Genomic DNA, 142535 nt, shown 5'->3' on the forward strand with positions numbered 1-142535 from the left:
GTTTTAGTAAAACAAGATGGAGACTAGAGGAGAAACATACCAAAATAAGATTTTACCCCAACAGTGTCTCTGGACCTTAATGCAGGAGCCTCTACTGCATGAGCTAAAAGATACATCTCTAGTAGCCAAGGCTGCAGCAGGCTCATCAATCTGTAGCTGAGCTAGCTGCCACTAGAGGGGGACAGAGGGTCACACCAGCAGGCATGGCTTACGCTATAACTAAGTCACGGAATCCGTGACTTCCAGAGACCTCGGTGACATTCTAGGTTTCAGCCCCTGGGACTGCGGGACTCTGGAGCTAGCAGTCAGCAGGGCCCTGGCAGGATCCCAGCGACAGGCAACAGGCTCCTGAGGGGGCCCTCCTCAGAGTTCCAGTGACAGGTGACCTCACGCAGGAGGAAGGGGATGCCTCGGGATGAGCGCCTGGGGTGTTCCATTTTCTCTTTGGGAAATACGGTCACCCTGAGGCTTCCAGCTGCCACAGGCAGAGGGGGAACCCCACAGCTCCCAGCCACCATGGTGGCAGGGGAAACCATGGAGCCACAGCAGCCAAAGTCACAGACAGATCACGGCTTCCGTGAATTTTTGTTTATTGCCCATGACATGTCCGTGACTTTTACTAAAAATAACTATGACACAATCTTAGCCTTAACTATACCACTGTGATAGCAATGCTATTAGGATGAAGGAAACACTGTCATTGTATGCCTCTGTTTTCAGACACTTATAAATTTCCAGAACAAGACACCTTTTGGAGATATATATTCTCCTGCTTATTCTCAGGTTAGGATGCTAATATGTGCTTTATTAGTCGCATCCCATGCTGCAGCTGCATGGAGTGGGAGCTCTTTCGTCCTGATTGAGTTTGGAGGAAATACACAATGTTTCCCTCATACCCCAGCCCAACAGTTGCCAACATGTAACCTTTTTCCAGGGCCAGTTGTGTGATTGAGATGGGCTTCTAGGCCCCAGCCACTAGGGGCCAGTGTGCACATTCTGGTAAAGTACTGCCGTGGTTTTTAATAGAAGTTGCATAATTAGAAGGTTCACTAAAAGTTTGAAGGTTGGAGTAGCATCCAGTCCCCTCCGGGAGGCATTCAACCATCCTCCCTCCCTGCCCTGCAGATGGCCTCTTGGGTGGTAACCAGTCCTGGGGCCTGCTAGCCCACTCCTCCATGTTTAGGGGAGGATGGCAAGTCTGTTCTCTCATCTTGAGTCTTTGGAGGCAGCTTCCCTTCTCTTTCCTGCCAGTGGATGGGTCTGTGGGGTTTCTACCCTGGGGAGAGGAGGCTTTGGGGTGTTGCCACCTCTCTGTATCCCCCTTATACCAGCCCTCTATCCCTATAAGTCTCCTCTTTTCCTGACCCCATGTCTCCCACCTCCCTTCTCCTCAGCCCTACCCAGGTGAAGAAATGGGCTGTCTGCCCCCTTCCACAGTCATACACTGAAGTACTCAGAGGAATTAGCTGTCACTGGCAGTCAGGTGGTTGTCAGGAGCTGGTGGAGATCTTGTTCACAAAGAGAAGCTGAATGAAGATTTAGTTAAACAAATGGGACTTTATTAAGCCCCATGCACTGCTCTGTCCATGTGGCTGAGGCCAGGTCTACATTACAAACTTACAGCGGTACAAGCTACGTCAGGGAAGGATAAGGCCTTTTCCTGTAGCCATTTGTAAGGTCTGAGGCCTTTGTCTGCATCCACATTAGGACAGCAGCAGCCATGAACTAAAAAGCAGAAGGTTTGTGACATTATTAATATGAACTGTGACTGTATAAAGAAAAGGAGTACTTGTGGCACCTTAGAGACTAACATCCGATGAAGTGAGCTGTAGCTCACGAAAGCTTATGCTCAAATAAATTGGTTAGTCTCTAAGGTGCCATAAGTACTCCTTTTCTTTTTGCGAATACAGACTAACACGGCTGTTACTCTGAAACCTGTGACTGTATAGATCATTTTTGCAACCAAGGTCCTATAGTGGCACCAAATCTTGTACAAAAAAGGTCACATAAGTGGTCTATGGAAAGGTTGTAATTTGCTGGTTATGATTATGCTGTGTGTATCATTTTTGTATTTGAAGTTATGAATATTGGCTATATGCTTGTATCTCAATGTGTTTGTTTCTAAGTAGCATCAGTGAGGCATTTGGTCGGCTTCTTGAGAAAGGACTACTCTGAGAAAATGCCCCATCAAGAAACACTTAACTGACAATGGACCTTGGGAGACTCCAAACCACATCTGAGGAGCCTTCCTGGGATGTTCAGGGTAGCACATGAGCAATGGCTGCCGCCTGCAAACTGAGTCATGCATGGACATGTCACTTGCTCATGTGACTCCAAACTCCATCTTGCTGCTGTGATTTTCCACAGTAAAAACAAAGGTCCCCTTCCACATGGCAGAGGATAAAAAAGGCCCTGGAAACCCCTCTGTCTGGTCTTCAGTCCTGCTTCTTATCTCTAGAGAAAGTTTGTTACACTAAAGCTCTGAACAAAGGACTGAATGACGCATCCAAGCTGTGGATGTTCTCCAGAGACTTGATTTGAGCCTGCAGTTTATTCCATCACTGCTACAAGCCTGAACCAAGAACTTTGCCATTGCTGTGTGTAATTGATTCCATTTGACCAATTTTAGCTCTCATCTATATTTCTTTTTTATGAATAAACCTTTAGATTTTAGATTCTAAAGGACTGGCAAGAGCGTGATTTGTGGGTAAGATCTCACTTGTCTATTGACCTGGGTCTGGGGCTTGGTCCTTTGGGATCGAGAGAACCTTTTTTCTTTTACTGGCATATTAGTTTTCATAACTATTTGTCCCCATAATGAGTGGCACTGGTGGTGATATTGGGAAACTGGAGTGTCTGAGGGAATTGCTTGTATGACTTCTGGTTAGCCAGGGGGATGAGACTGAAGTCCTCTCTCTTTGGCTGGTTTGGTGTGCCTTAATAGTAAAGAAAACCCAGCCTTGGGCTGTAACTGCCCTACTCTAAGCAATTTGTCCTGAATGGATACTTTCAGTTGTGTTCCGCCAGAGGCAGCATCGTTACAAGGTTACATCTCACAGTCATCTAAATTAAATTAAAAACAACGTAGTACTGAGCTGTTAAGAAGGCCACCCTATCCTAATAGTACCCATCACTACCAGATAAAGAAACAAATCTTAAGATGGTGTGACAGGGTCCGACCAGATGGCTACAGGAAAGTATTGGAAAAAATTTTGAAGGAGAAGGTAGTTAAGGACATTGAAGTCAATGGTAAATGGGACAAAACACAACATGGTTTTACAAAAGGTAGATCGTGCCAAACCAACCTGATCTTCTTTGAGAAAGTAACAGATTTTTTAGACAAAGGAAATGCAGTGGATCTAATTTACCTAGATTTCAGTAAGACGTCTGATACCGTGCCACATGGGGAATTATTAGTTAAATTGGATAAGATGGGGATCAATAGGAAAATTGAAAAGTGGATAAGGAATTGGTTAAAGGGGAGACTACAGCGGGTCCTACTGAAAGGTGAACTGTCAGGCTGGAGGGAGGTTGCCAGTGGAGTTCCTCAAGGATTGGTTTTGGGACCAATCTTATTTAATCTTTTTATTACTGACCTCGACACAAAAAGTGGGAGTATGCTAATAAAGTTTGCGGATGATACAAAGCTGGGAGGTATTGCCAATTTAGAGAAGGACAGGGATATCCTACAGGAGAATCTGGATGACCTTGTAAACTGGAGTAATAGTAATAAGATGAAATTTAATAGTGAGAAGTGTAAGGTCATACATTTAGGGATTAATAACAAGAATTTTAGTTATAAGCTGGGGACGCATCAATTAGAAGTAACAGAGGAGGAGAAGGACCTTGGAGTATTGGTTGATCATAGGATGACTATGAGCCGCCAATGTGATATGGCCGTGAAAAAAGCTAATGTGGTCTTGGGATGCATCAGGAGAGGTATTTCCAGTAGGGATAAGGAGGTTTTAGTACCATTATACAGGGCACTGGTGAGACCTCACCTGGAATACTGTGTGCAGTTCTGGTCTCCCATGTTTAAGAAGGATGAATTCAAACTGGAACAGGTACAGAGAAGGGCTACCAGGATGATCCAAGGAATGGAAAACTTGTCTTATGAAAGGAGACTCAAGGAGCTTGGCTTGGTTAGCCTAACTAAAAGAAGGTTGAGGGGAGATATGATTGCTCTCTATAAATATATCAGATGGATAAATACCGGAGAGAGAGAGGAATTATTTAAGCTCAGTACCAATGTGGACACAAGAACAAATGGATATAAACTGTCCACCAGGAAGTTTAGACTTGAAATTAGACAAAGGTTTCTAACCATCAGAGGAGTGATGTTTTGGAATAGCCTTCCAAGGGAAGCAGTGGGGGCAAAAGATCTATCTGGCTTTAAGATTAAACTCGATAAGTTTATGGAGGAGATGTTATGAAGGGATAACATGGTTTTGGTAATTATATATTCATGGTAAATAGGCCCAATGGCCTGTGATGGGATATTAGATGGGGTGGGATCCGAATTACCCAGCAAAGAATTTTCTGTAGTATCTGGCTGGTGAATCTTTCCCACATGCTCAGGGTTTAGCTGATTGCCATATTTGGGGTCGGGAAGGAATTTTCCTCCAGGGCAGATTGGAAGAGGCCCTGGAGGTTTTTCGACTTCCTCTGTAGCATGGGCCACGTGTCACTTGCTGGAGGATTCTCTGCTCCTTGAAGTCTTTAAACCACGATTTGAGGACTTCAATAGCTCAGACATAGGTGAGAGGTTTTTCGAAGGAGTGGTGGGTGAAATTCTGTGGTCTGCATTGTGCAGGAGGTCAGACTAGATGATCATAATGGTCCCTTCTGACCTAAATATCTATGAATCTATGAATCTAAGTGATCGTACTGTGATCCAGGAAATGGGCAGGCAAAGCTGCCCTCTGCTAAAGGATCTCCCCGCAGCCTAAGAGGGAGATCCACAGGACCTAGAAACCAAATGACTATGGGGGACAACTAATGAAATAACAGGGACAGGAGTGCGGTCAAAGGGTCAAATGAAGGGAACCAGATGGGGACACCGAGCAGAGAACCCTGGGCAGCACCCACTGCTCCTCAAAGGCATCAAGGGAGTCAGTGGACGCTGCCCAGAGGAACTCTGCCTGGATACGTGAATGGACCGAGGATCGGAAATAGGCCCCACAGTCACAGGAGACTCCATCAGCCAACCTCCTCACCCTGGTTTTATAGATGGCCACTTTAGCCAGGGCTAGGAGGAGGTTGACCAGGAGGTCCCTTGACATTGTGGGGCCATGGATAGGGAGTGCATAAATAAAAAGGTGAGGGGAAAAGTGCAACCAAAAGCATAACAAAATATCTGTGAGGAGCCAGAATAGGGGCTGCAGCCTGGTACACTCCAAGTATATGTGTGCCAGAGTTTCCCTCACGCTGCAAAAGAGGCAGGTGTCTGGGATAGGGGTGAACTGCGCCAAGTACACACCCATGCTCACAGCTCCATGAAGGAGCCACCAACTGATATCTCCAGCAGGCCTCGGGATCAGGGTGGAGTATAGGCTGGCCTACCGGGGCTCCTCGCCCTCCAGAGGTGGCAGGAGGTCCCGCCATTTTGTACTGGAGTGGGATGCAAGGGTGAGGACATGAAGGATGTGGAGCACGAGCGTGTTTCCTTGGCACGGTATGGAAACAGACCGGCTGCAGATCGTGCTGCCGGCTCACGGGGAAGGGGCGGGGGCGGGAGGGCGGGAGGGTCCACGGGGCAGGAGACTGATGAAAAGGTCTAGAGGGCCTGGGGTGGAGGGTGGGCAAGGCATGCCCTCGTGCAGGACCCGGTCAAAGTAAACCCGAGCAGCAGGTGGCAAAGCGGCCCTCACATCCTGAAGTACGCACCGGGGAGTATCATAGAATCATAGAATATCAGGGTTGGAAGGGACCTCAGGAGGTAATCTAGTCCCACCCCCTGCTCAAAGCAGGACCAATCCCCAACTAAATCATGCCAGCCAGGGCTTTGTCAAGCCTGACCTTAAAAACTTCTAAGGAAGGAGATTCCACCCTCCCTCCCTGCCAGGTAACGCATTCCAGTGTTTCACCACCCTCCTAGTGAAAAAGTTTTTCCTAATATCCAACCTAAACCTCCCCCACTGCAACTTGAGACCATAACTCCTTGTTCTATCATTTGCTACCACTGAGAACAGTCTAGATCCATCCTCTTTCGAACCCCTTTCAGGGAGTTGAAAGCAGCTATCAAATCCCCTCTCATTCTTCTCTTCCGCAGACGAAACAATCCCAGTTCCCTCAGCCTCTCCTCAGAAGTCATGTGTTCCAGTCCCCTAATCATTTTTGTTGCTCTCTGCTGGACTCTTTCCAATTTTTCCACATCCTTCTTGTAGTGTGGGGCCCAAAACTGGACACAGTACTCCAGATGAGATCTCACCAATGCCAAATAGAGGGGAATGATCACGTCCCTCGATCTGCTGGCAATGCTCCTACTTATACATCCCAAAATGCCATTGGCCTTCTTAGCAACAATGTCACACTGTTGACTAATATCCAGCTTCTCATCCACTATAACCCCGAGGTCCTTTTCTGCAGAACTGCTGCCGAGCCATTCAGTCCCTAGTCTGTAGCTGTGTATGGAATTCTTCTGTCCTAAGTGCAGGACTCTGCACTTGTCCTTGTTGAACCTCATCAGATTTCTTTTGGTCCAATCCTCTAATTTGTCTAGGGCCCTCTGTAACCTATCCCTACCCTCCAGCATATCTACCTCTCCTCCCAGTTTAGTGTCATCTGCAAACTTGCTGTGGGTGCAATCCACACCATCCTCAAGATCATTACGGAAGATTTTGAACAAAACCGGCCCCAGGATCGACCCTTGGGGCACTCCGCTTGATACTGGCTGCCAACTAGACATGGAGCCATTGATCACTACCCGTTGAGCCCGACAATCTAGCCAGTTTTCTATCCACCTTATAGTCCATTCATCCAGCCCATACTTCTTTAACTGGCAAGAATACTGTGGGAGACTGTGTCAAAAGCTTTGCTAAAGTCAAGGAACAATATGTCCACCGCTTTCCCCTCATCCACAGAGCCAGTTATCTCTTCATAGAAAGCAATTAAATTAGTCAGGCATGACTTGCTCTTGGTGAATCCATGCTGACTGTTCCTGATCACTTTCCTCTCCTCTAAGTGCTTCAGAATTGATTCCTTGAGGACTTGCTCCATGATTTTTCCAGGGACTGAGGTGAGGCTGACTGGCCTGTAGTTCCCAGGATCCTCCTTCTTCCCTTTTTTAAAGATGGGCGCTACAGTAGCCTTTTTCCAGTCGTCCGGGACCTCCCCCGATCGCCATGAGTTTTAAAAGATAATAGCCAATGGCTCTGCAATCACATCCACCAACTCCTTTAGCACTCTTGGATGCAGCACATCCGGCCCCATGGACTTGTGCTCGTCCAGCTTTTCTAAATAGTCCCAAACCACTTCTTTCTCCACAGAGGGCTGCCCACCTCCTCCCCATGCTGTGCTGCCCAGTGCAGTAGTCTGGGAGCTGACCTTGTTTGTGAAGACAGAGGAAAAAAAAGCATTGAGTACATTAGCTTTTTCCACATCCTCTGTCACTAGGTTGCCTCCATCATTCAGTAAGGAGCCCACACTTTCCTTGACTTTCTTCTTGTTGCTAACATACCTGAAGAAACCCTTCTTGTTACTCTTAACGTCTCTTGCTAGCTGCAACTCCAGGTGTGATTTGGCCTTCCTGATTTCACTCCTGCATGCCCGAAAAATTTTTTTATTCTCTTCCCTGGTCATTTGTCCAATCTTCCACTTCTTGTAAGCTTCTTCTGTGTGTTTAAGATCAGCAAGGATTTCACTGTTAAGCCAAGCTGGTCGCTTGCCATATTTACTATTCTTTCTACACATCGGGATGGTTTGTCCCTGTAACCTCAATAAGGATTCTTTAAAATACAGCCAGCTCTCCTGGACTCCTTTCCCCTTCAAGTTAGTCCCCCAGGGGATCCTGGCCATCCGTTCCCTGAGGGAGTCAAAGTCTGCTTTCCTGAAGTCCAGGGTCCGTATCGTGCTGCTTACCTTTCTTCCCTGTGTCAGGATCCTGAACTTGACCATCTCATGGTCACTGCCTCCCAGGTTCCCATCCACTTTTGCTTCCCCTACTAATTCTTCCCGGTTTGTGAGCAGCAGGTCAAGAAGAGCTTGGGGGGAGGGATAGCTCAGTGGTTTGAGCATTGGCCTGCTAAACCAGGGTTTTGAGTTCAATCCTTGAGGGGGCCATTTAGGGATCTGGGGCAAAAATTGGTCCTGCTTTGAGCAGGGGGTTGGACCAGATGAATTCCTGAGGTCCCTTCCAACCCTGATATTCTATGATTCTAAGAGCTCTGCCCCAGTTGGTTCCTCCACACTTGCACCAGGAAATTGTCCCCTACACTTTCCAAAAACTTCCTGGATTGTCTGTGCACCGCTGTATTGCTCTCCCAGCGGATATCAGGGTGATTGAAGTCTCCCATGAGTACGAGGCCTGGAGAGCGCGATGTGCTGAGCGAGCGTCAGGGGATCCAGCCAGTCTCCCCGGTCATAGTCCAGGAGGTCTCCAACTCTTGTGACTTCTGCAAGGGCCAACCTCTGGTGCACTGAGGGGGACTCCACCACCTGCACACGGAGCTGGGGGTTGTGTAGCAGGGGCTCCGCGAGGAGATCTGCTCCCCCCCGGTGGCTGCCACGGACCTGGTCACTGAGAACAGTTTCCAGGTCTGGAGGAGGTCCTGGTAGAAGACCAGCAGCCCAGAGAGGTCTCGCGGAAGGAGCTACCAGTCATATCGGAGCCCGCAGAAGCGGCGCAGGAAGGTGTGCGCCAGTATGCCCATTCCGGACTACCTGCACCATAAAGGAGCCTCTACATGGCCTGGAGGTGGGAGACATGGACCTGAGTGTGCAGACACTTCAGGCCCTGCCCTCCCTCCTCCAGGGGTAGATGGAGAACCCCTGCAGAGACCCGACCAGAAGAACTCTTTAAACCATGATTTGAGGACTTCAATAGCTCAGACATAGGTGAGAGGTTTATCGCAGGAGTGGGTGGGTGAGATTCTGTGGCCTGCATTGTGCAGGAGGTCAGACTAGATGATCATAATGGTCCCTTCTGACCTTAATATCTACGAATGTAACTCCAGAATCGATGTCCGGAGGTTGGCCAGGAAACCCGGGGCCGGGACCAGCGTGTTGAGCCGGTGCCAGAGCATGGACAGGACTAGTTGATTAAGCACCAGTGCTGTCCCTCAAAGGGAGAGGCACCGAAGTAGTCCTGTCCATTTCCGGAGCCGCTCTGTCACCCTGCCCTCTAAATCGTGCCAGTTTTCTGGCAGAGAGGGATGCGTGGCAGAAAAGTAAATGCTGAGATAGAACAGCGGACCCATGCTCCACTGGATGGCCTGAAGCGTGGGTGGGAGGGAGCTCGCCTGCCAGCCGTTCCCTACCACCAGGCCAGAGCTCTTGACCCAGGAGGAGGAGGCTGCCGAATAGATGGCCTGGCAAGCCTCCACCCGCGCCAAGTCACCCAGGTCCTGGACCACGAGGAGCACGTCGTCGGAGTACACTGACATGACCAGCCACAGCTCCGGCTCCCACAGCACCATCCCCATCAACCTCCTCCAGAGGAGACAGAGGAAGGGCTCAATCGCCAGAGCATACAGCTGGCCCGAGAGGGGGAACCCCTGCCTTACTCCTCGCCCGAAGCTGACTGGTTCAGTCAGGGTCTGGTTGAGCCTGACCAGACACTCTGCGGAGGCATACAGCACCTGGAGAAAACCCACAAACTGGGGTCCAAAGCCAAACACTCGCAGAGTGCTCAGGAGATACCCATGGTCCACCCTGTCAAATGCCTTCTCCTGATCCAAGGACAGGAGGGCGAACGACAGACCATCCCTACACCCGAGTTCCAAGAGGTCCCGGACCAGATACAGGTTGTCAAAGATGATGCAGCCTGGGACAGTGTAGGTCTGGTCTGGGTGGACCATGTCCACCAGCCCGGACCCTAGCCGCAGCAAGATGCCTTTGGCTATAACTTTGTAGTCCGTACTGAAGAGCGAGACGGGACGCCAATTTTGTAAATTGCGGAGGTCCCCCTTCTTCGGCAATAAGGCGAGCATGGCTCGCCTGCATGAAAGAGGGAGGACCCTGCTCTGCAAAGGCTTGGCCCAGACCGTGACTAGGTCTGGGCTGAGGATGTTCCAGAAAATGCAATTGAACTCCACGGTCAGCCTGTCCATGTCCGGAGATTTATTGGTGGGCATGTGACAGAGGGCTTTCAAGAACTCGGCCAGAGTGAGAGGCAGCTCTAGCCAGTCTCGGTCGCCCACGCTGACAGTAGGGAGTTTGTCCCAGAGCACTCTGCAAGCGTCAGGATCAGCTGGATCCGGGGAGAAAGGCTTGCGTAGAAGGCCCTGGCGCTCCCGCACATCTCCACCGGATCCGTGAGGGAGGTGCTGTCTTCTGCCAGAAGGCAGGAGACATGTTTCTTGGCCCCCCTCCTTTTCTCCATGGCATAGAAAAAGCAGGAGCCATGATCCATCCCCCGAAGGAGACGGATGCGGGATCGAACAAAGGTGCCCCGGGGCCGACGGCCTTCGAGGGCCCGGAGTTCCTCCCACTTCTCCCGGCATGCCCAGCAGAGGGATGGATCCTCGGGGCTGGCAGCCAGATGCCTCTCCAGCTCTAAGACCTCCCGTTCTAACTGCTCTATCACCGCATCCCTCCGTCGGCTGGTGCCCCGGTGTAGTCATGGCAGAAGAGCCGGGCGTGCACCTTCCCCAGGTTCCACCACTGCTGTGCCGAGGGAAAGGCACACCTCTGCTCTCGCCAGGCCAGCCAGAACTCCCGGAAAGACGTCACAAAGCCCACATCCTCCAACAGGCTGTTGTTAAAATGCCAATAGGCCGGCCCGGGCCTCTCCGTGCAGAGAGAGGCCATCACAGTGGCTAAATGATGATTGGAGAACAGGGCTGGCTGGATGCTGGAGGAGTGGGCTCGTGAAAGGTGGAAGCGTGATAAATAAATGTGGTCCAACCGGGAGTGGCGCGACCGATGGGCCTCCACCCGGACAAAGATGAACGTGGAAATGTCATCCGGGTGGTGGTCGCGCCAGACGTCCACCAGGGAGTGGTGTTCGACTATCTCCCAGAGGACGTCCGCGAGTGGTCCTGCTCCTCGAGGATGGTGTTAAAGTCCCCTCCCAGGACCAGGCACTCGTGAGGATCCAAGGTGCCGAGGAAGGCGGACACCTGCTGATAGAATTGCAGCCGCTCCGGGCCCGATGTCGGGCCATAGACATTAATGAGGTTGACCACAAGCCCCTCCATATGGACCCGGAGGTGCAGCAGGTGGCCTGGCACAGCCTCGGCGACCCCCAGCACCTCGGGCCGTAGGTCGGGGGAGAACAGGGCCGCCACTCCAGCCGTACAAACTGTGAGATGGCTAAAGTAGATCCTGTCCCCCCAATCCAGCCGCCAGCTGTCTTCGGCGGTCGGATCCATGTGGGTCTTCTGCAGGAAAACCACGGAGTACCCTCCCTCCTGAAGGAAGAAGAGCACCTGGGACCTGCGGAGACCCATCCTACAGCCCCAGGTGTTCAATGTTGTGATGGTAAGAGGTGCCATGAGGAGGGCTGCGGGGGATCCTCGCCGGCAGGGATGCTCGCGGCTCCCGACGGGCTGCGCAACAGTCTGTGACCTGCCCCATAGGTGAGTAAGGAGTCACGGAAGAGGCGGACCTGCTGGTAGGCTGCGGTGACCTGCTTTCCGGTCCTTTTACCCTCCCCCATAAGGGCCCTCGCGGCTCGGAGGATTTGATGAAAGTCCCCCCATCACTGGAGAGCGAGCTGTACCTTGTTGCGGGAGCCACGGACATCTTCTAAAAACTCCCGCAACTCCTCTCGCAGCGCATGGGGGGGTGGGGTTACGGTCTCCTGGTTATTCCCCGACGGGGCCCTTGGTTCTGCCCCGTGGCCCACCGAGACGGGCAGACAGGGTGCGGACCCCCGACGGGGCACCTGATCGGCTGGTGCCACAAGGCCCTCCTTGAATCCTGGGGCAATAAGGGGCAGCGGAGGGAGGATAGCAGCCCTGAGTGGGTCGGGACAGGGAAACACAAAGGCCGCTCCCTGGTGGTCAACCATTGGAAAAGGGCCCAGGGGCGGCAATCATATCGCGGGAGGTGGACTGGAGGGGGCTCTCAGTGATGCCGGGCGCAGGCTCTATGGTGGGTTTGGCAGCCACGGCATCAGCAGGTGGACTTTCTTCTGTAGGGCCCCTGCAGAAGAAACTGCAGAAAAACCTGAGTGTCTCTGGATTAAGTTTAGAAGTGTGTGCAACAAGAGTGATGTAGTGGTGGGAGTCTGCTATAGACCACCGGACCAGGGGGATGAGGTAGATGAGGCTTTCTTCCGGCAGCTCACGGAAGCTACTGGATTGCATGCCCTGATTCTCATGGGTGACTTTAATTTTCCTGATATCTGCTGGGAGAGCAATACAGCGGTGCATAGACAATCCAGGAAGTTTTTGGAAAGCGTAGGGGACAATTTCCTGGCGCAAGTGCTAGAGGAGCCAACTGGGGGGGCGCTTTTCTTGACCTGCTGCTCACAAACCGGGTAGAATTAGTGGGAGAAGCAAAAGTGGATGGGAATCTGGGAGGCAGTGACCATGAGTTGGTTGAGTTCAGGATCCTGACACAGGGAAGAAAGGTAAGCAGCACGATACGGACCCTGGACTTCAGGAAAGCAGACTTTGACTCCCTCAGGGAACGGATGGCCAGGATCCCCTGGGGGACTAACTTGAAGGGGAAAGGAGTCCAGGAGAGCTGGCTGTATTTCAAGGAATCCCTGTTGAGGTTACAGGGACAAACCATCCCGATGAGTCGAAAGAATAGTAAATATGGCAGGCGACCAGCTTGGCTTAATGGTGAAATCTTAGCAGATCTTAAACATAAAAAAGAAGCTTACAAGAAGTGGAAGGTTGGACATATGACCAGGGAAGAGTATAAAAATATTGCTCGGGCATGTAGGAATGTTATCAGGAGGGCCAAATCGCACCTGGAGCTGCAGCTAGCCAGAGATGTCAAGAGTAACAAGAAGGGTTTCTTCAGGTATGTTGGCAACAAGAAGAAAGCCAAGGAATGTGTGGGCCCCTTACTGAATGAGGGAGGCAAACTAGTGACAGAGGATGTGGAAAAAGCTAATGTACTCAATGCTTTTTTTGCCTCTGTTTTCACTAACAAGGTTAGCTCCCAGACTGCTACGCTGGGCATCACAAAATGGGGAAGAGATGGACAGCCCTCTGTGGAGATAGAGGTGGTTAGGGACTATTTAGAAAAGCTGGACGTGCACAAGTCCATGGGGCCGGACGAGTTGCATCCGAGAGTGCTGAAGGAACTGGCGGCTGTGATTGCAGAGCCATTGGCCATTATCTTTGAAAACTCGTGGCGAACCGGGGAAGTCCCGGATGACTGGAAAAAGGCTAATGTAGTGCCAATCTTTAAAAAAGGGAAGAAGGAGGATCCTGGGAACTACAGGCCAGTCAGCCTCACTTCAGTCCCTGGAAAAATCATGGAGCAGGTCCTCAAAGAATCAATCCTGAAGCACTTGCATGAGAGGAAAGTGATCAGGAACAGCCAGCATGGATTCACCAAGGGAAGGTCATGCCTGACTAATCTAATCGCCTTCTATGATGAGATTACTGGTTCTGTGGATGAAGGGAAAGCAGTGGATGTATTGTTTCTTGACTTTAGCAAAGCTTTTGACACGGTCTCCCACAGTATTCTTGTCAGCAAGTTAAGGAAGTATGGGCTGGATGAATGCACTACAAGGTGGGTAGAAAGCTGGCTAGATTGTCGGGCTCAACGGGTAGTTATCAATGGCTCCATGTCTAGTTGGCAGCCGGTATCAAGTGGAGTGCCCCAAGGGTCGGTCCTGGGGCCGGTTTTGTTCAATATCTTCATAAATGATCTGGAGGATGGTGTGGATTGCACTCTCAGCAAATTTGCAGATGATACTAAACTGGGAGGAGTGGTAGATACGCTGGAGGGGAGGGATAGGATACAGAAGGACCTAGACAAATTGGAGGATTGGGCCAAAAGAAATCTGATGAGGTTCAATAAGGATAAGTGCAGGGTCCTGCACTTAGGACGGAAGAACCCAATGCACAGCTACAGACTAGGGACCGAATGGCTAGGCAGCAGTTCTGCGGAAAAGGACCTAGGGGTGACAGTGGACGAGAAGCTGGATATGAGTCAGCAGTGTGCCCTTGTTGCCAAGAAGGCCAATGGCATTTTGGGATGCATAAGTAGGGGCATAGCGAGCAGATCGAGGGACGTGATCGTTCCCCTCTATTTGACATTGGTGAGGCCTCATCTGGAGTACTGTGTCCAGTTTTGGGCCCCACACTTCAAGAAGGATGTGGATAAATTGGAGAGAGTCCAGCGAAGGGCAACAAAAATGATTAGGGGTCTGGAACACATGAGTTATGAGGAGAGGCTGAGGGAGCTGGGATTGTTTAGCCTCCAGAAGAGAAGAATGAGGGGGGATTTGATAGCTGCTTTCAACTACCTGAAAGGGGGTTCCAAAGAGGATGGCTCTAGACTGTTCTCAATGGTATCAGATGACAGAACGAGGAGTAATGGTCTCAAGCTGCAGTGGGGGAGGTTTAGATTGGATATTAGGAAAAACTTTTTCACTAAGAGGGTGGTGAAACACTGGAATGCGTTACCTAGGGAGGTGGTAGAATCTCCTTCCTTAGAGGTTTTTAAGGTCAGGCTTGACAAAGCCCTGGCTGGGATGATTTAACTGGGAATTGGTCCTGCTTCGAGCAGGGGGTTGGACTAGATGACCTTCTGGGGTCCCTTCCAACCCTTATATTCTATGATTCTATGATTCTAAGTTGATTGCTTCACACCAATGAGGGGTGCCCCTGGTGGCTTGGGTCCCGGCCGCATGGCACTGGCCCTTGCCTCAACAGGCTCGGTGGCCGTCAGCGGGGTGCCTTCTGGGGTCGGGTTGATGGAGGAGTCCAGAGGCTCCTCAGAGGTGGGAGAGGAAGCAACAGTTAGGGGGAGGGAGCATGGGAAAAGGGGGGCTGGAGTGAGGTCGCCCAGATCGAGGCCCTCTGGCATAGGGTCATCCTCCCCCTGGGTGACCGGGGTCAGACCCAGGGCCTTGATCTCCTCATATATGGAGGGGAGATCGCTTTCCGCCACCCCGGTGTTCTCCCCGCCGGCACCCGACACGACGGTCGCCTCGGGCCTCACAGAGGCTTCAGATGGTACCAGGGCAGAAGGGGCTCCCTCTGGGGCCTTAGCGGGGAGGAACTCCCGTGGAGGGGAGATACTGCCTTCCGGTGCTGCCACGTCTTCCCCAGCCGGCACCGGTGGATGGATCACACCTGTGGGCAAAGCGGAAGGCTCAGCATCGGTGCCCCCCTTCCTAGTCTTCTGGGGGGCTTCCGCATCAAATTGGAGGAGCGGAGCTCGAGCCTTCCACTTGCCCCACGTCCCCTGGAATAGGGCCCAGCCCTCCATGGGATCATCCGGGGGCTGGCAGCCAGGGGCACCGGTGATGATGGGGCTGGTGCCCTGCCAGGACTTGGGGGTCCCGGATGCCCCTCCTTGCCGGGCCAAGGGGCAGTCCCTCCGGACGTGCCCAATTGCCTGGCAGAGGTAGCACCGGGCCTCCCCCATGGAGTAATGCACCTGGTAATGGGCTCCCTGGTAGGGGACCAGGAAGGACCCCTCGAGCGCCTCTCCGTCATGCGCCACCAGCGGCAGTTGAAGCTGCACTTGCCGGCGGAATGAGAGGATGTGACGGAGGGTGGGATCTTTGCAGCCCAACGGGAGAGGGCTGATGACAGAGATGGGTTTCCCCAAGGTGGAAAGGGCGGGTAACAGGGCAGCATTGGGAAGAAAAGGAGGGACGGAGGTCAGGACCAGGCAGACACCCAGGTCCTCTAGCGGCTCCAGGGGGACGAACACGCCCCCCATTGCCAGGCCCCTCTCCACAGCCTCCTGGGCGGCGGCCTCTGATGCCAGGAAGAAGACAACCTTGCCATACATTTTGGAGGCCACCACAATGGCCGTGGGCCCACCACCCTCGCCAACGCCCGCACGTAGGTCTCCACGTGGGGCGAGGTGGGCACCAGGAGGCAACGGATGCCGTGCTTCCTGGTGATGGTGGGAAAGAGGCCCTGGCTGCTATAGATGGTAACGGAGGCGCTGGGCGGGAGAGATGATGAAGCAGCAGGCGGGGGGGCTGCAGCCACCTGGGCGTACGCCCTGGGGGCCGGGGGAGGGACACCCGCAGAGCTGGTGGAGGGAGCAGCGGGGAGGGACGCTGTGGCCGGTGGTGGGTCCGCGGCAGTGGGGGCAGCCCCTGCCATGGAGGGCCTGGTCTTTTTAGCCGGGCCCTTCCCCTTCTTCTTACCCTGGCCCTTCCCGCCAGCTTGGGGGGCTCCCCCCGAATCTGAGGGGGTGAGGGATGCGGCAGCAGCGGAGGTCACCGCGGGGGCGGGGGCAGGTGGTTCGGCAGCAGAGGTAAAGGCTTGGGGGGGGGTGACAGAGGGGCAGGAGGGGGAGGGGCAGCTGGGACTGCTGGAGGGGCCCCTCCCGTCTCCTCCCAGGCCATCATGAGCAGGGAGGGAAGGGGAGACACCAGAAGGAGGAGGGGAAAGGGGAAGCAGGTCGACCACACCTCCCTACGAGGCTGCAGGCAGGGGAGGAGGGCGCCAAAAGGGGTGGGCTGGACCGGGGGACAAAACAGGGTTTGGTGTCAGTCACCGACTCAGGATGGGAATCCGACTCCTCTAGCTGCACTAGGGGAGGGGGGTCATAACAACGCTGGGGGGGACACAGATGGATTGGAGGGCAGCTCCACGCCACATCCCCTGTGTCCCTACAAACACAGTCAAGACCCCAGCCACAAGAGCACAGTTGAAAGGTTACTTAGTCTTAAGGCCCCCTCCACGGTGGTCTGCAGAGTCTCTAGGTGCTCCCCCACTGGTAGATGGTCCTCTTCTTCTCCTCCTCGGGGCTTCAGCAGCTCCAGGCAGCAAGCTCTGCATCAGCAGCCCCAGCAACTCCAGGTGGTGGTCCAGGAAGGCAGAAAGGACCCCTCTCAGGTGGTGGTGGTGGTGTGTCCACAGCAGCAACAGCTGGGGCTGAGGTCCCTCACTCCCCTCTTCTGGGGAGCGGGCCAACAGGCCTCCCCCCAAGGGGCTGCAGTTGAAGCAGTCGCAGCACCCAAAGGTGGGGGGTCCAGCAGCCGGCCAGCAACCAGGTAGCAGAGAAGGGGGGCTGGTGTCTGGCCCAGACAGGGGAGCAGCTGGAGCAGCAGCCCTTTCCCTCCTGCCTCCCTCCAGGCCAGAGGGCTACAGGAGAGTGATAGAACATAGATATATTAGCCCCAGGTTAAGTAGGTCCCTTTTCCCTGGTAAGGTAACAAGGAAGGTTCCAGAACAATCAGGAACTTTCTGGAAACAATTAAGGCAGACAGGCTGATTAGAACACCTGCAGCCAATCAAGAAGCAGCTAGAATCAATTAAGGCAGGCTAATCAGGGCACCTGGGTTTAAAAAGGAGCTCACTTCAATTTGTGGCGCGTGCGAGGAGCTGGGAGCAAGAGGTGCAAGAAGCTGAGAGTGAGAAGGCGTACTACTGGAAGACTGAGAAGTACAAGCATTATCAGACACCAGGAGGAAGGTCCTGTGGTGAGAATAACGAAGGTGTTGGGAGGAGGCCATGGGGAAGTAGCCCAGGGAGTTGTAGCTGTCATGCAGCTGTTCCAGGAGCCACTGTAGACAGCTGCATTCCACAGGGCCCTGGGCCGGAACCCGGAGTAGAAGGGAGGGCCCGGGTTCCCTCCATCCCCCCCAACTCCCTACTTGATACCGGAGGAGTTGACGTGGACTGTGGATTCCACCAGAGGGGAAGGTCTCTGGCCTGTTCCCTGATCTACTAGGTGGATCAGCAGAGACTGCAGGGATCGTTTTTCTTCCTTTCCCCATCACTTTGGCCAGTGATGAAGCTAACTGAGTGAACGGCAGATTTGAGCCACAAAAGTGGCCAAACTGAGGGCTGCTGTGAACCTCTGAGGTGAGAAAATCCGCCACTAAGCGCAGGAACCACCAAGGCAGAGGAGGAACTTTGTCACAATGGTTAAAGAAAACTTTGTTTTTCGGCATTCTGTCTGGCAAGAAATCACTTATCAACAAGTTGTGGTTGTGAAATTCCTACTTCTTTATTGTTTTGTCTTTAGGGTCCCCATTTCTGTAGCTCACGAAAGCTTATGCTCAAATAAATTGGTTAGTCTCTAAGGTGCCACAAGTACTCCTTTTCTCTATTGTTTATCTGTCTGGTCTCTGTCTGGTTCTTTAATTGTTTCTGTCTGTTGCATAACTAATTTTGCTAGGTGTAAATCAATTAAGGTGGTGAGATATGATTGGTTAAAGAATTGTTTTACAATATGTTAGGATTGGTTAGAAAATTGTTTAGTAATAATTTAATAAAATGGTTGGTTAAGGTACAACTAAGCAAGACTCAAGTTTCACTATACAAACTGGGGTCCAAAAGGAAGTTCTTGGGAACCAAGACAGCTCCAAGATCAGAGCTGCCAGATGTCAACACTCTGCTAATGACACCAAGCAGAAGCTGGAGTTCCCCAGATGACCTGATCCTGACTGGTTTCAGAGTAACAGCCGTGTTAGTCTGTATCCTCAAAAAGAAAAGGAGTACTTGTGGCACCTTAGAGACTAACCAATTTATTTGAGCATAAGCTTTCGTGAGCTACAGCTCACTTCATCGGATGCATACTGACTGGCCAGCAGGGAAAAGTTCATCTGCCTTATTGGGAGTGGTGAGCATTGTATGCTTAGTGTGTGCATTCTGTTTTGATGATTGTTCATAAATAGAGGTTAAGTAGGATATTCACTTGTAAAAGACCCTGCAAATCCGCAGAGTGTAAGGTTATGCCCTGAGCCCACAGGAGGGTGAGGGTGGGTGCCTAAATTAAGAGGGTTATGCCTTGAGACCACAGAACTGAGTAAAGGTGGGTGCCCCTAGAGTATGCGAGTAACAGAGAATTTTGTGCCGGTAAGAATTTGGTGGTGAATGCCCAGGCAACCTAAGGTCTTTTGGACTGAACTGATAGAGTCTAATACAGTAAATAATAGCAGAGTACCTGTGCCTTCTGTCAGAAAGGGTAGCTACCTACCTGGCAGAATGACCACCCTAGAGCAACAAGAGAGAAAGTAAACAAAGAAAAGGGACCAGGAGGGGTAGGAGCTAGTTGAGGAGTCCACCCTCCTTGCCTGTGTCCATGGGAAGGGACTGTTCACTGAGGAAGGCAGGATCGGTCCCAGACAAGCAGGCAGGCAATAGATAGTGGCAGGAGTAGCAGGGAGTAAGTGCAGGCACTGGGAATGAGGAACCCTGGGACAGTACCTGGCATGGTGATATCTGGGCTGATGAAGGTGCCATTTTGGGAGGTAAGCAAGTGATTTAAGGAAAGAGAGTGAGAAGTTAACTCTGCAGAGGCTGGAGGGAATTAAGCAGTTGAACGTTGTGAAAATGTTAGAAAGTGATATAGGAAAAGAATTCTTTCTTTGCAGCCATTCTGAAGGAAAATGGACCCTTTCTCAAAGGAATGTCTGTAAAGGCAAAGAGACAATCTGATTTAAATCATTTGACTATGGACAACTTAATCAAAATTCAGGGTGTCTACACTACGAAATTAGGTCGAATTTATAGAAGTCAATTTTTAGAAATCAATTTTATACAGTTGATTGTGTGTGTCCCCACTTAAGACCATTAAGTCGGCGAAGTGCGTCCACAGTTCTGAGGCTAGCATCAACTTCTGGAGCGTTGCAGTGTGGGTAGCTATCCCACAGTTCCCGCAGTCTCCGCCGCCCATTGGAATTCTTGGTTGAGATCCCAATGTCTGATGGGGCAAAAACATTGTCGCAGGTGATTCTGGGTGCATGTTGTCAGCCCCCCCCCCCCCCCATGAAAGTAACGGCAGACAATCGTTTCATGCCTTTTTTCCTGGGTTACTCATGCAAACGCCATACCATGGCAAGCATAGAGCCCGCTTAGCTCACCGTCACCGTAAGTGTCCTGGGTGCTGGCAGACGTGGTACTGCATTGCTACACAGCAGCAGCTCATTGCATTGTGGCAGCAGACAGTGTGGTATGACTGGTAGCCATCATCGTCGTCTCCTGGGTGCTCTTGGCTTGGTCAGGGGCGCCTGGACATAAATGGGAGTGACTCCAGGTTATTCTCTTCTTAAGTTTCGTCTCATGGAGATTCAGTCTGCCTGGAAACAATGACTGCTACAGTCGTACTGCACCCTCTGCTGGCGAGCACCCAGGAGACGACGACGGCTAGCGGTTGTACTGCACCGTCTGGTGCCAGCCTACCCCTTGCTCCCCGCTCCTTCCCTCCATGAAACCAACGGCTGACAATAGTTTTGCGCCTTTTTTCATGCGGTCGCCATATTACTGTCAGCAGCATCATCCACCCACCGCTTCCGCTGCCACTCTGCTCTCCTGCAGACGCCATACCACGGCAAGCATGGAGCCCGCTCAGATCACCGTGGCAGTTATGAGCATTGTAAACACCACGCGCATTATCATGCAGTATATGCAGAACCAGAACCTGCAAAAGCAGGCGAGTAGGCGATGGCAGTGCAGCGAGGAGAGTGATGAGGACATGGACACAGACTTCTCTCAAAGTATGGGCCCCGGCAATTTGGACATTCTGGTGGTAATGGGGCAGGTTCATGCCATGGAACGCTGATTCTGGGCCTGGGAAACAAACACAGACTGGTGGGACCGCATAGTGTTGCAGGTCTGGGACGATTCCCAGTGGCTACGAAACTTTTGCATGAGTAAGTGCACTTTCATGGAACTTTGTAACTTGCTTTCTCCTGCCCTGAAGCACAAGAATACCAAGATGAGAGCAGCCCTCACAGTTCACAAGCGAGTGGTGATAGCCCTGTGGAAGCTTGCAACATCAGACAGCTACCAGTCAGTCAGGAATGCACTACAAGGTGGGTAGAAAGCTGGCTAGATTGTCGGGCTCAACGGGTAGTGATCAATGGCTCCATGTCTAGTTGGCAGCCGGTATCAAGTGGAGTGCCCCAAGGGTCGGTCCTGGGGCCGGTTTTGTTCAATATCTTCATAAATGATCTGGAGGATGGTGTGGATTGCACTCTCAGCAAATTTGCGGATGATACTAAACTGGGAGGAGTGGTAGATATGCTGGAGGGGAGGGATAGGATACAGAAGGACCTAGACAAATTGGAGGATTGGGCCAAAAGAAATCTGATGAGGTTCAACAAGGATAAGTGCAGGGTCCTGCACTTAGGACGGAAGAACCCAATGCACAGCTACAGACTAGGGACCGAATGGCTAGGCAGCAGTTCTGCGGAAAAGGACCTAGGGGTGACAGTGGACGAGAAGCTGGATATGAGTCAGCAGTGTGCCCTTGTTGCCAAGAAGGCCAATGGCATTTTGGGATGTATAAGTAGGGGCATAGCGAGCAGATCGAGGGACGTGATCGTTCCCCTCTATTCAACACTGGTGAGGCCTCATCTGGAGTACTGTGTCCAGTTTTGGGCCCCACACTTCAAGAAGGATGTGGATAAATTGGAGAGAGTCCAGCGAAGGGCAACAAAAATGATTAGGGGTCTGGAACACATGAGTTATGAGGAGAGGCTGAGGGAGCTGGGATTGTTTAGCCTCCAGAAGAGAAGAATGAGGGGGGATTTGATAGCTGCTTTCAACTACCTGAAAGGGGGTTCCAAAGAGGATGGCTCTAGACTGTTCTCAATGGTATCAGATGACAGAACGAGGAGTAATGGTCTCAAGCTGCAGTGGGGGAGGTTTAGATTGGATATTAGGAAAAACTTTTTCACTAAGAGGGTGGTGAAACACTGGAATGCGTTACCTAGGGAGGTGGTAGAATCTCCTTCCTTAGAGGTTTTTAAGGTCAGGCTTGACAAAGCCCTGGCTGGGATGATTTAACTGGGAATTGGTCCTGCTTCGAGCAGGGGGTTGGACTAGATGACCTTCTGGGGTCCCTTCCAACCCTTATATTCTATGATTCTATGATTCTATGAATCAATTTGGATTGGGCAAATCTATTGTGGGGGCTGCTGTGATCCAAGTAGCCAACGCAATCACTAAGCTGCTGCTATCTTAGAATATCAGGGTTGGAAGGGACCTCAGGAGGTCATCTAGTCCAACCCCCTGCTCAAAGCAGGACCAATCCCCAACTAAATCATCCCAAGATTAATCAAGAGTAGTGACTCTGGGAAATGTGCAGGTCATAGTGGATGGATTTGCTGCAATGGAATTCTCTAACTGTGGTGGGGTGACAGATGGAACCCATATCCCTATCTTGGCACCGGACCACCAAGGCAGCAAGTACATAAACAGAAAGGGGTACTTTTCAATGGTTCTGCAAGCACTGGTGGATCACAAGGGACATTTCACCAACATCAACGTGGGATGGCCGGGAAAGGTACACGACGCTCGCATCTTCAGAAACTCTGGTCTGTTTCAACAGCTGCAGCAAGGGACTTTCTTCCCAGACCAGAAAATAACCATTGGGTATGTTGAAATGCCTATGGTTATCCTTGGGGACCCAGCCTACCCCTTGCTCCCATGGCTAATGAAGCCATATACAGGCAGCCTGGACAGTAGTCAGGAGCTGTTCAGCTATAGGCTGAGCAAGTGCAGAATGGTGGTAGAATGTGCATTTGCATGTTTAAAAGCACGCTGGTGCAGTTTACTGACTCGGTTAGACCTCAGGGAAACCAATATTCCCATTGTTATTACTGCTTGCTGTGTGCTCCACAATATCTGTGAGAGTAAGGGGGAGACGTTTATGGCAGGGTGGGAGGTTGAGGCAAATCGCCTGGCCACTGATTACATGCAGCCGGACACCAGAGCGGTAAGAAGAGTACAGGAGGGCGTGGCGCACATCAGAGAAGCTTTGAAAACCAGTTTCATGACTGGCCAGGCTACAGTGTGAAAGTTCTGTTTGTTTCTCCTTGATGAAAACCTGCCCCCCTTGGTTCATTCTATTTCCCTGTAAGCCAACAGCCCTCCCCTCCCCCCTTCGATCACTACTTGCAGAGGCAATAAAGTCATTGTTGTTTCAAATTCATGCATTCTTTATTAATTCATCACACAAATAGGGGGATAACTGCCAAGGTAGCTCAGGAGGGGTGGGGGAGGAGGGAAGGAAAAGGCCACACTGCACTTTAAAACTTATTGAATGCCAACTTTCTGTTGCTTGGGCAGTCCTCTGGGGTGGAGTTCTTGGGTGCCCGGTGGCCCCACCACCACGTTCTTGGCCGTCTGGGTGAGGAGGCTATGGAACTTGGGGAGGACGGCGGGTGGTTACACAGGGGCTGTAGTGGCAGTCTGTGCTCCAGCCTTTCCTGCAGCTCAACCATACACCGGAGCATATTAGTTTGATCCTCCAGTAGCCTCAGCACTGACTCCTGCCTTCTGTCAGCAAGCTGACGCCACCTATCATCTTCAACCCACCACCTGTCCTCGCGTTCATATTGTGCTTTCCTGGACTCTAACATTGTCTGCCTCCACGCATTCTGCTGGGCTCTTTCAGTGCGGGAGGACTGCATGAGCTCAGAGAACATTTCATTGCGAGTGCATTTTTTTTCGCCTTCTAATCTTTGCTAGCCTCTAGGATGGAGATGATAATGTGAGCGTTGAAACATTTTCAGCTGTGGGAATGGGAAAAAAGGGAGAGTAGTAGTTAAAGAGACACATTTTAGAGAACAAACGGTAGACTCTTTCACAGTGAACCTTGCTGTTAACATTACATAGCACATGTGCTTTCGGTACAAGGTCACATTTTGTCTCTTATATTGAGGGTCTGCCACTTTGGTGTGAGAGATCACACGTGCAGGGCCGGGCAACAGAATTCGGCTTGCAGGCAGCCATGGTAAGCCACAGTCTTTTGGCTTCTTCAACCTTCATAACATGTGGGAATGGTTCCAAACAGCAGCGCCCTCCTTTCCCATACCAAGCACCCGTTGGGTTGGCCATTTAAACTGAGGGGCCGCGGTTTTTGGGTTAACGTGCAGCACAAACCCAACTAACCCCCCCCAACACACACACCCAATTCTCTGGGATGATGGCTTCACCCCTCCCCCCCACCACGTGGCTAACAGCAGGGAAGATTTCTGTTCAGCCACAGGCACACAGCCCAGCAGGAATGGGCACCTCTGAATGTCCCCTTAATAAAATTACCCTATTTCAACCATGTGACCATGAGGAGTGACCATCCAGGAGAGCTTTATGGAGATGTCCCTGGAGGATTTCCGCTCCATCCCCAGACACGTTAACAGACTTTTCCAGCAGCTGTACTGGACACAAATGCATCTCAAGTCTTCAGGGCAAATTAATTATTAAACACGCTGGCTTCTAACTCATGTATTATATTTACACTCACCAGAGATTCCTTCTCCCCCTGGCGGGTCTGGAAGCCCTCCTTGGGTGGCTTTGGGGGGTACTGGCTCCAGGTCCAGGGTGAGAAACAGTTCCTGGCTCTCAGGGAAAACTGTTTATCTGCTTGCTTATTGTGCGCTATCATCTTCCTCGTTCCCAAAATGCGCATCCCTGTTGCGTGATAATCCGTTGATGGAATCAAAGCACAGGGATGGGATAGTGGTGGCTGCACCCCCTAGAATGGCATGGAGCTCATCATAGAAGCGGCATGTCTGGGGCTTTGACCCCAAGCGGCCATTTGCCTCTCTGGTTTTTCGGTAGTCTTGCCTGAGCTCCTTAAGTTTCACGTGGCACTGCTGCGGGTCCCTGTTATAGCCTCTGTCCTTCATGCCCTTGGAGATTCTTTCAAATGTTTGGGCATTTCATCTTTTGGAATGGAGTTCTGATAGCACAGATTTGTCTCCCATACAGCAATCAGATCCCGTACCTCCTGTTTGGTCCATGCGGGAGCTCCTTTGCGATTCTGGGACTCCATCATGGTCACCTCTGCTGATGAGATCTGCATTCACCTGCAGCTTGCCACGCTGGCCAAACAGGAAGTGAGATTCAAAAGTTCGTAGGCCTTTTTCTGTCTACCTGGCCAGTGCATCTGAGTTGAGAGCGCTGTCCAGAGCAGTCACAATGGAGCACTTTGGGATAGCTCCCGGAGGCCAATACTGTTGAATTGCGACCACACTACCCCAAATTCGATCCGGCAAAGTCGATTTCAGCGCTAATCCCCTCGTCGGGGGAGGAGTACAGAAATCAATTTTAAGAGCCCTTTAAGTTGAAAAAAATGGCTTCGTCATGTCAACGGGTGCAGATTACATCGATCTAACACTGCTAAATTTGACCTAAACTCGTAGTGTAGACCAGGGCTAAAAGAACATAAGGGGTTTCTATTGAACTTAACTGCCTCCAAATGTATAAAATATGTAATCAATGTAGAGCTGAGTAAAAATTAAAGCAGTGCAAGGGATGTTAATGAAAAGAGAATGTATGTATCTGTGTGTGTGTAAATATGTAAGGTTTTAAGGACCTAAACCAACACTCCCAGATTAAGATGAATTAGTTTTGTTTTGATTTTTTTTAAATAATGCCACTAAAAATCCATTTGAATCTTCCATTCAAAGTTGCAAAACTGACAGACACGTTTTGCCAGACACAGGTAACCAGTCTTGTTTGGCTTTGGTATTTAGCGTTTAACCCTTAAGATACCTCAATGCTTTATAAAGTTCAATATCTTTTTATAGATCCTGGAGCCTCCGTCAATCAATCACGATCTGCGGCTGCTAAAAGTCCAGAGGTGCAGCAGGGCTAAGGCAGGCTCCCTGCCTGCCCCAGCCCCACGCCGCTCCTGAAAGTGGCCAGCACGCCCCTGAGGCTGGGGTGGGAACGGGCAGGGGTCTCTGCTAAGGTTGCCAACCTTCTATTCACACAAAACCAAACACGCTTGCCCCGTCCCTGCCCATCCTCTCAGGCCCCGCCCCTTCTCTGAGCCCCACCCACCCGCTCACTGCATCCCCCATTCCCTCGCTCACTTGCTCATTTTTACCGGGTTAGGCTCAGGGGATTGAGGTTTAGGAGGAGGTTCAGGCTCTGGCTGGAGGTGCAGGTTCTGGGGTGGGGCCAGAAATGAGGGTGTCAGGGTGAGGGAGGGGGCTCTGGGCTGAGGCAGTGAGTTGGGATGCGGGAGGGGGTGAGGGCTGTCGCTGGGGGGGCGGGCTCTGGGATGGAGCCACGGGGTTTGGGGTACAGGAGGGGGCTCTGGGGTGGAGCCAAAGGATTCAGAGTATGGGAGGGGGCTCTGGGATGAGGCAGGGAGTTGAGGTGTGTGGGGGGGTATGGGCTCTGGGCTGGGGGTGCAGGTTCTGGGGCAGGGCCAGAAATGAGAGGCTCAGGATGTGGGAGGGGGCTGCGGGCTGGAGTAGGGGTTGAGGTGCAGGGGGCTGATGGCTCCAGCTAGGGGTGTGGACTCTGGTGTTGGGCCAGAGATGAGGGATTTGGGGTGCAAGAGGGGGCTCCAGGCTGGGGCTCAAGGGTTTGGAGTGAGGGAGGGAGCTCTGGGCTGGGGAAAGGGGTTGGGGTGTGTGGGGGGGTGAAGGCTTCAGCTGGTGGTGCAGACTCTGGTGTGGGGCTGGGGATGAGGGGTGCAGGAGGGTGCTTCAGGCTCAGGGGTTCAGAGTGTGGGAGGGGCTCTGGGCTGGGGCTGCAGACTCTGGGGTGGTGCTGGGGATGAGAGGTTTGGGGTGCAGGAGGGTAAACTGGGCTGGGATTGAAGGGTTTGGAGGGCAGGAGGGGGATCAGGGTTGAGGCAGTGGGTTGGGGTGCAGAGGGGTGAGGGCTCCAGCTGCCCTGGTGTTGGGCCGGAGATGAGGGATGAGGGGTGCAGGAGAGGAGCTCCGGGCTGGTGCTCAGGGGTTCGGAGTACGGGAGTGGGCTCCAGGCTGGGGCATGAGATTGGGGTGCAGGGGGGTGTGAGGGCTCCACATGGGGGTGCAGACTCTGGTGTAGAGCTGGGGATGAGGGGTTTGGGGTAAAGGAGGGTGCTCTGGACTGGGAGCGAGGAGTTCGGAGGGTGGGAGAGGGATCAGGGTTGGGGCAGGGGGTATGGGCATGTGGGGGGTTAGGGCTCCAGCTGGGGATGAGGGCTCTGGAGTTGGGCCAGGTGTGACACTCTGTACCTTGGGGGAACACTCCAGGGGTGAAAGTAATTTAAAGGACTTACCGGTACGCTGGAGTCCTGAGTGGGGGCATGGCCTCAACCAGAAGAGGCGTGGCCTCAACTGGAAGAGGCGATTTAAAGGCCCCGAGGCTCTGGCTGGGAGCCCCGGACCCTTTAAATCACCCCAGAGCTACCAGCTGCAGAGGTGGCTGGGAGCCCCTGGGCTTAAGGGTGAATTAAAGGGCCTGGGGTTCCGGCTGCCACAGAACTCTGGGCATTTTAAATCCCTGCTGGGGCCGGCTGCCAGAGCCTTGGGGCTCTGGCAGCCAGGCTCAGGTGGAGATTTAAAGGGCTCGGTGCTCTGGCCACTGCGGGGAGCCCCAGCCCAAGCCCCGCTGCCGGAGCTCTGGAAGTGATTTAAAGGGTCCGGGGCTCCCCGCAGTGGCAGGAGCCCCAGGCCCTTTAAATCACCACCGGGGAAGCCAATCTGGTGCGGCACAGCGTACCGGCTCTTGCCGGTACACCGGACCATACCGGCTTACTTTCACCTCTGGGAACACCCTACACCTCCATGTTCATCATTATAATATGATTGTGTGCAATGCAAAGTTCGTCATGTCAGGTGTCTTCGGAAGGCTCATGATGCACTGAGCATTGTTATAGTAACTGTTGTTACAGTGATGTTATAGGTTGTAATTCCATGTATATAGTTACGAGGCTGAAAATGTGTCCTCATGGCTTAAAACAAGCAGCCAGAGCAGAGCTGACCATGTGGTGACGGGTCTCACCTGGGGAGCTGGATGGCAAACTCACTCTGGCTGGGGAGGTTTCCCAGCAAAACTCTACAAACAAGGAGTCATCAGTGGAGAAGGAAAAGCCCAGCTGAGGGATTTTGCTTTCAGGTCCCTAGAGGCCAGTTCTCGGGGGAACCCTGCATGCTGGCCTGGGACTCCCCAGCTCCCCACACAGCCAGTCCTGCCCTTGCCCTGGCTGGCTCCAGAATGACTCCAAAATGGCTTTGCCCCTTTCCTGAGTTGCCTGGGAGGGCATCTTACTCCCTATTGGTTGCCGGGCAGACTCTGAGTTTGCCATGGCTCCCCCTCCCTACCAGGGACAGCGTGCCTCAAGACAGAGCCCCAGGAATGTAGGTCATCTCCTTGGGGGTTACACTTATTTAATTAACAGATGTTTTTGCAATATTACAAGGACTAAAAGTTGTGATACAATTGTGGTTTAAACTTACATTGTGATGAATGCCTGTAACCTTGGGCATGTATATGACCATGTTAAGAAAATTGTTAATCCATCCTATGATACATTTGCATTTACAATATATTGTGCAAACAGAACACATACATATTGAAGAACAGCATGATGATACAGAAATCACTCATGAACTGAAAACTATGACAGATGCAAGACATTACCTTGGTGGGAAACACTATTAGGGTGGTCACCTTCTGCAAGTGGTATGCTAAATATAATGGTTCACTCCATTGTGGTGGTGATTAGAATCCAGTTGGCTTTGTTAGTAAGCATAATAGGTTTGACTTGCTGGATGAAGGGAATGGTTCGGAGAATACAGGAAGCTGGCATGCAAAGTCAAATAAAGCCCTTGTTAATTATACCAAGGAGGCAAGCCCAAGCTCAGCGGTCTGAGTAATGACCGCTTTGGTAAAAATATCATTAAGGACGGGACTGTAAGGATAAGGCCTTTTCCTGTAGCCATTTGTAAGGTCTGAGGCCTTGTCTGCAGTCATATTAGGAGCGCAGCAGCCATGAGCTAAAAAGCAGAATGTTACATCCTCATATTACATCTAAATACCATTAAAACAATGTAGTATTGAGCTGCTAAGAAGGCTCCTGTCCTCATATTACCCATCATCACCAGATAAAGAAACAAATCTTAAGATGTCTTAAAGAAAATTTTGTTTGCTGGCATTCTGTCTGGTGAGAAATCACTTATCAACAAGTTGTGGTTGTGAAATCCCTACTTCTTTATTGTTTTGTCTTAATGATCCCAGTTTCTCTATTGTTTATCTGTAGGGTCTCTGCCTGGTTCTCTAATTGTTTGTCTGTTGCATAACTAATTTTGCTAGGTATAAATCAATTAAAGTGGTGGGATAGGATTGGTTGAAGAATGGTTTTACAATATGTTAGAATTGGTTAGAAAATTGTTTAGTAATTTAGTAAAATGGTGGGTTAAGGTACAACTAAGCAAGACTCAAATTTCACTATATAAATTGGGGTCCAAAAGGAAATTCTTGGGAACCAACTCCAGGCCCCAGTCCCATGATCAAAACTGCCAGACGTCAACACTTTGCTAATGACACCATGCAGAAGTTGGAGTTCCCCAGATGACCTGATTCTGACTGGCCATCAAGAAAAGTTCATCTGCCTTATTGGGAGTGGTGTGTGTTGCCAGGGCAAGAAGCCACCACAGCTTCAGCCTTCCTGGATCTGACCTCAGAGCATTCAGCACCCTGGTTCACCATACACTTTCCGCAGAGAGTCTGGCTAAGCGGGGCTTTTGAGGAAGCCAAAGGGCCCTGCACCCCAGTGCCACAGTCAGTCGTGACTCTTAGGCAGGGTGTAAACCGGAAGGTTTATTAGTTGACCAGTGACTTTCAGCCAAGTCCATCCTGGGGGGAACCTCAGGCCAGACTCCTTGGTCTTCCGCCTCTTCAAGTCCCTCATAGCAGCCTGAGTTAGACCCCCTTGCCTGGCCTCCGAAAAAACACGTTGCTCCTCCCCGAGGCTTTGTCCTGCTTCCTGGGCAAAATGTCACCTAGTTGCATCCCCCTCCTGATGCTTTGGTTACGAAGGGCATCGGCCATAGCTTATGTGCAGGCAGCTGGGCAGCCTCACTTGCCCCCAAGGGTCTTAGCAAAAGCCACACACCCTTATTCCTACCACCTAGCCATTGGTACAGTACACAGGGACGCCGAGGCACATACAGTATTAATACAGGACAGTAGCATTCACATGCAACATAACAAGGGGAAAACCCCACTTCACCACAAGAGGTAAAGTAGAATATTTCCATGTAAGGTTTTTTCACCGTTAAAAGACGCTGCAGACCCACAGAGAGTAAGGTTATGCCCTGAGCACCATCTTCACTGCGCCACTGCAGTGTTTCAAGGTAGACCTGCCCTGAGCTGCTTCCAGTCCAGCTCCCCAAGTCCCCAGTTGCCCTGGTGTGTGTGCATAACTGTCCCTCCAAGGCATGGGCCCTCCCAGCTCCACTGATCACTAGACAGCAGAGGGGCAGCTTCTGCCTGTTCTCTGATTACTCTCCCTGCCTCTGCCCCAATCTGCGATCTCAAGTTACCTAGACCCTTGGAGCTGAGGGGTGTGTGTGATGTGGCATTCCCTATGCTTTATGAAAATATGATTATGAATATGACAACTGAAATATATTGTATGCAAGATGGCTCATGTGAGATATCATTGGAAAGGTTAAGATTTACTGAATGTGATTATCCTATTTGTGTCCCTGTATCATTTCTGTATCTGAAGTTAGGTATACTGACTATATCTCTGTATTTCAACTATGCTACTTTGGGTGACACCCATTGCCAACACTTCAGGTACAACAATGGAAAAGCCAGACAGGGTGGATGGCCCATCAACAAGGACAATTGACTGTAAAAAAAGTTTAGTTTCCCTATAAACATGGGGGTCAGCCTGTGAAGAATGGCTACAAGGGCCCCACAGAGTCAGGTGGTCTTGTGTTGTCTAAAACATTGCCTGAGACGACTTGGAACTTTCCACTGTAAGGGAAGGGGGGGGTGTCACACTAGGAAACACAGGACTCCCACCTTATGCCAATCCTATTTAATGGTGGGAAGTGAGGTAATCCTGGTGGTCAGTTCTCTCCTGCTACTCCACCCAAGATGGTGTCTGGAAACAACTAAGACTGAACGGGGGGAAAGAACTAAGCCCAGACTGGAAGGGCATCTGGCCTGTGAAGAAGATTATTAGAACCACATTTAGGGTGAGAACTCACATGTAACCAGTTTCTTTAATGTATTAAGCTTAGTTTGCATGCTCTGTTTTATTTTCTTAGTAATCTGCCTTGTTCTGTCTGCTACCTCCTTAACTACTTAAAATACACCTGTTATAGTTAATACATTTATGTCTGGTTTATAATACAACCCGGGTTATGTGATTTCTATCGGGGAGGAAGGAGTGTGAGAAATTGTGCATACCCTCTTCCATATTGAGGGAAGAGGCAAATATAATATATCTTTGGGTCTGTACTCCAAGGGAGGTGGATATCTGAGTGCTGGAGCAAATCCCTTAAGCTGAGTCTTCCCAGAGCTCATCTGCAGCTGGGTATGGCCCTGCCTGTGTGTGTTAGAGGATGTTTTAAGAGCCTGGCTTAGCAAGACAGGTGAAAGGGGGCCCAGGCTGGCAGAACAGGTAGACTCAGTGGTATCTCAGCACATCAGGTGACGTCCTCAGGGTTCTAACCCATCACAGGGTGATTCCTGGCTCACACAGACAGACTCACACTAACTTTCACCAACCTTGTGCGCTAAGAATAGTTGTGTAGCCACAGTAGCCTGGGCAGATGCAAGTAGTGGCACGAGCTAGCCCCCCTGAGTATGTACTCACAGAGCCCAAGTGGGTTTGTGCTCAGGGTGCTGCCCCTCGCTGCTGCCTGCTTTTAGCGCTCTAGCGAGAGGACGTCTGCCTAGCTGGGCATTACACCCCTTGCTCCAGGTGTGGCTGCACCCCCACCCGGCAGTGGGAGAAGAACAGCTGAGGCAAGGAAGCAGGTTATAGCAGCAAAAGCCCCCTGCCTCCTCTACACAGAGGGCCCCAAAGGAGGCTGGCCAAGCTTTGCTGTAAAGCCAGCTGCCTGGGACTTGAGAGTGGGAACCCTACAAGTGCATCCACAGCGGGGTCAGTCCAGCCAGTGTGGGGTGGTGGAGGCAAGGAGCCCTGGTTGAGGCTCTCCCCGTTTACAGAATACTTCCATCCACTAGTCCCCCAATTCACTGCACAAACACCCCCCAAATCTGGCTAATCACTCTCCCTGTCATCTATCAGCTCCCTCAACTGCAGGCCTGGTACCTGCTCCTGTCACCAGCTGGGGAGCAGGTTGCACACTGAACCTGGAGCATTGCAGCTAGGGGCTTTGTGGGAGGCCCCAGAATTGCTTGGGCCAGCCCTACAAGAAGCAGCTTTTCTTGACAAGCTCCAGAGTAGCCCACAGTCCCCTTTGGATGCTGAAGGAGCTGGGGTGTGTGTATGTGACTCCCGCTCTGGACTAAGCCCCAGTGTGGGGACCAGCAGCGCTGTCCCAGGGCTTGCCAGGGACCGATTCAGTCCTTAGTGTGTAGGTTATAGCTGCCTCAGGGACTGCCATAACTTGCACTCTAGCTGCAATGCCCCCTCCCCTCACCCCTTCCATTGAGCCAATCTAACACCTGTGGCATAGATCCCCCTGCACCAGCGGCTTCCATGAGGGCAGTGGTGCAGACCTGACTATGCCAGCTCTGTGCCTGCTGGGGACTCTCCTTGCTCCAGGTGAACTGAGCTCCCTGGGAAGAGGACAATCTGACTACTTCACACCTGGCTAGTGTAAAGAGCACTGAATACCTCAGCCCTGTGGCACTGAGACATGGTATTCTTGATGGTGGGGACACAATGAAGAGACCCAAGAGCCCTTGCACTGCCCAAAACGGACTTAGATTTGCTAAGCTAAGTATCAAATGATCTCTATGGGGTGGTTAGGGAGGCAGAATAGAATGATCTGCTTTGAAATGTACACCTGTGTTTGTAAAAGTCACAGGTCTTTTGGCCTGACCTTTAGCAAAGCCAAGTTCCCCCTGTGAAAGCACCTATGGGGGGCTATTGATGGCCTGGAACGTCACACAGGGTTCTGGTTTTCAATTCCCTTCTCCTCAGTTCTTATTAAAACAAAGCCAGCCCCCTGCTGACTCTCCTCTAGGCATGCATCTCACTTCCACTTTCTGTTCTAAGCAACCACCGCTCAGCCAAGAGCTGACTCTCAGAGCTGGAATGAGCAATGTCACTCTTCTCAAAGGTAAGGGAGCTCTGCTGCTTTGTTTAAGGTAATCAAGTGTGTTAAAGAGCCTTTGGAGGCCAGTCCTCATCCTGGGGTTTAGCCCACATGCCTCAGAGTGGTCTGCAGGTGTTCTGTATGGCATGGAGAAGATGTGCATTGCCTAGAGTTCTTAGTGGGGAACCTCAAGTGGGGGATAGATTGTCTTACGAGGAGTGAAATTCATCATGTACCCAGCCAACGGGCTGCAGCATTATTGATGCAAGACAGATGCCTACACAGATAGATTGGATAGAAGCTAAACTGCCCTGCTAATCAGCTTGACTTCTAAAGACCACCTCAGGGGGGTGAGTACTTTCCAGTGCCCATGCAGTCCATGGACCCCTCTGCTGAGGCTGCCAACAGGGGCTAGTTGATGGTGGTGGCATGAACCCCACCTTTGGATGCTCCCCCCACAGCAGGAGGAGCACCCTCCCCTCACGGCTTGTGAAGGCCTTGCCCTGCTGGCCCAGCCCCGGGCTGCCCCTGGCGGGGCCCAGCTCCAGGCTGCCAGCTGGAGCTAAGTCTCTGCTGGCTTCAGGGGAGAGGGGGAGGGAGGCAAGGCCTGGGTTAGTGGAGGCTTAGCCTGCCTTGACCTTTGATACCAGCCTCCCATGGTGGTGCAGGCACCGACCTGTCCACTAAGGATTTGACCGAGATCCTGGCTCCATTGAAGTCCGTGGGGGTCAGGATTTCGCCCTGGGGGATTATAGAATGAGCCTGATCCAAAGTCTGTGTGAGTCTCCATTGACTTCAATGGGCTTTCAATAAGGGCCTGCTGTTCTCAAGCACAGGGTAAAAGCTGTGGGCCTCTGCAGGGTGGAGGCAGTATGTTTAGTGATTACAGAACGGGACTGGGGGACACAAGATGTAAGTTATAGTCCCAGCTCTGCTGTTGACTCTGTGCTATTGGGCACCTCGGTTTCTGTAAGATCGCACACTGTTGAGAAGTACTTTCATTTCTGTAGCTTTGTAAGGTGTTGAGATCCCATCATGCTGAGGTTGGGATGAATGCAAGTAGTAGTACCCAGATGTTCTTCTGAGTCTGGCTGTCTCAGATAACAGCATCTCATTCCCCAAACTAGCATCCACCAGGGAATTGAGAAATGAAACAGAGACCTCAGCACTCACTTTCATTCTGTCTAGTAAGGGGTTCTCTTTTGAACGATGCTGGGAAGAGCTGCCCCAAGTCAGGCAAAGCAGTGTTTTGCATGAGGTGTCTGATTACGGAAAGTGCAGGGAGCGGAATTTCTGTGATTCTTTATTAACTTAAAGCAAGGGGGTGGAGAGTGGGGGGAAAGCTATGACACTCAGGACTTTTGAGAAGCTTTATTAATTATTAATGTCTTAGTATTGTCTACTTCTGTGGCACAATGGATGTGCCTGGCATTTACAGCTCAGCAAAATGAAAGGAGACAACCCTGAGGAGCTTACAAACTGTGTGTGGAGATTGGAGGATCATCTCTGGATGTGTGCAGGAAGTGGTGGACTCTGCACACAGCTCTCCCCTCTCCTCCATTCTAGAGGGGCCCTCGATGAGGCTGGAGATCTGTGTGTGGGAGCGGCAGGTTAGAAGGGGGATTTAGATCATCCTCTTAAGAACCCCCTAGTTGTTCTGAGGAAGGAGTAGAGAACATGCTTCCTGGGAGATCTGGGGAGAGAACTATGATCTGCATCCAAGATAGCCTTAACACAGGGACGGATACACATGAGGTGCAGGCGGACTGTGTTGTGTTGTGGGCCTGGGGGGAGGGTGCAGGGTGCTGGGATGGGGGTGAGACAGACACAGGGCTGAGAGAAGGGGACAGGTGGTGACACAGGGACAGGTCTGGGGGGTTAGGAGAGTCACAGGCAAAGGACCTGGTGGGGGGAGGGGCAGGGTACCATGGGCATGAGGGGATGGGTCAGAGGGTGACCCAAGTACAGGGCCAGAGTGGGCAGGTTGCCGTGGATCTGGAGGTGACATAGGCACAGGCAAGGAGGGCAGGGTGCCGTGAGTCAGGGGTAACGTAGGCAGGGGGACGGGGCCAGGGTGCCGTGGTCTGGGGGTGACATAGGCACAGGCGAGGGGAGGAGGGTGCCATGGTCTGGGGGTGACATAGGCACAGGCGAGGGGAGGAGGGTGCGGTGGGTCGGGGGTGACGGAGGCACAGGCGAGGGGAGGAGGGTGCGGTGGGTCAGGGGGTGACGGAGGCGTGGGACCGGGAGGCAGGGTGCGGTGGGGCAGGGGGTGACGGAGGCGCGGGGCCGGGGGTGACGGAGGCGCGGGCTGGGGGGGCAGGGTGCGGGGGGGCAGGGGGTGACGGAGGCGCGGGGCCGGGGGTGACGGAGGCGCGGGCTGGGGGGGCAGGGTGCGGGGGGGCAGGGGGTGACGGAGGCGCGGGGCTGGGGGGCAGGGGGCGGTGGGGCAGGGTGTGACGGAGGCGCGGGGGCAGGGGGTCCGGGGGTGACGGAGGCGTGGGGCTGGGGGGCAGGGGGCGGTGGGGCAGGGTGTGACGGAGGCGCGGGGCCGGGGGTGACGGAGGCACGGTCCGGGGGGGCAGGGTGCGGGGGGGCAGGGGGTGACGGAGGCACGGTCCGGGGGGGCAGGGTGTGGGGGGGCCGGGGGTGACGGAGGCGCGGGGCCGGGGGTGACGGAGACGCGGGGCCGGGGGGCAGGGTGCGGGGGAGCAGGGGGTGACGGAGGCGCGGGGCTGGGGGGCAGGGTGCGGGGGAGCAGGGGGTGACGGAGGCGCGGGGCTGGGGGGCAGGGTGCGGGGGGGCAGGGGGTGACGGAGGCGCGGGGCTGGGGGGCAGGGTGCGGGGGGGCAGGGGGTGACGGAGGCGCGGGGCACGGTGTGACGGAGGCGCGGGGCTGGGGGGGCAGGGGGCGGTGGGGCAGGGGGTGACGGAGGCGCGGGGCTGGGGGGGCAGGGGGCGGTGGGGCCGGGGGTGACGGAGGCGCGGGGCCGGGGGTGACGGAGGCGTGGGGCTGGGGGGCAGGGTGCGGGGGGGCAGGGGGTGACGGAGGCGTGGGGCTGGGGGGCAGGGTGCGGGGGGGCAGGGGGTGACGGAGGCGCGGGCTGGGGGGCAGGGTGCGGGGGGGCAGGGGGTGACGGAGGCGCGGGGCTGGGGGTGACGGAGGCGCGGGGCTGGGGGGGCAGGGGGCGGTGGGGCCGGGGGTGACGGAGGCGCGGGGCCGGGGGTGACGGAGGCGCGGGGCTGGGGGGCAGGGTGCGGGGGGGCAGGGGGTGACGGAGGCGCGGGGCACGGTGTGACGGAGGCGCGGGGCTGGGGGGGCAGGGGGCGGTGGGGCAGGGGGTGACGGAGGCGCGGGGCTGGGGGGGCAGGGGGCGGTGGGGCCGGGGGTGACGGAGGCGCGGGGCCGGGGGTGACGGAGGCGTGGGGCTGGGGGGCAGGGTGCGGGGGGGCAGGGGGTGACGGAGGCGTGGGGCTGGGGGGCAGGGTGCGGGGGGGCAGGGGGTGACGGAGGCGCGGGCTGGGGGGCAGGGTGCGGGGGGGCAGGGGGTGACGGAGGCGCGGGGCCGGGGGTGACGGAGGCGCGGGGCTGGGGGGGCAGGGGGCGGTGGGGCCGGGGGTGACGGAGGCGCGGGGCCGGGGGTGACGGAGGCGTGGGGCTGGGGGGGCAGGGTGCGGGGGGGCAGGGTGTGACGGAGGCGTGGGGCTGGGGGGCAGGGTGTGACGGAGGCGCGGGGGCAGGGTGCGGGAGGTCCGGGGGTGACGGAGGCGCGGGCTGGGGGGGCAGGGTGCGGGGGAGCAGGGGGTGACGGAGGCGCGGGGCTGGGGGGCAGGGTGCGGGGGGGCAGGGGGCGACGGAGGCGCGGGGCTGGGGGGCAGGGTGCGGGGGGGCAGGGTGTGACGGAGGCGCGGGGCTGGGGGGGCAGGGGGCGGTGGGGCCGGGGGTGACGGAGGCGTGGGGCTGGGGGGCAGGGTGCGGGAGGTCCGGGGGTGACGGAGGCGCGGGCTGGGGGGGCAGGGGGCGGGGGGTCCGGGGGTGACGGAGGCGCGGGGCCCCGTGAGTCGGGCCGAAGGGGATGGGGAGGGGGCCGCTGCCGCCGCCCGTCCCCCCACCTGCCCCTCAACCGCCGCCAACGGCCACTTCTGGCAGCGCCACCGGGCGGGGGCGGGGGCGGGGGCGGGCCTTAGCCCTCGGGGGCGTGGCCCGGGGGACGTGTCCGCTGGGCGTGGCTTATGGCGGTGCTTCCGGTGTGGCTGGCGGGGAGCGGAGCGAGGCTGCCGGTAAGTGGGGCGGTTCCCCGGCCGCCCGCGGGCTCAGGGCGGTCGGCGCCCGGCCAGTGTCCGGCCCGGGGCGGGGGGCGGGCCGCAGGGCGCCTGGCGCAGCGCGGGGCGGGCGCGCGCAGCGTGTGGGGCCCGGGCCGGCGGCTGCGCCTGGCAGCGGGCGGGCGGGCGGGGCGGCGCGGGAGCGGCCCCTGTCCCGCGGGAGGCTGGGCTCGGGCCCGTGCGTGGGCGGGGCCCGGCGCGGGAAGCGCGGCCGGGGGCCTCGGGGGCGGCCGGGGTGTTCGAGCGAGAGCCGTTGGCGAGGGGAACTCGGGACGGGAAGTGCTGAGGGGAAATTCCAGCGGCGGCGGCCCCGGGCGCTGGCGCGTGGGAAGCCCCTTGCGCGCCTGGCGGGTGGGTCGCTGCGGGCGCCCGGTGCCGTGGCGCCTGTCGGCCCGTGGGAAAGCTCTTTACTGCTGGCCTTTGCTCCGGGTTTGTTTCTGTTTCGAGTTGAAGTGGGCTTTGGTGATCAGACTGAATGACTCGAGTCAGGGCTTGCTTTTGTTAAGCCGCTCCTCGTTAGTCAAAGAGACTCCCTAACGGGAGACCCCTGGCTATCGCAGAGCCGTTTAACCTAAATGCCGCCCAGTAGGTACAATAATGTGGTCTCAGCAACAAAAGCTGAAACTTCGCCACTTCTGCATGATTCACGCTTGCCTCACATCCTACTTAACATTGCCCAAAATGCTGGGAAATAGGACTGTGGGAAATATACAGAACTATACTTGTCCAAAAGGTGGCCTCCACACGGTCCCTGACACCCTTAAAGGGCTTTTTAAACGTAGCGGGTGAATGTCAGTCTAGTTCCCAGCAGATAGCCGGAGATGGCCTTGCAGAAACCTTTGTGGAAAACATTTACTGACACCTGGTTGGCATTCTCATCAGAACCGTCATGGGTTACATTAAAAGAACAGGAGTACTTGTGGCACCTAGAGTACTAAGGTGCCACAAGAGTCCTCCTGTTCTTTTTGTGGATACAGAGTAACAGGGCTGCAACTCTGAAACCATGGGTTACATTGTGTCAGTGGTTAAACACAACCATGGGGATCCTGAAGTACTGCTGTCCTGTGGATGCCTGGGGGCATTCAGCCCTCAGAGTTTTCAAGTATGAAATTCACCTGAAAATTAGAAAAAGAGGAAAACAGTTAAAATAATCTTTCTGTATGGATTTTAGAGTCCATATTCTCACATTACTCTTGTTCAACAACTGTAGGCACATGAATATGTTGGTGTAATAGGACTACACTCTTATTAATGAGAGCTTTTCTTGCAGTGCGGCAGACCTATACATTCTCTCCCTCACTTGCCAGACCCACTAATTTGTTTTCTATGCAGCTGTTGTATAATGTATTTAACTACTGTCGTTAACATGACTGGTACTTTTAGCAAAAATAACATTTTTGTGAGTTACTCTGTCTATAAAGGGCACTACATGTATATTAAACTAGACTTGAACATTAAAGTGTGTGTTGCTCAGTCCTTGTCTTCAAAGCTTTTCATGGGATTGACCCAAGGTACCTAAGAGATCACTTTGCTCTCTGAGGCTATGACCTTCCAATCTAGGTATATTCCACTGAAAGAATGGAAGTGGTTAATAATGCCAGCAGAGACAGATTCAAGTGTGAGACTCAGTTTTCTCAGTAATTGGCCCATAGTTGTGGGAACTTGCTCTTAGAAGAGTTAGAATTAATGCACTTCTTTCAATCTTCTGATCAGAATGTAAAAACTGCTTTGCTGATCTGGTCTTTCCATGATGATAAATGAGTGGGGTGTAGAAGAAAGATGGCTACTGTAGTGATGAGCATAGTACAAATGTTTAGATAAGCATAACATGAATAAAGGATAAAATGTACAGGTCCATTTATTTATGGTTACAATGTCCCACAGGTGCCCCTGTACTTATTTAAATTGAACACATGAGAACACTTTCACCCACCTGCTATTTAAGCTCGCCTTGTGATCTTTTGATGACCACAGGCAATGACCATTTTTTAGATCTCAGCTGATATGTAAAGTGCAGTATGGTGTGCTCTAGCATCTCTCTAGGTCAGGGATGGGTAACTTTAAGGTAGTAGAAGGCTACAAAATCCACTAAAATCTTTTAGCTAGCAGGGGTGTGTGATGTGGCGGAGAATTGGGTCTTGCCCTGAGAGGTTGTGGGGAGGGGGAAATCTGGTCCTGGTGCAGGACTGGCGAAAGAGCCCATCCTGTGCTTACCCCACAGCAACAGTTCTTGTCCCATGGAATTGGGTCTGGCTCACTGCTCCGGCTTGCTGACTCCTGTCACAGCGTTATCTGATGTGCACATTTGTGGGCAGGCAGGACCTGCCCCCTGCAAAGCCCTGTGCCTTTCCTGGCCCTTACAATGATCTAGCAGGCCAGATTTGTCCTTTGGGCCACCAGTTGCCTATCCCTGCTCTAGGTCACTGGTAGAGCTGCACAGGAAATGGCTGTCAAACGGTTTTGAGAATTGAAAAGTTTTTCTGTTCTTTACTGGGATAAACCCAAAACCTTTTGAAATATTTCATGGAGAGTCAGAGAGAACTCACTCCAGAAAAGCCTGGTGGTTATGACACTTGCTTGGGATGTGGGAGACCGAAGTTCAAGTCTCTGTTCTACCTAATTTGGAGCAGGGACGTTACTCTGACTATCAAGCTATTCTGGTGGGTAGCTTCTGTCTGACCAGAAATTCTGTCCTGGACACGAGAAACCTTTCAGAAGAAAGTTTCATTGAAACTGATCTGTTACCACACAAAGTTTTCGTTTTGATAGATTGGCATTTCTGATGAAAAACCATTTTGTAGAAAAGTCCCTAACTACCTCTAATTCCTGGCTAAGTATTCCCTTAGAGGGAAGTGCAGACTCATTAGCACCCTCTATTCCTATACTTTAAGACCAGAAGAAGGGACCATTAAGAGAATCTGGTCTGACGTCCTGTATGACATAGGCCAAAAGATATCACCCAATAATTCCTCCATCAAGCCCATATCTTGTGATTGAGCCAGAACATATTTTTTTCCCTTCCTGAAACAGCCAGGGTTTTTACTGAAGGTGAATGTTGAAATTCTTGGCTAAATTAAATGCAGCCAGCAGTGGAGTGGCTTATTGCTCTTGTATCAGACTGACTTCTGAATTGGTCGTACCTAGTGATTCTGGGTTATGTGGAATTTACATGAACTACTCCATCAAAGTAATGCCTAGACAATCCGGAAAGCTTTTTAACAGGCTGTGCCATTGAGTTTGTCTTGCAGGGGGGAAAAAGGCAGCAATACAGAACTAAAAGTGATTGGTTATAAGTTATGCCTCTTCTCCCCAGAAATGATGGTAGTTACAGGAGCTACTGTATCTAGGCCAGGTCCAAAACAATTCGCCTTGCTTTTGGTTATGGTAGTTTTACTGGGAGTAGAGGGAAGGAAACCGGCGGTTTGTTAGCCCACTTGGAACAGGGTAATAAATAATGGTCTCCACATCCTATAGAGTGCCATCCAGCAATGGCCCTCGGGGCACTTTATAAACATTGATAAATTAATCCTCAGGACTCTCCTGTGTAGTAGCAAAGTATTGGTAACTCTATTTGACAGCTGAGGTGTAGAGGCAAAAAGAAAAGGAGTACCTGTGGCACCTTAGAGACTAACAAATTTATTTGAGCATAAGCTTTCGTGAGCCGCAGCTCACTTCATCGGATGCTCACGAAATCTTATGCTCAAATAAATTTGTTAGTCTCTAAGGTGCCACAAGTACTCCTTATCTTTTTGCAGATACAGTCTAATACGGCTGCTACTCTGAAACCTGTCATTATATGAGGTGTAGAGGGGGATTTATATGTTCAAGGTGAGGCTTTCAGTCTGTGGCAGAGCCAGGAATATAACCTAGTTAGACTTGCTGATTTCCAGTCATGTATACAAACCTCTAGGTCAAATTGTGGCCGTTTGGAACCCTTTAGATACCCTTAAGAATATATTGTTCTGAGATCGGTGTGCTTAATTTTTTATACACTGGTTCCTCTCCGTTGGGAACATTCCCGCTGAAATTTTACTTTTTCTCCAGAGAGACTCTGATTATTCAAGTCTGGCTGCAAACGTATAATGCAGTCTGTGAACCAAGAGCATTTTCACCTGCCCTGATGTCGGCTCTCTTGTCAGTGAATATTGGCTCTGAGGTTAGGGCATTACATGCACAGCTTTACCCTTCTTCTGGCCCTACATAATTGCATGCAATCAGAAGGAGCCTTCCTCTTGTTTTATCCCCCTTCCTTCCTCCTCCCTGCCCCCCCGCACTCATCCATAATTTGCTGTGGCTGCCGTTGTCGGCAGTGTTCGCCCTCCCCAAAGTGGGAGGATTTCTGATTGGAACAAGGACAGGGTCTTAAGCTGGTGAGAGGCAATATCCAGCAATCTTCCGCTTATTACCTGTGGAGGAGTTATGCCTCCTGGCATTGCTGGTTGTAACTCCTTATCTTCCCCAAGGCACCACTGCCTCAGAAGAAGCAGGATTTTGACCTAAATTGGTTTCCTCTAAAGCAGTGGTTCTCAATGTGTTATGTGGGCCACATCCAATACTACCTGTATGGCCCTGAAGATGTCACATGGGCTGCAGCTGTGTGCTGACTGGGCTGCAGGTTGAGAACCACTGGTCTAAAGACTGGCTGGGTCACACAATGATTCAATTACGCAACATGTGTTCTTTTTTACGTAGCTTGTTCCCAGTGTTCTGGATACACTCCCCACCCCATGCCCCTTCGTATCTTCTCCATGGTCCAGCTACACTTAATTGCTTTTGTGCCATTGGACACTTGTGGAGGGAGAGATCCTGCAAGATGCCCTCAATTTTTCTAGAACTGTTAATTTATATTTCAGGGAGGCATTTTTACAGTCTTGGTCGATGGTCGATAGCCAACATTTACACCAAGTTACTTCTCTTAATAAATTTAGACTACATTAAAAACATCTGGTTAAAGTCAGTCATCAGGCAACACAATGACATTAAGCCCTGGTCTATGTTTAAAAGTTAGATCGACTTAGCTATGTTGCTCAGGGCTGAAAAAGTTTATACCCTGAGGGCTGTAGTTAGGTCGATCTAGTCCCCAGTGTAGACACGACTAGGTTGCCAGAAGAATTCTTCCATCAACCTAGCTACCGCCTCTCATTAACTAGGAAGCATTTTTGCTACGACAGTACAGCTGCAGCACTATACCTGTGTCGATGTAGTGGCTGTAGTGTAAATATGGTCTCAGAATACATCAGATTTAAATGCTAAATGCTTGGAACTCGGTCTAACCCCGGCTTATAGCTTGTTTGGCTGTTTTGATACAAAGATAACATACATGTAGTTAACACACCTTTTGGTCTAGTCTGTACATGGGAGCATTGGGAGGGAGGTTTTCTGAATGGCGCACACAGTAAAAATAAATCGCTAAACTGCCTTTTATTCCCAGTATATTACTCCTTTCGTTAGGTTATACCATTTTTGCCTTTTCGTTTTGTAAACCTTCAAAGAAACCTGGAACCCTCAGACACCTGACTGGATGTTGTATATCTTGGCTCTCGGCTGTTCAAACAGGTTCCACCTGTGACTCAAGTGAGCCGCTGGCCTTATATAGGATCACAGTGAATTTTGACAACTGCCAGAAATGGAAGTGTGTGGCACTGGATCATGGCTGTGTCACTTGACATGTAGGAAGTTTTCAGGAGGCTCTTTGTTTATTCTCTTGATCAGTTTGACATTGGGCAAGTGGTCTCCTCTCGGGTCTCTCTTGTTTTGGACTGGAGGCAGCAATTTGTCCAAAGTTTGTTTTTCCATAATTAAGGTGGGTGGGGAACTAGGCAAGGATATCCCACCCCATTTCCTTGTTTCGGATTTAACTTTAGAGCCCCTGCCCCTGGCAAGTGCCAGAAGACACAATCTGCCTAGTTGGCTGTTTCAGTGTGTATAATACACTGCAGACCTGTGCTTAGGAATAACAAGCTCGGCTATTGCGGTGGCTTCCAGGTGATCAATGCAGTGAAGGTAGTGAAAGGTGAACCGTGTCCAACTGAGAACAAGATAATCAAATGGGACAAAACATTTTTCTTTTTTCAGGCTCTTGAGGCACATCTGGGGTTTTTGGTTCACATGGCAGCAGCAAACTCGACTCCACCTGGTTCTTTGGATTTAAACCAGCCTGGATTTTCAAAGGAGATACTGGGGACTAAATTGGAGGGCAAATACCTCTGCTCCGAGTGCAAGAATATTCTGAGGAGGCCATTTCAAGCTCAGTGTGGACACCGCTATTGTTCTTACTGTCTGAAGAAACTTATAAGGTAATTTATCCCTCTCCAGTCTGAAACAAAATGATTAGAAGCAAAGGAAAGCAAAAAAGGAAATACAGCCTTATTTTCAGTGGGTTGTGAGTGAGGGCCACGTTTTATGTCTGTCTCTTAATTTCAGCATCTGGTTCTCTTCAGGCATTAGAGCAGTGGTCTCCAACCTTTTTACACACAAGATCACTTTTTGAATTTAAGATCAACCCAGGATCTACCCTGCCCCTTCCCTGAGGCCCCACCCCGCTCACTCCATTCCCCCCTTCCTTTCGCTTGCTTTCCTCCACCCTCATTCACTTTCACCGCGGTGGGGCAGAGGGTTGAGGTGTGGGAGAAGGTGCAGGTTCTGGGCTGGGGCTGAGGGGTTCAGAGTGTGGAAGAGGGCTCCGGGCTGAGCCTGGGGCAGGGGTTTGGAGTGCAGGAGTGAGGGGTGCAATCTCTGGGAGGGAGTTTGGGTGCAGAAAGGGGCTCCAGGCTGGGGCAGAGTGTTAGGGTGCAGGAGAGGGTGAGGGATGTGGGCTCTGGGAGGGAGTTTGGTGCAGCTGGGGCAGGGGGTTGTGGTGCATGAGGGGGTGAGGGCTCTTGGAGGGAGTTTGGTGTAGGATGGGCCTGTGGGCTGGTGTAGAGTGTTGGGGTGCAGGAGAGGGTGAGGGATGTAGGCTCTGGCCAGGAGGCGCTTACCATAGGCGGCTCCCAGCCGGTAGCGCAGCAGGTCTGAGGCAGGCTGTCTGCCTGCCATAGCCCCATGGTGCTCCCTGAAGTGGCTGGCTGCTGGCACATCTCTGCGGCCCTGGTTCCCAGCCAACTGGAGTTGTGGGGACACTGCTGGGGGGGGAGGCAGCGTGCGGAGCTGCCTCCCCCGCACCAACCCAGGGGTCGCAGAGACGAGCTAGCAGCCAGCCGCTTCTGGGAGTTGCGTGGGGCCAGGGCAGGCAGGCAGCCTGCCTGAGGCCTGCTGCACCGCCGGACTTCTAGTGACCTGGAGATTGCAATCGACTGGCAGAGGCTCCAGGATCAACCAGCTGATCATGGTAGAGGGGTTGGTGACCACTGCCCTAGAGGGTATGTCTACACAGCATTTTGCCATTCTCGGGAAGGAGCCTCCCAGCCCCGGTCAACCAGCTCAGGCTAGCAAGGCTCTAAAAACAGCGTGTAGACAGCTCTTTCAAGCTGCAGCTCAGGCTGGAGCTTGGGCTCTGAAGCCTGCTCTCTCCAGGCTTCAGAGCTTGAGCTTCGGTCCCAGCTGTCATTTCAAAGCACTGTCTACACAGCTGTTTTTAGAGCGATAGCACAAGGCCCGCTAACCCAAGTCTGTTGGTCTGAGCTTTCCCGTGGGCTCCAAAACGCTACGTAGTCATACCCAGAGTTTCCTGAGTTTGTTGTGTTCTTCAGGTGGTATGGTCAAGCCGAAACCCAGGAGATTATTGGGTGTGACAAAGACCAGGTGGTCCATCTAGGTTGATCCACTCTAATTAAGTACTGTTGTAAGTGACTATCGGGGCCGTATAAAGAATTTGTTCCTTGGAGGTCCCTGCTTGGCAATAATGCCACCTGTGTGAAATGTAAAAATATGTTTTATGATCGCAAAAGAAGTTTCAATTGGCCTTCTTAATTTCTCTGTCTTCACTTTTAAGGGCATGGGGGAAAGTTTAAATATAAGAACAGTTAATCATGAGAGGAAGAAAACTAGAATAAAGATCACTACAAGGAAGAAATAACTAAAATAGAGCAGAAATGTATATCCATTAAAAAGGATCAATCAATGAATGCAAAATGTATGTTAGTAAATGGCTCCATTTGCTGTTTTAAAAATATACTTGTGTAAATAAACCTTCTTTGGCTCTGAAGGCTCTCTTGAGAAGCCTCTATTGTCTCTGAATCACAAATTCAGCATGAATCTTTTTATTTTGTGGCTGATTTTTTCCCCCACCCCATTAGCTCTGGGCCTCAGAAGTGTGCAGCCTGTATTCAGGAAGGAATATATGAAGAAGGAGTTTCTATTTTAGAAACAAATTCGGTAAGTAAGATCTCTCCAAAGCAGAGAACATTGAAGTCATTCATAAACATTTCCTGTTTTTGTTTAGAGTGAGAGGCCAGAGACTGGTACCTAAGAATGATGGAATCCATTATCTAACAGGTGTGAATTCAGTATCCCAAGTGTTATGATAGTGCTGCAATTGATTCCCCAACTTCTAAAATTCAGGACATCTTACAACACAGTTTAGTTGTTTAAACTCTGCAATAAAGATTTGTCATAGATGCTGTCACACAGTCTGGAGTGGCTCACGAACATGAGTGCCTGCCTGAGGGCAGACTATCAAAACCAGGGTACTTATCCCATACTGGTGGTAATGTTTTATAATTAGATTTCACCAACCCAGTAAGAAATGTGAACTCCTGGATCACTGTAACAATCTTACTGTGGAGTCACAGACAGTCCCCTTGGGCTCTCCAGTTTATCTTGCCACCCAGGCAAGCTGGACTTAGTGATAAGTGGCCACTTACTTCAGAAATAACAAAATACTCAGGTTGTGACCAGTCACTTACAAATTGATCTGGGGTGTCTTAGCTCTCACACCAAAGACAACACCTGTAGCCAATCTTGTAGTAAACTAACTAAAGGTTTATTAATTAGGAAAAAGAAATAACAGAGTTATTTATAGGTTCAAGCAAGCAAGCATATACACACAAATGAGTTACCATCTATGGTTCCTAAAGGTGACAGAGATGTAGTAATCTGTCAATTCAAAATGTCATTCAGGAGAGGCCAAGGGGTAACCCCTGGGGATGTCTGCCAAAGGCTATGTACACGCTACAGCTTAGATTGGTATAAGTTAGGGTGAATAAGCCACCCCCCTGAGCAAAGTAAGTTACAACAACCTAAGTGCTGGTATGGGCAGCGCTATGTCAGCGGGACAGCTTCTTCCACTGGCACAGCCCCGGCCACTCGTGGCGGCTGGAATAATTAAGTTGATGGGAGAGCTCTCCTATCGGCTTAGAGCATCTGCATTAGCAGCGGCACAGCTGCACCAATGTCAGCTCTGTAGCCATAGCCTTAGTTTAGTGTGAGAGATCAAACAGCAAAGAAATGAATTGTGACCCTGTTTTGTCTTTTACATTTAGGGCATGTCTACATTACCACTGATGTCAGCAAAACTTATGTTGCTCAGGCGTGTGAAAAAAAAAAAACCCTTCTGAGCAACATAAGTTTCACCGGCATCTGTGGCCCTAGGAGAGCTTCTTCTGCGGACATAACCACTTGTGGAGGTGGTTTTATTATGTCAACGGGAGACCTCTCTCCATTGGTACAGCTGTGCCGGTGTAAACTTGCTAGTGTAGACACGGCCTTATAGCCTTCCAGTCCATGAGACAAACTCCCTTGCATGTACATTTCCAAGGGGTGATAGGGCTGTTCACCAATCCTGTGCATTGTGATGTTCCTTAATGGCCCTTTTAATCTTGATAGGCCTCTTTAATGGATTGGGGGCATGATTCCTGTGTGTGGGTTCACAAGTTCAGAGCAAACATTTTCAAAATTATGAAGCAAAACGTACATATTTCCTTATAGCCTGGAATACAGACATCATATGTGAGATTAGTACATGCAGCAATTTACAAGCATTTCATAGAGTCTAAACACTAAATACATTCTTATGATACTAATACCTGTTTTGAACAACACTAACATACAGGTGAGCTGGTTTGTTTTCCAGCTGTGAGTTTATCTTAGCTAACTCCTACGGCCTTGGCTGGAGCTGGTTTACAAGATGCATCTCTAAGGGTATTGTGGGACAACAAGTTTGGGAAGACTGTTTCTTAGCAATGGCATGTGAAGAATCAGGAGACTAGATCAAAGCTGCAATCCCAGAGTAACTTGTCTTTGCTTTTTCCCATTTGAGGCTTTCTCAGATAATGCAGCTCGTCGGGAGGTGGAAAGTCTGCCGGCTGTCTGTATTAACGATGGCTGCCCATGGAAAGGGACTATTAAAGAGTATGAGGTAAAGACTAGAGTCTCTCCATGTATCTCTTCATTCTGCTTTCTTCTTTCTTTTGCATGTGAGTGGTGATGGGCAAGACACTGGGAATTAAATGAGTTCCTGCTGGCATTAGCCTTCAGCCTCTGAGCTTTCAGCTGCTCTAATTCAATCCTAGATAAGCTCTGGCCTCCTGGAGCTTTCAGAGATTTCCAATCTAACCTAGGTGGTTGTGTATCCTAGTGAGGGTGTAGACTGATTGGAGAAGTTTTCAAATACTTTGTATGATCCCTCAAACCAACCATATTTTCCTTCTATGACCTCCAAAATCACTCGCTTCTTACTTCCAAGACGCCATATCCCAGAATCCTTCTTGCTGCATCAGCCCAAAAAAACTGCTCAAAAAACTGTAATCATAGAAATATCAGGCTGGAAGGGATCTCCAGTGGCCATCTAGTTGAGCCACCTGTGCTGAGTCTGGCCCAAGTAAACCTAGACATCCCTGCCAGGTGTTTGTCCCCCTGTTCTTAAAAACCTCCAATGGTAGGGATTCCTCAATCTCCCTTGGAAGCTTATTCCCAGAGTTTAACTCTCCTTAGAGTTAGAAAGTTTTTCCTAATATCTAACGTAAATCTCCCTTGCTTCAAACTATGCTGATTCCTTCTTGTCCTACCCTTGGTGGACACGAAGAACAATGGATCACTGTCCTCTTTATAATGGACCTTAACATATTTAGAAACTGTTATCAGGTCCCCCCTTGGCCTCCATTTCTCAAGACTAAATATACCCAGGTTTTTTAACCTTTCCTCAGAGGGCAGGCTTTCTAAATCCTTTATCATTTGTGTTGCTCTCTGGATTGTCTCCAGTTTGTCTCTGCCATATATTATGGCCAAAATAGGCATTTACCTTCAGCCCTGAATAAATGAATTTGTTTTGGAGATGGTGGAGTGGATATAGTTCTTGTCCTGCCCACTGCTCTTTTACATCCAGGGACTATAGTAATTGGGAAAGTGGGGCCGTCCCCCAACACACAGGAGGCCTGGTCAAGAGATCCATAGAGTCATGGATTCAGTGGGTGTGCCCCAAAATAACCTCTTCCATCAGCTTGCTGGACAAAATGTCCTCTGTACCCCCTCTTTCCCTTAGCATCAGAACCTCACCAATTCTGTGTTCAATGCCATCTGCAGTTTTTATGGCCCAGTGACTGTGACCATTAGCACATATACATACATATGATACTGATCTCATTGGAAAGATACATCCCCATTGAAAATTTCATGAATGGCACGTTTCCCAGCACTCTGTAGTGAATAGAGTCTACTGCAGTAATTTGCATTGTAAGGATTTATTTGCAATCAGATGGGTTAGGAACAATTTAAAAAAATAAATATAAAAGAAAACTTGGTCTGTTGGGGAAATTTTTACAACCCTCTGGAAACACTGGAATCATAGCCCAGACCGTGAGAACCACTGAGTGAAGGGACTGAGATAATAGCAGGTGACTCCTGAGGAGTTGGGGTGAGGAAGTGATGTTTTACTCCTGACAAAGCATTTAAGATCAATCTGTGTAATGTGACATCTTGATTCTATTAGCAATGCCATTACAGGGAGGCAGGAAGAACTACGTTTACTTCTGATTTTGTCTGAGTCCTCTGGTTTGCCTTTAGTGGCCACTAGTAGAGAACTTTATCTGCACTTTGGGCTCTAATTGGCCAATACTCTAATACTTCTTGGCTTGGATTTCAGCCTAGAAATTTAGTGGGAGTTGGGTGCTGAGCTCCCTTAGACTGCTTTGAAAATCTCACCCCGAGATCTATGAGTGTCATGGGGTATTTATGCAATTGACTGAAATAAATGTTAAATTCAAGATCTAACCCTAGTGCTTGTTGGTAGCGTTTCTAATTTATAGGGAGGAGATTAGAGATACAGCTTCAGGATACCAGTGTGTTTACTGAGGATTCAGTTTAGCATTGCTGGGTTCCGAGTTCAATTATGTGCTGTATGACTGGCAGTTGTTAGCATGAAATTTTGTGCCCCAATTTAACATGTGGGACCAAATTCAACTGTGGCATAAGTGAGCCCAGCTCAATTAAGGTAAATGGAGCTACGTCTGGCAGGAAGGTATTCAGCCCCCTCTCTTTAAACAGCTACTGACTAGTTTGGAAATAGGTTTGAGAGACTGTTTGAGAACTTTAATTCTATTTTATTTCCAAAAAAGGGCATGAGGGCAGTTTCTGTAGGGCCAAAGAGGTATCCTCTGTAGCCATATGTCCGTGTGATCTTGTAAGATTTCACAAGTTAGACAGGGTTGGGCTTGGTCACTACTTGGACGAGACACCTCCAAGGAAAAGGTGCCACATGCCATGTTGTTGGTTATTCATGAGAGAGCTTTTTTCCTTGCCAGTCAGTGCTGCACCAAAACCTAGCATGATAAGGAGTATTTGCTGTTGGAAGTAACTTCTTTTGGATAAGACATTCAATTGAAGAGCTGACCTCCGGTAGCCATTTAAAAATCGTATAGCATTCTTGCAAGATTAGGGGTGTTAGCCTTGGTGTCCTGGTTAAATTCCAAGTTGGGTAATTACATTCTACTTTCTTAATTCCTTCTTGCATGTAAAGAGGGATACAGGATTCTTCTTCACCTCCCATCCCAAACTATTCTGTAGTATTGCTGTGGACTGTATATCACTACCCCACTTCACTCGAGAGGTGTCTGTGCTCCAGTAGTGAGAGAAGCTATTCATGGGTGGGGGAGCAGAGGGGGCACTTTGGGATCCTTCTGAATGGAATGTGCTGTATGCATGTGAGATATTAGTTGACAAGCACTAGCCTTCTCCTTTAATCTGCTCTTAACGATCAGAAAACATTGAAGATTATTTTGCTAAAATAAAGTTAAGTCCATCTGAGGCAGTCCAGTGGAAGCATCTTGGGCTGCCATGCTGTGCAGCTCTGAGCCTGGAACTCTATCCTGAGCGACAAGCAATACTCTTGAGGGAGCTCTGCACCAAAAAATTAAATTCTGTGCCAAAAAATAAAAATTTTATGCACAATATTTTAAAATTCTTCAACATTCTGAAAATGGTATTTGTCAATACATAAATGTGGAGGCTCCAGCATGGCAGTGGGGAGCGCAGGTAACTAGCTGCATGCAGGGTGATCTCCCACCTCCAACACTCTGCTCCCCCTCCCGCCGGACAGGGACTCAGCAGTGAGGCTGCACCCAACCCTGACACAGCGCAAGGGCCAAGCCTGCCCCAGAAACAACTTGGGCTCTGCACCAGGCACACCAGGTGTGGGTGAGCAGGCAAGCTGAGCCTAGCAGGATCTGCGTGTAGAAGGGTTTAGTGTGGGGGATCCAGATGTGGGGAAGAGGGTTCTGTGTGGGGCAGTCTGGGTGTGGACGGCTCAGTGGGGGATCTGAATGCACAGGGGCTTGTTGGGGGGGTCCAGGTGCAGGGGCAATGGGACTCTGCAGGGGGGTCCAGGCGAAGGTGGTTGAGGCTCAGAGGGGTGTCCAGGTGCAAGGGAGGAGGGGCTCGTCAGGGTGAGGGTCTGGATATAGCTGGTTGGGGCTCAGTGGGGTGGTCACGTACAGGGGCGGTGGGGCTCATTGGGATGGGAGTTTGATGGGTCTGCTTAACAGGGGAGCCCCTACTTCAGCCGCTGCCAAGGGGATGCCGCATGCTGGGCTCCTGCTTCCCCTATCTCCTTCTCTTCCCCATCCTATCACCCTGCCCCCCCCATCTCATCCCCCTTCCTTCCCCACTGCTTCTTTCCCACACACCAGCCCCCTTTCCCTGCCCCACCACAGGCACTCACGGTTATACCGAAAACAGGACGTCTCCCAGCACACAGAAGGCAAGCTGGCACTGGGACTCAGGAGGCGGCAACCAGCTGCAAAGTCAGCTGAACTGAGTGGCAGCCTCTTTCAGCCAGGCAGCTCTGTGCTCGCAGAAACGGAGGGGGGGGCAGTGGCACGTGACTCTGTGTGCCGCCCCACGCCTCGCCTCTGTTTGGGGGGCAATGCCTCCCCAAACTACGCCCATGGGCATCCCCTGCCCCTCCCATCCCCCCTGGCTTCCCCATCACTTTCTGCAAGGAAGCAAAGAAATCTGCAGGTGGGCATGTTTTCTGCATGGCTCAGAATTCCCCCAGGAGTAAAGCAAGGATTGTGGGCATGGCAGTAGTGACTGTTGTGTCTGGAGGGAGCTGGAGAGGGATTATGGCAACTGTAGTAGTTGATTTATCTGATACCTCATATCTCTTCCCCATTGTGGCAAGGTGTTGGATTGAGTGGTACTGAGAGTGAAGGGAAGAGCCCAACAAATATGTCAACGCAGGGTCTAACCAGCCTCCTACATACCTGTGTACCTTTCTGGCTAGTACAGATACAGTCATTAGGTGAGCAGGGGTTGCAGAAGGGTGCTGTGGTGTCAGAGCTCTTCTGTATAGCGTGCCTAAAGCCGTGCTGTGTCATCTGAAAGCAGCAATGTGTGTTGCTGCCTTCAGCAGCAACACTCCCACCATGGAAAGCCCCTTGCTGTGCTATTTCAGACAGACCATGGAAAGTACCTAAAAGATAATTCACTGTTTGTTCATTTTAAAAGCTCGCAGCCACTAGCATCAAGAGAAACTCATTTGACTGCCCTCTGATTATAAATTAGGAGATTGTGTCACTGGCATTTTAGTAATTTCACAGGGGTGGGAGAGGAAGAGGACCAGCTTCTGCAGCTGAAAATTTTCAGCCCTTTGCCCTTAAAGTCCTTCCTCAGCTCTCCAAGTTTTGTTTCCTGTTTAAGCTACCAAAGGTCATGTTTCAAATGCAGCATGTTTTTAAAACTGAGTGTGTGGGCAAAGTTCATGCCGTCTCTTTCAACTCTTCCTATTGTGAAAAGTATTAAAATATTCAGCACTGTCAGAAGAGAGCTGAATTTTTAAATACAATTTTCTTCTTACTGTGTTTTGAATATGCTGGTAAATGCTTGGAACATGTGGACACTGCCTCAGAAGAGATTTTTTCTTTTGTGCACTAAAAGCTGTTTCCACATGAAAGCTCACTGATCAATATGTGTGTGTAGATAGAAAGTGTGCTATGGTAAAGGGTTTTTAAAAACAGGTGCTTTGCAGAAAGGGGAAAAAATCACAGATGAAGATGCAAAGACTGTGAAGTTAGGCAGTTGGAGCATGAGAAATAACCAAGAAAATATATCGTTGTGACTTCCAGGTGCTGAGATATGATGGTGCTGGGAGCCAAATATGTACCTAGAGTAGGTACAGACAGACTCCTAAGGATCGTCTAAGTCCTCAACTCTTCACACAGCAATAAAATGGCACTTTAAAAATACATGAAATGTCACTTCTCTCCCACCTTGCAACAGAGGGATGAGGGAAGTGAATGTCCTTCAGCTTCTGAGAGAGACTTTCTTAATCATCAGCAGGATTTTAAAATAAATTGACAGGGACATAAGGGCTTGCTTTAATTTAGACTCCTTCTTGGGGAACACAGGGTCGTTTGAAGGCTAGGGAGACCTGAGTGGAGCATCAGGATCTGCCCTTCTAATCCTGAGAGCAATATTTAAGTAGACTAAATGAGAGGTTGGATTAGTCTGCCAGGTAGTTCTGTGGCTTGCTGGTCTGTTTTCAGATAAAATAAAGGCCAGGAGGGAGAAGCCAGTAAATTGGTCTAAAAGAGACTCAACCTTCCTTGTGAGTTGAGTTCAGCTAATAAGTATAGATGAGCTTTCTTGTCTGTTTGGATCTTAACCTGTCCTGGTCCAGATTCAAATTCCACATGTTAATACCCTGGACTTTGCATTACAATCAGTTTTGTAGGCCTGGAGCCTTTCATCAGAGCTCAGCTGAGCCTGTGTAAGAGAATAAGAACACCCAGTTGAATATCTGTGTGAGTAGCAAAGGCTCCCCTTCCAGAATTTAATTCGGTCGGTAGAGGGGAAGCTAACGTCCCATCCCACAGGGTTCAGGCTTCAGAGTTACTTCTTGAAGTTTTGTGGCTGGCCAGAGTAGTTTTTCTGCTAGAGAGATTTCAGTGCTCTTGGTGGAGTCTTAGTTCAATGGGCTTTCCTTGGAATGTAGTACAGACCTGCGGGCCCTTGGAATTGCTTCACCTCCTTTTCTTTCCTCCTTGGGAATTAATATTAAAGGGTTTGCAGCACTCTCTGTGTTTGTTATAGTAAGATATTGCATCTAAAGCTTTGTGGTTGGAGCACTCTGTGATGCTGGGCAGGACACCAGAGTTCTGTCTTTGAAATTAGGAAGAAACTTCTGTTGTATTTCCCTGTTGGAAGCTTCTGGTTCCAAGTTGGATTATAGCATTGGGGCACCATTTTCAGCCAGTTCATAGGCTGAAAATGGTGATCAAAGTTGTATGCAAGGGAGTCAGATCCCACTTTCTTGAGTGGAAATGTTTGTTGCAGTGCCCTGTACTTGTAGTTAGAGATGGCTCGAGGAAGTCCTATTTTGGAGAGAAGGTCTAGTGCAGCGGTGGCCAACCTGAGCCTGAGAAGGAGCCAGAATTTACCAATGTACATTTCCAAAGAGCCACAGTAATGTGTCAGCAGCCCCCCTCCACTCCCAGAGCCTCCTACGGCTCCCAGTCCTGCCGATCAGTGCCTCCTCCTCCCTTACTGCACCTCCTGATCAGCAGTTCGTGCATGCAGGAGGCTCGGGGAGCGGGGGCGCGGGGAAGAGGGCACGGCAGGCTCAGGGGAGGGGGCGGGAAGGGGTGGAGTTGGGGGCAGGGCCTGTGACAGAGCCAGGGGTTGAGCAGTGAGCACCCCCTGGCACATTGGAAAGTTGGTGCCTGTAGATCAAGCCCCGGAGTCGGTGCCTAGACAAGGAGCCGCATATTAGCTTCTGAAGAGCCGCATGTGGCTCCCCTGGTCTAGTGATTTGATACCTCTACTCTAGAGCAAGGGTTGAAATCCACAGTCTTGAAAACTGGCCTCCCTTAAAGTCCTAGAGGTAAAGGTTGCATAGCTGATTGCCTAGATGTACATTGTTTCCTGTCCAACCTGCTCTGTGGGAGGTAAGCTACAGGGAGTGCCAGAAAATGTGTGTGGGAGGGAATTGGAAAGCCCCATCTGAAAGGGCCTGATATGTCAGTGTTTACTTCTCAAAACAACTCAGTGATATTGTGGTGGCTTTGCTGATTAATACTTCTAGCATCTGGCTCTCTGAAAATGTAATGCTGTAATTCAGTATCCTGGACATTCAGATCAGTCACATGTCCCTTCTAAAGCCTTGATGAAACCCCACCTTGCAGCCTTAGTTTGAGCACAGTTCTGTTTAAGTTTTCAGGCAACATTTAACAGTCAGTTGGGAATTGACATTTTTGCACTCTCAGAGACTTTCTTCAGAGAAATGCCAAGGCTGTTATCACACTCTTTCTTTTGTGTAAAAGCTGATGGAATTTAATTGGTGCTTTTAGTTAAGAAACTCAAAAGATTGAGATCTAAAGTAAACCCTGTTTGGGGGAAACCTGGTTTGGTGCGGATTTTCCAGTGCGTAAAGGGCACTGGTCCTGACTATGTTTGCATTTTCTTCCCTCACACATTTCCTTTCCTGAAAGCCGCCTCCCTCCTCAGACTAAAGTAAGAACAAAATTAATATTTAATGTCCAAACTCCCATACTTTTGGGACACAGATTTGGCTGATTCACCTTGCCCACATCCTTCCCTAAAAATTGGAAGGGAGGTGGGAGCTGTGTCCTGTCAGGGCTGGCCAGATGTGGTCCACAGAGTTCTAATTTATGACTTGTTGGTGACCTCATCTTTCGTATGGAGGCCAGACCAATAGAGATGAAAAGTGCCAGCATGGAATACTCCAATTCAATTCAAGTGACTGAGCAGCTTCAATCAAGATGAAGCATTGCGTGCTGGGACCTGAAGTATCCTCTGTGTTTAAAAGAGGAGGGTTGCTTCTTTATTCAAAGCAGGCAGGGCTGTCGGGCTTTCAGCAAGTTGACCATATACCCCTCAGAGTTGCAGTATTTGGGTGCTTTTAAGCTATACTGTTTGGCTGGTGGAGATAACCATTGAATACTGAGCTAAAACCAGAAAGTAGCAGTGTGAGAAATCTCAGTGCTGTCAGAAGAATCTTGGGAATGGAGTGTCCTCATTAGCAACAAAGGAGAGACTGAGATGGTGGTCTCCAAAGAACTGTGATCTGTAGCTGTTAAATGTAACCAAGGTGATGGTTTGCAGAGCAGGTACCTTCAGACCAGTAGTTCCCAATATCTTTGGTTGGAGCGCCGCGTCAGGTGATGGATGGGTGCTATCTACTATGTCCTATATCCAGGGCCTTGTGTACTCCATGGCTTTGATTCCCAATTTCCTTAGCAAGGTTAATTTAATCTTTTGCCATGAAATGAAATTCACTGTATATGAAGCTGAATGTGAAGACAATGCATAGGCTCCAGCTGGTACGGAATGCAGCTGCCTACCTTCTTCATTTAGGCCACCGTGTGCACATCAGGCCCATGCTCAAGTCCTTTCACTGGCTCCTAATCCGCTTCAGTTTAAGATTTTGGTCCTAAGCTTCAAAGCAATTCATGGATCAAACTCCAGCGAGTTCAAGACCATGTTTTGATATATGAACCACTGCAACAGCTGCATTCCTCTGGGACAATGTAGATCATAAAACCCAGGACAAAGGACATGAGAGCTAGGGACAAAGCATTCTCTGTCAAGGGGATCCTAGTTTTGAACGAACTTCCAGTGGAGATTAGGCAAATCCAGAGTCTGACGGACTTTGGGAAATGCTGCAAAACCCATCCTCTTCAAAAAGGCCTTTTCCATATGAGAACGACGCTAAAGTGCTGAAACTCCTTTGTGTCCAATAAACCCGAACCAACCTAAAAGCCCCCTATACCAAAAGTCAATCTAAAAATAAATCAATAAAATCTAAAAAATTAAAATCCAAATCCTCCCCAATCAGAGTGTATACCCTGAAAAGGGAGAGCCAGAGACTTCATGAAATCAACTATGAACTTGGTTGTTGCTATGGATGTTACATGGAAGGCATTCAGATCCTACAGTGATAGGAGGCAGTGTAAAATCCTCTGATAGGCAGAGACCCATTTCCATCCCCCTACCCCACACAGCCAAAGCTCGCAGTAGAAAACACAACATAAAATTAATCTTCAATTCTTTTTGTCAGTGATTCGTTCTGAGGATGGTTTATTTGTCATGCCCTCCAAGTGGCTTGGCCCACAGTCTCCTTCCCCTAAGTGCCCCAGAAAAAGGAGAGCTTGTTACTGGTATCAGCTGCTGTGCTGCTGTTCTCTAGGTAGCCGCATTCACCAGCTGACACTTCTGGCTGCAAGCTGGGCTCCAGCTTGCCAACCGCCTGCTGCCAGGCTCCATGGAGCAGTGTCAGGAGTATGCACTGTAAGCCAGTTAATACCCACTTATGAGGAAAGTGGGAGAGATAGCCACGCAAGGAGGGAGACAGAAAACAAAATATCAGTCATCTGGCTGTAGCAGAGTGACAAATTCCATGGCAAAAATGCTGAATTTTTTTGGCATCTTGGGAAAAATGCCACATTCCAGAGCCAGAGAATCTTGGAGTCCCTGGAGCCCTGATTGCGATAAATGAGGCTGGTCCCACCTCGTAGAGCTATTGCTTCAGCCTCTCTACAAATGAAGGCAGACATCTATCTGCAGATTGTACTGGGCACCTCTTCAAGATTTTTCTCCACAGTTATATGGACTAGAAACTTTTAAAATAAAAGCTGAGATTCTGGAGCACAGTTCTGCCAAATGGGTGACTATACAGAATATCGGCTGCAATCTCTCTGTTCATTTTCTTTCCTCTTTTATTGCTTTCCCTCTTTCCCTCCCATGGTGGCTTCTGCTCCTGATGGCATTCCCCAGTCTCTCCAGAAGGCCACGTGGTCTCTAGTAATCTCATGGCTGAGCTGAGGGCCATGGGAGCAGAGAAGAGAAGCTTGGGCCATCGGGCTGCTGGCAGAGCCTACAGCTTTTTGTATGCAGGCTGTTCCTGTGGACAGCTACAGTAGGGCACTCCAAGGGCAGCATAGTATGGCCTTCAAGGAGCAACCTGCAGTGGGGGAGAACATTTGCAGTGGTGTTGGGGGTTATGCAGCCTACTCCACCCCCACTACTCTGCTGTGTCCCGTGTGTCTCTGGCAGCCCCCCTACCCCCCCATTCTGGATAACACTTGGATAAGACACTAAGGCTTTGTCTACACTGAAACCTGAATGACAAAAATTTTGTCATTCGGGAGTGTGAAAAAAACACACTCCCCGAATGACACAAGTTTTGCCGATGAAAAGTGCCGGTGTGAACAGCACTTTGACAAAGCTACTGCCGCTCATTGGGGGTGGATGATTTTGCCAGTGGGAGACCTCTCTCCTGCCATCAAACAGCAGCTACACTGTGTGCCTTTTAGTGGCACAGCTGTAGTGGCACAGATGTGTTGCCAAAAGGTGCATAGTGTAGACATAGTCTTAGTGAAAATAGAATTAAGTTGTTAGTTTCCTTTGCCCTCTTTGTGCAGGCTCAGAAGGCCCTTTCATCCTGAGAGCCATTAGGAAATGGGCTTTACGCATCTCAAAGCATCTGCATTTGTGGGGTTTTTGTATGGTTGTATTGAAATGTGCTGCTCTTGTTGTCACAGAGCTGCCATGAAGGGGACTGCCCGTTCATGCTGATTGAGTGCCTGGCATGTAAGGGAATGATCAAACTGAATGAAAAGGAGCGCCATTCGGAGCGGGAATGCCCCGAGAGAAGCCTCAACTGCAAATACTGCAAATCGCTTTTCTACTTTCCAGACATTAAGGTATGAGAGTCCCAGCATAAGCACACTTCAGGTATCCTTACCCTGAGACCCATCTAGACAAGCACCCTGAGGCAAGTGAGCAAGTGTGAGTACTCTCCATTAGAGGTAGATCATTGTATTAGCACTTCTTGAGAGAAGCAAGGATCTGTCTAGTCTGAAATTTATGGTCCTGTTTTAACTAGCTGCTAGGGTAAATCACAATCATTTGTGTCCTGAACAAATGTTCATAAAGTGTCTAGATTGGCACTTCCAAGGGTCTTAGTTATCCTGAGTGACTTGGCAATCAGTTAAGCTAAAAGAAGACCACAAACTCCAGTGTAGAGATCCTCGAAGTGGCTTGTACAATGGAGCAATCACTGGGCTGTTTCACTGTCGCTTTTAGGGAAAGGAAGTTATTTGCAAACTAATGAATACTTCAAGCTTTACTTGAATGAGAGAAGCTAGATGTTGCTTTGCAAGATGCTGACTTTACCCAGGGTTGTCATTGTACTGTTGGTTCAGTTGCATTCTTAGGGTCTGATATGAAACCACGATGTGTGCCATTTTGCCACTGACTGATTGGAATTCGGTAGCTGCAAGATCAGCCCCTTAGTGTTTAAGCAAGACTAAAGCCTTTCCACTCCCCTCTGTTCTCTTGGATTTTCCCAATCTGCTTGCAGGGCGATAATGTAATGGGAAAGGAGACTTTGTTGTTATACAGCCCACTCTGAGAGTAATGGCAAGCTGCCTAAAAGTGATGGAGATGAAACCTTGAACATTCAAGTTAAAAAGAGAGATTTGCCCTTGTGGCAGCATACCTTGCCAGCTGGCGGGGGCTGTAAATGATTGCTCCATCCCGGTGGGGTTAGATTGTAATGCATCATTCTTGAATGATATCCCTCTGCCTCATTGGCCCAAGGGTGGGGTGGCTTCCTTTTATAGGAAGTAAAAAAATAGCTTTGCTTTGAACAGCTTTCCATGGTACCTGTGCTGCGAGCGGAGAAGGATATGGTGCGGGGAAAACCAGTGGAGAATCCAGAAAAAAATTCAGATATTTGTATGGAATTTTTTTGAAATGTGCCTGTTAAAGCTAATATTTGTAGATGTCTTAGAGAGATACAGCACAGTGCAGTTTCATTTACACCATAACAGCAGATTTGTGCTCAATCAGTACTTCCCTTCCTGCTGGCATGAACAGAGTGTATCTCTCAGATAGACTCTACTGAACATGCACTATCTGCGGCTGCTACTTAGAACATAAATGTTCTTTCCTTCATGGAAGATAAATGCTGTGCAGCAGTCTTAGACTGGTTGGGAGCTGGGTGGGGATTGAATGAGAGGGCTAGGAAGGGAGAGTGGCTGGAGGGAAGAGGGGTAGAAATGAGACCTGTTTGTAAATGGCAGACTTGAGGGAGTCTACAGCTCCACCTCGTCAGATCATCTATTGTATATGCTATCCCTTTTGAAATAGTTGCATTTGAGGTCAAACCTTCCTCCCTTTACTGAAGTGAAGTGGTGCTGTTATCAAGATTTTATGGGATAAGGAAGGGAATGAAGAAATTGTCTGGATCCCTCTTAGGATAGGAGCAATTGCTGGGTAGGGAGGGAATCAACCCCTCTGTTTTGAGTGGTTTGAAGTCACACACCCCACACCAACTTTTACAGAATTCTAATAATCCTTGGTATTGACGTACACAGTTAATCCAGCCTGTTTGAACTGTCAGTAGATTGTAGCATTCACATCTCCAAAGACATTGCAGCTGCTCTCTTGGCTCAAATACTGTTCTTTTAATCTATGGAAGGAAAAGAGTAATTAGTAAAACATTAATATGAGTTAGCAAATGGATTTCTCTTTTCCGTTTCTGATGTGGTGGTAGAAATGTAGCTAGTGGTTTAAAAAACAAAACAAGTCTTTAAGAGTGTGAGTTTTGTACAGTATGAACATGACCTGCAAGGTTCCCAAATAGTTCAGATTTTAGACAACAGAAAGAACTGTGTATTTATAAAAGGAAGTTCATTAAAATGAATGAGTTTCTAGTACTAAGTGAACAATTCTATATATTTAATCTGACTTGCAATATACGTATAGGCAATAGAACTCCAGTAGAATATCAGAAAGATGGCATAACCTATCTGGCACATAAGAAGAGTACTAAAACACGTTGTCTAAATTTCCCTTTTGGGTAGGAGATTTTAACTTACACAAGATCGAGTGATTAGACATTTTGCTTATCACAGAAGGAATGTAGGAAGAGAGGGTTTCAGCACTACAGGAAAGAGATGAAAAGATGAGAGGATGTTTAGAGTTCCCATCTTAATTTTTACTTTTATCTGTTGAGGGGTCAAAAAATCAGGTTTCTAGGGTCATTTTTGTGTATTCTCTTTTCCGTCCTAAAACAAAGTTCTTACTGCAGAACAAATGTAGGGTTTTAAAAAATTTTTATCTTTAAAATATGATTGTCTGTCTGGTTGGTTGAGAAGCACTTGCTTGGTGAACTGATCTGGACATGGGAGGCAACACTGGAAAGCTCATGATCTGTAGCTGTCAAGTGTGGCTTTGGGGTTTTAATTCAGCCAACTGATGTCCGTTAGGACTGGCAGATCATGGAAACTTCTTATCAGGAGGGTGGTTTTTTTCACATAAATCTCCTGAACATGTGAGTTCCAGGCAAAGCTACAACTGTAGTTTCCTCTTGATTATGTTATTCCATCAAAGAAGTAATTTGATTTTTCTCACAATTAGTATGAGCTGAAACTAACACTCTTAAATCAATGCTGAGTACTTGGAAAGGCACAAAGGCACTCAAACACCATAACAGCCTGGAAACTGCAATGTAGAAACATGACTTGACATACAGAAACACCACGATTAGGCCAGGATTTGATTTATGTGCTGTCACATGACAGGCCTTTTGCTAGTAAAATGTATTCGTAATAAAGTATTGGGTTCATTGAGTTGCATTCTTCACAGTGGCCTTATCAAAGCTGTTTTAGGTGTACAAATGGCCTCTTGTCACTTCTTTTACAGGCTCATGATGAGATCTGCCCTAAATTTCCACTGAGTTGTGAGGGCTGTGGGAAAAAGAAGATTCCAAGAGAGAAGGTATTTGAACATTCTTGTTTCATAGCACACGCTGCATGTGGTTTGAGTTCTGACAGAATGTGACTTGAATTCTGTGAGCATAGAAGAGGGACCCTTGAGCTAGCTCATGAGAGTGTTCAGTCTGTATTGAGGAGTGAAGGAAAACAATTGAACACATTTAATTTTGAGAGGCAGCTGCCATTCACACCCAGTTACAATGTTCCATAAGGCTCTTAGCACTGGTGTTATCTCAATTTGTGATGCACTATAATTACTTGATGTTTTTTCATGAGTAGTGAGTAACTCCACCTAAATCAGACTCTGATTAATGCTGTATTTGGGTGCTAACCACAATGACCAGAGAGACTCTTTCATCCTTGCATAGTGGGTAACTTATCCTAGGTAAACATCTTTTATTGGACCAACTTCTGTTGGAGAGAGAGACAAGCTTTCAAGCTTACACAGAGTTCAGAACTTGTCTCTCTCACCAAGAGAAGTTGGCCTGATAAAAGATATTAGCTCACCCATCTTGTCTCTCTAATATCCTAGGACCAACATGGCCACAACAACACGTATCCTAGACGATAGAGTTACGTTAACTGCTGTAGTTAGTAGGGAAGGAACACCGCTATTCCACTAAATGAAAGACCTACAACCCTTCAGACCTAGCATTGGACTCCACAGCGATTGCCCAAGGAGTGACTCTTGGGACAAGTGATGAGGCACTGAAGTTCTAAAACCTTGATTGTGAGTCACCTTGGAAAAGTGAACCCCTCGGTCACTCTCCCATCTAATAACTGAAAGCTGCCTTGAGGCAGCTGAAATGGATGGGCTTCCCACTGGGAACAGGAGAGAGTCTGAAAAGTTGGGTAAAGAAGGTTTCAAAGTGGACAGTAGTAGAGGCCTCAACACCTATAGCAGGGGAGGGCAAACTTTTTGGCCCAAGGGCCACATTGGGGTTGCAAAATGGTATGGAGGGCCGGGTAGGGAAGGCTGTACCTCCGCAAACACCCTGGCCCTTGTCCCCTATCTACTGCCTCCCAGTTCCTGCCCCCTGACTGCCCCCCTCAGAACCCTGACCCATCCAACCCCCCCCACTCCTTGTCCCCTGACCAGCCCCCTCCCCCCCCCGGAACCCCCTGCCCCTAACCGCCCCACCCCCTATTCAACCCCCCCTGTCCCCTGACTGCCCTAACCCCTATCCACACCCCTGACCCATCCAACCCCCCCTTGTCCCCTGACCGCCCCCTCCCAGGACCCCCATCCCTAACTGCCCCCCCAAGACTCCACCCCCTATCCAACCCCCCCGCTCCCTGTCCCGCCCCCCTCTGGGACCCCCTGACCTTCCGGGACCTCACCCCCTATCCAACCCCTCCCCCCTTCTCCTGACTGCCATCCCCCGAACCTCCGTCCCATCCAACTGCCCCCTGACTACCCCCCGAGACCTCCTGCCCCTTATCCAACTCCGTCTTCCCCTGCCCCCTTACCGTGCCTCTCAGAGCGGCAGGACAGGCTTATTGGAAAGCCTGGGAGGTGGGCGGGTGCAAGCCACGCTGTCCTTGTGGCTGCGAGGGAGGGGGGACTGCGGGGGAGTGGCCGGGGTCTAGCCACCCCGGCTGGGAGCTCAGGGGCCAGGCAGGACAGTCCCACAGGCCAGATGTGGCCTGTGGGCTGTAGTTTGCCCACCTCTGTCCTATAGCCCTGGCATTGTGATCATTGGACGCCAATCTGCCTGAGTCTGAAATCTGAAGCCATTACAGCTGACCCAGACTTGTACGAATACGGAGTGGGACTTTCAGTTGTTTAAAGTTTTAACTTCATCTCTCTTTCCTTTCTCTCCAAATTTTTTGTTGCTCCACAGTAGACATTGTCCCAGCGTAACCACGCTGCTGCGTGTAACTCAGAGAATAACTTGAATCACGAAGGGTTTATCTACCTGGTACGTTAGTCTGCACTAGAGGGGTGTAAATTCTAGTGCGCACTAGCATGTTGCACACTAACTGGTCCACGTTGTCCCTGCTGTTGCACACTAAAAGTTCCCCCCGAGGTCATAGTGTAATACCTAGGGAACTTTTAGTGTGCACCAGTAGGGTCCATACAGCCAGTTAGTGCACAATGCACCAGTGTGGACAAGCCCCCTAAGTAAGTGAGTCACCTGGGTGTGGGAGTATTTGTCAAATTCATCAAACGCCTTTTCATTTCCACATAGTGAAGCATGTGGCTGTGAATTGTCATCCGGTAAAGGTCCAGCATATCTAACTGGTAGAAGGAAGGTTTAAAAACAGGATGATGTGTGTCAGTGCTGTTCGGGCTCCCATGTGCGCTATGATTAGCACTAACAACTCCATGCTCCAGTGTAGCTGTTCGTGCTTCTCTCCAAAGGGTGTGCATGGTCCTGCAGGGCAGCTACCAAAAAGCCATTGCCGTGCTGAGAAGCAGCAGATTTTGCTGTGTTTGAGGTACAGTGTTTCCTGTCTCCACTGGTTCTGTGGATGAGGGGAAAGCAGTGGACGTGTTGTTCCTTGACTTTAGCAAAGCTTTCGACACGGTCTCCCACAGTATTCTTGCCAGCAAGTTAAGGAAGTATGGGCTGGATGAATGGACGATAAGGTGGATAGAAAGCTGGCTAGACTGTCGGGCTCAACGGGTAGTGATCAATGGCTCCATGTCTAGTTGGCAGCCGGTATCAAGTGGAGTGACCCAAGGGTCGGTCCTGGGGCCGGTTTTGTTCAATATCTTCATAAATGATCTGGAGGATGGTGTGGATTGCACTCTCAGCAAGTTTGCGGATGATACTAAACTGGGAGGAGAGGTAGATACGCTGGAGAGTAGGGATAGCATACAGAGGGACCTAGACAAATTGGAGGATTGGGCCAAAAGAAATCTGAGGAGGTTCAACAAGGACAAGTGCAGAGTCCTGCACTTAGGACAGAAGAATCCAATGCACCGCTACAGACTAGGGACCAAATGGCTCAGCAGCACTTCTGCAGAAAAGGACCTAGGGGTTACAGTGGACAAGAAGTTGGATATGAGTCAACAGTGTGCCCTTGTTGCCAAGAAGGCCAATGGCATTTTGGGATGTGTGAGTAGGGGCATTGCCAGCAGATCGAGGGACGTGATTGTTCCCCTCTATTCAACACTGGTGAGGCCTCATCTGGAGTACTGTGTCCAGTTTTGGGCCCCACACTACAAGAAGGATGTGGAAAAATTGGGACGAGTCCAGCGGAGGGCAACAAAAATAATTAGGGGACTGGAACACATGACTTCTGAGGAGAGGCTGAGGGAACTGGGGATGTTTAGTCTACGGAAAAGAAGAATGGGGGGGGGGGGGGATTTGATAGCTGCTTTCAACTACCTGAAAGGGAGTTCTAAAGAGGATGGCTCTAGACTGTTCTCAGTGGTAGCAGATGACAGAACAAGGAGTAATGGTCTCAAGTTGCAGTGGGGGAGGTTTAGGTTGGATATTAGGAAAAACTTTTTCACTAGGAGGGTGGTGAAACACTGGAATGCGTTACCTAGGGAGGTGGTGGAATCTCCTTCCTTAGAAGTTTTTAAGGTCAGGCTTGACAAAGCCCTGGCTGGGATGATTTAATTGGGGGTTGGTCCTGCTTTGAGGAGGGGGTTGGACTAGATGACCTCCTGAGGTTCCTTCCAAGCCTGATATTCTATGATTCTATGAAAGGATTAGTGGACCCTGAAAGAGGGCACCTGCTTGTGGCAAAGTGTTTGCAGTAGGGATTCAAACAAGAAATAACATGAGACCTAGTTCTTAGGTCTTCTATGCTTAGCTGGAAATAAGAGCCATCATTGTATAAAGTCATGGATTTGATACAGTGCATCATCTCCAACAGCCCGCAGGCACAGTTACACCAAAGGAGTGAACTGGAAAATATGCGGGGGAGAGGGGAAGCTTTGGGACTCCCGTGGCTTCATGCAGTGCTTGCAAGAAGCAGCAGGACTGCTAAGGGTGGAATGTCACTCTTACTCTTGAAACCTTCTTGCATTTGTTGGCTTGTCTTTTTTATTTGCTCAATTACGTGATTGTGAAACCTGCACAAAGTTGGATGAATGTCCATCTGTCCAAAATGGCTGTTCCACCCCTGACAAAGTTTATGGGCTTGCCATATGGCATCACTTTGAAAGAGTGTGTCATTGGTCACACTAATCCCCATTGATCTGGCACATTTTGTATGTGCTCCTGGGAAGCCTTTTTTTTTTTTTTTTTTAAAGGAGCTTCATTTTCAGTTGCAAAGGAATGTTTGAGTTATGATGAGAGCTGCAATGAGGCCCCCACCTTTAGTAGGTGGCATCTTGTTTTAACTGGCCACTTCAAAGTAATCCCAGAGCTTCCTGTACAGCTTTGTTTGGCCAGATTCTAGGCTGCCATGTTTGTCTGTTCCCTTGGACAGTCACTGAAGACAGATCTCATTATGCAGGCGATGGTCAATTGTATCTTCACTAAGGAGCAAATGCAGAAGTGGCAAGTGGGATTATCCCTGCTCCCCCTGGGCCCTGCCAATCCCTGCATTGTGTCCTGTGCTGTTGGGGCACCTAAAGAGGAAGTGCCCGATCAATACCATTGGGTGAATCAACTCTCTGGCCCTTAAGCACTGTTGGATCAGCTTCATGGAACACAACTGTGTCATGATCAGTAAAGAAGGGTCAGTTATCCTCTAGTTCATCTTCACCTTTCTGTCTTGTCTTGGGTGTAGGGCGTGGAGTTTCTTGGGGTGTGTAAAATGGAAGAATTAGGCTTATATTTGTCATGTTGTTTTTCCCTTTTCTGTAGTTTCAGGACCATGTGAAGACTTGTGGCAAATGTAAAGTGCCTTGCAGATTTCACGTTGTCGGCTGCACTGAGATGGTAAGGCCAGTTTCTTAATATTTGTCTAGGGCCTTGTCTTCACTGCAGTGTTAGCTTTTGGTATAACTTGAGTGTTGCCCCAGCTCATCTTGCATCCACACACACAGAGCTCTAGATGGAGTGAAGTGAAATGTAGCTGGCCTATGGTGGGGGTGGGGGGTTGAAATTTGAGTGCTGCTGATGCTCTAGCTAAGCAGTGGGAACGCAACTTATGTCTAAGATTTTCTGTCCAGTATCCAGAGCTGGATGTATCTAGAGAATTAATTGATTTGAAGTGATTGTTTCCTCAGTGCAGAAAAATTCCTCATAGCAGAATGCTAATATTCAGAGAAAGCAGGCGCTCCTGTTCCCTGGGAGCGTGGTTCAGGGATCTTCTTATAGACTGTTTTGTGGGGAAGTGTGTCCAGGCTTCTGAGCTTGGCCAATGAAGGCTAATAGTCACTCTTGTTTCTGGAGCCGGGTGTTGTGGGGAATGGAAGAGAAGCCGTTCAGTAAGCTCTCCCGGGCGGTGAATAGCAAACTCCCTGTGCTTAAAGTCAGACTGCCGCTCCTGGATACCAAACCACGGTGATAATCTACCTTTAAAGACTGTGAGGCTCTGCCCAATGAGGCTTATCTCCCTGGGAATAGGACACATTTTTCATTCTGGGCCCTAACCTGCAAGCAGTTTGCACACGACCCTCCTGTTGACCCTACACAATTGCAAATAATTTCAGCCTGTCTGTAACTCACTAGATCCAAGACCAGGCAGCCCAGCAGCCTTTAGGAGCTGAAAGTACAAATCAGCCTGAGTGCAATAAAGAAACCTTCCTGGATCAGAACCAGGATTGGTTTATTAGATCCTTTTGGTGTTGGAGCCAGAACCCAGAGGAATGCTTTTGGCATCTGCCTGCAGCAATTTAGCTGAGTGGTACTTTCAGCTATGCAGTAGCATGCCATAGCACACTGCTGCAGGCAAGTGCCAAAGGAGGTTGGTAATGCCTGAGGAGTAAGCCATGCTCGGGTGCGTGTGTGTGGGAGGGATGGGGCAGTCTTTCGTAGTGTGGACTCTTCAGACAGTGAGAATTTGGAGAGTAGTAAACACCTCCATTCAGAACATGCCAAAGAGTAGGTCTTAGACGGTTTTCATGTAATTCCTGAGTAGCTGGGAGGATGGTGTTATTACAGATGTGATTTTATAAATAAATGACTCCTGATTCTGTGTGATGGCTGAGCTTATGGGTAAAGCACAGGACAGGGTATCAGCCGACATGGGTTCTCACTTTGGCAAATCACTTTCTCTCTTTGCAGTTTGGGGATAATAATAGTAATACATCCCGTCCCAGAGGTTTCGAGAGGGTTCATTCACTACTGTTTGTAAAGTGCTTCTGAGGGATCCTTGGACTGAAGGTGCTATAGAAGGGGGGCAAAGCTTTATCATATCTACAGTGGGGCGAATGTTCAACATCTGTCATTGTGTAAGATTAGAATTTTCCTTTAAAAAAAAAAAACCTGCTTGCTGTTGAACAACAAGTTTGTAACTGTGTCTTTCGTTGCATTACCCTTTGCTTATGTTAGTTACAGTTGTAAATCGGAGGGGATGAATCGGTCCTGTGGATCTCGTGCCATAGTGGGAAGCTAACTTGCTGCAAATGGGAATGAGTATTTCTTTTTCTGCAGGTGGAAAATGAAATGCTGCTGGAGCACGAAAGCAAATGTGTGGGGGAGCATCTGTATATGTTGCTGGGCTTTGTGCTCCGCCTCAAGGCTGAGTCTGGAGACTTAAAGCACCACCCAACCCGTGGGTCAATGCAGGACAACTCCATGCTCTTAACAACCAATTCGCTGTGCTCTGAATCAGAGCTCTCTGAGTCCTTGGAGCTGCAGGGGAGGTGCGAGGCCCTAGAGAGGAAGACGATCACATTTGAAAATATTGTGTGTGTGCTGAATCGGGAAGTGGAAAGGGTGTCTCTGACAGTGGAGGCGTATAGTCGGCAACATCGGCTGGATCAGGAGAAAATTGAAATGCTCAGTAACAAGGTCTGTAACCTCTGGCTTTGGGCTTCTGATTCTTTGTGTTCTATGAACATCTTTCAAATCAATTGTCCCAGTAATTAAAGTTTTTAGCTTTAGTGCAAGTGTAATGTGTGCAGGGGTCTGTGATATGACCTCACAGCTATCAGGAGCCAAGCTATGAGTATATTTGAGATGTTCTGAGAAAAAGCTCTCTGGACACGTACTCCTGTGAGGTATACAGAGGAGGCAGCATTTCAGCTTTCTGGATGTTGAAAGATCCCTCCTGTATTTGTAATGACCCCTGAGCCTGGTCAGCTCCTCACCCTTATAGTGGGAGAACCTCAGTTTCTGCAGTCTTACCTGCATCCTCAGCTTGTCTACTCTAGAAAAGTTTTCTGCTTGAAACGTTCCAGCGTAGTTAAAGCAGCAAACCTCCCCCTGCCCCACACTAGTGTGGAAGCAGTTATACTGTCAAAGCTTATTCTGCTTTGGGAACCAAAATAAGCTAATAAGGCATCTTTATACTGGTGTACATGTGTCCACACTAGAAGTTATACTGGTATAACTATATTGGTAAAAATTCACATCTCCAACTGACATAGTTACACAAGTATAACTTTTTGAGTGTAGACTAAGTCTTAGACTTTTTCAGGGTGTCCATCACCCTAGTATCTAGATCAGTGGTTCCCAAACTGGGGTTCGCAGAACATTACGGGTGGTTCACCAGAAAAATTTCACTCATGGCGGCCAGAGGACCCCGGGCATTGGAGGCAGCAGGTGGGACCCAGTTGCAGGGCAGACAGCCTGAGCCCCAGGGAGAGCGGCGCAAGGCAGTTGGGGCTGGCAGCCTGAGCCCTGCCCCCGTGAGCGGGGGAGCCGGCAGCCCAAACCCCAGCGCTCTGCGCGGGGCTGCCAGCCTAAGCCCCAGGGAGAGTGGGGCCAGGCAGTTTGGGCTGGCAGCCTGAGCCCTGCCCCTGTCAGCCGGGGAGCCGGCCGCCCGAACCCCAGCACTGCGCTTGGGGCTGCAGCCCGAGCCCTAGGAAGAGCGGGGCCAGGCAGTTGGGGCTGACAGCCTGAGCCCTGGTGGTCAGCAGGACCTGCTACCTGAGCTCAGTGGAGCTCAGTTGACCAGGGCGGTCAACGGGGTCCAGCAGCAGGAGCCCCACGGAGTGCGGAGGAAATTTAAATTTAAATCCCTGGAAATATTCATTTTTAGGAGGGGGTTCACGAGATTTCACAATTTAGTGAAAGGGGTTCGCGGGCTGTTAAAGTGTAGGAACCACTGATCTAGATGCCATTTCAAAACTGCATACACATTAGAGCAGGAAAAGACCTGTTACGTAGGTCATCCTCCTACCAGTACAAAACTGATCCCTTACAGTATGCTCTGCAATCTTTGTCTGGCTCTAGGCCGTCTCATCCTTCATTGACCGGATTCTGCCATCACAGCTAGAAAGTGCCCTGCTCTGGCAGTGAAGAGAGGTGTTGGTTAACTGTTTGCTCAAGAGCAGCAGGGCAATCTCAAATTATTTTTAGTGAGTTCACCAATAGTGGTGGATTTCTTCCCTCTCCTGGCCACCATCACATCTGGAGAACATTCCCCCCCAAAGATCAGGCCTGAATGAGGTTCACAGGATCCCTTGACTTTCCTGGGTCCCTTACCAACTTATATTTCTAAACAAGGTGCACTGTGTATTCCACTGATCAGGTCCGGCAGCTGGAAAGGAGCACTGGACTGAAAGATCTGGCCATGGCTGACATGGAGCAAAAGATCCGTGACATGGAAGCTTCCACCTATGATGGCGTTTTCATCTGGAAGATTTCAGACTTTGCCAGAAAACGTCAGGAGGCGATAGCTGGCCGCTGTCCTGCCATCTTCTCTCCAGGTTGTTACCTAGACATTAGCAAAATACTGTGAGGCTTTCCATGCTCCAGCTGTGCCCAGTCATTTGAGTAGTGTTGAAAGGGGCATGTGGCATGCAGAGATTGTTCCTCCCAAGTTCTTTCCCTCACCCCCCAAGAATGCATTAGAGACTGATTTGTTACAGTGAGATAAGTGAAATTGCATTGCTATAAGATATCCCTTTTTCCTTGCACACAGAAGACTTTTCTTTCCCATCAGGAAATGTAGCCCTCTTAGGCCTGGAAATAGTCCGGCAATAATAGCCCTTTTTACACAGCACAACCAAAATTAGGGCCATCAGGGAGCTGGTAAGCAAGGGAAGGAATCGAGGTACCTAGAGCATAACATGACAATATACAGTGTGTCCAAAGACTAAACTGTGTTACTGCACAGGGATCGAGAAATATGCATATCTCCAGCGAGGCTTGCGCAGCTGCCTGCTCTTCAGATAGTCAGCATGCTCACCCCAGCCATGCAGCATTCCAGGTCTTCTAAAGAGAGTCTGCAGATCACTACCCGTGTTGGTCTTGCCTGAGCTGTGAACTTGCTAAAGCAGCAGCATCCCAGCACTCCCGACCCCATCTCTTTGGAGGGGCTCAGTACTAAATGAGCCCCGGCGTTCCTAGTGCCCTAGCGAGGGTTATGGAATCTGTGTCTGTGCCGACAGGAACAGCTCTATTTCTAAAGCAGCAGGACGATTCCTTTTTAAAGCAGCCAGTCCTTGGAATTGCACATAAGCCAGAGACAGACTAGTTTAAACAGACAATCTAAAGAACTGTTTTACATCACCAGTTGTGGTTATTTTTATATTGTATGGGGACTTTTTTATTCTCTATCAAAAACATTTTTGCCCCTTGGAAAATCCCTTTTCTCCAGTTTTTCAGTGGAACTGAAGCTTTCCCATAACTGTGTTTGATCTAGTAAGGCTTCCTCTTAAAAACAGTGATCAGCCTTGAAACCCCCTAGACTCCACGTTCTAGCAGGGTCAACTCTGCCCTTTGTATTTCCGAAGCAGACACACTGAGTTCCATGCCATTTGGTGTGCGCCTTTGAGATGAGACCTTAACATCTTACATTCTGTCTGCTCTCTGGGCACTAAACTCATACAGCCCTGGAGGGGTCTGACCCAGTTTCCTTGGCCTAAATGTCTCCTCTCTCACCCCCACTTCCCTTCTTGTGTAACATGCTATATGCTGGCTGATGCCTGTACTCTTCCCCAGAAGTAGCTGCATTTTAGTAGGAAACACTTTGGAGGGAGATGCTGTATAAGATATTTCAGAGTAACAGCTGTGTTAGTCTGTATTCGCAAAAAGAAAAGGAGTACTTGTGGCATCTTAGAGACTTCACTTCATCGGATGCATACTGTGGAAAACACAGAAGATGTTCTTATACATACAACCCATGAAAAAATGGGTGTTTACCACTACAAAAGGTTTTCTCTCCCCCCACACTTTAGATAAGCTGTTACCAGCAAGAGAGTGCGGTGGGGGGAGAGAAAACCTTTTGTAGTGGTAAACACCCATTTTTTCATGGTTTGTATGTATAAGAACATCTTCTGTGTTTTCCACAGTATGCACCCGATGAAGTGAGCTGTAGCTCACAAAAGCTTATGCTCAAATAAATTGGTTAGTCTCTAAGGTGCCACAAGTACTCCTTTTCTTTTTATATAAGATATTAATTCGTACATCCTGTGTCACATCTTTATTAATGAGCCAGGATCACTGATGATCTCACAGCTGTGGGAACAGTGTTTTTTTTAAAATTGCTGCAACAAAGGGAGCATAGACATTTGTGGATCCTGTTACAAACAGGGTTTGGGTTTCTTTTTGTTCAAGCCCCAAGGCCCACAGAAAAGCAATGTGTTGTGCTTGGTTTGAAAGGGACTGGAAATGAAAGAGAGAGAGAGGTTTTTTCATGGAAAAACACTTGAGAAGAGAATGTTTATGGGGAAGGAAAAACTTACCTGCCAGGCCCTGAGTTCAAAGGTTTGTGTTTCCTGCATGTTACTTAGACCCACCACCAGGCAGGAAGCTGCAGTCCTGATGTTGCTTTAGCAATGCAGAAATGAGGCAGAGAAACAGAGGTTAGGATTGGTTAAAAATTGCCTTGTAGGTGCGTAGTTTTCCTTACTGAGCTAAATGGACACTTGGTGCAGATTTCTAGCATACATATCTCCGGTACTTTGCTGGTTGGTCTGTCTTCACCTGAGCTTGCCTCGTACTTTGCTCAGCTGTCCTTCCCCTTCTTCCCTCAGTTTGTTTTTGAATTATGAACATCTCAGTAATGCGTGGAGGCCCCAGCTGAGCTCAGGCCCCATTGTGCCGAGTACTGCACAATAGCTCCATAGTGGAAGTGACCGGCTCTGTCCCCAGGAGCTTACAGTCTGCACCGACAGACGGAGCAGTGGGGAACAGAGATGAAGTGACTTGTCAGTGCCAGAGCCAACAGTAGCAGCCAGCTCTCCTAAGTCCCAGCTCGGTGTCTGACCCACTGGACCACACTGCCCCTGTGCATCCCGTCATAACAGTGCACCCAGTCCCTTAGAGATGGGCCTGATCGTATTACCCTCCATGTGCACACAAGCTACCCATTCCCCTCACATTCTGCCAGCGTTAGCACGCTGGTGTATCCACACTGGTGCATCGTTATGAACGGGCTGTTCCCTGCATGACTCCTTCAAAGGCACACTGTGCAATATAGCCGCAGCTACGCGCAGTGTGCTGTCCCCTTCCTTGTGGAAAAGGAGATGCATAGCTTAAAGAAAGAGGGAACAAAAGGCGGTGGCTGAATGTAAAACTACACCTTTGCACTGTTTTAAAGTAACTTGAGTGTTCCTGGCACGGTGGGGCTCAGTATCTGAGCCCCAGACTCCAGGTCAATGGTAGTTAGTTCACAAGTAGAAAGATGCCTGAGCGAGTGTTCTGTCTGCCAGCCTGAGATCTCAAACACAGTTTGGGTTCTTTCCTGCTTGTACACTCATTGCTAGTAATGAAGGGGAGTAGGCCAGACTAGGCCCTCAGTGACACTTGTTCAGCCTTGTTCCCTTTAATGGGGTTGCACAGGTGTGACTGGCCCTGTCACTGGAACATAGGCAGCAGTGGGATTGTTTCCTAAGCAGGTATAGGCTCCAGCTCCATCTGTCAGAGTGGAGTTGTCTCTGCAGGGCAGCAGAAGAGTGGAGGGAAATCCTTTAAAGGTCAGCAAACTCCTTGTTCTTGCCTTGTAACAGTGGACGCATGTTAGTTGGGCCTAGTGCCTCATGTACTGGGGCCCCAGAGTCGTGTGTGCTTTTAAATACATGTGCCATCATTTATTAACCCCCTTTATCTGCACCCAGTGGAGCTGCTCCTGTGGGACCCCAGCTCAGGGAGCCTGCTCCTACTTACGCTTCAAAAGCCAAAGTCAATAGACAGTTGAAACTGTTTGGGAACCATCTGGGCTCCCCTGCTGCCCTAACCCTTGTTCTGCACCCCTGTTTATTCTCAATGTTTTGCATCACTTAGCTTTCTACACAAGCAAATATGGCTATAGGATGTGCCTGCGTGTGTACCTAAACGGGGACGGCACTGGACGTGGGACCCACTTGTCTCTGTTCTTTGTGGTGATGAAAGGACCCAACGATGCACTTCTGCGATGGCCCTTCAATCAGAAGGTAGGTGCTGGGAGTGAGTGCAGAACCAGTCCTGGTGCCTGAAAGGCCTGCCAGGCCTCTTGATGTATTTCCCTTGGCTTTAGCCCCACTCAGCCCCTCAGATGCCTGCTCTCCTAGACACCAGAGAGCTGGCACTCCAGCAAGCAGAGGCAGAGAATGCAATCGTTGACACTAGGCCAGAGGTTCTCAAACTTTATTGCACCACAACCCCCTTCTGACAACAAAAATTACTATATGACCCCAGGAGGGGAGACCCAAGCCCTGCCACCCTGAGGGGTGGGAGGTGGGGCTGTAACCTGAGGCCCACTGTCCAGGGCTGAAGCCCTCGGGCTTCGGCTTTGACCTGAGGTGGTGGGGCTCAGGCTTCAGTTTCCACCCCAGAACCCAGCAAGTCTAAGCCAGCCCTGGCGACCCCATTAAAATGGGGTCCCGACCCACAGTTTGAGGATTACTGCATTTGGGGGAGCTCTTCAATGCAGGCTCCTGTCATGATGAAAGCCCAGAATACTACAAGAGAGGCCCAGAGGAGAGGGGAAGGGGAAGAGGGACAAAGATACAGTCAGGAGTGGGATGTGTTTGGAGAATGAGCAGAACTTTCATAGTAACCATGTTCTGTGTTCTCCGATGTTTAGGGACCCTGAATTGTGCTCCCTTAATCTGAACTGTCATCTTTATTTTCTAAATTAAATTTCTAAACCTTGGCAGTTGTGAAGAAAACTTTAAAAATAAGAACCAGGTATAAACTGATGCGGTGCTTGAAACGACCCATTGGAGCAGTGTGATGTGCCTTGCTTATCTCAAAGGGACATGCATGCGATGGGGCAGGATCAAATTGAATATCAAAATCTGCAGCTGCTGGCTACCCGGGCTGCTGCGCGGACTTCATTTTCGAATTGAATTTAGCAAAGTCCCTAGTTGTCAGTCCCTCTGAACCAAGTGTAGAATTTCCCTTGTGGCACAGCAGAGACTGGGAGAAAGCAGGGAGCCTTCTTGCAGGGTGTAGATCTTGCTGGGGCTTGGAATTGAGCCTGAACGCAGGTATTACCCCAGCTTGCTGCTACATGAATGTGTAAGGTTGTGTGTGTGTCTGCAGCTTTCCAAAGGTTAAAATGAATGGGAGTCACAGACAGGGGGCTGCATGTTTGCTATATTGCTTCATGCTCTTTCTCTTTTGTATTCACCTCTAGGTGACCCTGATGCTGCTGGATCAGAATAACCGGGAGCACATTATCGACGCTTTCCGACCCGATGTGACGTCATCGTCCTTCCAGCGACCCGTCACCGAGATGAACGTTGCCAGTGGCTGCCCACTCTTCTGCCCAGTCTCCAAGATGGAGGCCAAGAACTCTTACGTGCGTGACGACGCCATCTTTATTAAAGCCATCGTAGATCTCACAGGCCTCTAAAGCCTCCTCCCCACCAGGAGCACTGAGCACAGTGCTAGCCGACCAGGGCTTGCCCTGTGCTGTACCCTCAGCATGCCCCAAAGCAGGGGCAGAGTCCAGACCTGGCCCCGTCCCTGAAGGGACCTGCTCCGCTGAGTGGAAATGCAGTGTCTGATGGGAACCCTCCCTTGGTGTCAGAACACCAGCTGCTGTAGTGCAGATCTTCCTTGAGAAGAGGCTTGTGTTGAAGTTAGTTTGAGTTTGATCCATGATCAATGGGGACTGGATGATTCCCTGCAGGAATCAGCTACCAGGGCTCCCTGCACCCAGGTTTCAAGCTAAAACGAAGGCAGCTCTTATGTACTTGTTTAATGCACAACTCCTACAATGGAACAGGCATTCAGCTTGCCCAGAGCATCACTGCACATCTCCCTTTGGCCAGGCCCTTTCATTCTCCTAGGAGAGCTCCGTGTTAGAGGGAGCTGGTTTCTCTCTGGTGTTTTTGCTTAAAGGTTCTGTAATTCTGTGTTGCTGGTTGGTTTGATCTTTGACATGAGGGTGTGAGGGAAGACGTGGCCTAGGAGCAGGCAGAGGAGGTATGTGGGCTTGGCACGGCAGAGATAGCTGTTAGCTCTCCGGGAGAGGGAAGCCGTTTAGCAGAGTCTCACTGGCCTCTCTTTGGCAGACATAGCTGCAGAGGCACTTTGAGTGGGGCCATATGTCAGTAGGGCAAGAGGAAGCTGTTCCCAGTGTCCATGTCAGAGACCCAAACCCCTGCCTGGGTTTTATCTGTAAGTGATCTGATGGGAGGGGAAGTGTAGAGTGAGGGAGGACAGCACCTGCGGAATATTTTCCTCCTTTCTTTCAGTGTAGGCGTCCTATAGAACCTACTGCTCTGGTGCTCCAGGTGCCTTTGGCATAGCTTGTGTTTTTAACGACCAAACAGATGAGTCTTGTAACTCTCTGGAGCGGCTCTTGACCAGTCAGAGAGGTGCCTTGGAATCTAATTTGTTGCCTGTTAATGGTTAATGCCGGGAGCTGGGCTTAGGGCAGGACAGCCTTGGTACCCCGTGTGTGAGCTGGTTAGCACCCCAGGAATGAGGGTTTAGCTGAGGGGGTGAGCTCATTAGCTCCTTTCCCCACCGCTCTCATCCTGGCTCTTAGCGCATCTCTCCATTTGCCTTTGCAGGCAGGCCCCTTCTGGTGTTCCCTCTCCTGGAGTCGTTGGTCCCCCACCGAGTGTCCTCCCCCAGGCGGCAGGAGATCTTGAATGTGAACTCTTGGGCTCTTCACTCTGTCAAGGGGGGTTAGTTGTTTACAAGGCTGGGGGACTAACAGCCACTGCAGCCCTGATTGCTGTGCGTAGCTTTTCAGTAGCACTGACTGGTGGCTTCCTTCGCGGTCACGCTCTCCAGAGCAGCCTGGCCAGCTCAGTGTGCTCTCTCCAGCCAGCCAGTCTGCAACTGCTTGGTTAGAAACTGTCTTAGGGCTTTCCCTGTGTACTCTTCCCTCCCTGAGTTCCTTGCACTGTGGCCCCAGTTGTTTTTCTATTTCGTGGAGAATGGGTCCCCCTCAGTGTGTTGCCATTGTGGCTAATTGGCCCCTCAGAGTTACTCTGTGGTGGTCACCTGTAACTCCAGAGTGGCCATTAGTCACTTTACAGCCTTATTTGTGGTTTTCTGTCTCCTCTCCCCATGGGTCCTGTTTTCTCCCACCAATACAAACCTTCAGGTTCTCTTTGGCCAAAGCACCCAGCTAGCTGCTTTTTGAACCATCCTTCAGGTGTTGTCCCAGCCCTGTCCAACCCTTCCCCTGCTCTTCTGGCCTGGAGGACAGGCAAAGAGGCTGGCCCTGCTGCCCATGTCAGAGGTGCTCCCGGTGGTTGGCTGGAGCCCCCAGAGAGCAACAGCCCAACTTCCAGTTAGCATCAATGATCCGCTGCCTGTGTGCAGGGGAAGGAATTCTCTGTGGAACGATCACCAGTTAGCAAATGCAAGGGAATCCAGGGTTGTGAGATTGTGGCCCTCTCCGTGGAGGAAGGCCATAGCCCCGCTGATGTGTCCTCTAAAGAGAGAAATTGTGTGTTCCCCACTTGGTCTACAGAGCTGAGACACTTCTGCCTTCACGCTGTCCTAGCTCGGACCAGTGACAGGCTGTCTCACTGTAGGCCACCACTCAAGCGTAGGCAGCTGCCTGCTTCGGTCCACTTGGCCCCATACTCCTCCCAGCCCTTCCTGACACCTCAGCTGAGGTCAGAAATCAGTCAGTGGAGATGAGTTTTGATTCCAGGCTAGGGTGACGGGAAGCTTCTGCCAGGACTAAAGGGGTGCATATTGGCTCGTGCCCACAGAGAAGTAAGCCAGCAGGGGTCTCCAGCACTGCACTGCTCCCCAACTGAGAGGCCACTATTATTGAGCCGTTATTTACACATCTCTCATTTCTGGGCCAGGAGCAGTGGCTGGTTCTCTAGGATGGGGGCAGGGAACGGATTATCTGTATGCAGAACTCCCCATCCAAAGAGGTGCCAATTCCATGATCTCCAGCTGCCAATAAACAGATGTAAAACAGCCGCTCCATGGGAGTCAAAGGGAATTAAATCAGCTCAGTTTAAAGACCAACTTCTAGATACTGGAGGGTCACTGGAGCAGGCTGGGGTCTGAGTTCCTGCACCGCCCCAGGCTTCCAGTCCGTACAGTACTCCACAGCAAGCTGTCTGGGTCTCTCTGCTCTCCCAGCCCTGCATTGACTCCAGCCACTGTTCCCTGCCCTGAGGCAGTGCTGCTGCATGCCCAGTGGCAACAGGCCTGGGGGCTGTTCAGTTTCAGAACACTGTGCCCAGATGGGGCCCAACCCCTCAGGAACTAGCAGTTTCTCCAGCCTGTTCCCCTTTATGCCAGGAGTCTGTTTTCTGTTACGTGCACTCTCCAAATCCCCCTTGCAGTGACTCTCCTGAGCCTTTGGGCACTTGCTAAGAGTGCTTTCCCTACCTGAGGAGGCTGGAGACCACACATTCCTGTAGACTGAGCAGCTGATTGGCTGTTTGCAGGGGCCAGCCTGACACTCTGTACTACTGTCCTCCAGCCCTGGGAGGGTCCACTGACAAGGCCATGGCAGAGTTAAACTGCTGCAGCAGAAGGCAGTGGGAGGTGAGCTCTCCCCTGCTTTGGGAAGTATTAGCTTTGTCTTCAGTGGCCGGGGCCTGCTTTTTGAGAAACATCAGTGTCACTGCTGGGCTTGTCCCTCCACAGCAAGCTCTGGGGATTTAGAGTACAGCTGCCTTTGGGGGGTTGAGCGGTCAGGCAGTAAGGGGACAAGTGGAGATTTCTGGCCTAAAGCCCTAGCAGGGACCCTGAGGTTTGAAAGGCGTCTCTGGCACATACGGTATATTGGCATCTGCTGTGGGTTCTGTCCAAGATTCAGTCTGGTGGCTGGGGTGGAACCCAAAGCCAGCTCTATATAGTGCTTGTGGCAGGAGAGACCAAGGTGCTGTGCTGGAGCTGTCTGGCTCTCCCTCCCTGTGGAGAGGTGTTGGGATGAGTTTTTCGCCAAGGTTCAAAGCCTCCCTAGGATGGCTGGGACTGGCGCTGCAGAAACAGCCCTGTTCCACATCGTGCTGGGGACTTCACAGACACGTGCTGGGCCCCTGCCCCAGGAGCTGCTATCCTAAACAGTGAGGGGAGAGGACTCCAAAGAGAGCAGCATCCAGACTCCCCTGCTGTTCTGTGCTGTGGCAGTAGTGGCCTGCTGTGCAGCAAATGGCTGCTGCTGTGCTTGTTAGACCACATTTTGTGCAAAGTGTGGTGGCTCCAGCAAGCGATTGCGCCCTGCTGCACAGGCCTGGATGCTGTTAGTGGCCCCGTTGATCCCTGTGTGACACACGAGGTGTTGGGGGATGCTTGTGCTGTCACTGCTGCACCTTCCCTCCTAGTATAAATTCACCCCAAAGCCTGCTCTGGCTTCCTGCTAGAGCCCCAGTGCTCCCATGCTGGAGAAGACCCCCTGGTTCCATCCAGGCTGTAATATTGACCAGAGGAGCCCAGCTCTGGCACAGAAGGAACCACCTGTTATATCCATCTCCTGGAAGAGGGTCCTATTGCATGAGCAAGCCTGTTCCAGCTGAGGGCACAGTTGGGCTGCTGCCCGTTTAAGCACAGCAGAGTGGAGGGGGAGAGAAGGGGTCCTAGTTTCTGAGGAAGTCACTTGAAAGATTTCCTGCTTTTCATGTTGTTCTCTAGAGGGCTGAGAGTCCCACCCCATTGCTTACCAGCTGTGCTAAGGTTGATGGCTTTTCCATGCAGGACCGCCTACCCTCCCCCCCCCAATTATTTCAGCTTACTGCCTCCCTTCAATTACTGTCGGTGGAATTGATTGGCTTCCCCCTGCTGGTGGCTATGATGCATTCAGCTGCAGCAAGGTCTGTGTCCACAAAATGCCAGAGTGCTTGAGAGGCTAAATGCCACCTGTGCCATGCAGCACCCACTTTGTGAAAAGGTGGGGGCTGGAAAGCCAATGGAGGCATGGCTGTTCCTTCCCCAGTGCTGCTGTTCAGAGGATGTAAAGTACGCATGGACGAGGCAGGCGGAAGGTAGCTGAGACTTGTACTGAAGCTCCTGCCGTGGTGCTGTTTTGTGCATGGATGCACTGAGAATTACCAGCTTGAAATGTGCTGTATGTGTATTTCACTGAGCCAGCTGTGGATACCTGCTTCTTAGCTGGGAAACAGACCAGTGATGGTCTGTGATCCTAGCCTCATACAACCTCCCCTCTGAGTCCAGTCAGTAATGGGATAGCTATATCACAGCTCCAGCTGTCCGTTTCACACAACTGCCTTGAAAGACACTAGCAAATCTGCCTGGCCAGCACCATATCGTCATAGAATATCAGGGTTGGAAGGGACCTCGGGAGGTCATCTAGTCCAACCCCCTGCTCAAAGCAGGACCAATCCCCAACTAAATCATCCCAGCCAGGGATTTGTCAAGCCTCACCTTAAAAACTTCTAAGGAAGCAGATTCCACCACCTCCCTAGGTAATGCATTCCAGTGTTTCACCACCCTCCTAGTGAAAAAGTTTTTCCTAATATCCAACCTAAACCTCCCCCACTGCAACTTGAGACCATTACTCCTTGTCCTGTCCTCTTCCACCACTGAGAATAGTCTAGAACCATCCTCTCTGGAACTACCTCTCAGGTAGTTGAAAGCAGCTATCAAATCCCTCCTCATTCTTCTCTTCCGCAGACTAAACAATCCCAGTTCCCTCAGCCTCTCCTCATAAGTCATGTGTTCCAGACCCCTAATCATTTTTGTTGCCCTTCGCTGGACTCTCTCCAATTTATCCACATCCTTCTTGTAGTGTGGGGCCCAAAACTGGACACAGTACTCCAGATGAGGCCTCACCAATGTGGAATAGAGGGGGACGATCACGTCCCTCAATCTGCTCACTATGCCCCTACTTATACATCCCAAAATGCCATTGGCCTTCTTGGCAACAAGGGCACACTGCTGACTCATATCCAGCTCCTCGTCCACTGTCACCCCTAGGTCCTTTTCTGCAGAACTGCTGCCGAGCCATTCGGTCCCTACTCTGTAGTGGTGCATGGGATTCTTCCATCCTAAGTGCAGGACTCTGCACTTGTCCTTGTTGAACCTCCTCAGATTTTTTTTGCCCCAATCCTCTAATTTGTCTAGGGCCCTCTGTATCCTATCCCTACCCTCCAGCATATCTACCTCTCCTGTTTCGTGTCATCTGCAAACTTGCTGAGGGTGCAATCCACACCATCCTCCAGATCATTAATGAGGATATTGAACAAAACCGGCCCTAGGACTGACCCTTGGGTCGCTCCACTTGATACCGGCTGCCAACTAGACATGGAGCCATTGATCACTACCTGTTGAGCCCAACAATCTAGCCAACTTTCTATCCACCGTGTAGTCTGTTCATCCAGCCCATGCTTCTTGAACTTGCTGGCAAGAATACTGTGGGAGACCACGTCAAAAGCTTTGCTAAAGTCAAGGAACAACACATCCACCGCTTTCCCCTCATCTGCAGAGCCAGTTATCTCATCATAGAAGGCAATTAGATTAGTCGGGCATGACTTTCCCTTGGTGAATCCATGCTGACTGTTCCTGATCACTTTCCTCTCCTCTAAGTGCTTCAGAATTGATTCCTTGAGGACCCGCTCCATGATTTTTCCAGGGACTGAGGTGAGGCTGACTGGCCTGTAATTCCCAGGATCCTCCTCCTTCCCTTTTTTAAAGATGGGCACTACAATAGCCTTTTTCCAGTCGTCCGGGACTTCCCCCGATTGCCATGAGTTTTCAAAGATAATGGCCAATGACTCTGCAATCACATCCGCCAACTCCTTTAGCACTCTCCGATGCAGCGCATCTGGGCCCATGGACTTGTGCTCGTCCAGCTTTTCTAAATAGTCCCGAACCACTTCTTTCTCCACAGAGGGCTGGTCACCTTCTCCCCATGCTGTTCTGCCCAGTGCAGGAGTCTGGGAACTGACCTTGTTTGTGAAGACAGAGGCAAAAAAAGCACCAAGTACATTAGCTTTTTCCACATCCTCTGTCACTAGGTTGCCTCCCTCATTCAGTAAGGGGCCCACACTTTCCTTGACTTTCTTCTTGTTAACATACCTGAAGAAACCCTTCTTGTTACTCTTAACATCTCTTGCTAGCTGCAACTCCAGGTGTGATTTGGCCTTCCTGATTTCACTCCTGCATCCCCGAGCATTATTTTTATACTCTTCCCTGGTCATTTGTCCAATCTTCCACTTCTTGTAAGCTTCTTTTTTTTGTGTGTTTAAGATCAGCAAGGATTTCACTGTTAAGCCTAGCTGGTCGCCTGCCATATTTACTATTCTTTCTACACATTGGGATGGTTTGTCCCTGTAACCTCAATAGGGATTCTTTAAAATACAGCCAGCACTCCTGGACTCCTTTCTCCCTCATGTTATTCTCCCAGGGGATCCTGCCCATCAGTTCTCTGAGGGAGTCAGTGTCTGCTTTTCTGAAGTCCAGGGTCCGTATTCTGCTGCTCTCCTTTCTTCCCTGTGTCAGGATCCTGAACTCGACCATCTCATGGTCACTGCCTCCCAGGTTCCCATCCACTTTTGCTTCCCCTCCTAATTCTTCCCGGATTGTGAGCAGCAGGTCAAGAAGAGCTCTGCCCTAGTTGGTTCCTCCAGCACTTGCACCAGGAAATTGTCCCCTACATTTTCCAAAAACTTCCTGGATTGTCTGTGCATGGCTGTATTGCTCTCCCAGCAGATATCAGGGTGACTGAAGTCTCCCATGAGAACCAGGGCATGCGATCTACTAACTTGCGTGAGTTGCTGGAAGAAAGCCTCATCCACCTCATCCCCCTGGTCCGGTGGTCTATAGCAGACTCCCACCACGACATCACCCTTGTTGCTCATGCTTCTAAACTTAATCCAGGAGTCTTTTGCTAAGCCATGCAGGGGAGGATTCTTGTAAAATTCAAGCCTCTTTACCCACAAGCCTGTGAGGGAAAGAAACCTTAGGCTAGTACACCAGTCACGGAGGAGAGAAATCAGTGCTGAGGGCTTGTTGTGGTAGGGTTGCTCAGGAGCAAAAGTCAAAAGCAAACAAATCACACCCACAGTTAATCAAACAGAAGTGCAGTAGGCCAGGCTCCTGCGTGAGGAGCTCAGGGGCCGAGCTCTTGCAGCTCTGAAACCAGGCCACCTGCAGGCAGCCCGTGAGTGGCTGAGGGTAAGAGGAGGTGGCCTTATGATGAAGGAACAAGTTTGGTGAGAGGGGCTGTAAAAGTTTTGGTCCTCCTGTTTAGCTGCACTAGCACTATGTAGACAGAGCGGGAGCTCTCCACCTGGAGATGCTAACACAGCTCTTTGCAGCGCACCCAAGGATGGGCACACTGCTTTCCAACGGCCAGCAGCAGTGTAAACAGCTAGCAGGAATGAGGCCTGGCTTTAAGGTTGCCCCACACTTCCATTTTTTACACAGCCATATACAGAAGTGGCTTCATTATCATAGCATTTCCTCACCCCCAGATGGGGTTTTACTTTTGCAGAGTGTCTCCTTTGAGGCATGACTGTGTTCAGAACTCAGTGTGGGTGTTTGGCACTTGTGGAAATGTCTTTAGTTTGATGTAGCTGATGAATCTTCCAGGGGCCTGAGCTGCTTGGTGATTGCTGTGTGCTAGCTTAGCCATAACAATATTTCCTCCATTAGCAGCCTTGCAACACCTTCTCTAGAACCAGCACTAGGCTCGAACCTTTCATGGATGTGTCCAAACAGCACAGGCTCTAAATGTGAAATGAAGTGTCCTCTGTGCTGTTGTATGAGTGAGACCATTAATAAAGTATTGTATCATAAGGGAAGGTTGGACAGTAATGGGACAACATGCAGCACCATCAAGAATGGGAACTAGAAACTGTTCCTGTGAAACTGATGGGCTGGAGGCTTTGAAAGCGGGACCCTTTGTGTGCCACGGCCTCCTTCCCTTCCCTTTACTTTGCTAAAGAACAGGACAAATAACCCTTCCCCCCACCCCCTTACTGTGGTAGCATATACTGGGTCCTGGAGGTGCTGAGAGCTGTTCAGATGCAGGCCCTACCCTGGCAAGTTTACTTTGCAACATGTGCATGTGGGACTGGGAAGAAAGGGGCTTACCTGACTAAAGCCCCACCAGTCTGTAAACTTTTGTTCAAAGGAAAAAACCTGCCCCTGTGAGTCATGGCTCATTGGCACTGCCCCAGCAGACACTCATGGCCTATGTGAAATACATGTATTGCCCCATTTCAGGGAAGGGAAAACAGGCAGCCATCACCATCATGAGGCTGTGGCAAGAACACAGCTCAGACTCCCAGCGCCTCAGCATACTACTTTCAGCTCCCACAACCATGCTCATTTCTCCAGCCCTCCACACATTGGCCACTGACACCAAGCTCCACCCATGGTACCTAAATCCCCATTTAGGCTCCACAGCCATCTATGAAACTCCCACAAAAAGCTGTAGAAGCTTAAACTCACTCAGTGCTTAAAGTTGCTCGGTTGGGGCCTGGGCCCTGTTGGCTTTCTCTAGGCAGCCAGATGCCTAGCTACCACCTAAGCCCCACAGCCCAGGGTAAATGGCATGCTGAGGGGCTTGGCTACGTGAACAGCAGCAGCAATCATGGCCCACTTTAACCGTTCAGGCCCTGGTTAGGACACAGCTGGGATATAGGAGACCCCGGTTCAGCTCCCTGCCTACTGTGCTGGTCTAAGGTGGGCCTCTCTCTACGCTGAATGGGCAGATGGCGCCTAGGCCACTCACCCACACTTTGTGACTCACAGTGGGGGGTCAGGAGGGTCTCTGCTTATTCCAGGCACTGCCCCAGTCAGCAGTGCAATGCTCAAGTCCTTGCTGGATCCTAAGGACAGGTCCACCTAGCGTATTGCCTCTGTACTAGAGTTCTTGGCTAGAGGGGGTTGTTTTGGGCAGTTACAAACATGGGCTTGTACCTCATCTAAAGATGAGGCCGTCTGACGATTCGAGCTTGGATCCTGTGTAGTAGAAAGCCACTCTGCAGCAAGGAGCAGAATGTCTGAACAAACAGACCACCTTGCCGTGCCCAGGCAGTGTGGAGCCAGCACTAAGCCCAACGCAGCAAGCAGAAGGGTTCACACAATCTCCCAGCTATTTAAAAAATCCCCACACTGAGGGAGTGAATGGTCAAACAGCTCCAAGGGAAGTATCCATGTTTTCCAAACCATTTGCAGACACAAACTCCCTGCTCTCTGGGGCAGTTGTTGCTGCTAGTGACAAGACAGACCTGGTATGTGAATTGCAGTTGGGGAGATGGGGGTAGAGCCCCTGGAGCCTGCTGCTGGGGGAGGGTAGCAACACTATTAATCTTGCCAGCCCGCATAAGAGGAATTCAAACCCTCCGTGTCCACACAGCACAGAGGCTGCAGCACAGAGGACTGACCGAAAGCAGAGCGTACAGACAACGAACAAGTACGCAACTTTCTCTTCCTCCCCAGCCGTCCCTGCTGTGCAGGCCACAGCCACTGCTTCCCAGTTCAGAGGCCTCCAAATTCCAGCCTGCTATGTCCAAAGCTGCTGAGACATGCAGCTTGAAGGTACTGGGAGCTGCGGTTACCAGCACCTCAGAAATCCTGGCCTGTGAATTTGGATCCTAGATCAGACACCCAGTCAAAATCCTAGGGCTGTTTTCAAAGACAAACTAGTTCTTAAAGAGGGATCAGCTTTGACCAGGTCCAGCTACTGGAAGTGAGATATTTTCCCCTCATTTCCCACTGCTGGCTTTAGAAGCCCCCATCAGTCTTGGCTTCCCCAGGCTGCCTCATCACACCCAGCTCTAGGGGACTTGGGTGAGACCAGGAGTGCAGCATGACCAAGCACAGCAAAGACTGACTCATTGTTTCATTAGATGATTTGTTAGATGAGAACTTAAAGGCGCTTGGGGAGGCCAGTACCATAGCAGGGAGAAGTCTCCCCCAGTGAAAGAGCACTTGGACAGGTCTCAGCCAGGTAGCAGTTAGTGAGCAACTCAGTGTCAGCTGGGATGGCATAGGCACCTGCTATGTCCTGCAGACCAAATACCAAGAGTTTCCAACTGTCACAGCATGAGCTACACTCATGGCCAACTCTAGCCCTTAAGCTGCCCTCACTGAAGGGGGAAACTCAGCTTTGTGATCACCAATGCAGTGGATTGCCTGGAAAACACCACATTAGGCAACGCAACTGTAGCATCTTAATGTTATTTAGCAGCTCATCAAGATCTGTCCCATGTGACTCACCAGCTCTCCACGTACCCTTGTGTGGAAGCCAGTGGTGGAGATGCATAGGCTCACAGCTACTGGAAAGCAGCAACCGAGGCTTGCCTTGGGCTCTGGTAGGCCCGAGGTGGAGATGTGGGGCAGAAAGTTGCTAGCTGCCGTCAGCAGAATCTTAGTGCTGGCAAGCCAATGCACGTGCCATAATGCTGTGCCCTTCTAGAGCGAGCGCCGTTTTTGAAAGTCTCTTTGCTTCCCAGTTTGTATTCAGGACCTAGCTAACCAGTAACACTGTCAGCGCCTCCTGCAAACAGACATCAATAAAACAGCTACTAAAACAGTCCAGTTGTGACAAGAGCAGTGCTGCGACATTTCCCTTTGGCCAACTGCTTTGCAGCCAACAGCTCTCAGTGAGGCTAGATCCCAAGCTCTCGAAGAAAAATAAGCCACCAGAGTCTGTGCTGATCAGTGACCAAAGCTTGGCTGCAAGTAGCGTGACCGCCTAGCAGCACTGGTGAGATGTGGACGGGGAATTTGCCCTGCAGTGACCCGCTAAGGCCCAGATCGGACCCAGCTCACAGGCTGCAGTTTGTAACAGTTTTGTCAGATGCGAGCCATTGGCGGGAGCGCGAGGTTCTCTCTTGGGGTAGGATCCTTCCAGGACCTTTTGCACACAGCTACTCTCCATCTACGCTCCCACTGTCCAAAGCACAATAAAGGGTGTGGCTGGAGTGAGGCAGCAGCATGAGCAGGTGCCTGACTCAGCTCTTCTGGTTCATGAGCCAGGAGAAGAGCAGCTTCCGGGGCTTAGGTTTCCTGGCTTGGTGGATGCGCACTGTGCGGGGGGAGCGCCACACTTTGATGGTGGTGTCATCACTGGCTGTCAGGAGCAGTTCCTGCTCAATGGGGCTGAATACCACCGAGTTGACCACGTCGTCATGCTGCAGCTTGGCCAGGCAGATATTATAGTGCCGGTCCCAAACGTAGCCATGATGATCCTCTGCCCCACTGCATTGAACAGAAGACACCAGTAAGAACCCAGCTCGGCCAGAGGGAAAGGGGCCCTAACCCGCCTTCCCCAAAAGCCTCACAAAAATATATGGAGGAAACAGGTGCCTCTGCCCTAAGGTTTGGGGTTACACCCAAAATACTGACCCAGCTTGTGTCCAGCCCTCACAGCTGTGAGGAAAACCTTTCCAAGAAGGAGCCAAGGGGAATCGATGCAAGGGTGTTTGTCTGAGTTTGCAGTAGTGCTGGTGTGAGTTGTGCTGCTCAGTTCAATGGGTACTCATCAGTGTCATCTTTAGGGTTCAGAGTTAACTTACCCATCAACATGCTCCTTCCACAATCCCAAACCACCAGAAGCCTCGACTATCTCCTCCCCAGATACCACCTTCCAGAGCTCCCTCACCCAGTACTGCACTGTCAAATCAAGAGCGCGGGGACAGCATAACATACTGACTGCTAGCCTCGTCACTGCACTGAGCACGTGGTTGGCAGTCATCCCATTCGGTACAAGCCTAGTTTTTCAGGTAAGTCGCGCTGCTGCAGGAATTGCCTGAGTGCCTCCGAGGCTGGGCCTTGTGCTGCAGAATCTACCCCATCTCAGCCACAGACCTAGCTCTATAACAAAAAACCAAGGAGCACAGCACAGAGGTCCGGGGAACTGGGTTTCTCTCCCCTCCCATCCCACTAGCTTTGCGGCCAAGAGGGACAGGCCCACTGGGCACCTGGCTACGAAGTCCCTGCTGACATCAAGGAAGATGAAGAAGCATTCATCATTGGGGGTGTAGGCCCGGTGCGCGCGGAGGGCTCGCTTCACCTCCTTCATAGTTTTCAGATCAAACACATGCAAGTCAATCTCCTCTGCGATGGGGGGTGGCTGCATGGGATCAGAGATCACACAGTCCCGCGGCCAGGACCGGCTGTTCACATACAGGTACCTAGGGGACAGCAGGGGAGAGGTTACACTGCTGGGTCACTGCTCCAGTAACTGCATTACCATCCGGTCTAGAAAACCTCTCTGGCACGGCTGTGCTAGGGCACTGGCTGGTTTCACTGCCTGGCTCTCCAGTGCAAGCTCGCAGCCGTGGTGTTTGGGTTACAGACTCTGGAGGAGCAGGAGGCTGGAGTTTTGGAAACAGCCGTTTATATGAATTATTTTTAAGATTTCAATTAAGCCATTTCCATCCCTGCTCAGTTCTGCAAGTCGGAACCCCCCAAGTGCCTAACAAGGGGCCTTTAAGTACGTGCTGCTGGGAAACTCCAAGGAGAGTTCATTTTATACACCAAGCTCCTCTATCGAGCCAGCCACTCAGAGGGCCTGGCCCAGCTACAGAGCCAGAACAAGAGCACACAGATGGGGAAAACATCTCCTTAGGCAGCTCCTGCATGCAGTTACTAGAATCAGCATCTGGCTGGTCCCCAATTCCATTCCTATCCCTCCCAGCCAAGACTCCTGGCCACCACTTCCCCGGTGTGGGCTAAATCAAGCGCCCCTCCCCCACTTCTGTCTCTCTCTCTCACACACACACACACACACACGAGAAACAGAAACATACAAGACAAGAGGAAAGCCCAAGCTCCCCGGGTCCCTGCACTCAAGAGCAAGCTACACTCAGCTGAGCTAATGGAGAGTCCTCTCAACTCTCTCCCCGACTTGCTTGAGAGGGGAATTCCTTCCTGACCCCAGATCCTGTGACCAGTTTAACTCTGTGCACATGAGCGAATCACCACCATGATTACATGCAAGAGCCATTTACACTCCGAAACACCCTCTGGGTCCAGTGCCCCATTACAGCAGCCTCTGGCATGGAGCAGCTTATGCATGCTGTGCCTGGCTGCAGGGTCACTTCCCTGCCGGCATGGAGACATTCCTCTGCACAGTGCTGTAGTGGATAGTTTTCAGAACCCAGGATTAGACCCCAGCAGAGCCAACTTGGCTTATCACCCTGCTAATAGACACATTAAGTTCCATGCATTTTGCTTTGTGCCAGGGGTCGGGAGAAGAGATCTCAAATACCAAGGGCCTGTTTAGTCTGTGCCTGTGTACACGCATTAATGAGCCCATGGAGGAAAGGAACAATCCCTTTGCTCTTAAATAAAAAAAATCACCAAGCTCTGGAACCACCCCCCCCCACACACACACACACATACTAACTACACTTAAAGTGATCAGCTGGTGGCCAGTGGCTCCATCCCCATGGCAGACCCTCTGCTCTGCTGTGCCTCGCATCCTGCCACACCCACCTGTGATCAGGAGAAAGGCCCATCCCAATAATGTGACCGTGGATGTCGATGACATGATCCAGCGAATCAAAGAACTCGTCCGAACGTCTCTCCTCCCCAAGCACCGGTCCAGCAGTCGTCATCTGATGAGGCAAGATCTGCTTAATCCCTTCAGGGGAAAGGGAGGCAAAAAGGGGGATTAGTCTGCTCTGCAAGAGGGCGCTGCTGCTGCCTGACTCATAGGTAACATTCAAAAGCCAAAGGACTGAGGGGAGCTCCCCGCAGGCTCCAGAGCAAGGAGCGTCCCTCTGAAACCTTATTACAAGCTGCTAGGAGTGAGGAAACCCACATGGGGGACCCTGGCTGGGAACTGACTCCTTTATGACAAGGCTCGGGTGGGGACTGAGAGTCATGGTACAGTACAGGGCATCAGTCCCTCGGCACTCTCCTCTGCTGGCTATTCCTGTGGCACCAGCCCAAAGCATCATTTGTGCCCTTCCAGTAAGGTTTGCAGCTAGGATGGGGGTGTTTAGTCCCTTCACTCCCACTGTTTACAGCCAGAGCAATTCCAAAAGCAAACACAAAACACTTCCTTTCAACGGCTATAATCTCCTTGGAACTAGGTTTAACCGGGACCAGACGATTACTGCAGTGGTGGTTTCCTGATGCAGTCATAGAATCATAGAATATCAGGGTTGGAAGGGACCTCAGGAGGTCATCTAGTCCCACCCCCTGCTCAAAGCAGGACCCATCACCAATTAAATCATCCCAGCCAGGGCTTTGTCAAGCCTGACCTTAAAAACTTCTAAGGAAGGAGATTCCACCACCTCCCTAGGCAACGCATTCCAGTGTTTCACCACCCTCCTAGTGAAAAAGTTTTTCCTAATATCCAACCTAAACCTCCCCCACTGCAACTTGAGACCATTACTCCTTGTCCTGTCCTCTTCCACCACTGAGAATAGTCTAGAACCATCCTCTCTGGAACTACCTCTCAGGTAGTTGAAAGCAGCTATCAAATCCCTCCTCATTCTTCTCTTCCGCAGACTAAACAATCCCAGTTCCCTCAGCCTCTCCTCATAACTCATGTGTTCCAGACCCCTAATCATTTTTGTTGCCCTTCGCTGGACTCTCTCCAATTTATCCACATCCTTCTTGTAGTGTGGGGCCCAAAACTGGACACAGTACTCCAGATGAGGCCTCACCAATGTGGAATAGAGGGGGACGATCACGTCCCTCAATCTGCTCACTATGCCCCTACTTATACATCCCAAAATGCCATTGGCCTTCTTGGCAACAAGGGCACACTGCTGACTCATATCCAGCTCCTCGTCCACTGTCACCCCTAGGTCCTTTTCCGCAGAATTGCTGCCTAGCCATTCGGTCCCTAGTCTGTAGCTGTGCATTGGGTTCTTCCGTCCTAAGTGCAGGACCCTGCACTTATCCTTATTGAACCTCATCAGATTTCTTTTGCCCCAATCCTCCAATTTGTCTCGGTCCCTCTGTATCCTATCCCTGCCCTCCAGCGTATCTACCACTCCTCCCAGTTTAGTATCATCCGCAAATTTGCTGAGAGTGCAGTCCACACCATCCTCCAGATCATTTATGAAGATATTGAACAAAACCGGCCCCAGGACCGACCCCTGGGGCACTCCACTTGACACCGGCTGCCAACTAGACATGGAGCCATTGATCACTACCCGTTGAGCCCGACAATCTAGCCAACTTTCTACCCACCTTATAGTGCATTCATCCAGCCCATACTTCTTTAACTTGCTGACAAGAATACTGTGGGAGACCGTGTCAAAAGCTTTGCTAAAGTCAAGATACAATACATCCACTGCTTTCCCTTCATCCACAGAACCAGTAATCTCATCATAGAAGGCGATTAGATTAGTCAGGCATGACCTTCCCTTGGTGAATCCATGCTGACTGTTCCTGAGCACTTTCCTCTCATGTAAGTGCTTCAGGATTGATTCTTTGAGGACCTGCTCCATGATTTTTCTGGGGACTGAAGTGAGGCTTACTGGCCTGTAGTTCCCAGGATCCTCCTTCTCCAGTCCTGAGAGAAGGTCCCTTCCCTGCTGCCTGGGAACAAGTTAACTGAGTTGTAAGAGTACGATTCTGTCATGAAGGTCACGGATTCTATTACCTTCCAGGACCTCTGACTTCTTCCACAGTGGCGGCTAGCCCCGGGAGTGGCAGAGCTGCTGGCTGGCTGACTGCTGGAGCTGTGGCCCCGTGGGGCCAGGTCCACCTCCGTGGGGCCGGAGCAGCAACCATCAGCCCTTGCCACAGGAGCAGTGGCGGGACTGGAGCAGCTGCTGGAGTTCAGCCCCTGGCAACGCTCTGACTGACGGTTAGTCCCCCCCAAGTGTATTTTAGTAAAAGTCAGGGACAGGATGCAGCCTTCTGTGAATCTTTGTTTATTGCTCACACTTTGTGATGTTATTAATATGAACTGTGACCATATAGATCATTGTTACAACCAAAGTCATGTAGTGGCACCAAATCTTGTACAAAGGAGGTCAAGTAAGGTATCCTAGACTTTTACTAAAAATACCTATGACAGAATCTTAACTGTAGTCATTTGCAACAGATTCCTCAGAGGCATCCTGCAAAGGTAAATATATGTATGCAGAGACAACTGAGTTGGGGGAGGGGGGGTGTAGTCAGACATTTGGTTTACACCTTTTTAAACTCACTCTTGAGAGAGAAGCTCTGTGCTAAGGATCTTGCACCAACCCCTTCAGTAATTGGCAGAGAGCTCCCAAGCCACAGCTCTGAGTCCTCCAAGCTGGATCAGTCCTGGGACTATCACTCTCAACACCACTACCAGTTCTCAGTAAAACACACTTCAGGCCTTCACACTAGGAAATCAGATTGGTATAACTACATTGCTTAGGGGCGTGAAAAATCCCCATCCCTGAGCGACAGTTATACTGACCGGTTCACACAGGAGAATTTCCTGTCAACCTAGCGCTGTCAACATAGCTGTCACCTCTCAGGGAGGTGGATGGGAGAACCCTGCCGTCAGCACAGGTAGTATCTTCACTGAAGTGCTACAGCTGCATCTGAAGTGTGGAGAAGCACAGAGAAGCGAGGAAGTGCCCCAACTGCCAGCCTTTTCTGGCCACTTTCCCGTTTACTCCTCACGGGGAGGGTACCAACCAGGTGTGTAAAGTGCTTTGAGATCTGCTGATGAAAAGCACTGTGAGAGCTGGCATTACTGTTATTATTTAAATGTGGCTGTGCCTGGTGGTTTTTATCTGGCGATCAAGGCAATTTACAAGCCCTCAGTGATTGTGCCCACAATGCATCAGCTTGTGGGCAGGACCAGAGTCACATGAAAAGCCTGTTGTGACACATAGCTAGAAAGGGTTAAACATCCTGCAAAATCAAAAACCCTCATAAGACATGTAGGGAGAGAATGTTTGTGTTTTTGGGTATTTACACATGTATGAGTAGGGTCAACAACGTAATCAACAGTCCCTGCCTATACTGTATTCCGATAATTCAGAGGTCAAAAGAACATCCTAGCATTGAAATGAATTGTAAACATGGGATATCTCGGTATTCATCTCTCTTTGAAATGTACTGTGACTGGTGGAGGAACAAGCAAACTGCCTTATGTTAATTCTATAGCTAAGTACCGGTGATGGACCTCCTTCAAAGTCATGCTAATAACCTTTTGAACTCCAACTTGTCAAAAACATGACATTGTATAAAAGGTCCTTGGGTCCTGATTCTGTCATCTCAGAGCTGCTTAGGCTTCATCAGGGGAAGTTTGAGTCACAAGACTGAGGTCCTAGTTATGCTGGGGGAACACCCTGAATATGATATTTGGACATAGGTTATAGTCCAGTGACCTATTTCTGAAAGAACTCTTTGCAGCTATGAAGCTCACCATCTCTGCTGTCAATCTGCACCTCAATGAATTGAACTCCTGTCTGTCTGTCGGTCTTTTAACCCTACTCTCTCTCTCGTTTTTTAATAAAGTTTAGTTTAGTTAATAAGACTTGGCTGTAGCGTGTATTTGGGTAAGATCTGGAATACTCATTAACCTGGAAGATAATGTGTCCGATTCTTTGGGATTGGTAGAACCTTTTCTTTTATATGATGAAGTAAGATTTACATAAATTTCATCATATCTGATGTGGGTACCTGGATGGAGGCTTGAGGCTGGATCACTTTAAGGGAACTGTGTTGTTTGGACTTCTGAGTAACCAGTAAGGTAATAAAGAAGCTGTTTTATGCTGGCTTGGTAAATCTAAGTATTGGAATATCCACCAGCTTTTGGGGGTTTGTCTGCCCCATTCTTTGCGGTTCACCCTAATTGAGTGACCACAGCTGGCCCCCACTAGGACCCCGGTCACACCTGTTTTCTGTACACCACAAAGGGGCACCAAATAGGTTCCCTGAGGGATGTTTTACCACATGAGCACAGCACCATTACAGCTGAATTCCAGCTTTGAGGTCCTGTCTGGGAGGCGGCTGGGGAAATCCATCCGAGCAGCCCAAATGAGACACAGCTGAGAGCCTATAACAGGGGCCCTGGGTCGCAACTCTGCCTGGACCTCAATAGGAAAAGGAGATGACCTTTTCCCTGGCTCCTGTGACAGGTTTCATTTGAATATTAGACTAAGTAGCACATTTTTTGGATTCAAACCTAGGTCTGGCAGAGAAATCCTGCAGCATGGGAAGAAAGGGAAGCCACCAAAGCACCTTCCGGAGAGCAGCACAGGTCAGATGAGTGAAGCCGAGAGCTTTGGTAGCAGGACTGAACTCTGGTCTCACGTGAGTCAATGACACACCAGTAGGGCATGTAGGACTTCCAATAGTGCACCCAACCCATCGGAGCAGTGTGCTCCAAGCATGCAGCGAGTAAATTTAAATACCAAGTCCTTGGGGCAGAGAGCAGATGCAGGAGGCCTGTTCTACACACAAACCTTTCAGCAAACATTCTGTGATGCCTGCCATTGGGAGAGGAAGAAGCCAGTGGTTTGCCCTGGTATAAGATCACTCTTTCTGCTTTAGGCAATAGTTCCAAGTTAAGAAATCCCTTTAATTCAAAGGCACCATAACTATCCCACAGAAGGCTATGCTGGCAACTTTACAGGAGCCCAAGGGCTGCACATAATTTGCAGTTGTTTTCCATTTTTCACATGGTGCTTCAGCCTATGTACACTACAGGTCCCAGCATGCAACATGCAGCCTTGATCCAAGGGACCTGACTGCTCACATCCAGATGGAGCATCCTGTAGCCACCAGGGCCCATGCTGAAAAGGTGATGTCAGGCCAAGTTGGAGGATGGGCTGTACTTTTCTCAACACCAACACAAGACCAGATGGCAGAATATTACAGCCTGCTGGTGGTGGTGGAACCTAGAGATGCTAGTTCTACATTATTGCAGTGTTACAGTGCACAGATAAAGTCACAAAATGTCAAAGCTAGGGTTGGACACATGACCTTAACTCTGCCCCTTGTGTATATCATGCACTAGGAGTCAGGCTTCAATTATATGATCAAAGACTATTTCACAAGTGGCTCATCTTAACTGTTTTCTACAAACTTAGAACCTGGAAAGCCTTCCCTTCTGGCTCAGGCAGGTGGTAAAATCAGATCAGAGCCAAGAGAGCAGGAGGGGATGGACGCTGAATTGGGGAGTGCAGGCAGGGGAAGGAACCAGGAAGATGCAAAGTTCACTTCACCCTGGTGGCTTCACAACAGATGCAGAGCAGGGAGACCAAGAGCAGCTTCCCACTCCCTCCCCTTCTGCTTGTACTAGAGGTGGTTGGTTCCTCCCTGGCCTTGGGCTCTGTTTCTTAGGGACCTTTTGAAAAGAAGCTAGGGGGTAGGTGGGGGAAGGATCAGCTGTCCCCACTCCCATTCCTGGTGGCGACACTCCTCACAGCTCTAGCATTTGCCCTAGCCCCACAGGGCTCTTCCCACTCAAGGCTCCAGCATGGGGGACGGAAAAGAGGAGGGAAAGCCCCCTTCCAAAGAGGCTGTCACCTGGGACTCTGGCAGTCAGCTGCCAGCACTAGTGTCATGGCTGTGGCTCTGTCTCTGCAAGGGAATGACGCAGGGGCTGGAAATCACTGAACCTTCTACAATTAGACCACTTAAAAGTGGGGTTCCAGACCTTAGAGAGTGCCGTCTGTGGGAATGCTTTGGCTGAATGTGCAAAGCCCTAATATGCTGGAGGTCTGAGCACTCAGATCTGAGCTGATCCTCTTCCAACCTGCCCTGAGTCTCAATGAGAACAAGCCAAACTGGGAGAATCAGAGACATATAAGGTGTCAGCATTGCCAAGAGCTCCCATATAACTGGTTGCACCTGCAGTTTTCTAAGTACTACAGAAAGAAAAAATAAAAATACATCTGCTGTGCATGCTCGGTACGTAGCTTGCAGACGCTCGGAGCTCTTAAACCCAGCAAGGGCTCGAGCCCTCAGACAGGTCCCTGGCTATGACAAGATTTACATTTCTCTAGCTGTAACTAAATACAAGGGGTGGCTAGATTTTTTATTAAAAAAAAGTTCTAGGGAGTTGAACTTTTTTTAATCTCAAAACAGCTGACAGGATTTTGCATAAACTTCCCAGAAAGTTTCACCTTTGGCCAGAGACCAAGTCTGGAAAAACACAGCCTGGTGGGAAGCATTTTGGAAAGGGGTTATAATGGAAGCGGTTTTGAAACCTTAACTACAGAAGGCACCTAACAGAAATCCACTGTGCTAGGAGGTGACCAGAGCCTCTGCACTAAAACAGCAGTTCACTTACAATAAGGCACTGAGTCAGCAAGTGGACTGTCATTGCCCAGCTTTGTCCCTCAGACTGTGTTGTGAACGTCAGAGCCCAGTGGGAGCCCGAGCAAGGCAGAGCTCTGCTACTCACCTATCTGGTGTGGAGAGTAGGTGAGGCATCCTGTGGTGAAGATTAAGTATTTCTTCTTGTTGCTGGCTTCTGTGGGGAGCTGGGTTAGTTCAGGCGGTTTAGTCCGGTTCCTAGCAAGCAGCTCTGCCACCTTCGTCTCCAGCTCTCTCTCACTCAGGACGGGCATCACACGGCCTTCAAGGATGTCATCCAGGAACTGCTGCAGCCCATCCTCTGCTGTCCCGCTCCCACCACCCGGTGATGCCTGCGCCACTGGCTCTGGCATCACTTTCTGCTTGGGCTTCACCTCCTCTTCCTCACTGTCACTGCCAAGGTCAAAGACCTGGTAGGGAGAGGTAGCAGCAGCCAGCTGCTCCTTGTGGTCCAGGAGCAGGTCCGGGGCATCGTAGCGGCTGCAGTCTGCCACCATCACTGTCCGGATAGTGCTGGCATTCAAGTTCTGGATTTTGAACAGTCTCTTCACTACATTCACATTCTCAGACTCTATGCCCTGTTAACAGAGGGGAGAGAGTGCGCAGATGCCTTCTCGCTGTGACCAAACAGTACCAGAGAGCACAAAAGGGCTCAGAATCACTTCTACAACAGACTTCATAGGAGCCCCAAACCCTCGAGAGAGGGAGCCCTCTCTAAACAGCACTGTGCCCTTTAGGGCTTTTCAACAGAGGCTGTCAAAGCACTTTACAAGTGGTGGTGAATGGAGCTCCCTGGAGATGGGCCAGTATAGCAGTTCCCCTCTGTGCCTCAGTTTCCCCACCTGTAAGATGGGAAGTGACTTACCCAGGGTCACACAGCCAGACAGTGGCAGAGTTGGGAATAGAACCCAGAGTTCTCTGCTTTAGTCCTCTAGCTGACACCGCCTGTCCTAACAAACATAGGTTCAGGAACAAAGCTTCTATTCTGACCACTGGTTCGGCATGATTGGCCATTCTAGGAGCAGAAAAACAGTTACCAATTTGCTTCCTAGAGTTTGTTTCTCCATTTCCTTCCTTTGGGAGGGTTTCACTGCAGCTACTTCATCCTGCAGACTGCTTCATCTCGCAATCTGCACTGACATAGGCTGCCAATGACATGAATGCTCCACTTCTTTGGGCCTGCAAATTGTCAACACCATTAAAAAGGGAGTACAGGCTAATGGGTAGAAAAAGGACTTACAGGGTCTGGCTCAGAACTTGGGGAACCCAACATCCAGGCTTCATTTTCCCCCATCTGTAAAATGGGGGAATTAAATCCTTACCTCTCAGGGGCTGCGAGGGTTAACACTTCAACGTTTGCTCAGCACTGACAGATCCCTGGTGCTTGTATAATAAAGACTGAGGTTTCATAGCACTCAGTGAAAGATGAAGGAGCTATTCTCATTCTATAGGGCTGCCGGGGCCAGCAACAAGACAGCAATGGGCTGCCAGGCAGTGTTTGTCCACCTTCTCCGGAGCAGTTTGTAGTAACTGATGCAAGAGGCGGCAGATGGAATAGAGCATGCTTGAGCCTAAAGAACTGAGGGGAAGGGGCACAAGTGGCAAACTAATAATAATACTCCCGTCTGCTATGGAGAAGCAAGGGGTCAGCCTGCCAATAGAAATACAATACCTGCCAATACAGCCTGCTGTAGTAAGGCTCAATGAGGAGAGCTGTACAAACAGATAGTGCCTGTCAAACGAGGATCTCAAAGCGCAACAAGCAGACTGAGCTCAACATCCCTATCCAACACCTGCCCCCCAGGGGGAGGAACTGTTCTCCCTATTTCACCAAGGAGGAAACTGAGGCACAATGGGTAAGTGAATTCCACAGGTCACAGTGAACCCATGACAGAGCAGGAGCAGTGCTTGGATCCCCCTCCTTGGAAGCCGCAAAGTCACATGACATTCACTTCCCTCATTTCCTCTAGCAAGGAGGATTCTTTGGCCCATCTGTGGCCATATTAATTCCCTGTCCAGTGAGCACCTGTGTCCCATAAGGCCAAGCACCCAGATATGATGGCAGGTTGGCAACAGCTGACAGACTCCAGCAGCCCTAGGCACCCAGCTCTCACAGGGCCCATCAAGGCATCCAATGACTCTTAACCCACCTGCTCACCATGGCTCATCCTCTGGTCCCTTCCAGAATGAGACCCTGGGCTGGACTCCAGTCTCCATCCCCATTAAAACAACACGAGTGCATGGAAGCAGACAGCACAGAGCCACATGGGAAGTGCCCACTGCAACGGGTGCTGTGCCAGGGAGGCAACGGGGTACTGGAGGGCCGCCTTCAGCCAACTCTACCTTGAGCCTAAGCTCTCCACCCCTCTTAACCTTCTCCCAAGTTCATGCTATCACTGTATTTGCTCCCAGAACGACCCTAACTCCCACTACAGGAGGCATGATCGTGGGAGAGTGCTCCGTTCCTCACCCCTGTTGGCAGTGCCCAGGGTTCTCTAAGGCATCGGTCCCCAAAAAGGGGGCTCAGCAGTGATGTCAGAGAGTCAATGTCTCACACCCAGCTGACGGGAACCGTCCAGGCTATTAAACAACCCAGAGCCTGGAGAAGCATGGCCCTGGGACACACCTGGAAGGCATTGTTCAGCCACAGCACAGAGCAGGAGGTGATGTGCCCAATTCGGTGCAGGTTGCCGGAAATCAAGTTGGTTTCATTCAGCCAGCAGCCAAACACATCATAGGGTTTATTCCTCACCCTGGAGAGGAGCGTGAAGTTCTCTGGAGGGAAGGAGAAAGGGGGAGGATAATACAGCTCCACAGAAAGGACCCCAGTGAAGCAAGAGACAGGACCCACAGGACAGGGATTCAAGTCAGAGGCCCAGCTGATCCCTGAAGCAGAGTGGATGTAAAGATGGATGGTCCCTCTTACAGCTTATCATCAGTGTGGATTCCCAACACACTCTGCCTTTCAGTGGCGCTATGGTAACTAGCAGCCAAGATATTCCCCTAGATCATACAGGGGCTCTCTCTCTTTCTCGGCGCAGTGAGCGTCACTGTCGATTTACAAGGGCCCACAGGTTTTGAGCCAATCCATCCCTGTAAGAAGCCTCCACTTGGGTAGGGATCCCAGGATAGAGATAGCAGGAGATACTGTGACTCAAGATTAATATGGTCCCAGGACTGGAGCAGCAGAGGGCAATCCAGGCCAAGAGGGATGTTCATCAGCAAAGCTCTGTGATATGACAGGAAAAGACCAGCTAACGGTTTTGTGACTCAGAGGCTATTGGCAGAGCTGGAAGATGGGGTAGCCTCAGGACTCAGCTGTGGGGGAAAGCTTGCCCACTGCCTGCTCTCCTGCTGCCTGACTGCGGCATCAGTGCCTCACTTTCAACAGCATCAGAGTCTGCCAAAGGTCCCTTTTAAAAAGGGACATGAAAAACCCATCCAGTCCCTTTCCTAGCCATGGGCCAAGTCACAGCCCCTCCATCCTGCCACCTTCAGCTTTCCAAGGGCAATTTGAGTCTGTGGCTACCCAGCCAGTTCCACACTCACACCAAGGCAGAGCCAAGCTGAAATGAGCATTACCCAGGCTAATGACAGCGATCTCTCCTGACGAGGAGTTGCGAGGCCCCACAAAGACCCCTGACACCAGGAGGAGGGAGTCATCCGAGTTGAACTGGGAGAACTGGGTGTAGCTCCAGTTGTACAGCCTCATGTTGGAGCTGTGGAGCAGGGAAATGGCCAGCTCGTTGTTCCAGATCTGAGGACAAAGGGGACAGGGCAGGCTGTTTCACTCAGAGAATCATAGAATCATAGAATATAAGGGTTGGAAGGGACCCCAGAAGGTCATCTAGTCCAACCCCCTGCTCGAAGCAGGACCAATTCCCAGTTAAATCATCCCAGCCAGGGCTTTGTCAAGCCTGACCTTAAAAACCTCTAAGGAAGGAGATTCTACCACCTCCCTAGGTAACGCATTCCAGTGTTTCACCACCCTCCTAGTGAAAAAGTTTTTCCTAATATCCAATCTAAACCTCCCCCACTGTAACTTGAGACCATTACTCCTCGTTCTGTCATCTGCTACCATTGAGAACAGTCTAGAGCCATCCTCTTTGGAACCCCCTTTCAGGTAGTTGAAAACAGCTATCAAATCCCCCCTCATTCTTCTCTTCTGCAGGCTAAACAATCCCAGCTCCCTCAGCCTCTCCTCATAACTCATATGTTCCAGACCCCTAATCATTTTTGTTGCCCTTCGCTGGACTCTCTCCAAATTATCCACATCCTTCTTGAAGTGTGGGGCCCAAAACTGGACACAGTACTCCAGATGAGGCCTCACCAATGTCGAATAGAGGGGAACGATCACGTCCCTCGATCTGCTCGCTATGCCCCTACTTATACATCCCAAAATGCCATTGGCCTTCTTGGCAACAAGGGCACACTGCTGACTCATATCCAGCTTCTCGTCCACTGTCACCCCTAGGTCCTTTTCCGCAGAACTGCTGCCTAGCCATTCGGTCCCTAGTCTGTAGCTGTGCATTGGGTTCTTCCGTCCTAAGTGCAGGACCCTGCACTTATCCTTATTGAACCTCATCAGATTTCTTTTGGCCCAATCCTCCAATTTGTCTAGGTCCTTCTGTATCCTATCCCTCCCCTCCAGTGTATCTACCACTCCTCCCAGTTTAGTATCATCCGCAAATTTGCTGAGAGTGCAATCCACACCATCCTCCAGATCATTTATGAAGATATTGAACAAAACCGGCCCCAGGACCGACCCTTGGGGCACTCCACTTGATACCGGCTGCCAACTAGACATGGAGCCATTGATCACTACCCGTTGAGCCCGACAATCTAGCCAGCTTTCTACCCACCTTGTAGTGCATTCATCCAGCCCATACTTCCTCAACTTGCTGACAAGAATACTGTGGGAGACTGTGTCATTAACCAGGATTCACAGAGCACCAGTCAGGAGGCACGGAAGCAAACAGATGGAGATGTGCTAACCCCAGCCTCGCTGCCAGAAAGCCATTCAGAAGGGAACCGGAGGGTTTGCAGTCATTGCTATGAAGATCTTCGATGAATTTGGCCCCAACCAGTGCACTGCCCCGTTACTATCATTCCCTCAGCCTCAGAGGGCTGGTGCTCTGCAGCACTCAGGACAGTTGTTCCTCTGAGAGCTCAGTTCTGCCTCCTGGTTCATTTTAGGGTCATTTCCTAGGTTCCCTCTAAGCTGCGTGGCCCCCGATTAAGCCATGCGCAGGGGCTCAGGGCTGTGGCAGGGAGAGGCGCCCCTCACCGCCAACCCCAGCGTGGACCTGCCGCGGCCAGAGGAGAGGAGCCCCTGCCTCGGCCCGACCCAGGCCTGCCGGAGCTGCCAGGGAGAGGAGCCCCTCTCTCAGCTCAGGCCAGCCCCACTGGAGCTGCTGGGGCCAGGAAGAAGCACCTCTCCCCTGGCCCCAAGCTGCTGAGGTGAGAGAGGGCTGGGAAGAGTCCTCTTTTCCCACTGCAGCCACGGCCCAGCCTGTACCCCCCCACATACACCCCAACTCTCTGCTCCAGCCCTGAGCCCCCTCCCATACTCTGAACCCCTCGGCCCCAAGCCCACCACATGAATTTTGTTATGGGCACCAATATGAAGGTGATGTGTCACACAGGGTCATGTCACACATCACCTTCATATTGGTGTCCATAACAAAACTCATTCCGCACACGTGCGTAAGAAATTAGAGGGAACACTGGTCACATCCCCCGGCTGGGGGAAGGGCCTGTGACCATCTTCATTTCTGACTGCAGTGGGCCCCCGTGCAATGCGAGTGGGATTGGAGCTGGGCCCAGGCCCTATGCTAGCAGAAGTCACTGCAGTCTGACAGGATTCCCTGGTTCCTGGCAATGGAGTTGGTGTCTAGTTAGGGACACCTGGCCTTAACTTAGTCCACCTTCCAACCTCCACACCGCCACTGGCCACCTCAGCAGTCAGGCTGGACCCTGCTGCACCCAGCCAGCTTTCCCCAGGTTAGGGCCAAGTGAACCCAGTCAATGTGCAGAGCCCCCCAGATGAGGCACAGGGAGGGGACATGACTCACCCACAGGGACAGCGAGTCAGTAGCAGAGTCAGGAGCCCTGACACCTAGACCCACAAAACTGTTCACACCACTGAGGGATAGCTCAGTGGTTTGAGCATTGGCCTGCTAAACTCAGGGTTGTGAGTTCAATCCTTCAGGGGGCCATTTAGGGATCTAGGGCAAAAATTGGGGATTGGTCCTGCTTTTGAGCAGGGGGTTGGACTAGATGACCTCCTGAGGTCCCTTCCAACGCTGATATTCTATGTCTATGTCTCACTTGTTTCCTGGGTCCCCTTCCTACTCTCCTAATCCCTGCCCAATCATTGCCCAGGCTGGGGTGACAGCACACGGCTTGGGGCTTAGGTCAGAAATCTCAGCGAGGGAGAGCTCAGGCAAGGGAATTAGATTAGGGGTCTGTTACAGGAGCGGGTGGGGAAGGGTCAGTGGCCTGTGATGAGCAGGGGTCAGATTAGCCGATCATGATGGTCCCTTCTGGCTTTACAGTCTATGCATCCAGAGACGGCTTTGCAAAGCCAACTCCCACTCCTTCCCCAGCCAAACCCTTGTCCCTGTGCAACCTGCCCATAACCTCCACAACCCCTGCTTCCCCTCCTTGATTTCTATGCACTTAGGAGAGCCACATAACACAAGACATGCACTAAGCCCTGTAAAGGAAGTAAAAGAGGTCTAGTAAAGGAGTCCCAGAAGTCAGTGATAACCAGCCACTCGGAGAAGGGCCAGACTGAGCAGTCCGGATGGCCCAAAGCCCCACAAACTCAGATGCTCCTGACCTGCCCATCATGCCTCCTCTGCTTTCTGGACACTAAGAAGTTTCAGCCCCAGAATCCCTCCCCACAGCTCCTGACTAGAAGGCCTGACGGCACTAACCAGAGAGGGTCAGCATATAAGAACTCAACGGAAGATTTTCACAGCTGGAACCTGAACGTGGCCAGCTTAGATGAGTGAATAAACCCCTCAGAACAAAAGCTGCATGCCCTTTACCTTAACTGTGCAGTCCTTGGAGCAGGATGCAAACAGGTAACCTGTGTGGGAGAAGCTAAGGTGTAAGACCTGGTCATTGTGCTCCGTCAGGGTCTGCACTTCAACACAGGGGATGGTGTCATAGAGCCTCTGGAAGTCCTCGTACCAGGAAACAGCAGCTACAACACATGCGGATAGGAGGGAGGAGTCAAAGCTCAGCATAAGTGGAAGCCATAAAGCCACATGACTTGTCTATAACAGGGACTTGATATTTCTCACTAGCGTTAGCAATGGCAGGAGCCCAAGTGTAGACAAGGCTGCCACAGCCGCAGCCATTGGTAATCAGATTTTCTCTGACCATCTTAATAAATACAAGGAAACATCTATTTGAAGGATTTTAACTCAGAAACATTGGTGGGTTCTAAGCCACACTGTGAGATGTAGGAATCACCATGGAGAGTCCAATGAATGCCTATTGTTGAGCCCTGAGCAGAGGTTAAGGTGCAAACCACATGTTAGGATGCATAAGGAATGGGATAGATATTAGTAAGAATATTACATCGTCATAGAACCACAGGATTAGAAGGGACCACGAGGGTCATCTAGTCCAGTGGTTCTCAACCAAGGGTACGTTTAACCCAGGGAGTTATGCAGAGGTCTTCCAGGGGGTACATCAACTCATCTAGATATTTGCCTAGTTTTACAACGGGCTACATCTAAAGCACTAGCGAAGTCAGTACAAACTAAAATATCATACAATGACTTGTTTATACTGCTCTATATACACACTGAAATGGAAGTACAATATTTATATTCCAATGGATTTATTTTATAATTATATGGTAAAAATGAGAAAGGAAGCAATGTTTCAGCAATAGTGTGGCTGTGACACTTTTGTATTTTTGTGTCTGATTTTGAAAGCAAGTATTTTTTAAGTGGGGTGAAACCTGGGGGCACGCAAGACAAATCAGACTCCTGAAAGGGGCACAGTAGTCTGGAAAGGCTGAGCGCCACTGAGCTAGTCTAACCCCCTGCCAACACACAGGATTTGTTGTGTCTAAACCATCCAAGACAGACGGCTGTCCAGCCTCCTTTTGAAAACCTCCAGTGAAGGAGCTTCCATGACTTCCCTAGGTGTCTGTGCCATTGTCCAACTATTGTGGTAGTTATATACATTAATTGGTGACCCTCATCTGAAATGAGGAGTTCCGTTCTGTTCCCTCTGCCAACAATGAGATAGAAAAATGAGAAGTCCAGAAATGGTCTGTGGTCTGAAGAGGCTTCTATATGAAGTGGGACTGAGAAGAACAGGGCCTGTTTAATTTAGAGAGGAGATGTGACAGAGGTGCACAAAAATACCTCAGGACCTCTCACAATATAAGAACCTGGGGACATTTAGTGAAAATGAAAGGTCACAAGCTTAAGACTCAAAAGAAAGATTTTTTTTATACAAATGCATAATTTGTGGCAGTGAGTTCCACAGGCCAGTTTGAGGACTGATGAGGCCAAGGATTCAGAGGAGGAGCTGATCTTTATATAGGTAATGAGAACATCCATAGTTATGTCAGATAGGAGTTCAAAAGTTAGGGATATCCACTCTCCTGCTGCAGGGTATAAAGCAGCCACTAACTGAGGGCTAGGAAGAAACTCACGGGCAGCATATTCCACAACCGTCCATTAAGGGAGTCTTCCACCTTCCTCTGTAGTATCCAGCACTGGCCCCTGCTTGACAGAAGAGTGGGCTAGATGGGTCACAGCTCTAATTTGGCATTCCACTAATGCTCCTAGTCACAGCAGCCCCTGGATCCCATTTACTGAGCCTACAGACATGATGCTTCCCCCTAGGTTTGAACTGGAACCCTGACATTGTAGTCCCTTCTCAACAGGGGCAGCTTGACACAGGCAGACCTACCTACCGACCAGACTGGGGGGCTCTGCTCCTTTCCATCAGTCCCCTAGGGTGGATGACCTCTTTGAAACTCCAGTTCAGCCACTCATTTTGTTGGCAGTATCCTTTAATATCGGCCTCTTGTCACAGGTATGTCACACAGGGAGAGCAGTACAGGCCAGTCCACCAAGTGCTCCAGCTATTTTGTTTTCAGCCCCTGCAGAGCTGGGGAAGTACCCAACCAAATTCCTGGACTTACTCTACTGCACTAATGGGTCCAATGACATAACAGCAGCTAACAAACAGGTTTGCCAGCTATGGCCACAGAGTAAACAGGAATTAGAGGAGCACATGCACAAGTCAAACAAAACTAACGTGGAAATATTAAATACACCTTCATTTTGGATTTACTTATGCTGGTTACAGCTAAAAGCCAGTTATCCAAGGGTCTACGGTGACAGAGAAAACCTTCAGGGTTCAGAAAACAGGCAGCAGCCCCATGCTGGAGCTACAAATCCTAAAGGCTGCAGGGTTGAAGCCAAGTGGATTTTTGCAGCCATTTTTGTACTTCTTTCTCCCTCCCCCAAGAATGGGTCTTTGCTCACTCATTCTTCACAGCATGACTCTCCTGCCTCACTCAGCTGGAAGGTCAGGCATTCTCTGCCTCTGCATCCTCTTGATTTCCCACTCTCGTCCACCGGAGTGGAACTGGAGGATGAGCACATGGCTGCTGTACATGTCATATGGTGGGGAGCAGAGTTCCGCAGAATCATGATAAAGCCTGCACCTCCCAAGTGGGACTTGTATGCATCTTGGCAATGCCCAGTCCCTGAGTCCTCTCAGCAACAAGGGTCTGTCTACACTAGGAATATGACCTGGTGATCCATGGTTAAGGACCACTGTTGTCTTCCTTGGCCAGTCCTCAACCAGTGGTTGAAGATGTTCAGGTGCAAGGCCAAGTGAGACCCACATTTGAAAGTGGATAACACAACACCACCATAAACATGAGATTTGTTGTACCTGCTTATGCCCTTCTTAAAGGGACAATAATCACCCAGCAGCCTGGTCTAGGTATTGTAAGAAACTGTCAGTCTGCAGACGGGTTTAAAAAAAATCTTTAAATTTTAGACATGGATGGGGTAGGGGAGGGAAATCTCTGAATTTTCAGCAAATTCCATTCCACAATTTTCAACAGGGTCTGATGGGCAATAGACCCTTTCCCCTCTAGGTCACTATGTGATGGCTGATGTTCCCTGAACTGCAATCCCGAGTTCATGTCACATGGACCAGTGCCCATGTCACATTGACCTGTCTAAGAGGCCAAGGATTAAATAATCTACTGGGAGCTGCATGTCCCGCACACATCTCGGTGCTTAGCTTTCCAGGGATGGGCCTTTATAGAATACCATCAGTCAGAGATGGGGTCCCTACAGGTCAGAGGGGGGCAAACTGGCAGGGCTGCATGGAGGAAATCTTGTGCTGCTGCCAATGCTGTTCCTGTTTTGTGAATTAACAGGACTGTGGTCTACCAGTCAGCTAACCCAGCCCTTTTCAACAGTGCAAAATTGATAACTTACTAAACATAGTTAAAAATACCAGACCTGGGTGCCGTGGCACTTCCCGAGAGACCCTGTAGTATCTATAGAACAGCTCCTTCCACAGGAACTCATCCCGGGCCACCGCATGCCATTGCCGACACACCAACCCCACCGAGAGCACATCTACGTGGTCCAGGTACAGGAAAATCTCATAGAGGATGCTGTCTGGGAGAAGGGGACTATCCCCAACATCCATACTGTCATTCTGTCACCAAAGGGCTCTGAAAATAAACAGAGTGGGGAAGTTGGTGCCTGTTCGTTACAGAAGGTAGAAACGTCCCACGTTGGGGTCATGCAGAGTAGCAAGGTTCTCCTGTCTGATCAAACTTATTGAGAGTCATAGAAGGAAAGAACAGCAGCTTTTTACAGGAAGCAGCAAACACACACATAGGGAAAGTGAGAGATTTCTAAATTCACATTACCAATCACTGGTGTTCATACCGTAACATTTGGTGGTGTGCTGTGTTGTTGTTGTTTTTAAATTCCCTTTGACTTGATCCTTAATGATTTTCTTCTAGTTTTTTGTCCCCAAACAGAAATGGCTTCTTAATGAATTTTCTACTTTTATTTTTTAATGTAGCAACTCTTTAAGGCTCCATACTACCGAGACGGACACTAACATTTACTATGAAATTGTTCACATGTGAAAGGTCACAACAAACAGAGGCCCTAATACTACAAATGCTCACATATGGGCCTAGTTATTCATGTACATATTCATACAGTGACCCCCAACACAGGCTGTCAGCAGTGTTTGACTCTGGGACTTTCAGCACAAAAGCACAGCTTCTAGTATGTCAGCTAAAGAACAAGATCTATTAGCTGGGGGCAGTAGGAGGCAGCTACACTCTGCGTGGGCCAACCCCAGGTGGGGTGGGAATGCAGGGTGTTGGTCTCAGGATATTAGCGAGACAAAGTGGGGGAAGTAAGATCTTTTACTGGACCAACTTCTGTTGGAGAGAGAGACCATAATAGCAGCTTTGTGTGGCTCAAAAGCTCGTCTCTCTCACCAACAGAAATTGGTCCAATAAGAGCGATTACTCACCCACCTTGTCACTTTACAACCTTGTTATCTATCCTCCTCAGGGAAGGGTAAAGGTCTATATTTTGGGTTTCAACCCCAGCTATTGGCCCAAGGCAGAGGCTATTATAGAACTGGCATCTAAACAGACACGAACTCTAGGTCAGCTCAGACACTCATGAGAGGCTTACCCTGCTGGGGGGGGGATATAGAACACATTTGCAAAGTGGGCGGCATCTCTCGCTCTGGGAGTGGTCCACACAAGAGGCACAGCCTGCTACTGCTGACAATTAATGGACCTTGTCCTTTAACTTAGGAGGTAGGCATCTAAGCTTTGGTGCTGAAGGTTCCAGGTTCAAACACTGCTGATGGCCCATGGGGGACTGAGACTTCAATGGGGTACGCACATGTAGCCAGAATTTGCTGCTGCTGCTCCACATTTAGGGCCTGATCCTGCTCCCACTGGATTCACTGAGAGAAGGATTGAGCCCTGAGACTTTTTCAATTATCTGCATTAACACCACACTATCCTTTAATAACAGTGTGCATGCCTATAGCACCTTTCATCTAGGGATCCCAAAGACCTTTACAAACATTCATTAATTCTCACCCCACTCCTGTGAGACAGGTATTATTATAATGGTATCCATTTTACAGCTGGGGAAGCTGAGGCACAAACCAGTGAATTGGCTAATGCCATACAATAAATGAGAAGTAAAACTATTCTCCTGCTATAGCCACTTGACAATATTCCCTCTTTGCTCTTTCATCTTGATGGACTACAGCTGGATTTCAAAGACAATAATATGGACCGTAAAAGGCTGTAGCCAATTGAGAACTTTTTGTAATCTGGAACAACAGGTTAAACAGCATATATACCTTTGACTCACAGTTCGTAACAACCCCTCAGAAGCTTGGAACTGTGGTAGTTCTTAGCAAAACCGCATCGTCTCCTGTGCATGTGGACAGGAGAGCACCGGTCATGGGTACTGGGCTACAGGTAGAAAGAGGGACTTGATAAGATAATGACCCCAGATGCAGACAGCATGGCCTTGGTGCAAGATGCAAGGAGCCCCAGAAACCACCTCTCCACTAGGGAACTGTATAAAGACGTTTCCATCAGCTCAGCAGGCTTAATTAAGATAGCGATGTAAATGCCCCAAGCTACCAGAACCCAGCCTACAGCAGGGCTCCCACTAGCCCCAACGCTGGTACAAGTGGCTATAGGTCTTAGCATCCGCCACTACAGAGAAGTGGTCTAGGGCGACTAGATGCTGAGCTCCCATCCTACTGGGGCCCCTTGAAGCGGACACAGTCTCTCCCATTTCCAGCCTGCCCTCGCGATAATTCAGCAGCTGGACTGTTCAATAACCGATCCCTGCTGCGCTCAGCCAGCTCCTGGCTCTGCCAGCGGCTTGACACACACGGGGCCGGCGTGCGCGGCAGCTCCGTGCCGGCCAGAGGGCGAGGCCGGGCAGGCGCCTGCCAGAGGGGAGGGGAGGGGAGGGCAGCGCGCCCGCCCCCTCTGGGCCCCCGGCAGCCCCGCTTCAGCCATTTGCTGGCCCCAGCCCGCCAATAAGGACCCCCCCGTCTCAGGCTCCCCCCGTCCACGAGCCAGGCCCCGGCAAGCTTCACACTGCCCCGGCCAGATCCCCCACCTCAGCTCCCCGGCTCCGGCTCCTCCCCACGGCGCGGGCTTCCGGCCCTCCCGCTCCTCGCTTCCGCTCTGGCCGAGCCGCTCTAGCCCCTCTCTATGGTCCGCCGCCACGCCCCCAGACCTCCCCAGGCCAGATTGTCCCATCCCAGAGGCCCCATCCTGCCCAGGCCTGACTAATGGAGCCCAGCATCGTCCATGCCTGGAGGCACTCACGTGGCACAAGCCTGTCCTTCCCTGCGTCTCCCGCCTGGGTCCTGGGTGGGGGCTGGGGACAGAGGGCTCAGGCCCTGAGCTGCAGGCACCCAGCCTGGCCCATTGGTGCACAGCTGCTCAATGGCTGGCATCTGTGCCTATCAATGTCAAAGAATCAATCCTGAAGCACTTACATGCCTGACTAATCTAATCGCCTTCTATGATGAGATTACTGGTTCTGTGGATGAAGGGAAAGCAGTGGATGTATTGTTTCTTGACTTTAGCAAAGCTTTTGACACGGTCTCCCACAGTATTCTTGTCAGCAGGTTAAAGAAGTATGGGCTGGATGAATGCACTATAAGGTGGGTAGAAAGTTGGCTAGATTGTCGGGCTCAACGGGTAGTGATCAATGGCTCCATGTCTAGTTGGCAGCCGGTGTCAAGTGGAGTGCCCTAGGGGTCGGTCCTGGGGCCGGTTTTGTTCAATATCTTCATAAATGATCTGGAGGATGGTGTGGACTGCACTCTCAGCAAATTTGCGGATGATACTAAACTGGGAGGAGTGGTAGATACGCTGGAGGGCAGGGATAGGATACAGAGGGACCTAGACAAATTGGAGGATTGGGCCATAAGAAATCTGATGAGGTTCAATAAGGATAAGTGCAGGGTCCTGCACTTAGGACGAAAGAACCCAATGCACCGCTACAGACTAGGGACCGAATGGCTCGGCAGCAGTTCTGCAGAAAAGGACCTAGGGGTGACAGTGGACGAGAAGCTGGATATGAGTCAGCAGTGTGCCCTTGTTGCCAAGAAGGCCAAAGGCATTTTGGGATGTATAAGTAGGGGCATAGCGAGCAGATCGAGGGACGTGATCGTTCCCCTCTATTCGACATTGGTGAGGCCTCATCTGGAGTACTGTGTCCAGTTTTGGGCCCCACACTACAAGAAGGATGTGGATAAATTGGAGAGAGTCCAGCGAAGGGCAACAAAAATGATTAGGGGTCTGGAACACATGACTTATGAGGAGAGGCTGAGGGAACTGGGATTGTTTAGTCTGCGGAAGAGAAGAATGAGGGGGGATTTGATAGCTGCTTTCAACTACCTGAGAGGTGGTTCCAGAGAGGATGGTTCTAGACTATTCTCAGTGGTGGAAGAGGACAGGACAAGGAGTAATGGTCTCAAGTTGCAGTGGGGGAGGTTTAGGTTGGATATTAGGAAAAACTTTTTCACTAAGAGGGTGGTGAAATACTGGAATGCGTTGCCTAGGGAGGTGGTGGAATCTCCTTTCTTAGAAGTTTTTAAGGTCAGGCTTGACAAAGCCCTGGCTGGGATGATTTAATTGGGGATTGGTCCTGCTTTTGAGCAGGGGGTTGGACTAGATGACCTCCTGAGGTCCCTTCCAACCCTGATATTCTATGATTCTATGATTCTGTGATTCTAAGTATGCAAATCAGAACCTGGGCCGTAAAGTAACCCCCAAAGGGGAGGGTGAAAAGGGGACACAAAGGTGCAGCGTTTCGCACACAATCAGGACGTCAAGAGCAAAATTAAGACACTGCGGGGGAGATGAGAAGAAATTCTTTCATAGCCTGGACACCACTGCTAGGGGCCAGGGGAATTGGAGCTGCTCCTGTATGTGGCCTAGCTGAGGTTACTGCAACCCGATGGGAAGCTTGGCATGACTGGAATGTTAAAGTCAATGGTTAGAGCCTGGTCTGTGAGAGGCAGTGAGGACGAGTGGATAGTGCGTTCAAGTGGGACTCAGGAGAGGTGGGTTCTATTCCTGCCTATATAGCAGGTACCGGTGACCTTGTGCAAGTCACTTTAATTGTTGTGTGCCTCAGTTTCCCCATAGGTAAAATGGAGATCATAATACTGAGCTTTCATACAATCATAGAATATCAGGGTTGCAAGGGACCTCAGGAGGTCATCTAGTCCAACCCCCTGCTCAAAGCAGGACCAATCCCCAACTAAATCATCCCAGCCAGGGCTTTGTCAAGCCTGACCTTAAAAACTTTTAAGGAAAGAGATTCCACCACCTCCCTAGGTAACGCATTCCAATGTTTCACCTAGTCTTCCAATGTCTCCTAGTGAAAAAGTTTTTCCTAATATCCAACCTAAACCTCCCCCACTGCAACTTGAGACCATTACTCCTCGTTCTGTCATCTGCTACCACTGAGAACAGTCTAGATCCATCCTCTTCCGAACTCCCTTTCAGGTAGTTGAAACCAGCTATCAAATCCCCCCTCATTCATCTCTTCCGCAGACTAAACAATCCCAGTTGCCTCAGCCTCTCCTCAGAAGTCATGTGTTCCAGTCCCCTAATCATTTTCGTTGCCCTCCGCAGGATGTTTTCCAGTTTTTCCACATCCTTCTTGTAGTGTGGGGCCCAAAACCAGACACAGTACTCCAGATGAGGCCTCACCAATGTTGAATAGAGGGGAACGATCACGTCCCTCGATCTGCTGGCAATGCCCCTCCTTATACATCCCAAAATGCCTTTGGCCTTCTTGGCGACAAGGGCACATTGTTGACTCATATCCAGCTTCTTGTCCACTGTGACCCCTAGGTCCTTTTCTGCAGAACTGCTGCCGAGCCATTCGGTCCCTAGTCTGTACCGGTGCATGGGATTCTTCCGTCCTAAGTGCAGGACTCTGCACTTGTCCTTGTTGAACCTCATCAGATTTCTTTTGGCCCAACCCTCTAATTTCTCTAGGTCCTTCTTGTGGAAGTATAACATTGTATAAGTATAACGTTGTATAAGGGGACATGCTGGATACATTGTATATGAGAGGGCATGCCAAAACATGTTACAAAGTATCTGAGGGAGCACACTAGGGACAGTTAGCTTTTGAATGGAGAAGCAATTAGGATAGAGCCAGCACGTCTAAGAAGCAGGCATCAGAATGGACGGTGTGAAGGGCAATTAGTTCAGTTAACTGGAAGCTGTTAAAGGAGATTGTTAAGGGTGGCAGGTAATTGAAGATACGTGACTGATCTCAGGGATCTCGAAGGGTGGTGACTAAAATCTTTTTCTTCTTTTGTCTGTAACTTCTCTGTAACTTGTTCTCCAAAAAACTGTATAAATTAAAAGACACAAGCCCCACTCGGGGGGGCTCACTTCTAAATGTATTAGCAGAGCAGCTTTGCTAATAAAACAGAGTGGTCTGATAAATTGTGAGTCTGAGTCAAACTTTGACACTCTGTATCCTATTCCTACCCTCCAGCGTATCTACCTCTCCTCCCAGTTTAGTGTCATCTGCAAACTTGCTGAGGGTGCAATCCACACCATCCTCCAGATCTTTAATGAAGATATTGAACAAAACCGGCCCGAAGACCAACCCTTGGCGCACTCCACTTGATACCGGCTGCCAACTAGACATGGAGCCATTGTTCACTACCCGTTGAGCCCGACAATCTAGCCAGCTTTCTATCCACCTTATTGTCCATTCATCCAGCCCATTCTTCTTTAACTTACTGGCAAAAATACTGTGGGAGACCGTGTCAAAAGCTTTGCTAAAGTCAAGGAACAACACGTCCACCGCTTTCCCCTCATCCACAGGGCCAGTTATCTCGTCATAAAAGGCAATTAGATTAGTCAGGCATGACTTGCCCTTGATGAATCCATGCTGACTGTTCCTGATCACTTTCCTCTCCTCTAAATGCTTTGAGATGTAGTGGTGAAAAGCACTGCCTAAGAGCTAGGTGTTATTATTTAGGAAAGTTCATGGGCAAATGTCTTACCCTGGAGTCACAGACAGTCCCCTTAGACCAGTGGTGCTCAAACTTTTTCAGTCACACCCCCACATGCCAATAACGGAAACTGTCCGCGCCCCACCCCTGAGTACTGCATAGCCAAGGTTTCTTCAGCAACCAAGCTTGGGCAGAAGATGGAGCTGGGGACAGAAGTGGGGAATGGGGTGGGGGGGGGAGCTGGGGCTAGAGGGGGAGCTGGTCTGAGGGTGGAGAGGGAATGCTGAGGGCAGAGTGGAGTGGAGCTGTGGCTGGGGGCAGAGCTGGTCTGAGGGAATGAGGGTGTAGCTGGGCCTGGAGGCCCAACACTGGGGGCTGAATGGGGTTGGGGGAGAGGAGTGAGGCTGGGGGTGGAGTGGGTCTGGAAGCGTGGTGCTCTCTCCCGACCTCCTGTGGGGGCTGGCCCTGGCCCTGCTGTGTACCCCCCCAAAAAAATTTCTCTGTGTTTGCCTGGGGGGGTGTGCCCCACAGTTTGGGGATCACTGCCTTGGACTCTCCTATCTATCTTGCTACCCAGACAATCTGGACTTAGTGATAAATGGTCACTTAAAAATCACACCACGTTCAGGTTGCTTCCAGTCCCAAGAGACCAGTCACTTACCCCAGACCAGTTAGTACCCTACATCTTACACCAAGAACAACACCTGTAGCCAATCCTGAAATAAACTGTCTAAAGGTTTATTACCTAGGAGAAAGGAATAAGAGAGTTATTTACAAGTTAAAGCAACCTAACACACAAAAATGAGTAACCATCTAGAGCCTAAAAGTGACAGCATTGTAGTAATCTGTCTATTCTTAGGGCTTGTCTACACTGCCACTTTACTCAGGGGTGTGAAAAAACACACCCCTGAGCGCTGCAAATTTCAGCGCTGTAAAGTGGCAGTGTAGACAGTGCACCAGCGCTGGGCCCAGTGCTGGTGGCTACTCCCCTTGTGGGGGTAGTTTTTTTACAGTGCTGGGAGAGCCTTCTCCCAGAGTTCAGGATGATGAGACGAGTTCACTTATACTTCTCCTCTTCAACGGTGGGCAGGGGAGCAAACAACAAAGTCTTTTCTCCTCTGATGTTTCACAATGGCTTGTCTGGTGTCTATGGGCCTTCTTTTGTTGGGCAGAAGATAAGACCTGTGTCAAACTAGTATTTTACACTTGCCAATGTGTCTCTCCTGACTCGGGGGGGAGGGTTTACATTTTCAGAGCAAACACTTAAATTTATAACAGGGGAAATAGATATTATCAGTGAGATTAATGCAGGTAGCAACTCTCAAGCATTTCAGAGTTTAAAACACTAAATACATTCTTATAAGATTAATACCTATTTTGAGCAAAAGCAACACACAAGTGACCTGATCTGGTCTCCAGCTATGAGGTTGTCAGTTCTTAGCGAATGTCTGCAGCCCGGGCAAGAGCTGGCATCTGGGCTGCCAGCATCACAAGGGGTACTAGTTGGTGTCTGCTGCAAAGCACCAGATCATACTAGGGAAGAGGACTACCTGCTCATTAAGCACCTAACTATAATGGGAAAAAAGCTATGTGATCATGAGTGACATGCTGGAGGGCTCATGCAGACAGTACTAAAAATCTGCAGAATTTCTAGACATTATATAGAGGACAATTTCCTAATTCAAAAAATGTTGCATCCAACATGGGGAAATTCTATATTAGACCTTGTCTTGGGAGATAAAGAGGAATTTATCACAGAACTAAATATTAGTGGTAGTTTACATGCAAACTTATATTACGTGCAAACAGAATAAAGTCCAAGCCAGTAATACATATACTTGGTGCTTTAAAAGGGCCAGTTTCACAAAACTGAAAACAATATGAGCCAAATCAGATGGGAGAAAGAACAGAAAACTGTGACTGATAATTGGGACTAAGGATTAAAAACATTTGACTAGTGAGGTTACTTTTACCCCTGTATTTGGCACTGGTGTGACCACTGCTGGAATACTGTGTCCAGCTCTGGTACCCAAAATTTAAGAAGGATGTTGACGAATTGGAGAGGGTTAAGAGCAGAGCCAGAAGAATGATTAAAGGATTGGAAAACCTGCCGTACAGTGATAGACTCAAGGAGCTCAATCTATTTAACTTAAGAAGAGGTGTGACTTGATCACCATCGTAAGTACCTACATGGGGAACAGAAATTTGATAACAGCAGGTTCTTCAGTCTAGCGGAGAAAGGTTGAACAGTATGCAATGGCTGGAAATTGAAGCCAGACTGGGGATAAGATGTACATTTTTGACAGAGAGGGGAATTATCCATTGGAACAGCTTACTAAGGGTTGTGGTGGAATCTTCAGCATTGTCAGTTTTTAAATCAGAAATGTTTTCTTCTAAAAGTTCTGCTCTGGTTCAAGCAGGAATGAATTCAGGGCATGTCTCTGGCCCATGTTATACAGGGGGTCAGACTGGATGATCACAATGGTCCCTTAGTTCTGGCCTCAGAATGTATGAATCTATAGTTTAAGGGTAATATTCCCTGCCTGAGCTGGGGGGAAGGCAGGGAGTTGCACAAAACTTGGCAGCTTGGTGCATGCTGCAGGGGGTCTGGGAGAGAAAGCTAGGGCAGATAGGTTTGTAGCAGTACCCGGGCAGAAACTAGGGGCAGTTGGGGGGCTATATGGGGAGAGGTGGCTGGGAAAAGCCAGGGGCAATTAAGGGACACTGGGCTTGTGGAGGTATCCAGGGGCCAGTGGGGGGGCTGGTGGTAGGATAGGAAGCTGACTGTGGTGCTATGCAGGGAGAGGGAGGAAGATGGAGGCAGATGAGGATGGTGGCTGGGAAAAGTTGGGGGGCAGAGCTTGGGTGGCACCCGAGGGGGACAGTGGATGATTGTGGGAAAGTCCAAGGGGGTTGCTTGCTGGCTTGGGGGAGAATCTAGGGACAGCTGGGTTGGTGGGGATGGAGGGAGGAATTTGGAAATTTGAATTAGGAAATTGTCCTCTATATAATGTCTAGAAATTCATTGTGGATGCCAGGGAGGTGGGCAGATGGGGCCAGCTGGGTAGGCAGGTGTATAATGTCACTCAGGGGAGGGGCACTTCTAAGGGCTAGAGCACTGGACTGGGAGTTGGCAGACCTGGGTTCTATTCCTAGCTCTGCCACTGACTTCCTGGGTGACCTTGGGCAAGTTACTTTCCCTGTCTGTACTTCAGTTTTCCCCGTATGTAAAATGGGGATAATGAGCCCAACCTCCTGTGTAAAGTGCTTTGAAATCTCCTGATAAAAAGTGCATTACTGAGTCATAGCTAAATTTCATTTATTATTAAGTCATATGATTTATTATTAATTCTGTTTTTATTAAGTGCTGACAATGTGCTTGGGCCAGCACAAGGTGCAGAATACAGGCACTTTGTGCCCTGCGGCTGCAACGTAGAATAAAATCTCACATTCCTTTCCCTTTTTTTCTCATGCTGTTTCTACTTGGTGTTGCAGCCCAAGTCCCCATGGATAACAAGGCACCAATAATAATCCCATGCCAGGTTTTTTATTTACAAACTCTCTGATAACATTCTCCCAGTGGGGCCTGGACAGAAGTCCAGAGGCCAGAACAAAGGCGCCATCGTGTGGAACTCTGGAGTAACACTGCACCTTTAAGCCAGGGTAATCAAAGCACTTGCAAAAGTTAATCAATTCACTTAGGAAAACACTGGATTGCAGCCATCTCTGGGGTGGAATGCAGGAACTATTTAACAGCGCACAGCAACACTATGTAATATTGTAAAACAGGACATTCAGAAGCATACCATCTGCTACTGAAACTACCAGGGATTTCAGGAGTAAGAATACTATTACAAGAACTCACAGTTCATACTTATGTGAAAAGTGCTATCAATTATTAACAATCAGGATCTTAACAGATCTCCAATAGCACTAGAGTCGAGTGTTAATTCAAGAGAGACAAGAATAGCCAGGTGAGGCTTAGGTGAGGTCCCCTTTCCACCTATTGCCCAGGCCCATGGCTACTTATCTGATACATTCTAACTGCAGCCCAATACACAGTGGTGGGACTGCGGGCGGTATAATGTCTGTAACTCCCAGGCCTGCTGGAGGATCACATCTGATGGACCATATACATTGTCGGAGTCTCTGCTCCCACATCTACACCCAATGGTCGGGATACTCAAAGCTGGCCTGTCCAACAGTGACTCCTCCTGGGCAGGACAGCTGGCAGCCTAACCCCTTATATCCATTTTCAAAGTCTCTCAAACCACTTCTTCTGGGACCAAGTCATCGGGCCCTCTCAAAAATAACTTGTCTAAAAGGGATGAGAAGCATCTCAGTAATAGTGTTTAAATCAGCAGTTGTAACCAGCCATGTGTCTCTTTCTATCCATGCGTGGGGCATTGGGCTGGGAGTCAGGAGATCTGAGCTCTGTTTCTGGGTCTGTCATTGAGCTCCTGAATGATCACGGGCAAGTCATTTCCTCTCTCTGAGCCTCTGTTTCCCCTCACCCTTTGTCTGTATTGTCTATTTAGATTGCAAGCTGTTTGGGGCAGGAACGGTCTCTCACTCTGTGTTTGTACAGCACCTGCCACAACGGGACCATGCCGTTGGCTGAGGCCTCTAGATGCTACTGGCATAACAGAAGATAGTGCCACTGTAAACCTTAGCCACTAAATCCCCCAAAGTGGGAAGATGCCCTGCAGCACCATAGCAGTGCTGGATCCATCCCATCTTCCATGTGAGAAGTGTTCTGCTCTGAAGTTGTAATGGTTCTCCATAGCTCAGAATCCAAAATATCTCAGGGCTTTCATTAACAACTTGGATAATGAAGTGAAGAGTATGCTAATAACATTTGCGAATGACACCAAACTGGGAGGGGTTGCAAGCACTTTGGAGGACAGGATTAGAATTCAAAACAACCTCGACAAATTGGAGAATTGATCTGAAATCAACAAGATGAAATTCAATAAAGACAAGTGGGGATTGGTCCTGCTTTGAGCAGGGGGTTGGACTAGATAATCTCCTGAGGTCCCTTCCAACCCTGATATTCTATTCTATGAAGTGCAAAGCTCTTCACTTAGGAAGAAAAAATCAAATGCACATTCCAGTTGTGATGGGTTCTCCCTGGGGTGCCACCTATAACTGGGGTACCACTGAGCCCTCTGACTCACCAGTCTGGGCTCCCCCTCACACTGTGCTGCTGTGACAAACTTCAGGCTAACTCCCAGTCCTACACTTCCACCAGCATTCACATAGGTAGGGACACACACAGGCTGACCAGCCACTGCATGAACCAACAATAGAGATGCTATAGCCAAAATAACCACCAGCTTCCCAGTCTAGAACCCCAGAGCTGTCAAAACTCTGACCAGTATGAATTTATTATCTAGTTTGCCTCTTCATCAATGTGGAGAGGAAATGCAATAGCCCTTGTCCCTCGAGCTAAGATTCCCAAGAACATCACTCCAAATTTACTGGTTTAGATTAAAATATAAAATAAGTTTATTAACTACAAAAGATAGATTTTAAGTGATTATAAATTATAGCAAACAGATCAGAGCGGATTACCTAGCAAATAAACAAAAACGCAAACTAAGCTTAACATGCTAGAAGGATAGGATTTGAATTAACAGTTTCTCACCCTGAGTGATGATACAAGCAGGCTCACAGATTCTCAAGGCACAAGCTGCCTTTGCTTTGCAGCTTGGGTTTCCCCAGTTTCCATACACAGGCTATAAATTTCTTTAGCCTGGGTCCAGCACTTCCCCCAGTTCCGTCTCTGTTCCTCAGGTGTTTCCAGGAGTCCTCTTCTGTGGGGAGTGAAGAACAACAGATGATGTCACTCCCTGCCTTTTATAGCTTTAGCATATGGCAGGAACCCTTTGTTTTAAACTTGGTTCCTAGACCAGTTTGTGGAAAAATACAGACATCCCAAAATGGAGTCCTGAGTCATGTGGCCTGGTCGCATGCCCTTGCATACCTTGCTGAGTCTCATAGACTCATAGATTAATAGATATTAAGGTCAGAAGGGACTATTGTGATCATCTAGTCTGACCTCCTGCACAATGCAGGCCACAGAATCTCACCCACCCACTTCTGCAATAAACCTCTCACCTATGTCTGAGCTATTGAAGTCCTCAAATCATGGTTTAAAGACTTCAAGGTGCAGAGAATCCTCCAGCAAGTGACGCGTGCCCCATGCTACAGAGGAAGGCAAAAAAAACCCAGGACCTCTTCCAATCTGCCCTGGAGGAAAATTCCTTCCCGACCCCAAATATGGCGATCAGCTGAACCCTGAGCATGTGGCAAGATTCACCAGCCAGATACCCAGGAGAGAATTCTCTGTAGTAACTCAGATCCCACCCCATCTAACATCCCATCACAGGCCATTGGGCCTATTTACCATGAATAGTTAAAGATCAATTAATTGCCAAAATCATGTTATCCCATCATACCATCTCCTCCATAAACTTATTGAGTTTAACCTTGAAGCCAGATGGGTCTTTTGCCCCCGCTGCTTCCCTTGGAAGGCTGTTCCAGAACTGGGCGGCGAACAGCAGAGAGGCTAACAGGGGGAGTTTCCCTGGGATCTGTCTGAGAGGAGATACGCTAAGGGCTGCATTAGGGAGGCTGTGTTGGTGAGTATCTGAGTGTCTGTTGTGGGGACAGTTTGACAGTTTGACCGTGTGCTTGATTGGTTGTTTGTTTGAAAAGTGTGAATTGGGAGTGCTTTGTTTCAGGTGAGCCTTGAGTGGGCCTGACTGTTATAAAAAGCCAGTGAGCAGCAAACAGCAGAGAGGCTAACAGAGGGAGTTTGCCTGGGAGTTCGCCCGGGGAGAGCCCACCGAGGCTTACATCTTGCCGGCTTCTCTGAGTAGTCACTACAACTCCTGAGGAAGCTCGTAGAAGGAAGGTAATATGGATGGGGAGCGTTCAGCTGTTGTGACCTGCACTGGATGTGCCATGTTTGTCTTTCTTCCACAGGACAGAAGCGACTTTGTCTGTACAAAGTGCAAGCTGGTCTCCATATTGGAAGAGAAGGTTCAAGGTCTGGAGAAACAAGTATCGACCCTGCGTTGCAGAAGAGAAACTGAAGATTTCCTGGACAGACGTCAGGATATGCTTCTATGGACACAATGTTCTGAAGATTCAGAGCAGGCTGCACAGCGGGGACAAGAGGATGGTGAAGAAATTTGGCAGCATGTGACCTCCAGAAGAAGAAAGGGAAGCATCCACGTACCAGCAACGCAGATACAGGTAAGCAACCGTTTTCATGTTCTCTCCACAGGTACTAATGCGGAGAGTGGACTAGGTGATAAATCTGAGGGAAGGGAACAGAAGGAGATTCCGCCGATTGGAAGGCATGAGATGCACTGTCCTAGGGATTGGGGTTCCACGACCACCGCTCCCAAGAGAAGGAGGCGGGTGGTGGTGGTCGGGGACTCTCTCCTCAGGGGGACTGAGTCATCTATCTACCGCCCCAACCGGGAAAACCGAGAAGTCTGCTGCTTGCCCGGAGCTCGGATTCACGATGTGACAGAGAGACTGCCAAGACTCATCAAGCCCTCGGATCGCTACCCCTTCCTGCTTCTCCACGTGGGCACCAATGATACTGCCAAGAATGACTTTGAGTGGATCACTGCAGACTACGTGGCTCTGGGAAGAAGGATAAAGGAGTTTGAGGCGCAAGTGGTGTTTTCGTCCATTCTCCCCATAAAAGGAAAAGGCCAGGGTAGAGACCGTTGAATCGTGGAAGTCAACGAATGGCTATGCAGGTGGTGTCGGAGAGAAGGCTTTGGATTCTTTGACCATGGGATGGTGTTCCAAGAAGGAGGAGTGCTAGGCAGAGATGGGCTCCACCTAACGAAGAGAGGGAAGAGCATCTTCGCAAGCAGGTTGGCTAACCTAGTGAGGAGGGCTTTAAACTAGGTTCACCGGGGGAAGGAGACCAAAGCCCTGAGGTAAGTGGGGACGTGGGATACCGGGAGGAAGCACGAGCAGGAGAACGCAAAAGGGAAGGGCTCCTGCCTCATACTGAGAAAGAGGGACGATCAGCGAGTTATCTCAAGTGCCTATACACAAATGCACAAAGCCTGGGAAACAAGCAGGGAGAACTGGAAGTCCTGGCACAGTCAAGGAATTATGATGTGATTGGAATAACAGAGACTTGGTGGGATAACTCACATGACTGGAGTACTGTCATGGATGGATATAAACTGTTCAGGAAGGACAGGCAGGGCAGAAAAGGTGGGGGAGTTGCATTGTATGTAGGAGAGCAGTATGACTGCTCAGAGCTCTGGTATGAAACTGCAGAAAAACCTGAGTGTTTCTGGATTAAGTTTATAAGTGTGAGCAACAAGGGTGATGTCGTGGTGGGAGTCTGCTATAGACCACCGGACCAGGGGGATGAGGTGGACGAGGCTTTCTTCTGGCAACTCACGGAAGTTAGTAGATCGCAGGCCCTGGTTCTCATGGGAGACTTCAAACACCCTGATATCTGCTGGGAGAGCAATACAGCGGTGAACAGACAATCCAGGAAGTTTTTGGAGAGTGTAGGGGACAATTTCCTGGTGCAAGTGCTGGAGGAACCAACCAGGGGCAGAGCTCTTCTTGACCTGCTGCTCACAAACCGGGAAGAATTAGTAGGGGAAGCAAAAGTGGATGGGAACCTGGGAGGCAGTGACCATGAGATGGTCGAGTTCAGGATCCTGACACAGGGAAGAAAGGAGAGCAGCAGAATACGGACCCTGGACTTCAGAAAAGCAGACTTTGACAACCTCAGGGAACCGATGGGTAGGATCCCTTGGGAGAATGATGTAAGCAGAGTCAGGATGAGGTCTACCCTGACATCTGGTGGCGAGTTGTGGTGGGTTGTGGAAAAGAACTTTAGGGGCTGATCTCATTTGGATAGGCACACCCACCCTGCCTAGATGGTCATTTTGGCTGCTGTAGGAGCCCCAGTTTCTCTGTTATTGGGGCAGGAATAAACTGTTATTATCCTGATTATGTGAATCAAGGACAGTGGAACTGTACTTGGCCTTTTGTTATGATGGAGGGACTCACCATCAACTAAGCAGCACTCGCTAGGCAGGGGTCATGGGTTACAAAAGCCAGTGAAGAGAGAGAGGCTGGGGATAGGTATTATACTTGGTAGCATAGGTCTTCTGGTGAGGGCCTTTTATACTAATTGTACTTTCTCCTCTCTCCACTGTGGAATATCAGAGCTAATTTTGATTCCATTAGGAATCTAGTTACAGGCTGCTGAGCTGAATTCGCTTTGGGCTAATAGTGTACCAGCACTGAGGCTCCCCTACTACAAGCTGAAATCACAAAAAGAGCTAAACTTACTAAGAGCTGAAATCATTGAGTGTTGTGTTAAGTAGTGGGAGCCTGAAGATATATGGCGGAGCAGAGCGGCTGGTGGAGCAGAACAGTTTGTCGGATACCTGGAGCAACTCATGGGGGCAGCTGGTGGAGTGGAGCCTTATGGAGAGGTGGGGCAATCAGCTTTGGACCACGTAAGGTGCCCCTTAACCCTCCTTTGCCCCCCATCTCCACCCAGGTTGGGAGATAAAACTTTACAGATAAACTTTCAAACTCTGGGGCTGCCCTGACCAGGGACAGAGACTTTTGGGTCGTTGGACTTTTGGGACTTTGGGTGATTTTGGGTTGCTCGACTCAAGAACCAAAGGGAAAGGGCACACCCCAATTTGCTTGGGGTGGGTTTTTGCTCATGGGTTGTGTTATGAATCCTGATGGTGGTGTTTCCCCAACATAATGCCACATTGTTTCTCTCTGTTATTAAAAGGCTTTTTGCTACACTCAGACTCTGTGCTTGCCAGAGGGGAAGTATTGCCTCTTGGAGGCGCCTAGCAAGGGTGCTATATATTTGTCCCAGGTCACTGGGTGGGGGCTCAAGCAGGTTTTGCATTGTGTTATTGGAATGGATCCCCTAGATACTGAACCCGGCCCTTGTTGCTGCCAACTCTGACAGGCAGAAGGGTTACAATAACATGAGGGGGAAAGGAGTCCAGGAGAGCTGGCTGTATTTTAAAGAATCCTTATTGAGGTTACAGGGACAAACCATCCCGAAGTGTAGAAAGAGTAGTAAATATGGCAGGCGACCAGCTAGGCTTAACAGTGAAATCCTGGCTAATCTTAAACACAAAAAAGAAGCTTACAAGAAGTGGAAGATTGGAGAAATGACCAGGGAAGAGTATAAAAATATTGCTCGGGCATGCAGGAGTGAAATCAGGAAGGCCAAATCACACCTGGAGTTGCAGCTAGCAGGAGATGTTAAGAGTGACAAGAAGGGTTTCTTCAGGTATGTTAGTGTAGGCAGAGTCAGGATGAGCTCCACCCTGACATTTGGTGGTGAGGTGTGGCATGTTGTGGAAAAGAACTTCAGGGGCTGATCTCATGTGCATAGGCACACCCACCCCGCCTAGAATGAGGCCATAGTTGCCCAAATGGTCACTTTGGCTGTTGTGGGATCCCCAGTGTCTCTGTTATTGGGGCGGGAAGAATAAATTGTTATTACCCTGATTATGGGAACTGTGCTTGGAACTGTACTTGGCCTTTTGTTATGCTGGAGGGACTCACCATCAACTAAGTAGCACTCGCTAGGCAAGGGACATGGGTTCCAAAACTCTGTGAATTGTGAGAGGCTTGAGACAGGTATTAGTACCTGGTGGCGTAAGGGCCTGAAACACCAATTGTACCTCTGTCTCTCTCTATACTGTAGAATGTCAGAGCTAAATTTGGGTCTATTAAAAGTCTTGCTACAGGTACTGTGCTGAACTCACTTTGGCCTTATGGTGCACCAGCATTAAGGCTCCCACTACTATGAGCTAAAATCACTGAGAGCTGAAATCACCGAGCACTGTGTCAAGTAGTAGGGAGCTGGAAGATCTAGAGTGCAGTGGTGCTGTTTGTGGATAGGCTGGCAGAGCATTCGTGAGATGCTGTGCAGAGCGGAGCTGTTCGTGAGGCAGCAGAGCAGAGCCCTGTGGGGCAGTCAGCTTCAGGTCACGTAAGGTGCTCCTTACCTCTTCCCCCCCACACACATGCACATTTTAGCCAGACTGGGGAGTAACACTCTGCAGATGAACTTTTGAACTCTGGGGCTGGACTTTTTGGACTTTGGGTGATTTGTGGATTGCTAGACTCAAGAGATGTTTGGGTTCTGGGACTCTGGGACTCAAGAACCCGAGGGAAAGGATGTGGCCCAATTTGCTGGGGTGGGTCTTTGCTCATGGTTTGGTTAATGAACACTAGTTGTGGTGTTTCCCCAATTCAATGCTGATGTCGTTTACCTCATGTTATTAAAGATTCTCTGCTCCACCGAGACTCTGTGCTTGCGAGAAGGGAAGTATTGGCTCTTTGAGGCGCCCAGGGGGTGTGTAAGATTTTCCCAGGTCACTGTGTGATGGCTCGAGCCAGTTTTGCATTTGCTTTGATGAGAGGGAACCCCTGTGTACTGAACCCGGCCATTGCTGCTATCAACTTGGCCTGGCAGAAGGATTACATTAGCAACAAGAAGAAAGTCAAGGAAAGTGTGGGCCCCTTACTGAATGAGGGAGACAACCTAGTGACAGAGGATGTGGAAAAAGCTGAAGTACTCAATGCTTTTTTTGCCTCTGTCTTCACGAACAAGGTCAGCTCCCAGACTACTGCACTGGGCAGCACAGCATGGGGAGGAGGTGACCAGCCCTCTGTGGAGAAAGAAGTGGTTCGGGACTATTTAGAAAAGCTGGACGAGCACAAGTCCATGGGCCCAGATGCGCTGCATCGGAGAGTGCTAAAGGAGTTGGCGGATGTGATTGCAGAGTCATTGGCCATTATCTTTGAAAACTCATGGCAATCGGGGGAAGTCCCGGACGACTGGAAAAAGGCTAATGTAGTGCCCATCTTTAAAAAAGGGAAGAAGGATCCTGGGAACTACAGGCCAGTCAGCCTCACCTCAGTCCCTGGAAAAATCATGGAGCAGTGGAATCAAGGAATCAATTCTGAAGCACTTAGAGGAGAGGAAAGTGATCAGGAACAGTCAGCATGAATTCACCAAGGGCAAGTCATGCCTGACTAATCTAATTGCCTTCTATGACGAGATAACTGGCTCTGTGGATGAGGGGAAAGCAGTGGACGTGTTGTTCCTTGACTTTAGTAAAGCTTTTGACATGGTCTCCCACAGTATTCTTGCCAGTAAGTTAAAGAAGTATGGGCTGGATGAATGGACAATAAGGTGGATAGAAAGCTGGCTAGATTGTCGGGCTCAACGGGTAGTGATCAATGGCTCCATGTCTAGTTGGCAGCCGGTATCAAGTGGAGTGCCCCAAGGATTGGTCCTGGGGCCGGTTTTGTTCAATATCTTCATTAATGATCTGGAGATTGGTGTGGATTGCACCCTCAGCAAGTTTGCAGATGACACTAAACTGGGAAGAGAGGTAGATACCCTGGAGGGTAGGGATAGGATACAGAGGGACCTAGACAAATTAGAGGATTGGGCCAAAAGAAATCTGATGAGGTTCAACAACAAGAACAGCAGAGTCCTGCATTTAGGATGGAAGAATCCCATGCACCACTACAGACTAGGGACCAAATGGCTCGGCAGCAGTTCTTCAGAAAAGGACCTAAGGGTTACAGTGGACGAGAAGCTGGATATGAATCAACAGTATGCCGTTGTTGCCAAGAAGGCCAATGGCATTTTGGGATGTATAGGTAGGGGAATTGCCAGCAGATCGAGGGACGTGATCGTTCCCCTCTATTCAATATTGGTGAGGCCTCATCTGGAGTACTGTGTCCAGTTTGGGGCCCCACACTACAAGAAGGATGTGGAAAAATTGGAGAGAGTCCAGTGGAGGGCAACAAAAATAATTAGGGGACTGGAACACATGACTTATGAGGAGAGGCTGAGGGAACTGGGATTGTTTAGTGTGCAGAAGAGAAGAATGAGGGGGGATTTGATAGCTGCTTTCAACTACCTGAAAGGGGGTTCCAAAGAGGATGGCTCTAGACTGTTCTCAGTGGTAGCAGATGACAGAACGAGGAGTAATGGTCTCAAGTTGCAGTGGGGGAGGTTTAGATTGGATATTAGGAAAAACTTTTTCACTAGGAGGGTGGTGAAACACTGGAATGCGTTACCTAGGGAGGTGGTGGAATCTCCTTCCTTAGAAGTTTTTAAGGTCAGGCTTGACAAAGCCCTGGCTGGGATGATTTAGTTGGGGATTGGTTCTCCTTTGAGCAGGGGGTTGGACTAGATGACCTCCTGAGGTCCCTTTCAGACTTTTTTCACGGCCATATCACATTGGCGGCTCATAGCCATCCTGTGGTCAATCAATACCCTTTTCCTCCTCCATTACTTCTAATCGATGCGTCCCCAGTTTATAACTAAAATTCTTGTTATTAATCCCTAAATGCATGATCTTACACCTCTCACTATTACATTTCATCCTATTACTATTACTCCAGTTTACAAGGTCATCCAGATCCTCCTGTAGGATATCCCTGTCCTTCTCTGTATTGGCAATACCTCCCAGCTTCGTGTCATCTGCAAACTTTATTAGCACACTCCCACTTCTTGTGCCGAGGTCAGTAATAAAAAGATTAAATAAGATTGGTCCCAAAACCGATCCCTGAGGAACTCCACTGGTAACCTCCCTCCAGCCTGACAGTTCACCTTTCAGTAGGAGCCACTGTAGTCTCCCCTTTAACCAATTCGTTATCCACCTTTCAATTTTCATATTGATCCCCATCGTTTCCAATTTAACTAATAATTCCCCATGTGGCACTGAATCAAACGCCTTACTGAAATCTAGGTAAATTAGATCCACTGTGTTTTCTTTGTCTAAAAAATCTGTTACTTTCTCAAAGAAGGAGATCAGGTTGGTTTGGCACGATCTACCTTTTGTAAAACCATGTTGTATTTTGTCCCATTTACCATTGACTTCAATGACAGTAGTCCTTAACTACTTTCTCCTTCAAAATTTTTTCCAAGACCTTGCATACTACAGATGTCAAACTAACAGGCCTGTAGTTACCTGGATCACTTTTTTTTCCTTTCTTAAAAATAGGAACTATGTTAGCAATACTCCAGTCATACAGTACAACCCCTGAGTTTACAGATTCATTAAAAATTCTTGCTAATGGGCTTGCAATTTCATGTGCCAATTCCTTTAATATTCTTGGATGAAGATTGTCTGGTCCTCCAGATTTAGCTGTTCGAGTTTCGCTTCTACCTCGGATATGGTAATATCTACCTCCATATCCTCATTCCCATTGTCATGCTACCATTATCCCTAAGATCCTCATTAGCCTCATTAAAGACTGAGGCAAAGTATTTGTTTAGATATTGGGCCAAGCCTAGATTATCTTTAACCTCCACTCCATCCTCAGTGTTTAGCGGTCCCACTTCTTCTTTCTTTGTTTTCTTCTTATTTATATGGCTATAGAACCTTTTACTATTGGTTTTAATTCCCTTTGCAAGGTCCAACTCTACTTGACTTTTAACCTGTCTCACTTTATCCCTTCATGTTCTGGCCTCAATAAGATAGCTTTCCTTGCTGATCCCTCCCATCTTGCACTCCCTGTAGGCTTTCTGCTTTTTCTTAATCACCTCTCTGAGATGGTTGCTTATCCAGCTTGGCCTACAACTCCTGCCTATGAATTTTTTCCCCTTTCTTGGGATGCAGGCTTCCGATAGCTTCTGCAGCTTTGACTTGAAGTAATCCCAGGCCTCCTCTGCCTTTAGATCCACAAATTCTTCAGTCCAATCCACTTCCCTAACTAATTTCCTTAATTTTTGAAAGTCAGCCCTTTTGAAATCAAAAACCCTAGTCACAGATTTATTTTTGTTTGTCCTTCCATTCAGTTTGAACTGAATTAGCTCATGATCACTTGAACCAAGGTTGTCCCCTACAACCATTTCTTCTATGAGGTCCTCACTACTCACCAAAACCAAATCTAAAATGGCATCCCCTCTAGTCAGTTCAGCAACTACTTGATGAAGGAATCCATCAGTTATCGCATCCAGGAAAATCTGAGCCCTATTATTATTACTAGCACTTGTCCTCCAGTCTATATCTGGGAAGTTAAAGTCTCCCATGATCACGCAGTTTCCATTAGTATTTACTTTATTAAAAACATTAAAGAGAGCTCTATCCATATCCAAATTAGAACCCGGCAGTCTATAGCACACCCCAAGCACTATCCCAGGGGAGGCTCTAGAAGTTTTCTTCCCCAATGTGATTTTTGCCCAGATGGACTCTGTCTTATCCATTCCATCGCTTCTTATTTCTTTACATTCTACCTCATCATTGATAGACAATGCTACTCCACCACCTTTACCTTTATTTCTGTCTTTCCTAAACAGCACATCCCCTTCAATACCTGTAGTCCAGTCATGACTCCTATTCCACCATGTTTCTGTTGTCCCTAGAATATCTGGTTTCATTTCCTGCACCAGTAGCTCTAGTTCCTCCATTTTGTTACCTAGGCTCCTCGCATTGGTGTACAAACATCTTAATTTTTGCTATTTGGCCTCGCTCACATTCTTTATCCGATTAGGCACGGTCATTCTACCGCCAGTATGACCTATTAGACTGGTATCCACACTGCCCTTCCTCCTTATGTCCATTCTCCTACCCACGGCTGTACCCTTTCTTACTTTGTTTTCTTCCCTCTCAATGCTAAAATCTGGCGTGGAGATTACCTGGACATCTCCCAACCATCTCCCCCAAATTCCTAGTTTAAAGCTCTTTTAATCAGTTGTGCCAGCCTCCATCCTAGAAGTCTATTTCCTTCCCTACTCAGATGAAGTCCATCCAGAGAGAACTATCCTCTCTCCATGAATGCCTCCCAGTGGCCATACATCCCAAAGCCCTCCTTATAGCACCACTGCCTGAGCCATCTGTTGATAGTCATAATCTTGTCACACCTTTGTTGCCCTTCTCTAGGAACAGGCAGAATCCCACTGAAGATCACCTGAGCCTCAATTTCCTTAAGCGTCTTCCCCAGCCTGGCATAGTCTCCCTTGATACGTTCCAGCGAGAATATACCGGTATCATTTGTTCCCACATGAAGGATGATCAGTGGATTCTTTCCCGCTCCCTTTAGGATCCTTTTCAACCTCAGGTCCACATCCCGTATCTTAGCACCTGGAAGACAGCACATCCTTCTATTCTCTGGATCAGCTCTGATTATAGGCCTGTCCATTCTTCTCAGTAAGGAGTCCCTGATCACGTAGACCTGCCTTTTCCTGGTGACGGTGCGATTCTCCGGTCTATCCCCTGTTCCCTCTGGCTGCAAGTTCTTTCCATTCCTATTCTCCCTTGTAATCCTCTTCAACCCATCCTGTATCCTCCTAGTGCTCATATTTGGTGTAGTATCCATTGACTCTTCCCCTTTTCCGATCGGACTAAACACTCTTCTCTTCTTCCTTGCCCTTCCACCTTCAGTGACTACTTGCTGAGCCCCTTCTTCATTTTCCAACTCTGCAAACCTGTTCTTGAGCTCTATTTCTCCTTCAGTAGCCCATCATAGCAGCCATTACTTACAGGCTGTCTGGAGCATCCTCAGGAAGGCTCACCAGGTGGGGAATAAGCTTCTCCTAAGTCCTATTGTTTTTCCTAAAGATCCATTACCCTGAACATGCCCTTCCCAACCACCTATCTAGACTGGAAGCATCTTGACTAGAGGGTGTCACCCAGGTGTAACTACATTTGAAATACAGATACATAGTCAATATTCATAACTTCAGATACAAAAATGTGTAATCCTTCTGCCAGGCCAAGTTGATAGCAGCAAGGGCCGGGTTCAGTACACAGGGGTTCCCTCTCATCAAAGCAAATACAAAACTGACTCGAGCCCCCACCCAGTGACCTGGGAAAATCTTACACACCCCCTGGGCGCCTCAAAGAGCCAATACTTCCCTTCTCGCAAGCACAGAGTCTCGGTGGAGCAGAGAATCTTTAATAACATGAGGTAAACGACATCAGCATTAAATTGGGGAAACACCACAACTAGTGTTCATTAACCAAACCATGAACAAAGACCCACCCCAGCAAATTGGGCCACATCCTTTCCCTCGGGTTCTTGAGTCCCAGAACCCAAACTCTCTTGAGTCCAGCAATCCACAAATCACCCGAAGTCCAAAAAGTCCAGCCCCAGAGTTCAAAAGTTCATCTGCAGAGTTTTACTCCCCCGTCTGGCTAAAATGTGCCTGTGTGTGGGGGAAAGAGGTAAGGGGCATCTTACGTGTCCTGAAGCCGACTGCTGCACAGGGCTCTGTTCTGCTCCGCTGTCTCACAAACGGCTCCGCTCTGCACAGCTCGTCTCACCGTCTCACGAACACTCCGCCATCTCATGAACAGCTCCGCTCTGCACAGCTCACCTTGCCGTCTCACAAACACTCCACCAGCCTATCCACAAACAGCATCACTGCACTCTAGATCTTCCAGGCTCCCTACTACTTGACACAGTGCTCAGGGATTTCAGCTCACAGTAGTGGGAGCCTTAGTGCTGGTGCACTATAAGTCAATTCAGCACAGTACGTGTAGCAAGACTCTTAATAGACCCAAAATTAGCTCTGACATGCCACAGTGGAGAGAGACAGAGGTGCAATTAGTGTTTTAGGCCCTCACAAAGTGGCCCACACCACCAGGTACTAATACCTCTCTCACAATTCACAGAGTTTTGGAACCCATGTCCCTTGCCTAGCGAGTGCTACTTAGTTGATGGTGAATCCCTCCAGCATAACAAAAGGCCAAGTACAGTTCCAAGCACAGTTCCCATAATCAGGGTAATAACAATTTATTCTTCCCGCCCCAATAACAGAGACACTGGGGATCCCACAACAGCCAAAGTGACCATTTGGGCAGTTATGGCCTCATTCTAGGCGGGGTGGGTGTGCCTATGCAAATGAGATCAGCCCCTGAAGTTCTTTTCCACAACTTGCCACACCTCACCACCAGATGTCAGGGTGGAGCTCATCCTGACTCTGCTTACAAATGATACATGCATACAAATAAGATAATCAATCATAACTTTTCCAATGACACCTCACATGCACCGTCTTGTACAAAATGCATCACAATTATGCCATAAACATATAAAAATAATATCACCATGAAGAATATGGGGTGCAATGTCACACCAGTGTCCTGCTTTCACTGAAAATAATTTCGATTAATAGGTGAGTGGCTAATATCCCAAACCACCTATTTAATTGACTTAATGTAACTTCTCTATATACTCACATAATACATCATACATCATTTGAAAGCCTATTATGGAGATGAAGTATGATGTGGAACTGTCCAGTGGTCCTTTACCATAGAAACAGGGATAAACAATGACACCATCAACACGTTAAAATGAGCACTTGGATAAATTTCCATTTGTTTCTGTTAGTTTAATGACTCTGTGTATTATTTCAAGACATAACATTGAATTTCTTTGCGAGATTTGTACAGGTATTATTGAAATGTAATAGTGATGGTGGCAATTCTAGTCAATATCATTATCATCTTGTTTATCATTATGATCTCTGTTGAGATCTCTCTATGGGTTACCATGGTCTTCACGGCATTGGCATGGACACATTCTGTGCAGGGAAGATTGTTCTGACTTCAGACATAGTTGATCCTGCAGTGACCCCTATTTGGACAGGCACAAGTAAGGTCTTATAGAAACTGAGATGCCATTGGGCTCTTAAAGAATACAGGAGATTGTTCATCATCCACACTTTTCCATCCATCTTGCAATGGTGGTCAAATATCTGGTTTATCTATGAGCAAAGACATTCATATCTTTGTTTGCCAAGATGCTCTTTTGACATGCTCTTGAAAACTGTCCTCATATGCTGGGAGTTTGGCCAGTGACTTGTCCTTTTTCATGGCTAGATGGAGGCACAAGCAATTCAGGTCTCAGTGGCTTTCCTTTTCTTTCTTGCTCTGATCATACTGCAGTGCTATCCACTTCCCTTAAGCAGAAATTGCGGCTTGTCCACCCCCTCTCCCAATTTGGCAAGATCTCTGAAGTGGTAAGCTCCCTTTGTTTTGACAGCTTTAAACAAAGATTTTTCCCCCCATCCCGGTGAGTACAGCAGGAAGTAAGTTATAGGAGTCAGGAGTGAGTGTGTTACAAAATAGCATGCAGAGGTATGAAGCGACACTTGTCAGTTGGGCTGGTAATGGTCCCGTTTCATGTGGATTGGAAAGTAGCGAGCAGCAAGGACCAAAATATCCATCTCAGGTGACCTAATTACTATGGTGCTTTGACACCAAGAGACCCAAACCAATACTGGCATACACCACATGCAGAAGCATCCTTGTGCGTAGGCGCCGACTCCATGGGTGCTCCGGGGCTGGGGCACCACGGGGAAAAACTGGAAAAATTGCTCTGCACCCATTGGCAGCCAGGCTCCCTGCCCCACCTCACTCCCAGCCCAGCTCACCTCCGCCTCCGACTCCTTCCGTGTGCGCTGTCCCCGCTTCCCCTCCCAGCGCTTGCCACCGTGAAACAGCTGTTTCACAGCGTAACAAGCTGTGGGAGGGAGTGGGGAGGAGCAGGAATGCAGCACGCTCAGAGGAGGAGGCGGGGAAGAGGAGGGGCTGGGGTGGGGATTTTGGGAAGGAGTCCAATAGGGGCAGGGAGGGGGTGGAGTTGGGGCAGGGCAGGGACTTTGGGGAAGGGGTTGGAGTGGGAGGGGGTGGGGCAGAGGTGGAGTCGGGGCTGGGCTGGGGGTGGGGTGCGAGTACCCACCAGTGCCAGGAGAAGTTGGTGCCTATGTCCTTGTGTCCATAGGTGCCAATTCCGTGGGTGCTCCCCGCCCCCAGCTCATCTCCACCTCCTCCCCTGAGTGCACTGCATCCCTGCTTCTCCCCCTAGCTCGCAGCACTTCCTGCCACATATCAGCTGTTTTGCGGCAGCAAGCGCTGGGAGGGAGGTGGGAGGAGGGGGAATGCAGCGTGCTCGGGGAAGAGGTGGGGCCGGGGTAGGGATTTGGGGAAGAGGTCCAATAGGGGCAGGGAGGGGACGGAATTAGGGTGAGGACTTTGGGGAAGGGGTTGGAATAGGGGCAGGGCAGGGGCAGGAGGGGGCAGGGCAGGGGTGGAGTCGGGGTGGGGCCAGAGATGGGTTGGGGTTTGAGCACGCACCAGCGCCAGGAAAAGTTGCCGCCTATGGTTGTGTCCACTTCTTCCAGTCTTGGGCTTCTTCAGCACCTCTCCTGGCAATGGTCTTTGCTACTTTGCCATTGGAAAATCCTCCAGCAAGGAGTGTGCTGGGCCTGCTCCTACGCTCTCAGTGTGTTTTGAACCAGAGATTCAGAGAGCAATTTGACAAGTGACTGCTTGTTGGATGCCACGTTTAGAAACTGTTTCCATGGTGTCTCAGGGCGTCCACCAGTCACCTGTGGAGAGTGACTTTTCTTTCTCACACTTCAGTGATATGGCTTGCGATGCCTGACTACCCACAGACTGGTCTCAAAATACTACTCTAGCTATTGAATGGAAGGTATTTTTTCCATCAATGGTCTCTATGTTGACGTCTATATTATCATCTTCCTGGATGAGATTTCCACCAGCATGACATGGTACGATTCCATTTAGAATGGAGCCTTTCTGCTTCAGTTTTTGCAGCACGAGTGATGAACTGCCTTTGCTGATCATAACTGATGCAGAATCCAGGAAGGTGCCTTATGTAAATTGTGAGACCCTAACTCATGGTGTAGCTGTGCAGCAAGACTTATGTGCAGTGGGGTGATGATTTTGGAACTGTTAAATACTGTGAACTCTGCAACTAAGTTCCCTCTAAGCTGCACGGCCACACAGCCATGCAGCTGCCTATTAAGGCCCGCGCAGGGTCTCAGGGCAGCGGCTGGGAGAGATGCCCCTCCCCACCAGCCCCACTACGGACCTGCCACGGCCAGGGGAGAGGGGCCCCGTCCTCGGCCCAGCCCAGCCCCTCTGGAGCTGCCACAGCCGGGGAGAGGCACCTCTCTACTGGTCCTGAGCTGCTGCGGCGAGAGAGGGCTGGGGGGAGTCCTCTTTTTTCCCACTGCAGCCCTGGGGCAGCCTGCACCCCAAACCCCTCATCCCCAGCCCCACCCCAGAGTCCACCCCCACCCGCCGCATCCTGACCCTCAGCCCCACCCCCACCAGATGAATTTTGTTATGTGCACCAATATGAAGGTGCTGTTTCACACATCACCTCCATATTGGTGCACATAACAAAATTCATTCCACACATGGACGTAAAAAATTAGAGGGAACACTGCTCTGCAGTTAAGAGGCACCTTCTTTGAATATCTTCTGAAGGATGATGCTTATTGCTGGCTGAATTATACCCTTCTTTATCTGTCAACCAAATGACAAATTCTGACACTAACTGGCGCACAAAAGTAGCTGATCTCTGTAAACTACAGTCACCTGGCTTTCGATAATATTCTGAGGCTTTCATTTTGGCTATTTCAGTCTGAAGGATTGAAGAGGCATTATACAAAACCACTTGTTCATTTGAAAGCTGTTCATCAGGCTCACTTTCCAGAAGAAAATCCACAAAATATTTGGTTTCAGAGTAGCAGCCATGTTAGTATGTATCCGTAAAAAGAAAAGGAGGACTTGTGACACCTTAGATACTAACAAATTTATTACAGCATAAGCTTTCATGAGCTACTTTCCTGCTTCAGATGACTAGCAGTTTGGATAGCATCATGTAATGTTATTATGCTGCATAGAACAACTGTAGATTTGCTTTGTCTGTGCTGTGCATGGAATGAAATTGCAGAACCATAGTGTTTTTCTAATCTTGCCTGTAATTTGCGACTGGAATGGCTTGCAGTTTCTACATTGGAGAGAATATGCCTTTATATCTTTGTAGTAGCTTGGACAGGAGAAGAGCCTTCTTGTTGTACATAAGATCATTGTCTGTCTCTTCAATCAGGTGATAAAATGCGGTGTCATAAGGTGACTAAGCAGAAGTTCTGCAGAAAAGGACCTAGGGGTTACAGTGGACGAGAAGCTGGATATGAGTCAACAGTATCCAAGAAGGCCAATGGCATTTTGGGATGTATAAGTAGGGGCATTGCCAGCAGATCAAGGGATGTGATCGTTCCCCTCTGTTCGACATTGGTGAGGCCTCATCTGGAGTACTGTGTCCAGTTTTGGGCCCCACACTACAAGAAGGATGTGGAAAAATTGGAAAGAGTCCAGCGGAGGGCAACAAAAATGATTAGGGGACTGGAACACATGATTTACAAGGAGAGGCTGAGGGAACTGGGATTGTTTAGTCTACAGAAGAGAAGAATGAGGGGAGATATGATAGCTGCTTTCAACTACCTGAAAGGGGGTTCCAAAGAGGATGGCTCTAGACTGTTCTCAATGGTAGCAGATGACAGAACGAGGAGTAATGGTCTCAAGCTGCAGTGGGGGAGGTTTAGGTTGGATATTAGGAAAAACTTTTTCACTAGGAGGGTGGTGAAGCACTGGAATGCGTTACCTAGGGAGGTGGTGGAATCTCCTTCCTTAGAGGTTTTTAAGGTCAGGCTTGACAAAGCCCTGGCTGGGATGATTTAGTTGGGGATTGGTCCTGCTTTGAGCAGGGGGTTGGACTAGATACCTCCTGAGGTCCCTTCCAACCCTGAGATTCTATGATTCTATGACTGTATTGTTGCTGTGCAACTAGGTGGTTTTACTTTAAGATTAGTTTCACTCAAGTAGGAAGAAAGGCAGGTGAGTGATAAAGTGCATCCTTAGCAATCAAGTTTTCCACAGATGTTCAGCGCAACGTGTCATCATCTCTGCTTTGATGTGCTGCCTCCCTGAGATTGGTTGCTTCCTCAAAGGTTTCTATGTCATGAATTACACGTACACAAAATGGCCCTTTTTGTTCTGTGAGCACTTTGACTGAAGCCCATGATGAAGCTGTGTGTTGTCATCTGTAACACTGATACTGACCTGTGCATAGTGTCGCTGAATTAAAAAGCTAGTTTCTAGAATAGTTCAACAGCTAGTACTGCAGGCATAAGCAATTACAAATTAAAACCTTCTACAAGGCAGAATAGATGCTACATTGTACGTACAAAGGCTTACAAATGGAGAAACGTTTGATTAGGATTTCCTGTACATTTATATCTACCCATTATGCAGCACAAAGTATGGGCATGCAATCTACGGCTGCTGGTGCCCAGCCTGCAGTGGGAGATTGATCTGGTCAGTAAATTTCTACTGGAAAAGTCAAAACTGATTATAATCACTTGTGAGATACTTTGACAATTCAGAATATGTAATGTGAAAACATTGCACGGTAGTATAGTGCAAAATGTTGATAGTTGCTGTTTTTGCCACCTTCTAAACAGATTTATCATTTCTGAAAAAAAACCACACCCTTGCCCATGCAAAACAATACAAATCTTTTAATTTATTGTTGTTTGATAGCTTTGACCAAAACCCACCACATTAAGCTGCTGAAATTACCCTAAACAGTAAAATCTGTAGTCCAAGTCCTGTTGCAGTGTTTCTGGAACTGGGCAAAACGAAGACACTGTCTCGTGTGGCTGTTGTTTCACTTCGCCTACAGGCTTATGCCAGACTTGGCAATGCCACATCGCGCTTCATCTCAACATCCATAAAACAAGCTTTCTGATGATGTCTGATGTGGTTGTGGGTATCATAGAATCATAGAATCATAGAATATAAGGGTTGGAAGGGACCCCAGAAGGTCATCTAGTCCAACCCCCTACTCGAAGCAGGACCAATTCCCAGTTAAATCATCCCAGCCAGGGCTTTGTCAAGCCTGACCTTAAAAACCTCTAAGGAAGGAGATTCTACCACCTCCCTAGGTAACGCATTCCAGTGTTTCACCACCCTCTTAGTGAAAAAGTTTTTCCTAATATCCAATCTAAACCTCCCCCACTGCAGCTTGAGACCATTACTCCTCGTTCTGTCATCTGCTACCATTGAGAACAGTCTAGAGCCATCCTCTTTGGAACCCCCTTTCAGGTAGTTGAAAGCAGCTATCAAATCCCCCCTCATTCTTCTCTTCTGCAGGCTAAACAATCCCAGCTCCCTCAGCCTCTCCTCATAACTCATGTGTTCCAGACCCCTAATCATTTTTGTTGCCCTTTGCTGGACTCTCTCCAATTTATCCACATCCTTCTTGAAGTGTGGGGCCCAAAACTGGACACAGTACTCCAGATGAGGCCTCACCAATGTCGAATAGAGGGGAACGATCACGTCCCTCGATCTGCTCGCTATGCCCCTACTTATACATCCCAAAATGCCATTGGCCTTCTTGGCAACAAGGGCACACTGCTGACTCATATCCAGCTTCTCGTCCACTGTCACCCCTAGGTCCTTTTCCGCAGAACTGCTGCCTAGCCATTCGGTCCCTAGTCTGTAGCTGTGCATTGGGTTCTTCCGTCCTAAGTGCAGGACCCTGCACTTATCCTTATTGAACCTCATCAGATTTCTTTTGGCCCAATCCTCCAATTTGTCTACAAATTGGAGGTAACGTGGGTACATTAAACTAAAAAAAAAATTACCCTTTTTGGAGAATTGCCACACTTTTATAAGGTTAAAAAACCAGACCCTAAACACTTTTTGTGCCAGAGATGATCAGTCAAAGCCCAAGCTCTCTGTATGGACAAGACTTTTGAGCAGCGGAGCTTTGCAGAGGCCAAAGAAAACAGAGCCTAAACAATGGCTTGGGAGCTTGTTTCTCATCAAGCAGGTCTGGCACTAGTGTTCTGCTCTACCCTGCCCTGGGAGATCTGGGGTCAACCTGCAGCCCACCCCAGCTCTCACTCCCTGGACCCACAAGAGCGGGAGATGTCATGTGGCCACTTCCTTCTTGTTAATTTGTAGAACTCACTCCAACAGGATATGCTCAGAGGTGCTGGAACTAGGGGTGTGGGGGTTGCTGCAGCACCCCTCTGGCTCGAAGTGGTTTCCATCATATCATAGACTCATAGAAGTGAAAGGGACCTCAAGAGGTCATATAGTCCCATCCCCTGCACTCATGGCAGGACTAAGTATTACCTAGACCATCCCTGACAGGTGTTTGTCCAACATGCTCTTAAAAATCCCCAACGATGGAGATTCCACAACCTCCCTAGGCAATTTATTTCAGTGGTTAACCACCCTGATAGTTAGGAAGTTTTTCCTAACATCCAACCTAAACCGTCCTTGCTGCAATTTAATCCAGGGTTTACAGTTTGGTTCAGTGGCTCTCAGCGCTCCTCCCGCCCCCTTACACATTGTCCCAGCACCTCTGGATATGCTTGAGCAAATAGCTGAATATGTTTTAAAAAGCAAGTTTGGCCTGAACTGGAGCCCAGGGAGTTATGCTGAATTTATACAGGTGTATTGAAGAGCAGAATTTGAACTGTAATGTTAACAAAATATAATCTATCAACTTCATGAAAAAACTCGTACAGATACAGACAGACATCATCTTCCTTTCCAAATGCAAACCGATGGACATCATACCAGAAGGACTGAAGGTAAAAGATCCATTACAATCTACATACCACACAGACTATGCTGACAGCTTGTGCCACACACTCTCAAAGAAACTGCGGAAACACCTGATCAACATCCTCTACAGCAAACAGGGAAAGATTAAGAATGAGCTCTCAAAACTGGATACTCTCATAAAAAAAACAACCTTCCACACAAACTTCCTTTTCAGAGGAACAGCCGTGTTAGTCTGTATTCACAAAAAGAAAAGGAGTACTTGTGGCACCCTTAGAGACTAACCAATTTATTTGAGCATGAGCTTTCGTGGCTGGACTTTACAAAAACTAGACAAGCCATTTACAACACACACTTTGCTTCTCTACAAAAGAAAAAGGACACTAAACTATCTAAACTACTACATGCCACAAGGGGCCACAACAGTGGTTCCCTTAACCCACCCAGCAATATTGTTAAGCTATCCAACTGTACTCTTAGCCCAGCAGAAGAATCTGTCCTATCTCGGGGCCTCTCCTTCTGCCCCTCCACCCCCACGAGTATGATACAGTTCTGTGGTGACCTAGAATCCTATTTTCGACATCTCCGACTCAAGGAATATTTCCAACACACCTCTGAACTACATACTAACCCACAGAGACCTTCCTATCAAGAGTACAAAAAGAAGGATTCTAGGTGGACTCCTCCTGAAGGTCAAAACAGCAGACTGGTCTTCTACATAGAGTGCTTTCGCCGACGTGCACGGGCTGAAATTGTGGAAAAGCAGCATCACTTGCCCCATAACCTCAGCCGTGCAGAACACAATGCCATCCACAGCCTCAGAAACAACTCTGACATCATAATCAAAAAGGCTGCCAAAGGAGGTGCTGTCATCATCATGAATAGGTTGGAATATGAACAAGAGGCTGGTAGGCAGCTCTCCAACACCACTTTCTACAAGCCATTACCCTCTGATCCCCACTGAGGGTTACCAAAAGAAACTACACCATTTCCTCAAGAAACTCCCTGAAAAAGCACAAGAACAATAGACATACCCCTGGAACCCTGACCTGGGGTATTCTATCTGCTACCCAAGATCCATAAACCTGGAAATCCTGGATGCCCCATCATCTCAGGCATTGGCACCCTGACAGCAGGATTGTCTGGCTATGTAGACTCCCTCCTCAGGCCCTATGCTACTACCACTCCTAGCTATCTTCGAGACACCACTGACTTCCTGAGGAAACTACAATCCATCAGTGATCTACCTGAAAACACCATCCTGGCCACGATGGATGTAGAAGCTCTCTACACCAACATTCCACACAAAGATGGACTACAAGCCGTGAAGAACAGTATCCCCGATAATGTCACAGCAAACCTGGTGGCTGAACTTTGTGACTTTGTCCTCACCCATAACTATTTCACATTTGGGGACAATGTATACCTTCAAATCAGCAGCACTGCTATGGGTACCCGCATGGCCCCACAGTATGCCAACATTTTTATGGCGGACTTAGAACAACGCTTCCTCAGCTCTCGTCCCCTAATGCCCCTACTCTACTTGCGCTACGTTGATGACATCTTCATCATCTGGACCCATGGAAAAGAAGCCCTTGAGGAATTCCACCATGATTTCAACAATTTCCATCCCACCATCAACCTCAGCCTGGACCAGTCCACACAAGCGATCCACTTCCTGGACACTATGGTGCTAATAAGCGATGGTCACATAAACACCACCCTATATCGGAAACCTACTGACCACTATTCCTACCTACATACCTCCAGCTTTCATCCAGACCACACCACATGATCCATCGTCTACATCCAAGCTCTACGATACAACCACATTTGCTCCAACCCCTCAGACAGAGACAAACACCTACAAGATCTCTATCAAGCATTCTTACAACTACAATACCCACCTGCTGAAGTGAAGAAACAGATCGACAGAGCCAGAAGAGTACCCAGAAGACACCTACTACAGGACAGGCCTAACAAAGAAAATAACAGAACACCACTAGCTGTCACCTTCAGCCCCCAACTAAAACCTCCCCAACGCATCATCAAGGATCTACAACCTATCCTGAAGGACGACCCATTGCTCTCACAGATCCTGGGAGACAGGCCAGTCCTTGCTTACAGACAGCCGCACAACCTGAAGCAAATACTCACCAGCAACCACACACCACACAACAGAATCACTCACTCAGGAACCTATCCTTGCAACAAAGCCCGTTGCCAACTGTGTCCACATATCTATTCAGGGGACACCATCATAGGGCCTAATCACATCAGCCACATTATCAGAGGCTCGTTCACCTGCACATCTACCAATGTGACATATGCCATCATGTGCCAGCAATGCCCCTCTGCCATGTACATTGGTAAAACTGGACAGTCTCTACGTAAAAGAATAAATGGACACAAATCAGATGTCAAGAATTATAACATTCATAAACCAGTCAGAGAACACTTCAATCTCTCTGGTCATGCGATTACAGACATGAAAGTTGCGATATTACAACAAAAAAACTTCAAATCCAGACTCCAGTGAGAAACTGTTGAATTGGAATTCATTTGCAAATTGGAGACAATTAACTTAGGCTTGAATAGAGACTGGGAGTGGATGGGTCATTACACAAAGTAAAACTATTTCCCCATATTTATCCCCCCGTTCCTCAGACGTTCTTGTCAACTGCTGGAAATGGCCCACCTTGATTATCACTACAAAAGGTTCCCCCCACCCCCCGCTCTCCTGCTGGTAATACAAATACATTGGTGAGGCCTCATCTGGAGTACTGTGTCCAGTTTTGGGCCCCACACTTCAAGAAGGATGTGGATAAATTGGAGAGAGTCCAGCAAAGGGCAACAAAAATGATTCGGGGACTGGAACACATGAGTTATGAGGAGAGGCTGAGGGAGCTGGGATTGTTTAGCCTGCAGAAGAGAAGAATGAGGGGGGATTTGATAGCTGCTTTCAACTACCTGAAAGGGGGTTCCAAAGAGGATGGCTCCAGACTGTTCTCAATGGTAGCAGATGACAGAACGAGGAGTAATGGTCTCAAGTTGCAGTGGGGGAGGTTTAGATTGGATATTAGGAAAAACTTTTTCACTAAGAGGGTGGTGAAACACTGGAATGCGTTACCTAGGGAGGTGGTAGAATCTCCTTCATAGATTCATAGAATATCAGAGTTGGAAGGGACCTCAGGAGGTCATCTAGTCCAACCCCTTACTCAAAGCAGGACCAATCCCCAATTTTGCCCCAGAACCCTAAATGGCCCCCTTGAGGATTGAACTCACAACCCTGGGTTTAGTAGGCTAATGCTCAAACCACTGAGCTATCCCTCCCCCCTTAGAGGTTCTTCCTTAGAGGTTTTTAAGGTCAGGCTTGACAAAGCCCTGGCTGGGATGATTTAACTGGGAATTGGTCCTGCTTCGAGCAGGGGGTTGGACTAGATGACCTTCTGGGGTCCCTTCCAACCCTTATATTCTATGATTCTATGATTCTAATAGCTCACCTTACCTGATCACTCTACTTAGTGTGTATGGTTACACCCATTGTTTCATGTTCTGTGTGTATATAAATCTCCCCACTATATTTTCCACTGAATGCATCCGATGAAGTGAGCTGTAGCTCACGAAAGCTTGTGCCCAAATAAAGTTGTTA

The 142535-nt window shown here is 49.5% G+C and overlaps 2 protein-coding genes across 5 annotated transcripts; one reads left to right on the forward strand and one right to left on the reverse strand.

Moving 5' to 3' along the window:
• Positions 1 to 33224: 33224 nt before the first annotated feature.
• On the forward strand, positions 33225 to 76054 carry TRAF2 (TNF receptor associated factor 2). 3 transcript variants are annotated; one of them, XM_048822859.2, is made up of 11 exons: positions 33225 to 33277; positions 43652 to 43872; positions 45811 to 45889; positions 47772 to 47870; positions 58507 to 58668; positions 61676 to 61750; positions 66519 to 66593; positions 68253 to 68612; positions 70297 to 70474; positions 73995 to 74143; positions 75331 to 76054. In XM_048822859.2, exons 1-11 carry the CDS (start codon positions 33260 to 33262, stop codon positions 75547 to 75549), a joined length of 1635 nt encoding a protein of 544 aa, XP_048678816.1. In that variant the 5' UTR covers positions 33225 to 33259; the 3' UTR covers positions 75550 to 76054. The 3 variants fall into 3 exon arrangements, with proteins under 3 accessions (XP_048678816.1, XP_048678815.1, XP_048678818.1); XM_048822858.2 differs by lacking the exon at positions 33225 to 33277 and adding an exon at positions 37454 to 37534; XM_048822861.2 differs by lacking the exons at positions 33225 to 33277; positions 58507 to 58668 and adding an exon at positions 37454 to 37534.
• Positions 76055 to 86263: 10209 nt separating this feature from the next.
• On the reverse strand, positions 86264 to 109555 carry FBXW5 (F-box and WD repeat domain containing 5). Of its 2 annotated transcripts, XM_048822856.2 has the most exons (10): positions 109526 to 109555; positions 108747 to 108861; positions 106850 to 107067; positions 103382 to 103539; positions 99909 to 100083; positions 98953 to 99101; positions 96415 to 96904; positions 89544 to 89691; positions 88025 to 88237; positions 86264 to 87302 (listed from the first exon to the last, which is right to left on the reverse strand). In XM_048822856.2, the coding sequence occupies exons 3-10, from the start codon at positions 107040 to 107042 to the stop codon at positions 87056 to 87058; spliced, it is 1773 nt and encodes a 590-aa protein (XP_048678813.2). In that variant the 5' UTR covers positions 107043 to 107067; positions 108747 to 108861; positions 109526 to 109555; the 3' UTR covers positions 86264 to 87055. The 2 variants fall into 2 exon arrangements, with proteins under 2 accessions (XP_048678813.2, XP_048678814.2); XM_048822857.2 differs by lacking the exon at positions 108747 to 108861 and having other exon boundaries at positions 109526 to 109554.
• Between the last annotated feature and the right edge of the window lie 32980 nt (positions 109556 to 142535).

This window comes from Caretta caretta, chromosome 16, assembly GCF_965140235.1.
Source record: "Caretta caretta isolate rCarCar2 chromosome 16, rCarCar1.hap1, whole genome shotgun sequence".
Taxonomy (NCBI): Eukaryota; Metazoa; Chordata; order Testudines; family Cheloniidae; genus Caretta; species Caretta caretta.

Coding starts and splice junctions, on each gene's coding strand:
- TRAF2 (XM_048822858.2), top strand. CDS start 37,487: ATGGCGGTGCTTCCGGTGTGGCTGGCGGGGAGCGGAGCGAGGCTGCCG. Junction 37,535..43,651: donor GGAGCGGAGCGAGGCTGCCG/GTAAGTGGGGCG, acceptor TTCTTTTTTCAG/GCTCTTGAGGCACATCTGGG. Junction 66,594..68,252: donor TTGTCGGCTGCACTGAGATG/GTAAGGCCAGTT, acceptor CTTTTTCTGCAG/GTGGAAAATGAAATGCTGCT.
- FBXW5 (XM_048822856.2), bottom strand. CDS start 107,042: ATGGATGTTGGGGATAGTCCCCTTCTCCCAGACAGCATCCTCTATGAG. Junction 100,084..103,381: donor CCAAGGACTGCACAGTTAAG/GTAAAGGGCATG, acceptor CTTTGTCCTCAG/ATCTGGAACAACGAGCTGGC. Junction 99,102..99,908: donor GATCGCTGTCATTAGCCTGG/GTAATGCTCATT, acceptor CCTTCCCTCCAG/AGAACTTCACGCTCCTCTCC.